General features: G+C 42.6%; 1 protein-coding gene across 3 annotated transcripts; it reads right to left on the reverse strand.

The window, feature by feature from the left end:
* Positions 1-16,732: 16,732 nt before the first annotated feature.
* TBC1D9 (TBC1 domain family member 9) lies at positions 16,733-97,158 on the reverse strand. Of its 3 annotated transcripts, XM_065404768.1 has the most exons (21): positions 96,977-97,158; positions 78,346-78,456; positions 62,801-62,919; positions 60,202-60,430; positions 58,729-58,990; positions 57,516-57,723; positions 53,740-53,946; positions 49,992-50,162; positions 49,251-49,401; positions 44,970-45,184; positions 36,472-36,589; positions 35,123-35,408; positions 33,392-33,521; positions 29,598-29,696; positions 29,410-29,478; positions 27,543-27,783; positions 26,499-26,564; positions 23,173-23,259; positions 21,044-21,118; positions 20,817-20,917; positions 16,733-17,458 (listed from the first exon to the last, which is right to left on the reverse strand). In XM_065404768.1, the coding sequence occupies exons 1-21, from the start codon at positions 97,101-97,103 to the stop codon at positions 16,733-16,735; spliced, it is 3,798 nt and encodes a 1,265-aa protein (XP_065260840.1). In that variant the 5' UTR covers positions 97,104-97,158. The 3 variants fall into 3 exon arrangements, with proteins under 3 accessions (XP_065260840.1, XP_065260841.1, XP_065260842.1); XM_065404769.1 differs by lacking the exon at positions 29,410-29,478; XM_065404770.1 differs by lacking the exon at positions 21,044-21,118.
* Between the last annotated feature and the right edge of the window lie 36,154 nt (positions 97,159-133,312).

Raw genomic sequence — 133,312 nt, forward strand, 5'->3', positions numbered from 1 at the left:
GCACAAAAGAAATCTGAGCTAAGGCATCTTAGGATAGAGCCTAGACCAGGGATTCTCAAACTTCCTTGCACCATGACCCCTTCTGACAACAAAAATTACTGCATGACCCCAGGAAAGGGGACTGAAGTCGGAGTCCCGCTGCCCTGGGCAGGAGGCGGGGAGAGCAAAGTCCAAGCCGCACTATCCCGGGCAGGGGCCCTGTAACCTGAGCCCTGCCACCCAGGGCTGAAGTCGAAGCCCAAACCCCACTCCCCAGGGCTGAAGTCTTTGGGCTTCAGCCCTTGGAGGTGTGGCTCGGGCTTTGGCCCCAGACCCCAGCAAGTCTAAACACCAGCCTTGGTGACCCCATTAAAATGGGGTTGCGACCCACAGTTTGAAAACCGCTGGTCTAGACTGAGTTCAGTCGAAGGTTTGTCATCACTTTTTAAAATCAAAACCATGAGCTGAAAATCATGACAAAACACAAATTAAGAATAAAGCTACCATCATTAAACATGGAAAAGCTATGTAGTCAAATGTATGGATGTGTTAGGTCACATGTAATAATTGTTTAAACTGAGTGTATTCTATATTTTTCTAGTTCCCAGTGTATTGTTTCCTGAGCATTTAAAAACTAGAATTTGTATGTAGTTTTGTACTATTAAGTACATATTTTGCATGTAGCAGGTTAATTGTATGTATTGGTAACTAGTTAGGATAGAGTGTAAAAACAGAGCTAAGATTGTGTGTGGGGTGGGTATTTGCTAGAGGCAAAATTGTCTTGCAAAGTCTAACAAGATTTTATATTAACTATTGAATTCATACTATGAAATGACAATCCTAATTTAACAGATGATATAGACTGGAACTGTGCAATGACCTGTTTAACTGGATGTAGTCAGTGTGCATAGCATTGAAACTAATTGTGAATACTTGGTTACAAAGCATCCCTAAAATTAAAGTTTTGGTTAAAGTCCCTGTTACTTTTATAATACTGTTTATTAGATACACCTCAAGTTTTAATATATGTATTTGACAATTCTTGGAAATATAACACAAAATAATTTTTCCAACTTTTCTCCCTTTTAACATATTCACGGGACATTGTCTCAAGTAAAGTTTGGTCTTAAAGTAACATTTTGCAAAAAGCCAATTTTTTTTCAAATGAAATTTAAGACCAACACAAGTGCTTCTATTTTTAAATTTTCCATAGAACCTATTTGACAAACTTTCCACTACATTTTTTAAACATGGTGTTACTCCATGAGAAAATTAAACTGAAATTAACTAGAAGCTCACCAACAAAGAAAGGTGAAAACTCTTTGTATGGGGTAAGAAATTCAAAAGTAAACAATTTAATTGGGGAAGACACACGAGATATTTTAAGTCTGCTTTAATAGCCTAAGGTGGTGGTAACACTAAGTATATATTTTTTTTAAAGTGCATTTTAAGGTTGACATTTTAAGTGGAATAAGCAGTGTTGAAAGATGGGTTCAATTGCAGAACATTTGTGCAGACTTACCCTTTTAAACTGGAATTGCTAGATAGCAAAATGAAGACATACCTTAATGAAAAAAGTTTCTATGCTACTGCTGTTTCTGATAAACCAATATGGAGGATCATTGGGATGTACACTGCTCAAGCACTCTAGAGGAACAAGCTAATCTAATATTTCCATGCACTGGCATGCTTGGTCTTCAGTCTCTGAACAAATGAGCAGTTCTCAATTCTTCATATTACTCCAGCTCTTGCCTAACTGAAGAAGTCTGTTTTCAATAAATGTTCTATAAAACATCAGTATAAACTTTTGTTAAGATGTATTGTGATGTGAGAATGTTTTCTGTTTTAGTTGGAGGAGGTTTGCATCCTGTACCACGGAAAAATTTGTTAATGTGTGATGAAAATGTAGTTCTTTTTTTCACATCATAGTCACATTCTTATGGTGCTATAATATAGCCTGAAATGGCATTTCATGTCCTGCCAAATTTATGGCACTGTCTGTTACTGGAAGCAGTAGACAGTAGGAAAGTTGGGCAGTAACTTGTCACTACTGTGCAATGACATAACTGTACACTAATAGAAAGGTCAACATTTGCCCCCGTATAAAGCAATAATGTAAACTGTGATGTCAATATGTTGAGCACAAGTGTTAGAATGATAATAAATAAAGAACAAAACATCCAAACGTTCGCAGTGGCAAGATATCCATATTGCTTTGTAAGAGCTTTCTTTCCAGTTTGCCTTGTTTTCTCCTCACTGTTAGCTTGCAGTCAGTTCAAAACGAAGCAGTTGGTTGTCTTTTCCCTAATGTTTTATATTGGTTACCTCTATGAGTGAGACCTAGTCTTAGCATTCCCTTAAGGCAATTCATACCAGTATTCCTTCAGTCATGGGACTTGATTTACGTTTGTTTGTTTACCACACCTCTATGCCAGGCAATTGATAATTTGCTGCTGTTTTCAACAATGTAGCTCCTTGGACTTAAGATGAAAAGTTACATTGGAAACAGGACAAATGTGGTCCATATCACAAATACCAGACAATTGGCTCTAACTGGTGCCTGTGCTGGCAGTCTCAGCAGAGAGACCAAGAAACAATAGGCATTCAAACTAAAATACTCTCACACCAAAGTAATGCTTCCAAGTCAGGGTTACGGCACTCCCTAGTCATTGAAGGTGATTCTTCATACACCTCCCTTCCTCTTCTGAGGAAGCTGATCCAAACACTTCTTCCTCCTCACCATCTAGGGGAAAGAATGCCTCCATCTATGCTTCTATGAGGGGGTTGATCCAAACAAGCTTGCATGGGGGAAGTGTTTAGGTCACTGTCCTGGAGGGGGCTTCCTCCTAGATCTCCATGTGCTTCATGGCAGAGCACAGATGCAACAGGCACAGAGCAGGAGACCCAAAAAGGCTCTTTGGGGCAGGGCCTGTCTTTGTTCTGTGCATGTACAATCCCTCACACAAGGGGCTCCTGATTCATGACTGGAGCTGCTAGCTGCTATGATGATACAAATAAACAAGGAACAAACAACAGCAGAAAATGAGAAGAAACTCCTCAGCAGTAGCCACTAAAGAGACCAGAGCGTGCGAAGCAAGTACCCCAGCTACTTGGTTACCTCAGACTGCCCTGCACAATAATTTGACATGCTGTTATGCCAGACTTAGCTACAGTGGCCCTGGTAGTGGGTAGCAGTGCCCTACTTGCTTATGCACCTAACATACTCTGTTTGGGTACTGTTTCTGATATTGAGTTGCCCAAGACAGCTTCTGAAAAAGTCTCTGTTCAAAGGCCAAGTACAGAAGTTATCACACTGGGGACTGAGAAAATCCTTTTGTGAGCTGGAGGAGACTTTACTTTGGGTAGGCAGCTCCATCTTTGGAGGGAGTGTGTGTTTTTTAAAAAGTCCCATTAAATGCACCCTCTCTGACACGTACCTGTCAACAACTGCACCCTGTGTGAGTAGGTTTCTCTTCACTTCATATTCTACAAGAGGCTTAGCAATGAATCATGACAGTGTGTGCATTAGCAGGCTACAGCTGCGCCTCTCAAATATGTTGAGACACACAAGGCTGAAATGAACAAAGTAATGGATATCATATTAGAAAACTTCCAAGTGACTGATTTTTTTTATGATAAGAGAAATATCAGGATTTCCCTCATCATAATAGCAATTTTCATGGAGGTTAAGGTTTGGATTGTCTTTGAGTGTCGGGCAGAAGATTGGAATCTTTTAACCAGCAGTGTCCATTGGGGCCATGTGTGTGCTCTGCATGGCCTCCCTGCCCTGCCCAAGGGCATAAAGGACAGAGTAACCCCATCCACCATTCAGGTCCTTCTTACTGCCTGTAGCGCTGAGATGGATCAACCTCAGTGTCCTTTGAGCTCTCTAGAAGTTCTTGTTACATCGTGTGATAATGTAGGTAGTTTTCTTTTGATACTCCTTTTTCCCCCCAAAGGGCTAAAGGTAAGTGCCTTAGTACCAGGGCTACCATCCCTTTGTCTGAATCTACAAATCACCACATTTCAAAACCTGCCCATCTGCAATGCAGCTATATCTTTTAATGACCGACATGCCAAGTGGGCAGGCCATGTCCCTGAAAAATGTTCAGTTCATACATCATTCTCAAAATGTACCCAAAAACCTGTGAGGCCTGCTTACAATTAATTTTGATAGAGAAGTAGATAAAGGCATTTGACTCAGTTCTTTCAAGGAAGAAATCTCCTGTTTCCTCCTCAAGACCACAGTTCACTAGTGCTTTGTCCTCTCGAGAGGTTACTCCAGGCTTCTGAGGGACAAAGACCTCATGCAGTTTCTAAAGTCCCTAAGCATATTTGCTGTGCCCTTGGTGCAGTCAATTGCCCCTGCTGTCGGAGGAAGAAAATAGCACTGCTCGAAGCCTAGCACTTGGCATCAATCCCTGTGTCTGATACATTCTAAAAAGAGGTCTGACTCATCAGTAATACAGTAGAAGTATTAGCTGAGTCAAGTGCTGCTTCTGCTCTGGCTCCACACTGATTAAAATTGGTCACTGGTCTTCTACATCATCTGGTACTATCTACATCATCAACTTTGGTAGAGACTGGGAAAAAGATCTTCTGCATCAGAACCACTTCATTCGGTGCAAATACCTTCTACTGTGACTACTTCTACAACTTACAGGGATTTGAGAATCCTTCCAGAGCTTGAATCACCAATCCTAGATGTGTCTCCATTGTCAGTGGCCTCAAAGCCTGATTTGGTAACAGAACCAGATATTTTGAAAATGGGGAGTTCTCTGGTAGATCTGTTAGCAACCAACAAGAACAAGAAATGTCTCAAGTTTTGCTCTCAAATTTTGAATTAGAGCCCCATATCAGTTGCCTTTCTGATTCCATGGAGCAGTCACCTGATGTATGCTTTTCTACCTTTTCCCTTAATTCATGGCATCTTTCAGAAGGCAAGTCAAGACAATGCACAACTACTTCTCATAGTTCTAACTTGGCCACTTCAGTTCTGGTTCTTAGATCTGCTGCATCTGTTGAGTCAACCATTCATCAAACTTTCAGGACATAATTTCACAGAACCAGTGTCTAGTTCTTCATCCGGACCTTTCCTCTCTACATCTGCCAGCTTGGATGCTGGCTGACTGCTGTGGATAGAAATTCTGCAGAGGTTCAGGATATTCGTATTCAGAATAATAATCCCTCCACCAGACTGACATAATAGTAAGTGGAAGCGTTTCTCCCTTTGGGTTACTCAGTGTCACCTTTATCTGGAGGAGACTTCCATTCTTGATATTTTGAACTATTTATTGTCTTCTAAGCCCTCTCGTCTGTCATTTAGTTCAGGGAGAGTTCACTTGGCAGCATGGTCTGCCTATCACACTCTACTGCATACACCCTAGAAGTGTTATCACTAAGGCTAAGATTTTGTCATGGATATTTTTAGTAAAAGTCACTGGCAGGACACAGGCAATAAACAATAAATCACGGGAGTCCCGCTGCCCAGCGCTGGGGTTAACGCCGAGCCCCACCACTACTATAGTTAAGGCAATATTTCTCAGTGTTGCCATAACAACCCATGTTGCAAGACGTCTTACTGTAAAAAGAACAGGAGTACTTGTGGCACCTTAGAGACTAACAAATTTATTTGAGCATAAGCTTTCGTGGGCTACAGCCCACTTCATCAGATGCATAGAATGGAACATATAGTAAGAAGATTGTGTGTGTGTGTGTGTGTATATACACACACACACACACACACACACACACACAGAACATGAAAAAGTGGAAGTAGCCATACCAACTGTAAGAGGCTATAATCAGCAGGAGAAAAAAAAACTTTTGTAGTGATAATCAAGATGGCCCATTTTAGACAGTTGACAAGAAGGTCTGAGGATACTTAACAAGGGGAAATAGATTAAATATGTGTAATGACCCAGCCACTCCCAGTCTCTAGTCAAACCCAAGTTAATGGTATCTAGTTTGCATATTAATTCAAGCTCAGCAGTTTCTCAGTGGAGTCTGTTTTTGAAGCTTTTCTGTTGCAAAATTGCCACCTTTAAGTCTGTTACTGAGTGACCAGAGAGATTGAAGTGTTCTCCTTCTGGTTTTTGAATGTTATGATTCCTGATGTCAGATTTGTGTACATTTATTCTTTTGCGTAGAGACTGTCCGATTTGGCCAACGTACATGGCAGAGGGGCATTTTTTTCTCCTGCTGATTGTAGCTCATCTTAATTAATTAGCCTCTTGCAGTTGGTATGGCTACTTCCACTTTTTCATGTTCTCTGTATGTGTATATATATATCTTCTTACTATATGTTCCATTCTATGCATCTGATGAAGTGGGCTGTAGCCACGAAAGCTTATGCTCAAATAAATATGTTAGTCTTTACTAACAAGTACTCCTGTTCTTTTTGCGGATACAGACTAACACGGCTACTACTCTGAAACCTCTTACTGTAAGTTATTGTTTCTCTAATCTTAGCATGAAGTAAACTCAAATGCATCTCACCACTTAAAAAAACAACACTACCATTTTCAATTAGAGGCTGTAGAGACTTGAATCTGAATTACCCAGAATCACAGGAGAATGACACTAGACTGGGACACAGGAGATTTGGATCACTGACTCCAACAGATTACTCACATGAATAATGCTAAGCACTGCATAAGTGTTTGCAGGATTAGGGAACTCCAGTTCCCTATATATAAAATGAAGATAACACTTCCTTTCTCCCACCCTTTGTATGTCTTGCCTACTTAGGCTTAGACAGCATCATGACAGAATTTCTGAAAAACCTTGGTCAACATGGCTGCAACTGGCTGACATGCTTCCTTACTGAGTGCATACCCTTGGTCAAGCGCCCAAGGTATGGCAATAGGCAAAGGCCACTGCCATCCTGAAACCAGGGAAAGCAGCTGACAATCAATACTATGCATAACGTACAAGGTCTTGGAAGGGATGATGCACCAAAGACTTACACCCATCTTTGAGGACTACATCCCCAAAGAGAAATCCAGGTTTAGGCTGGGAGAAAGCACCTGCAATAAGGTAATTGCACTGACTACCTACATCAAAGCTAGCTATCAATGCTGGCTCAAAACAGCAGTGACCTTTGTGGACCTGTCCTTGGCATATGACATGGTTTGGCTGGACGGCCTGCTTCTAAAAGTGTTGAAAATAGCATGTTGTGGAAGAACCCACTGGACCCACTGACAGTTATGCTCACCAATTGCAAATTTCATGTAGATCTAACAGACCTAGCCTACTGAACAATGGGCTCCCACAGGGATCCATCTCGTCACCATCATTCTTTAATATTTTTATCAATAACATGCCATCGACTCAGTCATGGAAATTTGGATACTCAGAGGATCTGATGCTTGCCATCCAAGCGAGCACTTTCACCCAAGTGGAATGAATCCTTTCAGAAAAGCTGAAAAAAACTGGAGTACTATTGGTTATGGCAGCTCCAACTGAATCCTCAAAAAACAGCTGTCTCTGCATTCCACCTGAGGAACCTGCACAGAAGAGCTTGAATGTCACCTTTGATACCAACATCAGGCATGAGGATTTCCTGAAATATATTGGAGTGTGGTTCTGGATTGTAGCCTCATGTACTGCCAACATCTGATGAAGACTGCTGCCAAGATAACGACTACGAACAACATAATCCACAAACGAGCCAGAACCGGTTGAATAGCAGATGCTCATGTCCTTTGGACAACTACCTCATCTTCTCAGCAGCTGAATATTGCATGCTGGTATTTGCAGGTAGTGTACATACAAAACTTGTTGTGCAATTGAACACTGTTATGAGAATTGTCACGAGTGCTGAAGTCAACACTGACAGCCTGGCTTCCTATCCTCGTGCATATCTTACCACCATCTCAAAGGAGAGGCACATGTATATCCTGGAACATTTTAAATAATTTCAATATGAATCTCTCAATTAGCCAAGGCCTCAAAAAGTCGGGCACAGCTAACCCTTTAGAAACCATATAGGCCCCATTTCCCCAAACAACTTCCAGTCCCTTTCCCCCTTACCTTATCCTCTTGCTGAGTGGCTTGCAATTCTCCCCCATTTTCAGGGAACAGCAGCAGACCCATTCTCCTCTCTAGCAGCTCCAAAGGAGATTCTGCTGTTATCTACTTCTCCAGGCTCCAAGTAATTATTTTTCTCCAGGTGTCTGATAGCTGATGAAAATAGTGGCATAGATTCAGTCTTTGGTCTGAGGACCCTCCTGCCAGATACCTTCTGTGTAGCTTTCCAACTGTCCACAGCTCTCGATCTGAGGAGAAAGGTTCAGTGCACCTGAGTTGCCTCTATCTCAGAATGCTCTCTCCTGAGGGGAGGGGCTGTGACTGCTCTCTCCTCTCAAGTGGCCCCACCTCCTTCTCAAGAATAGCTGAGAAATTACTGAAGACCAGGATATGGAGGGGAAAGAAAGTTCAAGAATGTTTGTGTCATTCCCCTTCCTGTTTCTTCAGTACTGTCCAGACTGCTAATGGCTGCTACTGACAGACCACTAAACTAGTTCTCATACTCAGTCTTTTAACTGCCTGTTTCTCTCTCATATGTCCTAAGACTGTTGACAACTATGCACCATGGCAGTGCACAATGTTTCCAGCTATGCCAAATCCTACATCTCTTAAAAGCTCCAGAGTATTGTATGAATATTTTGCACAATACAAATTTATGACAGGAGTATGATAATAATGGTGTTAGTGTTGATATGCAATGGCCTGCGATTCTGTTCTTTTTTTAAAATAAAAATTTACAAAGAAAGTGCCTGTGCAGAAGTCCAATTGCTGATCAGTAATTATGAAAGGATATCAAAGAGCAAGTGAAGAAAATGCTCTATTTCTCAGTAGTTGGTTATGGAGTAACTGCAATCTCAGAAGAGCTGCCTGTTGTTCTAATGACAAGAGTAAAAGGACAGTGGTAGGAACAACAAAGTGCGTGCTAAGATATAACAGGACATGGGAAGGTAGTTCTTAAATGTGACCCTGAAAAGGAAAAAACAAAAATTGGGTTTGTGCCCTTTTTTGCTCCTTTATTGATGTATCATTTACAAAACATAAAATAAATGCAGTTTGATTGCTGTCACATGTCAGTACCTTCAGCTTCCCATACTGTTCTGAATGTGATATTTCAACAACCTTATACTCTAGCTAAGCATATCCTGGCTTTCTAGTGTTGAGGACGAGGTTCCCCCTTCTCTCCAACATCACTTAATAAAAACAAATCATGTCACCATCATGTCCAAGACACCCCCTGCCAACGGTCACCAATAGCCACCTCAGCCACGGGATCCTCCTCAAAAACAGCTATTAAGGAATCTGTTCCTAAAACAGCCACAAAAAAAACACAGTCTCACTCTTCACCGCAGCAAGATTCACCTAAAAAAAAGTGATCTCCGACCGCAAAGTCTACCACGGCACTGATGGCACCAAGAGCGCTGGACCGTGAGGCACCGGGAACGTCCGGTACAGAGATGTCCTGAGAAGCTAAAGACCCGGTGCAGTCTAGCTCTCATGGAGGTGCACGTACCAAAGCCAAGCCTCCTTGCTCGGCACCAGTGGAGCCTGAGGGTACGTCTTCACTACCCGCCGTATCGGCGGGTAGCAATCGATTTATCCGGGATCGATATATCGCATCTCGTTAAGACGCGATATATCGATCCCCGAACGCGCTCACCGTCGACTCCGGAGCTCCACCAGAGCGAGCGGCGGTAGCGCAGTCGATGGGGGAGCCGCGGCCATCGATCCTGCGCCGTGTGGACCCCAGGTAATTCGATCCAAGATACTTCGACTTCAGCTACGCTATTCGCATAGCTGAAGTTGCGTATCTTGGATCGATTCCCCCCCCCCCCCAGTGTAGACCAGCCCTAAGAAAATCCAGGCACCAAGCAGCATAATGGCGCCACCTGCTGCGCTGATACAATGCAGCAGGTCTGCAGCACCAGCAGCCCTCACTCCCAGCCTGAGGTGGACCTCCCGATTACTTCAACTCCAGGGACTCCACTTTTCGGCACCGACGGCACCCCAGCCAGACTGGGACCAAGCCTGGCTACTACCCCCGCTGGCTCAGATCCTCCTCTTTCCAGTGGTGAGGAGGAGGAAGAGGAGGCAGGGATGTACACCTCTCGCCATTCCTCACCCAAACGCGGCACCAAACATCTCTGGATGGAAGAGGCGGGCAGGCTCCACAATGGGTGCCACCTCCCAGGGCCCTCCCACCAACCTGGGCATACTGGGACCCATGGGCATTATACAGGACCCAGAACATCAGCCCCCCAACCCACCCAGGTCCAGAACAACACGATCACCTTCGCCACCTGCCCCAGCTTCCCCAGAAATGCTGGAGGAGGTAGAAGAACCTGAGGGCGATACCCTTCCACCCACCCACATTTCCTCTTTGTCACCAGATAAAATCATGTCGCCACCCCCCACATCTGGAGATGACTTCCAATCCTTTCAGGATCTGTTTAAACGGTTAGCTAACTCCCTTGACATATCACTGGCAGAGCTACCAAAGACAGCATAAACTAACAGCTGATGGAGAAGTTTGGAGTATATCTAAGGTTGCACTACCCATTAAGAAATCTGCAAAAATTGTCTGGCAGACACCAGCCACAGGTCCACCTTCTTATAAGAGATCCAACAAGAAGTACTATGTACCGGCTAAAGGGACTGAGTTATTGTTCACCCACCCTACCCCACCCCAAACTCATTTGTGGTAGAAGCAGTTAATCAAAGGGGGAAGCAACATCAGTCGAGAACCACCCCTTACGATAAAGACTGGAAAAGGCTAGACCTTTTCGGAAGGAAAGCCTACTCATCGGCTATCCTCCAATTCTGCATAGCCAATTACTCGGCCTTACTAGCCAAATACACGCACATGTTTTCTCAGATGTCAACCTTTATTGAACATCGTTTTGAAGTGTTGGTTGAGGACACGAGAACCCCACATTCTCCAATCCCAGAGTTACATCCAATCTCCAGCCCATTTGGAGACCACCTGTCACCATTCTACCCAGTCTGGAAAACCATCACTCAGACAAATGGGTCCTGGAAATTATCTAGAAGCGCTACTCCATCCCCTTTGTCTCTATTCCACCTACCCACCCTCCTTCAGGGAACCCTCTCACACACCTGCCAGAGCAGGAAATGTACCATCTCCTACAGTTAGGTGCTGTGGAACCTGTATCAGCTCAACACAGGGGCAGAGGGTTTTATTCACATTACTTTCACACTCAGAAGAGAACAGGTGGATGGAGACCCATTCTCGACTTGTGAAAACTAAACAAGTTCGTGAGAACACAATGTTTCAAGATGGTGACTCTAACAACCATAATTACGGCATTGGAGAAAGGAGATTGGCTGTCGGCCCTTGACCTGCAGGACGCTTACTTTCATGTTACCATTCACCCGGCATACAGGTGGTTCCTGTGATTCACTCTAGGGAACCTGCATTACCAATACAGGGTGGTCCCCTTCGGCCTGTCCACTGCCCCAAGGGTGTTTTCTAAAGTTCTCGCCATCACAGCAGCATACCTTCTCAGGCAGGATGTGATCATCTTTTCCTACTTAGACAACTGCCTTCTAAAAGCACCAATGTACCAGGCAGCAATCAACGCCACTCACACCACTATAACCCTGTTTACGGACCTACGGTTACAAATCAACATTCAGAAATCCACTCTGACACCCACCCAACAGTGAACTTTATAGGGGCACACCTTGACTGTATCACAGCAACAGCACGACTACCCCAACAACGCTTTCTTACCTTACCAAATCTAATTACAATAGTAAAAGACAGGCCACAAACGTCCGCCAGAACGTGCCTACAACTCCTGGGGTACATGGCAGCTACGACATTTGTCGTGAAACATGCCAGGCTCCACATGAGATGCCTTCAGGCCTGGCTGCGCACTGTCTATATTCCACACAGGCACTCGCTCAACAGACATCTTACAATGCCCAGCAGGCTAAAAGACTCACTCACATGGTAGGCAGAACGTACGAACATTTGCTCAGGTGTCCCCTTCCAACAAAAACCTCCAACTATAATGATCACCATAGACACCTCTCTGGTGGGATGGGGGGAAAATTCTGTGACAATACTATCCAAGGTCACTGGTCCCCAGCAGAGTCTAATTTCCACATAAATCTGCTGGAGCTATGGGCAGTCCGAAATGCCTGCCATCACTTTCTCCCTCTAATCTGCAACGGGACTGTCCAGATTCTCACAGACAACTTGGCAACTATTTTTTATATAAATCACCAAGGAGGGGCCCGGCCCTATCTGCTGTGCAGAAGTGGTCCGCCTCTGGCAGTGGTGCATCCTCAAAAACATAGACATCATGGTGTCCTACCTGCCCGGATGCCAGAACGCCACAGCAGACCAACTAAGCAGGAACTTTTCACAAACCCACAAGTGGGAGATGGATCTCGGAATACTAAAAACTATATTCAAACAATGGGGATTCCCCTCAGTAGATCTCTTTGCAATGGCCCACAATGCCAAGTACCCTCAATACTGCTCCCAGGCCGGACTGTGACACAACTCTCTGGGAGATGCCTTCCTTGTGAAATGGGAGGCCCCACTGCTGTATGCCTTCCCCCTCTATTGAGCCGTGTCCTTCACAAGATCAAGACAGACAAATCCAGGGTCATCCTCATTGCACCAAATGGCCCAGACAAACATGGTTTCCATACCTGAAACAGATGGCTGTGAGACCACCATGAACCCTTCCCCTTGTGCCTTATCTGCTGACACAGGACGCCTCCGTCACCCCAACATTTCAAAACTCCATCTCAAGGCCTGGCTAATCCATGGATGACAGGACTCGAGACAGACTGTTCCAAGGAAGTACAAGATATACTACTGAACACAAAAGACATACATGCACAAGTGGAAACAATTCTGTACCTGGTGCCAGGACAAGCAGATTATTCCACAGTTGGCCCCACTACCCATAATCCTCAATCACATACGGACACTCAAAAAATCAGGCTTAGAGAACACTTATCCCACACTATGGGATCCAACCCTCATGTGGGATCTCAATCTCGTTTTCCATGCCCTCATGGGCAAACCCTTTGAACCACTAGCGACCTGCTTGTTGTTGCACCTATCCATGAAGGTTGCCTTCCTAGTACCTATCACGTCAGCAAGAAGGGTGGGAGAGCTAGGTGCCCTAATGGCACACCCACCAGTGTTCCCTCTAATTTTTCCCACGCATGTGCAGAATGAATTTTGTTATGTGCACCAATATGGAGGTGATGTGTGACACATCACCTCCATATTGGTGCACATAAAATTAATGTGGTGGGGGTGGGGCCGAGGGGTTCAGAGTGTGGGAGAAGGGGATCAGGGCTGGGAGAGAGGATTGGGGTGTGGGGTTGTGTGTGAGCACTCTGGGGTGGGGCCAAGGATGAGGGTGTTTGGAGTGCAAGCTGCCTAGGGGCAACAGTGGGGAGAGAGAACTCCCCCACAGCTCTCTCTCCCCTCAGCAACACCTGGGCTTGGGGGGAGAGAGGTGCCTCTCTCCCGACCGTGGCAAGTCCATGCTGGGGCTGGGTTGGGTCTGGGGCGCCTCTTCCCTAGACACGGCAAGTCCGGGGCAAGTCTGTGCTGGGGCCGGCGGGGAGGGGCACCTGTCCCCGCCGTGGCAGGTCTGTGGTGGGGGAGAGGTGCCTCCCCACCACAGCCCATAGCCCCTGTGTGGGGCTTAATAGGCGGCCACGCAGCTTAGAGGGAAGTTAGACACCCACCTTATACCACATTCCTCAAAGATCCTGTTTCCGATGCCAGCTTTTTGCTGTGTGCATGAAACCCTGGTGCATGTCTATCTATAGTGCGCCAGGCTGCAGCCCCTCTTCTGGCTCCTCCAGAACCTCGTTGAGGTTCTGGCTGCACTTTTCTGTATATGCTCACCCCATCTGTGGCCCCAAGAAGTCGCGGGACCACCTCGTCAACCTCCTCCTAGCCATGGCCAAAGTGGCCATTTATAATACCAGGGAGAGGAGGTTGGCTGCGGGGGTGGGGGGCTTGCGACTGTGGGGTCTGTTTTCGTTCTTTCATCCATTCACGCATCCGGGCAGAGTTCCTCTGGGCAGCATCTGCTGGTTCCTTGGATACTTTTGAGGAGCAGTGGGTGCTGTCCAGGGGTTCACTGCTCAGTGTCCCCTTCTGGTTCCCTAGTTTTGGCCCTTTGACCCTCATACCTGTTCCTGTTTTTTTTTTTCTTCGTTGTCTGAGACTTTAGATGAGTTCTGGGCTTAGTAGCTAAAGGCTCAGGGAGGGGCCTTTAGCTGTGGGCGAGCTTACACCCGCCCACTTCCCAGCACCCAATAGGACCACCCTTCCAGGGCTCCTTCATGGAGCCATGAGCACGGGCATGTACCTGGTGCAGTTTATCCTGTTCCTGATGCCTGTCTCTTTTGTGGCGTGAGAGACCCTGGCGCACACCTACTTTGAGTGCACCAGGTTGCAGACCCTCTTCCGGCTCCTCCTGGACCTCCTTCTGTGTTTTTGGCTGCACTTCTCCCCCTATCTTATATATGGACACTCCATCCGTGGCCCCACAAAGTCACGGGACCTCCTCTTCAACTTCCTCTTAGCAATGGCCAAAGTGGCCATCTCTAACACCAGGGAGAGGATGTTGGCTGCAGGGGTTCTCTGCGACCATGGGGCCTATTTCCATTCCACTCTCCGCTCACGTATCTGGGCAGAGTTCCTCTGGGCAGCGTCCGCTGGCTTCCTTGACACCTTCGAGGAGCAGTGGGCGCTGTCCAGGATTCTCTGCTCAGTGTCCCCTTCAGGTTCCTTATTTTTGACCCTCACACCTGTCCTTGTTGTTTTGTTTGTTGTCCCCGATACTTACTTGTGTCCTGGACTCAGTGGATCCTCCACATGGGCTGGGGGAGAGTCCTTCAGCTGTGGGTGGGCTTGTGCCCACTTCCCGGAACCCAACAGGACTGTCAGGGCTGCCTTTGTCACAAAACATTAATGTCTATTTCACAATGCATATGCATACCTGCTCTGCTAACATTAGAACTTTGTAGACTGGCACCTCAGCTTATCTGTAACTTACAAAAAAAAATCTTCATTTTTGTAATTTAAATGGAAGAGTGCATATCAACTTGTGCCTTAGAAATATACAGCAAAAAATCACATCTATAAAATCAATCAGGTTTAAAAAAAAACACAAAACAATAATTCTAGCTTTCTAAATTTAAACACAACAGGGAAAATGTTTAATGAAATTCTGTAATGTGAGAAACTTCCGCTGAATGATTACATCAGAGCATATTCCTGTTACAAACACACAAATATTGAATAAAATGAAGTCATGAAACAATTGACATTTTATGTTCTGAAATCAATAGTTGGAGATCCCAAGTCATTTGCTTCACAGAACTTCCACTTCACAGTTGTGTAATAAAATACAATCACCTAATTTTCCATTTAGCATGGGTTTAATAGTTAAAGAACCAAATTCTTTGCTGAGTGTATTTTATTTGTTCACATTTATCCTATCTATGGTTAAAGACCACATCTGACAGTTTTTAAATGATTCTTTAAAAAGAAAAAAATTAAACAGCAGCTTTGGGTAACAAAATATGGAACAGTTCCATGGACATAATGTACAGTAGTATAAAAGAAACCCAACAGTTTTCTGATGAAAAGATTTTGAAGATGGCAAATAAAATTTAGGCATGTAGGAATGATCCTGAACTAAATAACTGAATTAGAAAACATCTAGCAACATAAAAAAAAACTTGAATATTTGTATAAAAGAAGCAAGGATTCAAAGTGCAGGTGCTCCAGCTTTCATTTTAACATATTCAGTAAATTGATACAGGATAATATTCATATTATATAGAGTGACAGTGTTCTCAGTAAGACTTTAAAACATTCCGTTACATTATCTTGCAGATTTTTTTCAGTTTACATTATTTCTACTTTCCAGTGCTGTAAATGAAGACATATGCAATACAGGTTTTTCATTTCTTACACTACTGAGGATATATTATTAGGTTGGTGGTAAAGGTTAATTTTGCGAGCTGAATAATATTAGCTGCGCTGCAGATCCAGCTATAGAAGTACTTTTATATTTAATGTTTAAAAACATCTTTCCCACTTTAAAAAAGGGATACTCCCAATCTGTTGAGAAACCGGTCTATACCTTCCTTAAGCAAAGAAAGGCAGGTCCCAGAAAATATCTCTGGAGGATGTCTTTTATATATTTAAAAACACAAAATCAAAGCATTCATTAAAACCATTAGTCTCTTAAAAAAGAAAAACAGACATCCCCCAGTGATGCTGCATGGCATTTACTTTTCTTTCAGGTCCTATACAGGTTGAGTGTCCCCTTTAAATTTTAGAGATCTCCCATTTCTTGTCAAGACTCAGGCCTTTTTGATAGGTCTGTTTTAAAAATGTACATAAATAACTCATTCCATTTAGAGTTACGAATTGAGAACTAATCTTTACCATTTTTACACTGACAGCAGGGTTATTAATACACACATTTCACTGACAACTGTATTTTTTCTGTATGTTGAATAAAAGGTGCATTCTTGTAACATTTCTCACAAAAAGTGATTACAATTAAGGGGAGTTATGTCTTACCCCACCATTTTCACTTTAGTGAAAACTACCATGTTTTAAAATACCAGGACCTGTGTCAGGTACTAATAAATATATAATAAAAAAATCTAAAATAAAAGAGACCCCCTGACTGCCCTTTCATCCCGACATAGTAGAGATCTCATAGTCACTTGTGGAAGTTATTGGCTTGCCCATCATTCGAATGTTCTTTGCATTAGTAATTCTAGCCATCATGGACACAGGCTTGTCAAAGTACCTCACCAGCGCTGGTTCAGTCAAGAGAGAGGCTAAGAATTGCTCAAAGGTGATGGCCCAGTCTCTGTCAATGCTAGTGCTTCTACGCAGAGAAGTGGTGTGGCTGCTTCGCACCAAAACCGTATCTTCACCTATGTCCTCACAGTGGAGCTTTTCCTCCTCATGCGAGCCTGCACTCAGTACTGAATAGGAGGACATGGAGCTATCATCTTTAGTATCATCATCAGAAATAAGCATGGAAGAACAAGCTCCATTGTCCCTGGGAGAAGAGTCTTCAAGCTTAATGTCTTCCATCTGTGCACTCAACATGTTATCAGTGCAAACTGTCTCCTCCTCATTAGCAATGAGGCTGGCTTGAAAGGATTCACGCTGGTCAAAATCATACTGCTGGCTCCCCTTCTTCTGAAACAACATACTCTGAATAGCTTTGCTGCTGTTGTTACTGCTACTGTCTGTATCTTTTGTGGGCTGAACAATGAAGAGTTTACCAACCTCACCAATCTCCAAAAGCAAACTTGTCACAGCAGCAGTGGCATGGTATAGATCTTGTTCATTGGGGTCTTCACTGAACATGTTATACATTGTCTTGCACAGTTCAATAAATTGCCCCTAAGTGTAGAGAATAGAATTAATTTTAATTAAAGGAATAGCAGCAAATATAGTCTTTGAGATTTGGGTATAAATCAGTTTAAAGAAATGTGTGTGTGACATTGGGGATAAAGTAGTTTATATGATGAAGTAAAAGTTAGAAGTAGTCTATATATTTTAGAATATTTTCTAGTATTAAAGAAAATTGTGTATTTCTCTAAGATGTTTCTATCAAATTGCTGGATTGAATTAGTCTCCACCTCCTAGGCTAGTACAATTTCCCCTGTCTTAGCCTCAGGTGACAGTGGAGGAGGGTCAGTGCTTCTGGTTGCTCAGCATTACCCTTCTAACCAGAAGAATAGTGGCACCAATCTTAGTTCTCACCAAGCCATAGAGGAGAGAATTAAGAGTGGAGTATGTGTCCTACAGGACTCCAACAACATGAAGGTGTGGAGGAGGAACAGGCACCATTGAGTGTCAGGGTGGCCCCAAATCAATAATTATAAATATTAAAAATAATTAAATCAGATTTTTTAATTCAAATCTGTTTTTAAATTTAAATTAAATACTTTTTTTTAAAATAACTCAAACCACTGAGCTGGTGGAAGTTCTTGGCTAACCACCTGGAACTAGAATTTTCTGAAGTGCTAAACCAGTTTTGATAGTGGTAGCCTCTTCTGCAGATGCAGAGAATTTTCTTCATTTTAATTTATTCAAGTAGTTCAACTCAATTCAATGTCTAGTTCACTGGAAGTTCAGAAATTGATTTTCTGAAAAAAAAAAAAAAAAAAAGGAAAAGCTTATTTTCCTTTTACCAATCTATGAATAAAAACAAGGTGTGAGAGGATGAGATCTACTAGTTCTAAAAATCTTAAAGGACATTGTGACCAGAAACTTCAGTTCCATCACTAACTAAAGATAAAACTTTGTTTTCATTAATTAAATAAAACTATGTTAAATATAGTGGATATACAAGTTTATCAAAACATGCTTTGCATTTAAAACTAACTGGTTTATTAAACAATTTTAAAAAGCTGTTTTAGGGCATTTTTAATTCTATTCCAATTTCCATCCAAAGGCAGCTTGACATAACTCATGAGTAAAAAATTAACCATCTAGTAAATAAGAAAAGCATCATTCACCATTTTGTAACATAAAAAAAGTAAAAATTAAGAGTCTGATTTAAATGTGTTGTTTACCCAGGGTTTTCAGAATCCACAGCAGGGGTAACTTAACTGTTTCACTCCATGCGGTATCAGGAATAAATCAATGGGAACACAGCAATTCCATCTGATAAATGCTTAATGCAAGTAAGCGTGCTCTATCTAAAACTGCAGTTTATTAGACTTAAGCACACACAAACATAAGCAATAGGTTTAGAACATCCCAGATATTTACCTAACATTTGGAACAGTATTGAGTAATTAACAGCAGGTATGCAGTGGCCAGTTGCTCACCCACCGGGGAGAAAAGGTGTTATGAAAAATCTCTCTCAAGATGGCTTCAGAGGACTGCTCCAAAATACACCATATTAGCTAGTCTTTTAACTTCTACAAAATAAATAGGTCATAATGACGCCTACTAAATCATCACTCTTCCTAACTTTTAGTAAACTTCTAGATCAAAGGTGCGCTGACTCAAGGTCTTCCATCCACCAGGGTTTTCAGTCTCACTTGTGGACTTGTTTTTCCCCTCCTCCCATTCTGATTAGCAGAAACTGCCAGCTAGTTTCTACCTTGCCTCTAAAAGCCTGCTTTCCAATTAACCCTTAACTACGTGGTGGTCTATTTTATTAATTCATGGTGGCTGAATGCACATAATATGGTTACAGTTGGCTTGATCACATACTGGGGTACACCCCTCCTCAAATCCACGGTAACAGTGTGTTAGGCCATATAAGTGCTTAAATAAATGTGTACAGATATAGAGTATTCTCCTGGCTAGCAAAAGGAAACACCAAATTTAGAGTAAAGACCATATTTAATTGCAAATCAACCCATATTTTAATAGTTACCAATGAGAATCATCTTTTCTTTAGGAAAATAACTAAAAAAAGTACCAGGTTTCCTGCTTGCTGGTTTAAATCATAATTTAAATTGGTGATTTTAATCACTTTGATTTGAAATTTAAATCAATTTTCCCTGTTGATTGAAAATGGTAATCCAGATAAACAGAGTTTCAGTCTTCAAAACAAAGTAATCAGACATGGAAGTAAGAAATATATTGCATAAGATAGTCTGAAGAGGGAATAACTAGAATTAATGGGATGAAAAGAAGACGTGTTTAGGCTATATGAGTGTGTGTACACTGCAGCTGGGAGCATGCTTCCCACCGTGGGTAGACAGAAATGCGCTAGCTCTGCTTGAGCTAGCCTGCTAACAGCAGCAGTATGTATGTGGTGGCTAGGCCTAGCTGCCCGAATCCGTATTCAAGGAGTTGGGCAGGCTTGTACTTGGGCAGCTAGCCCAAGTCCCTGCCTGTGCCGCTGAGGCCACACTGCTATTTTAGCACACTGCTCAATCAGAGATAACGTATGTCTATCGGCACTGGGAAGCGTGCTCCCAGCTGCAGTGTAGACATACCTTTAGACTGTGGAATCCTCTCTCAATGGAAATGTCAGAAGTCTCATCTCTTTAAAAAATTAAACATGGATTGGACAAAACACAGGACAATTTACTGTAGAGAATAATCCTTCACTGCCCACTCATGAAAGTAATGGCTGCCCAACAAGGCTATGTCTACACGTAAAACACTACAGCGGCACAGCTGCAACTGTGCCCTGTAGCGCTTCAGTGTAGACACTACCTGCGACTATAGGAAGGGTTCGCCCATTGGTGTAGGTAATCCACCTCTTTCGTAGATCTAGTGATGTGTACACTGGGGATTAGGTCATCGTAACTGCACCACTCAGGGTGTGGATTTTTCATACACCTGAGCGACACAGATAACTCAACTTAATTTTCTAGTGTAGACCAGGCCATAGTCTTTACAATCTCTAACTTCTGTGGGTTTAAGGAATGAAACAGTCAACCAATTTTTCCCCTAACAAGAATTTATCAATAGGACACAGGAGATTACTTTTGAATTTCTGGGACTGGCACTCTCCTTCCAAAGCATCTTTTTTTTTTTTAAAATTCCACAGATATACATGAATGATATACCATTTATTTTTAACTCCCAATAGAAGTTTGGATGGCCTGATATTCAATATCACCAACCTGTGCCCTTTGTTCCCCCCATTCCTGTCCCCAAAACAGCCATTCTAATATTTGCAGTATTTTTAAATCAAGTTGTCATATGACCCTGCAATTTGAAGACTAACATTTGCTCAATCTACTATATATTCATTTTGGCATATGACCAAACTTCTAGCATTTACCTGATTCAATTTGGGTAAATCCTTTGCATTCTTTGCTTTGGATTTATTCTCTTGACTCCACATTCTCAGGTAGTTTCTATTTTCTTGTGAGTTTTTCTTACCTAATGTCAGTGAATTGGCCAGAAAAGAGGAAGACAAAGTCCATTATGAGGTCCTGCATTAGCATTTTTTCTTTCTTCAAAAGAATCCATTTTTCAAGCAGTAAAATATACAGAGAAAATATGTACCTTTGTCTGGTTTCAGGCTCACTGAAACAAACCCATCATCTGCCCCTTGTTTGTTCCTGCTGTCAAGGCCAACAACTATTGGGAAGTATTTGAGAGATTTATTGTAGTTTCAGATATGCATATGTACCGTATTCATGTTTACAGAGCAAAACAAAGTAGAATAACCAAAGTTTTACATTTATGAAAAGGACACAGTCAAGAACGATAGGACTAAACTATGACCAATTTTTTGCTTATTTTTACATCTGCTTACAACTTCCATGTAATTAATAAAATAAAGACATGTACAAGGACCATCTTTGTGTACAATACAATGCCCAGGGCCATGATTAAGGATTCCACCAAATAAATAAATCACCACCATCTGCTTACAGTGATATCCATATGATAACTTGAATTTATAATGTACATCTAATTGCTTCTCATACACTCTGTCCACTAAGCAATCTCCCAGGAGACCACTTCTAACATTCCAATCAATCATCAGCTATAGTTTCAAACAACCTTCAGAAAAAAATGTTTTCTTCTTTTCCCAAAAATTACAGAAACCCAATGTGCATGAGGGGCAATATTCAGTCCTCAAACAGTGACGTGTAACTTCCAATATCTCCAGGCACTTCAGGGTTCGAACCAGAAGCTTTAAGCCACTGGAAAGGAGAGATTCTCTGCTTCCTAATGGGGGACATAGAAAGCTTCAGACTTCAGAAGTTGTTGTATTATAATGTATTAAAATATATTTTAAGTAGATTTTAGAGGTTTCTTATTATAGCTTCTCTCTTCATCCAAGCTCTGTATAGGGGTACACGTGATATTTCATAGATTCCAAGGCCAAAATGACAATTGTGATTACCTAATCGGACCTCCTGTGTAACACAAGCCACAGGACTTCCCCAAAATAATTCCTAGAGCAGATCTGTTAGAAAAACATCTAATCTTGATTTTAAAATGGTCAGTGATATAGAATCCACCACAACCCTTGGTGAATTGTTCCAGTGGTTAATTGCTCTCATTGATAAAATGTACGCCTTATTTCCGGTCTGAATTGGTCTAGCTTCAACTTCCAGCCATCTCATAAGCTTTTTTTTTAAGAAGAAGAATTTAAAATTTAATAGCGACAAAAGGATGAACTTTTAAAAGTTCTTAGCATTGGCCTAAGTCAGCTCCTATTGACTTCACTGAAATGTCCACTCAAAGCATCTAAAGACCCATTAAAACACTGCCAAAATGGCTTATCTGTAAAATATGACACATATGCAGATTAAAGAACGCATCCTATATTATGAAATTTTGGAGACCCTAATTTCTGCAGCTGCTGTTCCATCTTCAGCCCCACTCTTCCAATCGCATTGCTGAAGCTACTGGAACCAAATAAATAAGATCTGCAGGCTGACAGTGAGACCCCTTCCACAACACACAGGGGATGCACAGGCACTATGCTCATGTCTATCCCCAGTCAGCCCTCGTGAAGGTTCTGCACACCATGGAGAGATTATACCGTATAGCCAGATACAGCCTCTCACTCTCTCAGGGTACTGTCCACATGCATCATCAATTGTTTTGCCACTTTTGTCAATTCTTACTAACAAATTTAAACAAGATTCTACTCCCGTCACAGCCCAACATACACCTCTACCCCGATATAACGTGACCCGATATAACATGAATTTGGATATAACGCGGTAAAGCAGTGCTCCGGGGGGGCGGGACTGCGCGCTCCGGCGGATCAAAGCAAGTTCGATATAACATGGTTTCACCTATAACGCGGTAAGATTTTTTGGCTCCCGAGGACAGCGTTATATCGGGGTAGAGGTGTACTCATTTTGATCCTTCACAAAGTCATACATGCTTAACTTGTGACATACCACCACCACACTGATGGCATTACCCCAAGAGTAATTCTTCATTACAGCATCGAAGGAAGGCCTTATTGAAAACACAGACATCTTCAGATATCCCAGAGAACAAACACTAGTCATATACATTTCTTTTTACATAAAATATTTTATTTCTTCATTTTAATCCAATGAGAAAGTAGCCGTTTAAAAATACGGTTATTAGTGTTAACAAGTATTTAGGGTCTTAAACATTGAAAAGACAAGATAATGCTCTTGCAGAGAAAAGTCACCTACCATGTGTATACTCTGGAGTGATGTCTTCAAAAAAGTACTGAGTTGCTTCGAAAGCAGAATCTGGCTCTTCTTGCTCAGGGGATGGATCTGTGTGATGAAAAAGAAATTACTGCATTTTTAATTAGAAAAACAAAGTAGATTTGTGTCAATGTAGAGTTTCACATTTTAGAAGTGTAGTACCACATAAGAGGATATTCACACTTAGGAAGGATAGTAAAAAAAGCACATCACCCCTCATGTTTCAGAGAGAAGCCAACCACTACCTGATGTGGTTAGGAAGAAACTACTTCTGTGGGCAGATTATTTCGTAACTGTCCACTAAATAGATTTCTTGTACCTTCTTCTGAAGATTCTTGTACTGGTCACTCACTGGGAGAGACATGCACTAAATGCATCATTGGCCTGAGTCACTAGAACATTTCCGACCTATGTACCCTCAAAGTCAAAGCACTGGTCGGCTGTGCAGGGTCTTACATAGGAGATCCCTGTGGTCTTAGAGGAAGGAATTGTCCTCTTCTTTAGGGTCCAGAGCAGTTTCTCTGAGCAGGTGCTTCAGCCCATAAGTGGTATGAGTGGCTGCTGTTGCTCCCTGCCCCCTATGGGGGATTTGGCCCATTGATTTAGAGTAATGGATCTTTGTCCCTCCCCTTCCTGCACTACACTGCTGTCATGAGAGAGCTATTCCAAAACACTACTCTGTGGCTCACAATGGTATGGATTCCTTGCACCCAACCCCACTTCCCCACCTCTCTAGTCACCACTGCAGAGTAGAACTCTGGCAGTTCTGTTGTGTTTACGGGATTCCATCTTTCGTTCTAACAAGTTCGTCCTGGGAGAAAAACTGAATGCTTTGCTTGTTAGTAAAAAGGCACTTAATATCCTAACTTGTGCTGTGCATTAACTATTTCTGCATCAAAGGTTTGGCTTGTGCGCATGTGTAATTGAGCTTCTCAACCCTAGAGCAGTTGTGAGATGAGCTAGGTACCTTACTGAGGGATAAGACACCTATCAGTTCATCACTTGGATAGAGGGCAGTCCCCTCTCTTCAGTGGATACATGTTACTGGCATTGAGCCAGACTGCCTGCCCTTAGTTTGGGTCTGGCATGTGTATTAGGGTAATTGAGAGAGATGTAAGTTTGACTCCCACACCCACAAATGCTTTTAGACTTACACTCACACTACTGATGCATATAAACTGATGTCGCTTACAACCCTAAGAGATGGATCAGTTGGGGATAGTGCTCTATCTTCTTAAAGGACTTACCTGTCCTCCTCCTTGCTTCTTTTTTTTTTATCGGCTCCCAGTGAGCAGGGGTAAAGGGGGGTCAAGCAGGGGGGAGAGAGTCAGGGGTGCACAGCGGGCCCACCACAGTCCCAGACTGCACACCTGGGGGATCTAGTCACAGAGTGTTGGGGTTCTTAGGGATTGGTTTGTTTTGGCCTTGTTTTGAAATGGGATTAGCTTGGTTTTTGGCTTATTGTGAAAGTCGGGGTGCTTATTTACCATGTGAAAATTGGCAACTGTGCTCCTGACTAGTAAGCAGCTGTTTATTTAGACTTTCCTGTATTCTCTCAGAGCCTTACTTGGCCCTTCATCCCTAAACTTTTCTTACTCTATTCATAGAATCAGAACTGGAAGGGACCTCGAGAGGTCATCTAGTCCAGTCCCTTGCACTCATGGCAGGACTAAGTATTATCTAGACCATTCCTGACAGGTGTTTGTCTAACTTACTCTTAGGGTACGTCTACACTACCCACCGGATCAGCGGGTAGTGATCGATCTATCGGGGATCGATTTATCGCATCTAGTGTAGACACGATAAAATCGATCCCCGATCGCTCTGCCGTCGACTCCGGAACTCCACCGCAGCGAGAGGCGGAAGCGGAGTCGACGGGGGAGCAGCAGCGGTTAACTCGCCGCTGTCCTCACGGCCAGGTAAATCGACCTAAGATACGCTGACTTCAGCGACGCTATTCGCGTCGCTGAAGTTGCATATCTTAGGTCGACCCCCCTCTCCCCCAGCGTAGACCTAGCCTTAAAAATCTCCAATGATGGAGATTCCACAACCTCCCTAGGCAATTTATTCCAGTGCTTAACGACCCTGACAATTAGGAAGTTTTTCCTAATGTCCAACCTAAACCTCCCTTGCTGCAATTAAAGCCCATTGCTTCTTGTCCTATCCTCAGAGGTTAAGAAAAACAATTTTTCTTCCTCCTCCTTGTACAACCTTTTACATACTTGAAAACTTATCATGTCCCCTCTCAGTCTTCTCTTTTCCAGACTAAACAAACCCATTTTTTTTCAATTTTCCCTCATAGGTCATGTTTTCTAGACCTTTAATCATTTTTATCGCTCTTCTCTGGACTCTCTCCAATTTGTGCACATCCTTCCTGAAATGTGGCGCCCGGAACTGGACACAATACCCCAATTGAGGCCTTATCAGCGTGGAGTAGAGCAGAAGAATTACTTCTTGTGTCTTGCTTACAACACTCCTGCTAATATATCCCAAAAGGATGTTCGTTTTGTGACAGCGTTACACTGTTGACTCATATTCTGTACATCTGTGTGAATTCTAAGCAGAGAGTTAACTCCTTGCTTGCTGGAAACAAAGGAGGGCCTCCATAGCCTATCACAGGCTGGAAAAGCAAACCAAGTGCTCCCATTTTCATAGCTACCAGGACTTCCAGCCCTGTGGTTAGTTTTATTTGATTTGTAATTCAATAAAAATGTGTCCTAAATCATTTGAGCAACTAATGAGTATCTTCATTCAAGCTTGCCCCAGAGGCAGCACTTATTAGAGACAAGGGGCTCCTTAAGTATCCTGCAGCACTCACGCATCTTCAGCAAGGTACTTAAGCATGTGCGTAACTTTAACCACATGCAGCCAGTGGGACTATTCGCATGCTTAAACTTATGCACAGGCTTAGGTACCTTGCTGACCTGGCTTCAGACAGGACTAGTTTCTTTGATGAGATATCCATAGTGAGTCAGTGGAATTACACTACCCAATTTGATGGGCACAACAGCAGCCACTAACACCCAGGAAAACAATCAAATGTCTATAAAAATGACCCATTTATGATGAGCTGAGCAGAGCAGAAGACTGAAGTGTGCTTGAAGATCCCCTGGACTCATGGTGAGGCAAGGACAGAAGCTCTTCTGTTTGACTGCTGCATGTACTTAGTATCTAAAGGAAATTTCACTCTTCTATTTTTAGCTGGGAAACTAGAGGTCTTTTTAATTGGGAAAATGGAGATTAAGTAACCACATTCCAATTTTCTGTTTTGACTGAGAAATCAGTTATTTTAAATGTCTTTTACTCACCGGGTAATACATGCATTTTATAGAGCAGCTTCAGTTTCTCTGTAAGATCTCCATGACATGCTGTACCTAAACAATATCCCATTAAACATGTTAGTATTATTAGCAGCTTCTATCAGAAGAGTTCTTAGAGATTTACAAACATTTATGAATTATCCTTTTACATAGGAAAACTGAAACAGAGAAGTTACGTGATCACACAGTAAATCTAGTCTGTGGTAGAACTAGGAAAAGAATACAGACCATCTGACTCTGATTTCTGTGGTTTAAACACTAACTCATTTCTTCACTAGAAGAGTGTTTACATTTGCAGCTCTCAATAATAGTCATCATCACATTACTACATTGATGGCCATAGGGTTTTCTGTTTAAGAACAACTTTTTTGTGTGAGCCCCAACTGCACAAACTGTGACCAAATAAGGGCATCATAGGACTTAGCTCAATTAGATGTTTGCTAGAAAAGACCCAGAAAAACAAGATCATGATCAAAGAGTAACCAAGGGATAAACTATTCTCTGCTATTATGTTAACGTCAATCGAAATGTTCTTTGGCTTGTGGAAAAATGAGTAATATGAAATTTAAGTACTCTACGGCAGTTCACTAGATGTTGGAATTATTTTATTAGAAAAATATTTAGATATTCTATATTCTGTATCTTTAGAAAATTAGATAATTTCAGTTAGGTGGAGATTTATTTTACATTACAGCTGACTAAGAAAACCTAATGCCATTAAGTAGAATTAAACAGCAAATATTTCTTGGCAATAACAAGTGCAATCTACTGGAAGCATAAAACCAAAAATGCAGAAAGATTTTAGGACAGAATACCAAGCCAGCCTTAACCTTTTCCTCTTTGGAAACCAATGTTAGTGACATCATAATGTTATTCTAACTATAATTTTAATGTTTGTAACTCTCTAAATTCCATCTGTTTATATTAAACTAGTGCCAGTCACAGTCAGTAGAACATCAGGGTTTCTGACAGACTGGCTCACCCTGAGTAATGGACAGTATTGCTCAGGTTAATTCGTTAAATTCTCCTTACTTAGTCCAGAGACAAATTCACGGAAGTTGATTAGAGAATCTCCATTTTCATCCAGCAGTCTGAATAAGCGTGCAGCTAGCACATCTGAGTGAGTCCCACATGCCCAAGGAAAGAGGAGAGCAAACATCCCCTTGAACTGCTCAAAATCAATACGGTACTGTTCCAGATACGGCAGGCTGGGGTCGTGACGGTCAAAAGCATTGCTGTTCCCTCCCCAGTAGCAGCTAGTCAGATGTTCCGCCTGAACAGAAGGCAAATGCTGTAAGATTACCACCGTTTCTATAAACAGCTCAACAATATCACCAACACAAAAATAAATACATTTAAAACAACATCATCCGAGTTTAGCAGATTCATTTCTGACTAGCATTGGCATTTCTTACAAAAAAAAAAAAAAAAAAAAAAAAAAGAATTGCTTTATGAAACAGAAAAGAATTCAGCTCTGCTCCCCAGAAAAAAATAATAGTAAACATTTTTTGGTCAAAGAAGCAAGCAGATGTGACTCAAATTTTATATATATATATATATATATATATATATATATATATATATATATATATATATACACATACATACATACATACACACACACACACGTGATATGCTCAATCTTGTTTTTTCACAGCTACGTATTGTTTCAAGTTAGTAAAGTGGCGGATTACAACATACCTGTCAAAACAGAATTTTGCTGTCTTTAGGTTAAACATTTCCTTGGCATTTGCAGAAATACTTGCTTTGTTTTAGCGCCTAATCCTGCTCCTATTGAAGTCAATAAGGGCTTTCAAATTGATTTCATGGGGGGCAGAAGCAAGGAAATAGGGCCTGATCATGCAGTGTGATCCTGGACTCCTTCACTCTTTCACAATCTCACCAATTTCACAGTCCTGAGAATACTCAGGGGCAGGGATACAGTCTAGAGAATCATATTGCAGGATTGGGACTGTAGTTAAGTATGGAGACTAGTTACAGGATTCAAAGAGAAAATACATTCCTTTACCAGAATATTTAAGAAACTCAATCCTGGCCAATCAAGAGAAGACAACCTACTGCAGTGTGTGTCACTCACGGACTGAGCAAGAATAAGGCATTTTAACCGCAAGGATAATTAACAACTGAAACAACATACAGCGAGATATGGTGGATTCCCTTGAAGTCTGTAGATCAAGACTGAACGTCTTTCTAAAGGATAAACTATAGTTTAACCAGAATTTATGGACTTGAGGCAGCAATTACTGCATGAAATTCTATGGCCTGTGGTATGCAGGAGGTCAGATTAGATAATCATAATGGTCCCTTCTGGCTTTGAAATCTATGACTCTATTCTTACTCCTCCCCAGCTTTTACTTACTATTAGAACACTTTACTTCAAGAGAGCCTCTGGACAGCAAGACAAACTACAGAAGATTCAGTATAAATTAAAACCATCAATTGTAGCAGGTAGCAAGTACCATGCGACGTAAAGTTACAGGCTATCCAAAATTTAGCATAAAGAAGATATTTTGGGGCCAGATTTTCAGAATTATGCCCACAAATCAGGTAGACAGACAAAGAAGTTTTTGGAAGTTGGCTGAAACCGTGACCCAAGATTCGGTCTTTTCCTTAATTTTCTACTAACTGATGTCCTCAAGATAATAAATTTTCCTAATCAAATTAGTTAGCAAAATAATTATTTCTTTAGTTTTTAAAAGTGGCTCTTTTGTATTTTCAATTATATCTAGTTGCAAATTCCAGTTTATGACAGGGCACACGACAACACCAAATAACTCACAAATTTAGATTGATTCATTAGCAGACAGCAGTTTTCATGTCAAATCTAAATGTTTATTTTTCCTGCATGCACATGATCTTATCTTGACTACAGCTTTACCTTGAAAAGAGCATAGAGTTCCTCCAGTTCATCAATAGTAAAAGAAGTCTCAGTCACAATGGTTCGCACCTTTGGAAATGTAACATTAACAATTAAAAGCTTCCTATATGTGTGACATTTGAAAGATATTTTTATTTCAGAAATCAATTGACCTTAATCTTAGCAAGAATGTTTTTCCAAGGACCTACCACATTGCGCTTAGTGGTGTCTTCAAGAGTCTGGATCACCTTCAGTCTTTGCTTAAATCTCATCTGTTCAATCAGATCTGCTCGTATACTTCCAAATTTCTAAAATGGAGGACAATATGGATCCTTTCAATTGTGCGCTAGTACCCGGAATACTTTGTTTTCTTTTTATGCATAAAAAATAAAAAACCAAACAATTCATTCTGTAAGTGTTCAGAAATGATGTAAGATGACTATATCGGACAAACGTGTGACATTAAAGACATTTTTCTAAACATATGACTTGCAAACAACTGAGTTTTCAGGAATTTGTCATTAGATTTTCTTTCCTCCACCATTTCATTTCCCCTCATGTTTTAGGGCATAATGCTCATCAGTTAGAAGTTCGCTTAGGAAGAAACTTCCCCTATTGGCAGGTTACTCCATAGCTATTAATGCAGGATTTCTTTCAAATTCCTCTGAAACATTTGTTATTTGCCACTGTTGGAGACAGGATATTGGGCTACATGGGTCATTGGGCTGATCCGATATAGCAGTCCCTATATTACCAAACAAATGTCTAAATCCAAATATGAGGAATGAAATTCATACTATGGGTAAAAATTTCAAGAGTGCTTAAATGACTTAAAAGCTTAAGTGCCCTTTTCAAAAGTTAATACCTACCTACTTCTTTTATAGGACTTTACATCTGAAGAGATCAACGTGCTTTACAAAGGAGGTCAGTTTCATTATATTCCCATTTGACAGGTGGGGAAACTGAGGCACAGACTGGTGAAGTGACTTGCCCAAGGTCGCTCATCTGGTCAGTTGCAAAGAAAGGATAGAACCAAGGTCTCCTGAATCCTAGTCCAGGGCTCTATCCACTAGACCAAAGTTCTCTCCTCAACTTATGCACAACTTCCAAAGAACATGAATATGCTACACCTGCATTCCAGGTGAAAGAGTGAGGGCAAAAATAGAATACTGAGAACAATACTCATCGTTCAATGGACCTACAGCACTGGCTCATGCTCTCACAGCCATGAACCTCTGTCCCATAGATTTGTTTCTATGCACTTTCAATAGAGATTTTCCCCAACATGAACATCTTTGTAATATGTCCTTTGAAGAAACCCAGGGCCAGCTTTTAGCACAAGAAATAAAGCCAGCCACTAAGGGTGCCACATATAAAAGTCATGGAGGAGCCTGCTGCTGCCAGTGCATCAGACTGTGATATGCATTCCAGAGTGAGGAAGTGTGGGGTATCAACTTAAGTACATCAGGATCGGTTAATACATTCTTAGGCGATCAAATAATGTTAAGTTGTGACATTCCTATATCATTTGTACTTCTATGAATCACGTTAGAAGTAGCAGGATATTTTCCCTGCTTTATTTGTTAATTTTCCAATTAAAATTGGAAACCTTTTGAAAAACAGACAGTTATGGAGCCTGGTTAAACAGTTACAAGTATGTTTAAACACAAAAGTGCAGGTGAAAGTACGGAAATCTTTAAAAATAAGTCAAGAGTGAAAATTTCAAAAGCACCCAGTGACTTTGGAGCCTAGGTTCCATTTTAAAAAATGACAGGCACTGTCATTAGGAGCTAAAGTCCCAGTTTAAGTCAATGAGTCCTAAGTCACTTTTGAAAATGGGACTTTAGGCAATTTTGGAAATGCTACCCCAACTCTTTAATTGTGCAGCAAGTTTGCAGGATTGCAATTACTTTTATAGTAATGCAGAGTAATACCAAACACTATGGATTGTGACTTTATTACAGGATCAGATAAAACGAGATGCTGGATTTATTAAAATGCAAAACAGCTTCGATAAGAGCAAAGAAAATCATTGGCAAAATAAAATGCATTTGTCGATATGTTAAGTGGAAAGTCCCTCTGTAAAAACCCAAACACACAAAAAAAACCCCAAACCTACAGGTACAATGTTCTATTCCTGCGTCATACACCATGCTAAGGCATTGGTTCAATACTGATTCTGGGAAGAGTGCTGAACTGTCAGCACTATTTCCTGCAGCACCTGAGTTTTCACTAGAGGTTTCTCATCCAAGTGTCCAACCCTCCTTAGCTTATGGGACTGGATAGGATCACAGCACAGTGTGGTAAATGGCTAAATATTATTTTCAGATTCATCATTCCCTCCTCCCTTCCCCCAAGGCAAGTGTCATGGGATAGTTGTTCAGATAGAGCTTGCCTTCCTTCTGGAACAAAAAGCATATTATATCCCTTATGCCAAAGGAAAAACAGTCACCTTTCATGGTACATCTTGTTATTTTTATACAGCTTTTAATAAAGGGCAAGTGACAAGGGTTACATTTTGTTATCCACGTGCCTCTGACAAGCTAAAATACTAAAAATACAGTAAATAAATTTTAGCCCAATGGCAGCTGGAGATTTCCCGATATTTACAACAAATTTGTCTCTCTTTTATGTTTATACCAAGCCCAACGCAATGGGTCTCCAATCCCAATTGGGTACAACAAACTTAGGGCCAGAAACGTAAGTGTCACAGAATAACAGAGAGCCCTCATTATCTCTTGAAAAATGTGGCAGTTTAATACCAGGAAATAACACCATCAAAATATACATACTGCAAGCTGACTTAACAGCCTACATTCAAATAGAGTACAAGTAAAAAAGATGCACGTTTATCTCTGGTATATTCCACTGACTCAGTGCCATTACACTAGGGATACATTTGGCCTTGTTTCTGTAAGTTTCTATTCAACAAGAAAGAGCAACGAACTTTTGTACTACATATGCCCACAAAAGACAGATTATGGCTATGCATGAGGCCAGTTTATTCATCTAAATATAGTCAAGGCCATAGAAGCTTTCTTAAAAGGTGTGGGATTCAAAACAAGGCAAAAATGGGATGGCAGCTTTACATAAATGTCTACCCCTCCACTGCCAGTTTGTATTCTTACCTCACTAGAGAGGGGGGAAATCCTCAGAACCCTCAGATTTAATTCACCCTTAATGTGAAATTCACTATTGCTAAAGCCCGCAGCAGATTTCTGGTGCCTTTTACATACACAAAAGTATTTTTTTTTCTGAGACGTGGAGGACATAGGGAAAGTATCTGAAATACTTGTCAGGGTTTTAGATGGCTAGGATCATCCTACATTTTGATTTAAAATATTAATTAGTTCTCCATGGCACAGGGAAGAAAAGAACCAATGAATTTCCCATAAAGAAGAGTTTGTGCCCCAGTTGTTGGTCCGGAGTTAGAAATCAACATTTAAAAATTAAGTGTCAGGGATATTTTCTGAATGTTTTATTGTGTAAAATTTAATTTAAGGATTAGACAAAAATCCTTAGTCTTTTGATGTGCAAAGTTTTAGTCCATTTTTTCTTGGACTTTACTATGCACTTTATGAACGTTGACTAGTTATTCTGTTATTGGGGTTTTTGCCAGAAGTTTTCCAACTCTGAGTTATTTATGCCTATGTCAAAATTAGAACTGGTTGGAAAAAATAACAGAACCATTTTCTATTGGAAAATTCCGTTTCAACGTTTTGGGAACATAAACATTGATTTTTTGTTCTGAAGCAATTTTGTGTTTAATTTTTTAAAATTTTGTATTATATTACATGTTATAATATAAAATAAAATAAGTCTACATCAAAATGAAACATTTTGATTGATCCAAAACAATAATGTTCAGAATACTCCTTTGGAGAACTTTGAAATTTTCAGGTTTTGCTCTCATTCAAAATAAAGCCAAATTTCAATATCTCAAAATCCTTCATGAAACAGAATTGTTGTCCTCAAGCCAGTTCTAGTCAAAATCTTAAGTTACCTCATAGGAAGTTCTGATGAGTCTGAAGATATCCACCTCAGGATAAGGCTCTACATCATCGCTGAGTAGTGAGTGAAGGTGAGGGATTGGTGGCAAAGTACTGTCCTTATTAGTCACACTGTCCAAATACCTGATTGGGAGAGAAGAAAAAAACCTAAATGAGAAAAGTTGGGACACATTTTTTTCTGAGGATCAGTAGCGATTACATATAGACTGACTTTACATAAGTATGATCAAACCACTCTATTATTCTGTTATTTGGACAGAGATACCTATTTTGCCAATTTGTAACACTCCACTTCTCCCCAGAGCTGCATTAGTTGTTTACCTAAGCCACATTTATCAAGAAATATATGAAATCCATCTGATCACAGTAAGATGTCCACAATTTGCCAGTGATTCCCTAAATAGAGTCTTGAAATATTTTTGTTTGAGCCATCTTACACAAATAAAGATTTGTGGGGTACTATCCACCTCGTTCCTGTTGGAACTGGGGATGGTGTACTTGATTCTCAATACCCCTGCCTCTCTCATTCCCCAAACCTGGCTGTAAAGAGTATCAAGAGCTTATCCTTCCTGCCAGTGTAGCTGCTGTAAATCACCTGGCAGCCACAAAATACTTCCTTTCATAACTCCTCAGCAAGGGTTGGGGCTTAGTTCTGAGAGGAGAGTTGAGATGACCAGGGCTTTTTTTTTTTTTTTTTTTGGTTAAAATACCAAGTAAATTAAAAAACCAGCACCCATCATACCACCACTCATGCTTGGCTATAAATTACCCTGAGCCTCACTTTAATTTTTTTTTTAAAGAACCTGATTCAGCAGCACCTTGAAATCTAAACATTGACACAAAATGTCAGGAAATCAAATGAATCATTCTAGGTTACATAAAGTAGTCTTAGTTCAGCATGAATGATTCATCCAGGTCTACTAACCTGCCTCGTGTTTTTATCCCTTCATGAGCCTTTCTAGATCTACTGCATTTTCTGGCAAGTCTATTTCCAACAATAGTTACCCTTGAATTCAGGTATTTTTCCTAATTGCACTTAAAAGTTAACAGTCAGAAGATGAAGTAAAAAATTCCAGATATCTAACCAAGACCTGCTGAAGATCCCTATAAGACAGGTTCAGAAGGATATTCTAGAAACTAGAAAGGAAAACTTTTTTGTTGTTGTTGTTGAGCCTGGCTAATAGGAGCAGTTGTGCATAATTGAGGGTAACACTCCTGATTGCTTCACCTTTGTAGGCTTTTAAGGTGGCTGTAATTTTCTGAAACTTTGTCCCCCTAGGGGTATATCTACCCTACAGCGGCACAGATTCAATGCTGCATCTGCATCTGTAGTGCCATCATATAGATGCTTCCTACAACAATCGAAGGGATTTTTCCATCAATGTAGTTAATCCACATCTCGATGAGGTGGTAGATCTTCCATTGACCTAGCTGAGTCTAGGGTGGGGGTTAGGTCAACCTAAATACATCACACAAGGTGCAAAATTTTTCACAGCCCTGAGTGATGTAGCTAGGTCGATCTACTTTTTAGGTGAATACCAGGCCTAGATAAGTAGATATGGTCACTCAGAAATATATGTAAAGCCTTTTTTGACGAAGGCACACATAGCTCCTGTTACAGACAAAAAGGATTGCAAGCATCTAAAAGACATAATCAACTTCTTGGTAAATAAGTTAAATGCACTAAAACTGGAAGCAGAACTTTGGTTTTGTTCAATAAATACCTTCCCAGGACTGTCATTGCTTCTCCATCATCTTTACAGTTCAGCAGCTTGTCCACATTAGCATCCAGCACAGCAAGAGCTAACTGGAATATCACCTTTATTCCTTCGTAGAAGAAACAATCCACAACCACCACAGCACTTTCAAATGGCATTACACTGAGGAAAAGTGTGAGGAACCAGGACAGTGAAATGGTAGAGATAACGCCCAAGTCCTGCATGCAGTCATAAAGCTGTGGAACATAGTCCCGGGCCAACTCTTCAAAAACACCTTGATCCACCAGAGCTCCTGTTGGAAATAAGTAACATTGGGCACACATGAATTTAGGATCAAATGAATACACATTTATACCCTTCTGGGGAAAATATTATAAGAACATTCTCCAAGATGCTTATATACATTTCCTTACCACCAGAGAAAGGATAGATTCTTCCCTTTGATTAAATTGTGATATGCACCAAAAAAATCAAAACACTGTTATACAGAAAACAAATGTGTAATAAACACAGAGCCTAGAAAAAGCAAACAGGGTTTTTTCTTGTTCTGAAACCCATCCTTTGGAACTTGTAGATAAGGTACATTAATGGATGAATTCTACTTCTCAGCATCACAGGAGTGGTGGTGGGAGAGGCAATATAGGGGAAGGAAGGAGAAGATTTTTTTATTTTTAAGGCAAATTTAGTGGATGTAAAAAGTTCCCTGTGGTGGCACAGAAAGCTGAAGAGCTTCTACAGAACATGCACACCACACAGGCAACAGCAAACACAAGTATCTCCACACCACTACCTCTAGGATTGAGTGGGTAAGCTCAGTCATTGGTGCCTTTGCTAGCAAGGGTAAGTAACAGTGATTTTTGTGATGGAAGTGGATTGAAAGCATCAACTCATTTCACACAAGCCAACAGCCAGTCATTTAAATTAGACAGTAAAGGCTTTCAGTTATTAATGTCCTTTCAAACCAACAGCCTAGAAGTGAGTGGTAATATAACCTTCTCTTGTAAACTGCCCGACCCTGCCCCTCACCAACATTTCTTTGGTAATTATATTATATCCTCTGTTCTCTACACTTAAAATTCTAGCCTCCCACCTCCTTCTGATCTCTAACCTAAATCAAGTCAAGTCGAGTTCATTGTAGAATTCTGTTTTACCTCAAGCAGGTCAAGAACTAACACTGAGCAGAATATCTACTTAGGTAGCTGCTTCCAAACTAGCCATTTCATTCTCTCATCTGTTTGCAACAGTTCACATATCATCAGTGTTGACCATCTGATTATTTCAACATAAAAAAAATTAACAGAACAGGCTTCTGGATATTTAAGGACTTTTTAGAAAAAACAATCCCCTTAACATACCAACAACTCTTGTATTGTAGTAGTCTGGCAGCATGCGTTCACACAAAGCCACAAGCAGCCAGAAAGCTTCCTCCTCTTTTGCATACAAAAGAAGTACTGAAGTGACAATATTCATGGCCTACAAGAATGAAAAAATAAATCACTAGATATCATTTCTAAATTCTCTTGCCATATCTAGTGCTATAAAATCTGAACAGATAAGAATTTATCCTAGGTCAGAAATTAGCCATGGATTTACTCTGAAGCAATTTCACTTAAAATGTATTATATGTTCTGCTATATTCAGCAGTCCACATTCTTCTGTAAGTACAGCAAACAATGTTTTCCTAAGGTTCCTAATGAGAAGTTTCTTCAAACCATCTGAAAATCAAGACTTTGGATGTTATTGCTTCTTTGCACAATCAGTTTATTGTTCATTCTTCAAGGGTTCAACTGTACACACCCCAGACCTTCTGCCAGGGCAAAACAAAAACAAAAAACCAATGGAAGTCATGCCCTCCATTGGTGAGGCAAATGTTTGTAGTGGTGCCAATCTTGAGCAGCCTTGAGCACAATGGAGCAGAAGGACTGTAAGCGTTCCCAGTCTGTGTGTGTGGAAGGAGGGAGACGGGGGCAAGGTTCCTTGTGACCTATTTCCTCCATCTTACATAAATGGCTGGCACAATGTTGCTCTATGTTTGTTTGTTCTCAGTCATTGCCTAACTCCTTTGTCAAGGCCAGAAGGCCTGAAAAAAATGACCTACCTTGAGAATATTTCCATGTCAGAGTTTGAATCTTGAGGAACAGATTCATTATTTTAAACCCTAACTCAAATGGGAGAGATGACAGATGGTGGGCAGGTACAGTACCAGCTTGTTTTCTGTGATTGTCCCAGAAGACAATGTTATTTCATTACATTTTAAGCCCCCCAAAATGAAAGTTAAATATTTTTAAAACACTAATTTAGTTCTCAGTTAAAAAACTAAGAAATTCAGATTCAGATCCCTTTTCAAGATCTGTCAATTCATATATACTGATCCCCTCCCAACACCCACCAATACTTCATTATGATGCTATCACACACTATCCTCTTATGTTTAGTCTTGTTTACTATTTATATAATGATTTCGAGTTTGGATACTTGCTATAACTGTCACTGTCTTTGAAAGAATAAAAAGTACTTTATACCATGACCCAGGACTCCTTATAATTTCACTCCTGACTGTGGGGACCAGGGTTACAAGTATGTTCCTGTTGCTACCATTCCGGATCAGTATATATGAATTGACAGATCTTGAAAAGGGATCTGAATCTGAATTTCTTAGTTTTTTAACTGAGAACTAAATTAGTGTTTTAAAAACAGGTTCATTGTCCTACCATCCTTTCCCCCCCCCCCTTTAATTAAAAAAAAAAAGATACTTCAAGTAATGTTGAGTGATTTATTCTTTATGAATTAATGATGATGATGGTTAGAATACTTTGCATCTCCCTCTGCATTTTTCATTCAGGGATACTGAAGTGCTTTAGAGTCAGTGATTAATTAAGCCTCACAAGACTCTTATAAAATCAACAAGTATTATTCCCATTATGCAATCAGGAAAGCTAAGGCACAGAGATATAAAAGGTGACTGCTCAAAGTTACACAGAAGTGAGAGAGTTGGGAGCAGAACCCAGAACTCCTGCCTCCCAATCCTGTGACCAGATGATGCTTCCAGCCTTTAAAGAGAAACTGCTACTCAACCTTAGCTACAGCAGAGCTGACTCTCTGCTATAATAGCTTATGTGATACATTGTTGTTTTCCCCTTAGCAAGGCTTGCAACCATGGCAAAAAGGTTTTTGGAAGGTTTTGATGCAACTAATATATGAAGGAACATCTGAAGTACAAGCAGTTTTTCCTTGAAATGGAATGCAAAGTTTCTTACCTGATCATTTTCTGTTAGCAACTTCTCTCTGAATTCATTACTCATGGGCCAATGCCCCCTACATGTGGAGTTTGGAGGCTGTCCAATGTTGTGCTGGAGGCTGGGAGACTAAGCTCTGCCCTTCTGCTCAGGCTACCAAAAGAGCTCCTCCACAGCTGCAGATAACACTAACAATTGGTTGCTGGAGTGTAAGATAACTTGATACACTACATTAATTTAACCTTAAGATAATATATGTATGAGTCTCCCTTTGGAGAAAATTTTCAGTTTATATTTTTATTTACAAAAGACTACCAGGGTGGGCTGAATTCAGAGAGAAGCTGCTAACAGAAAGAAAATCATCATGTAAGAAATTTCTCATTTTGTTGCACATGCAGCTTCTCTCCTCATTCATTACCCATGGGAAGTAGTGAACAGTGAATCCCAGAAGTAGGGACAGAGTTTAATTATTATAGTAGTATAACAGCCAGGAATGGAAGTTCCCCCCACAGAAAGCAAGAGCTTTATAAACTAAGAAGTTATGGGGAAACCAACCCAGTAGCACCTTCCTACCAAAAGATGCATTTGCAGAGGAACGGAAATTTACTTTGCAAATCTTCCTCAGGCTCATACACTCCCTCCCTCTCCCCTCCAGTGCCTCTAGGAATTTCTGTTAATAGTTTCCTAGATGCCTAGCATGCCAACTGATGCAGGATTTTTACATCTTGGCTGCAGCAACCCTGAGTCCCTAAGGCCTTGGCATTTTGGACAGAATACGATGTTGACGTCACTAGGCATCACCCTAGGTAACTCGGGAGGGTAGACGACCACAAGTGTCAATGAAGCCTTCCTGCACTAGGCCTAAGTGAACCAAACTCCTTCCATGTTTAAACTCTAATCGACCTCAAAAGCCAGGTGCAAGTGGAATGTGTAAGCAGCCTGCTCTCAGTGGTAACCCCCCTTACCGGTACCAAGCGGTAATAATGAGGCCTGCATACCTCTGGCTAAAAGGAAAGATAATGAATCAAAGGAAAGGGACAAGATAATAATTCAAGAAGTGTTACTAACGAGCTAAACTTATAGCTGCCAACATAATCTAACTGCTTAAATGTAATTACTATTTGCTTAGTAACTATTACCAGGGACGGGAGGGGTGGAGAAAGAGGAATGGGGAGAAAGGGAGGGGTAGTGGGGGAGGGATGAGGCTTGACTGCAAAATGTATAAAAGAAGAAAAGCTGTTTCTGTTGGTGTGCTTGATCTGAGACTTGCCTGTCTCCTAGCACCGCTTTGAGATCTCAAATAAACTTTAGTATCAGAGGGGTAGCCGTGTTAGTCTGAATCTGTAAAAAGCAACAGAGGGTCCTGTGGCACCTTTAAGACTAACAGAAGTATTGGGAGCATAAGCTTTCGTGGGTAAGAACCTCACTTCTTCAGATGCAAGTGCAAATAAACTTTGTTTGCTCCTCCACCCCTGGTGTGTTTATTGGCGCGAAGCACACCGGGCAACAAACCCCGCTGTTGCTGTCCTCGGGCACTCTGTGCCGACAACAACAATGAACAGGGTACAACTGGCATATGTAATCTATATACCAGAGATGAATCTTCAGAGCTCTAGGAATGCTCATTTATGTCACAATCTTCCGAGGGGTAGAACCAAATGATGGGAGAACTATTTCTCAGGAATTGTGGAAAGAGGAGTTTACCTTGAGCAGAAAGGTTTCTGGAGCTATAAATATTTTTTTCCTTATGACAAAGGCAATGTGATTCTTGTATGGATATGGGAATTAATTCCAAAACTTGCCCTTTTGAGGTAATGGTGACTAGAAAGGCTAACCACAGACTTGTCTAAACTTGTCAGTGTGATTAAACTTGGCAACTGATATTCAAATGGAGGATCCAATGTGGTTGGCTACAAGGCTGGTATCCACATCTCTATGGTGTTTGGTTGCGCGACTCCAACCGAATCTCCTGGAAAAAACTCTAATGTAGCTGAGATCACCAGACCTTTGGGATTATCATCATATTTGTATTACAGAAGCCTCTAGAGGTCAGGGTCTATTGTGCTGGGCAATGTACAAAGAGGCAGTCCAAGCCCCAAAGAGCTTCCTGTTTCCCCTCACACCTGAAATGTAAATTTGACCAGATCAATGAATGAAATATCCTGGTTGAGTTCTCTCTGAATACCAAACTGTATCAGAGGTTGAAGAAGAATCCATGTTGAACTACACTGCTCTTCTGATGCTCAGGCTATTAGCTGTAGATGTTCCTAGTCTGAATGAAGGAGTCCCAGCTTCACAAGGTCTGGTGTTTTTTATAGGTACAATGTGGGGGTCTTGGCTATCTAGCAAGTCCAAAGTGCCTTCTGGGCTAGTGGAGTATTAGGAGGAGGACTTAAACTCTCCCTTTCTCTCTTTTCTGTATGCTTTACATAAGCTGTCTGGAAAGGCAGCAGATTCTTCTCTTCCCAGGCCTTTATTTCCATTTCCAAGGAGCAGCTTTGATCCCTGGTTTCAGAAGGGATATAAACACTTCTGACTCAATTCAAAGCCAATCCCTGATGGGAAGTAAGAAGAGACTTCCTCTGCAAATATCATAATTGCCTGCTATGTGGTTCCTTGCACCTTACTGGTCACTGTCACAGACAGGATACTGGACTTGATGGATCACTGGTCTGACCCCATATGTCCACATGACCATGTTTGTGGGTTTTGCCTTGTCTTTTTAAATTAAAAAGACACACCCCGATAGAGACGTCAAAATTAACTGAAAGGATACGTATGATGAGATTTTGGAAATCTGTCTTCCAAGTGTGCTTGCTTCCATATGAGTACGCAAGGGTCTAGAGTGAAAGTTGGGTTGGCTTTCAGCATGTTGTTTGAAATTACCTGCCCACAAAGAGGCATTGGATGTTATCTGAGAATGACACTTAACTTTGCATTGCCTCAAGTGCATGGTTCTAAGTCCTCAGAAGGAATTTAAGTAGGTGCATTTTGAGAATCCCACTCAGGGGATGAAGCTGATGCATAGCACCCTAACCTTTGGAAACAATTGGCTACTGAAGACCTTTCAGGAAATGATGGATGCAATGAAGTTTTGGAGCTTTGCAAATCTTTACCATTATGATAAAATTACAGCCAGGACCATGACCTCTTGGAGAGCAATTCTCTGCATTGGGATCAAAAGCTCCTATGGATTTTCAAGAGCTAGTGGCAGTTCTTCCTTTAGGAATAGGTCTATTTCTCTGGATGTGCAACTGATTGGTATGTTGCCTATGCATGGGTATAGATGCATTACATACAACCTATGCCTACCACCAGCCACTTAAGATTCTGGGTGCAGAAGGTGGATCAGAAGGAAGAGTCCTGCACAGGAATTCTGAGCTCTCGTACACAATGCTCTTTGTCATGCTGAAAACTTTGTCGGTTTGAAGGAAAATTGATCTAGGTTTCTTTGAAAGAATCTTCTCCAGATTCTTCCCTCTGCCAGGGTAACAATCCTTTCTTGGATACCCTTGGTGTTAGAATCAACCAATAGTTGCTAACGCTGGTTTCAACAGTGAGGGCTGAGGCCTGTCTGCAATCTCAGGTAGTAATTTCTCTAACATTTCCACCAATAGCTCCTCTGCACAACATATCCATTTAAGACAAGCAACGGCAATCCAGGGATGTGACAAGGCTCTTTTGTAGCCACCGAGTTAAAATCCACTGCTTGGCACAAATCACAGGACAAAACCTGAGACGTCTTACTCCAAGCAAGGCTCATACCGCTAGACAGTTAGCCACTTGTTTGCCACAAAGTAGGCGTTCTTTATTAAACATATGAAAAAATCTGTGGTCTGAAAGGCTATAGCTGAGACTTTGAAACTGCTGTGCAGTGTATCATCAGTACTATGGTCCATGGGGTCTTCTGGAAGGAAGTCCCCTTCTGAAAGTGTGACTACGTCTTTGACTGGTGGACCTACTGCTGCAACAACCTTAGACTCCCAAAATTTATGAAATTTCTTTGTTTTATATAAAACATTTTAGTTTAATCAGATATCCTCATTTCAGGAAATGTGTCTAATAATGCTTGAAGAAGAAGATATTTTATTAATATTAATGAGTTCCTTGCAAGCTGACAGACATCCTTGTAGGTTTTTGTGTTTTGTTTTGGTTGGGTTTTTGTGTGTGCGATGCATGTGTGGTACTTCTTCCCCTGGCTGTTTACAGGGAGGAGGTAGTACACTATTTATCCTGGCATGGGGACCACACAATAGAGGAAGGGATACTGTTTATACGGATACTTCAATTGTGGAAGTAGCTTGCTAGATGTCCCCGGGGAACCTGAAAGGCTGCCTGCCTGCTCCCCCAGGCTGCCAAGCATTCAAGTGCAGTAGGTGCAACTTAGTACAAACTCAGGACTTTACACAGGAAATCAGGCTCCTTTTGAACATGGGAAGGGATTTCTCACTTACCCCTCTGTAATCCCCTTGTGGTGCAGAGGGATGTGGAATCCTCATGTGCCTCTGCTCTGGTCACAGACTGAGTGACATCCTCCTAAGGCTTTAATGTGGAGCCAGTTCAGGGAGCGGGGAGGGGTGGAGAGAGCGAGAGACACACACCCCTTTCCCTGGCAGAGCAAGGAGTTATTGCTGATGATCAGAAGGCACAATTCCCATTCTGCTGCTGTCTGAAATCTGAGCTCTTTCCCTGGCACAGGGAGGGTTCTTGGGCTGAAAGTCAGAAAGCCCAGACACAATTTCCATTAGTCTGCAGCCTGAGGCAGAGCTGCACAGGAGAAACAGGCCTCTCTGCATGCCTAGACATGCTGAAGGGTGTGGGAGAGGCAGTGGGAATGATACAGAGGAGAGCACTGTGATCCTAGGAGACAAGCCCTAGCAAACACTCCCTCAGGGGACAAGGCAAAGGAGAACGGGTCTTACCTCTGATTTTCACCTCATTTGTTCATTAACAATACTAATCACTGCCTTGCAAAGGACACACTTGCTTTGGGGGTTTGCAAGACTTACCCCAGAGTGTCATGAAAATTCCTATTCACAGTGGGAGGAAGAGCCCCTGCTTCTTTCCCTAGGGAGCTGCGGGGTGGGGGAACTCTGGATCCTTTCAGGGTTTTTCCCCCTTCCAGCACAGCTCTGTTGTGCAACCAACCCCCGAGCTGGCCAAATAGGGTGACCAGACAGCAAGAGTGAAAAATCAGGACAGGGGGTGGGGGATAATAGGAGCCTAGATAAGAGAAAGACCCAAAGATCGGGACTGTCCCTATAAAATTGGGACATCTGGTCACCCTGTGGCCAGATAGCTTCCTCCTTGTCCTTAGATGCTCTCCTCGAAAGTTCAGAAGTAAATGATTGGTCTTTTCTGCATTGGAGTCATGGCTTCTCAGGGCAAGGTGGGAACCTGACATGCCAGTCTGATTCTGAGCCCCATGCCCTAGCAATGCAAAGGTAGGCTGGCTGGCTGGCCACAGGCAGGGCATCATTCACCCTCTGTAGAGCCTGTAAGTGCTGCCTCACAAAGGGAACACTGATCAGATTTTAAGCCAGGTGTTTGCAAGACAGCTTTGCCATGTCTGAGTGGGGGTAGAGGAGTCCATCAGGGAGGTGCTGCACTGGCAGATCCAGGTGGTAGGAACCACAATGCTGCTATTTATCTAATCCAGGGGAAAAGGAGGAGGAAGATTATAAATCACAATTGCCTGAAAACAAAACAAAGTAAAGGTTTTAAAACAAAATGGTCTGGAGAAACTGAACCACCATTTTGTTCCACTTTTGGAAGCAGAAAATCTGTTGGTTGTCCTGAGCTGAAGGGCAGAATTTAATCCTGGAACCTCCAGCAACAACACTGGACTGCCGCTGAATTCCACAGGTGGGGGCATTAGCCCATGAGTAATGAATGAGGAGAGAAGCTGTGCAACAGGCAAAAATGTTACTAAAAAGGACTTTCATAAGCCTCATAATATTCCTTATTAAGAGTTTATTCTGACATTTTTTAGATATTATTTTAATTAGATGCACTTGGGGACAGATCTTTAGTCATCCTTACACTGGTCACTATATTTATGGGCACACAAATCTGCATATACAAACCAGTATGCACAAGCAGTTAGTGTCTCTGGTACCTGAGCTTGCAAACCGTTATGCATAGACTCCTGTGCAGAGTCCAACTGAAGCTAAGAGAACTCTGTGTAGATCTTGGGTTCTCAAACTGGGGGTCGTGACTCTTCGGGGGTCACAAGGTTATTACATGGGGAGTCACGAGCTGTCAGCCTCCACCCCTAAACCCTGCTTCTCCTCCAGCATTTATAATAGAGTTAAATATAAAAAAATGTGTTTTAATTTATGGGGGGGGGGAAATCATACTCAGAGGCTTGCTGTGTGAAAGGGGTCACCAATGCAAAAGTTTGAGAACCACTTATAGATGCAGGAGTCTGTGCTAATGCAACTCTTTGCAGGATCAGGGCTTTGTGCAAACAGATCAGGAACCTAAATGTTCATGTGCATGATCAAATATATCAACTGTGTACATTAGCATGCAGCCACTGATTGAAAAAACAACAAAATAAATAGACAGGAATGGGAATTCTAGATCTTGAAAGGATGGCAAGACATTTCAATTACCTGACAATATCCTATGTTTGGATTTCTAAAAGCATAAGCTGTTAATACTCTCCTCAGGGCAGCAATACCCATCTCATTCTGGAATGCAGGGTGCTCTGGGAGAGAACGGTGCAAATCTCTCTCAATCTCTTCTGTGGCAAGGTTATACTTCCCCATAGATTTCTCCACGAGGTCCTCATAATAGCCAGGGTGGGTGGCCATCTCATTAATGGCTCCTAAGAGGAGGAGAGAGCAACACCAATGAAGTAGGATAATGAAGTAAGGGCTAACAGGCATAGTATAGTCATATTATTTTCTTTTGTTCCCTTAGTTCAGACATCTTGAATGGAAATTTTAAAATAGAAACAAAGTTTGAAAATACATTTAAAATGTTATAATTGTAAAGAGGATAAAATTGGCCTGGCACTCTCAAAAATACCAGCTGGTTGCCTTTTCCTTTGGGTACATTTTAAAAAGCAGTTTCACATAATGATAAAATAAAAGACAGAAATAAACCCTTTCCTTCTGTGGGGAGGAAACACTGAGCATGCTGAATCGCAGTGGAGCTCTAACAGCTGCCACCACCACAGTGTCCTTCCACAGATTGGGAACTAATCTGTGTGCTACTGGTAGCGCAGATAGCCTATTGGCTGGCACCCTGCTCACATGCAGACCGCCATGATAACAACACGCACGTCCATCTCTAAGTCATTTACAGAATAGCTGCTGGTTCTATAGAGCTTTTCATCTTCAGAGCAATTTTTAAAACATCGTTCAGTCAATCCGCACAGCATCCCTGTGAGCACATAGTATTATCCTTATTTTAAGGACAGAATAAAAGAAGCAGAGAAGTTAACTACAGCTACAGAAAGAGTCAGTGCTGGAGCCAGGACTAGAACTCAGGAGATCCAGATTTGCAGCCCTGTGTTCAAACCATTAGACCACACCTTTCTCAACCAAAAAGTTTCTATTTAAAATAACACCAACCTTTTTTCTGTCCAGTATACCTGCTCCCTATCCAGGGCAAATATCTCCACCTATAGGTCAGTTTTAATTTAGTTATGAAACATGGCTAAGGTCTGACCTACTTCAAAAACTAGAACCACATGTGAAACAAGTTTAGGGGACAACTGTGTTGGTACCAGGAGACCAGGCATAGATGTATCTGTAGCATACGCAGGGACTTATTGTCCAGAGTTTTTCCCTTAATGTGAATTATTTTCCCTTTTCATTTTAACCCATTTAACCTTGTTTTAACTTTGATAACTAGTGCATGGTAGGTAGGGTGACCAGATGTCCCGATTTTATAGGGACAATCCCGATATTTGAGGCTTTTTCTTATATAGAAGCCTATTACCCCCCCACCCCTGTCCCGATTTTTCACACTTGCTGTCTGGTCACCCTAATGGTAGGCTAACTATCTTCCCACAGTTCAATTGTTCCCCAGACACTAATGGACATCTTTTCTCATCCACGGGCTACACTGTCAAGCCGTCAAGAGACGGAGGGATGCATCACATTTATATAAACTGAGCAAATTGTAGATATCCTATCTACAGAGATCAAATCTGCATAGATTGCATCAACCAGCTCTTTTTTTACCACACTTTAGCTATGATACAAATGATCATCCCTTTACAACCACTGTGATAGCTGTTTAATATATGTTTAGGGGGTTCTAGATTTTAAACCATGAATTAATTTTACACAACCAAAGTACAAACTTGAAAAACTGACAGACAACAAGCAACTGTCAAAGGATAAAAAGTCAAGTGGCTGACTGATGTTCAAACTACATGTTGAAGTCTGAATAGGCAAGTCTGCTTTAACTGTCTATGCAAATTGGAATAGCCATTTAGAAGTTAAGGTAGCTGAACATAAGAACAGCCATATTGGGTCAGACCAAAGGTCCATCTAGCCCAGTATCCTGTCTTCTGACAGTGGCCAATGCCAGGAGCCCCAGAGGGAATGTATAGAACAGGTAATCATCAAGTGATCTGTTCCCTGTCACCCATTCCCAGCTTCCAGTAAACAGAAGCTAGGGACACCATCCCTGCCCATCTTGGCTAATAGCCACTGATAGACCTATCCTCCATGAACTTATCTAGTTCTTTTTTGAACAGTTATAGTCCTGACCTTCACAACATCCTCTGACAAGAAGTTCCACAGGTTGACTGTGCATTGTGAGAAAAAATACTTCCTTTTGTTTGTTTTAAATCTGCTGTCTATTAATTTCATTTGGTGACCCCTAGTTCTTGTGTTATGAGAAGGAGTAAATAACACTTCCTTATTTACTTTCTCCACACCAGTCATGATTTTATCGACCCCTATTACATCCTCCTTTAGTCATCTGTTTTCCAAGCTGAAAAGTCCCAGTCTTATTAATCTCTCCCATACAGAAGCTGTTCCATACCCCTAATAATTTTTGTTGCCTTTTTCTGAACCTTTTCCAATTCCAATATAAATCTAAGGTGTGACTGCAATAAGTATTTCTATTAATCCAACAGGATCAGTTTATTTTAGGAAGGACTAACGATAAATAAAAGGAACTTCCTCCAAGAAAATATAGGTGAATGAACCCCATGATAAAGTAACATGGTGATGACAATGAACTTTGACCAGTACAAACTTCCCCTGGTGTAGGGAGGAGGGATGTGGCAAAGTGGAGCTCTGCTCAGGGGTGCTGGAACAATTTTTAGAGTGGGGATGCTGAGAGCCATTGAACCAAACTGTAAACCCTGTATATAATGGAAACCACTTCAAGCCAGGGGTGTGACAGCCGCACCAGCACCTATGGCTCTGCTACGCATAATCCTCCACCTGCAGGAGTAAGGTTCCCTCCGAGGGACCTTATGCCAGTGGTTTAAGTCAGAGATGCCCCAGTGGAGCCCCAACTTCACTTGACCATACAGCCCTGAGTTAAGGAGCTGCAACTGGCTCCCTGCAGCACCCCATTCCCTCCCCCCCTTCCATCTAACTGCAGCTTAGACGGAATGGAGAATCAAGCCCTTGGCATAGAGTGGTTTAATAATTTAAAGTATCATCCATTTTCTAAGTGCATAAAGATTGTCTGGCCTACAGGACAGAACAAAGGGCCAGGAGCTTGGAATTCCTGACTTTCAATCTCTGCTCTGCCAACGATTCATTGAGAAATCTTGGGCAAATCATTTAACCTCTTCATATTGGTTTCCCTATCTGTAAAGTGGGAACAATACTTGTCAGCCACACAAAGGTGCTAAGGAATATAGTTATTATATAGCATGTTCCAGCTGCAAAGCACAAAATATTATTACTCATTATTAAGAATAAGATTTTGTCATGGAGGTCACAGAAGCCATGGATTCCATGACTTTCAGAGACCTCTGAGAAATTTTCTGCTTCAGCCCCGGGCCCTGGGGCAGTGGAGCTGAAGCTGTCAGCCGCTGCAAGCCGGGGAGCTCTGAACTGTCATAGGTGACAGGGGCCCTGGAGTTCTGAGCTGCTGCAGGTGGTGGGGGTCTTGCAGCTCTCAGTCACCACGGCCAGCAGGAGCCCCAGAGCTCCAAGCTACCTGCCCCAGAGGTGTCAGCTGCTGGGGGCGACGGGGGCCCCCATCACGGGCAGCAGGGGCTGGAGCTTTTAGTCTCTCCCCCCCCCCCCCCCGCCTATTTTTAGTAAAAGTCACGGACGGGTCACGGGCTTCTATGAATTTTTGTTTATTGCCTGCAACCTGTCCATTACTTTTATCAAAAATAATCATGACAAAATCTTAACCACACTCATTATATAGGAGTGACAGAATCAAGACACCCTCACAAGTTAACCTGGTCAAAACGTACAAACCACGTGGCAGTTTCATTGGGTCCAGGCTCAGTGAATACCTTGTTTATAACATTGCTCTAAAGAAACCTGTAACTTCATTTTTTTGACCGGCTCTTAAAAAAATATGCTCCTCTACTTGCTGAGAGTTTTTAGTTTTCACTTCTGAGGCCTCAAACCATTGTAAATCCTTCAAGGCATGGACTGGTATCATTTTGTGTAGCACTGGGTACACTGGGCCAGATTTTCAAAGGTATTTAGGTGCCTACCTGCATCTATAGACACCTAGGGGGATTTTCAAAAGCACCTAAATCAGGTCAGGAATGTAACTCCCACTGACTTCAATGAGAGTTAGCCACCTAACCTGCTTTAGGTGCTTTTGAAAATCCTACTAGGTGCCTCCCTGAATCTTTAGGAGCCTAAATATACTTGAAAATTCAGCCCAGTGTCATCTCTCATACATCTAGCTCATGACCTATGACAAGGTTCTAAACTGGAACCCACCTGAAAGCAGCAGCCAAAGTTCCCCTCTCATGATTTCTGGAATGCCTTTCAGCACAAGGTCTCTTGCTTTCTCTGTCCGATACATGCAGAGACCCTGACCATACTCAGCAAAGTGAATCTTCCAGGCTTGTTCTTTCAAAAACTCTTTTGCCTAAAAATAAATAAGTTCTGAGAAAGTGTAGTAGCATTTTTGATGCATTAACTGTTAAAAGAAAAAAGCAGTGTGCCCAAGCCCCATAACTAACTTTAATTATTAGGGGGGTAGGAGGGAGGAAGTAGTCTAGCTATAACCTGATTCTCTTATTTCAGTGTGTTGCTCTCTCACATTTCTTATTTCTTCCCAGCACATCTTGCTATAATGAATCTTGAAAATAGGTACAAAAGCAAAAGCCACAAGAAAAATACTATATAACAAACTACACAACATGCTATTCGTTCTTTAACAGTTATGGAAAGGATGTCCTGAAGTTGTCCCCTAATTTTAAATACATTATCACTGCATGAAATGCTTTTTGAGTTTTGGCATGCATTATGGGGAAATTCTGCTACTAAAGTACTAGCAGTTTATTTTCTGAAAGATACCATCTCTGCAGGTGGTTGGCAGTGCAAACTCTTTGTGGTCCGCAATAGGGAAAAGTTAAACAACTCCTTCTGGAATGTTAACTTTAAAAAAAACTTCGTTTTAAAACCAAAACACTTCTCTAATCTGGCATAGTTTACAAAAACAGGAGCGAGATCTACCAATTTGGGGTTGAACTCCTCAGGCGACCGCCGTCGATACATTGTCATTAAAGCCTGCCTTGCTGTTGGAATACTGTTGCCATTGAGATTGAACTGTCGTTCTCCATCTGCTTCAGAGCTGAGACTTCTTTGAGGGCTGGAGGAAACTATACTACTTGGTCTTGAATACACCTGCAAAAACCAATAGCCACAAGCTGTTCATGGGTGAGAGATGGAGAATTTTGCTTGTACTGCACCAAAATTATTGCATCCTATGAGCCAACTCAGTTTGAGGAAATCAAACCTCCAAGGTGCAGCTCAAGGGTAAACATCTGGCAGCAGAAATTAAACTAATTTCAAACAATGAAATTAATTTTTAGTTTTCCAATCAAATCAGTTCTAAGCATTTACTTCACCACACCAAAAATCTAACCATACAATAAAGCTGGTTTTAATTTTTCAGTGACTAAGATTATATATTTGAAGTTGCAGAGGCATGGTTGTTAAAAATTATGCACCCAAAGAGATTCTACATTAATTTCTGCAGACAGTAAAATGACTCATCTAACAGGATGTTTTGCACCACGGTATAGCAATACCCAATTACAACAGAATTTTCTCTCTCTCTCTCTCTCTCTTTCCTTCTTTTTTGTTTTTATTAAAAAAGCAGAGGAATTTCACAATGGCCAAGATTTTAAAATGTTGATAGTAACTTTGAAAGTCCAACCTGTCCTGAGGCACCTTAAAGGCGCCCAATTTTGAGAAAGTGCTGGAAGTTTTCCATCACAAAATGCTAATTTGACAGAATCAAGATGTTCGGCAGTTTCCTGCTAGCCCACTAGCGGGCATGCAGCTTGACTTCCCAGATGGCCATCTCCCTGCCCAGAATTTTTCAAAACATTTTGTTTCAGTTCTCTCAAAATGGAAGTTTTCAATATTCCATTCCATGGAAAATTTTGCATTTCCGACTCTTCGTTCTGATCTGGAATTAATTTTTTTTTAAAATGAGAAATTTCTGCAGAATTCAGTTCTGGCAAATCCAGTTCTGGCACAGTTCTACTGAAAACCTCTACTCTTAAAATCAGTCCCCTTTAAGGGGGTCTCATGTTGAACACCCCAAAACTGAGGTATCCATGATCACTAATCACTTTTTAAAATCTTGGCTAATAACAATGGTACCTTTTCACAGTATCTGACTCTATGAAAATGTTTACAGAAAATAAATGTGGTTTAGAATGAATTCCTGCAATCATGCTACTGAAATTTTCAATCATTTAATTAAATCTTAAAAGGTAATTTGATAAAAATATGAAAAATTTGAAATGTTCAAAGTACACATAGCACTTATCTAGCTTTTACACTGAAACAAACAGCTAAAATATTAAACTCAAAAGCCAACAACAAAAAAGAAGACCCTAAATTATGATTATTTATATTATGGTGGAACTTGCATGCCCCAGCCAGGACTGGCATCCCACTTGCAGTTTTTAATTTCAACCATGTTTTGGTTAGAATAAGTGGAATCATTTGTGATGAAAGGGACTCCATAACAGTCACAAAGTTTACAAAGCTAATTTCATTTTTTATTTATATATATGTATGTGTGATATATATCACACATACACATACATATAAGATTTTGTGTGTATTACAATTACAATGCACTTAGATTACTTCATATTGATTACTATATATTACTGAAAAGCAGCCTTTAATCAACCAAATATTTTATACAACAGTAGAAAACAAAAACCAAGAAATATATTAGTCAATTGGTACTACCTGTGCAGGAGAAATTTTAGATAGGCAGAAAATAATTATCCAGTGGGGACTTGGCCAGGACACTAAAGTTAACAAATCTCCTCTTATAAAAAAAGGAAAAAAGAAAAAGAAAAAAAAAGGGGGGGGGGTTTAACAAATTACTTTTAAGATCTAGATGATAAGCAGCACAGAGCCACTCAGCATCATGTTGTGGCAAGGGTTTAGTATGGATTCAGAGCAAGAGCTCTAGCTACATAATTACCAATATCACTTCCTGCAAAGCCCTGTTTTTGTTTTGGAACATTGATCAGTTTGACAGATCTGATGAGATCACAATCTGAGGCAGTATGGCATAGACTCATTTCACAAGACAATAACTCTGGGTGCTTGATTTCTGCCTCATTTCACCTTTGATACAAACTAAAATCTGTATGCTTAAAGTGTCTGACAATCTTTTTTACAACGACTACCTTTACACAGTTAAAAAAGGGAGACGGTTCATAACTGGACCATATGATTTTAGAGATTTATTTTATGTTAAAATGTTTAAAAGTCTGGTGGCAATGAAGCAGGAATTTAAGATTGCTCAGGTAAAAATCCTTATTTTCAGAATTAAAATTTAATCTTGGGCAAGTGAGGAGTTATATAAAAGCTGACAGTTTTAGGCAACACCTGTTCATTTCTTCCAGGGGCTACAACAGTTAGAATTCTTTTGGAACTCACATAAGTTGACAGTCACTGTATTTTTACTGAATGTTCCACCACACTATTTTCTTTAAGATGAACAGTAATTTTAAAACATGGAAGCAGGAATTTGAGCAGCTCTTCTGTACAGATGATGGTAGATGCTCAGTGGCCAGTTAAAGGTCTTATTTACAAGCTGTATTCAGTATAGTTGTAGCCGTGTCGGTCCCAGGATAGTAGAGAGACAAAGCGGGTGAGGAAATATCTTTTATGGGACCAACTTGGTGAGAGAGAGAAGCCTTCAAGCCATACAGAACTCTTCTTATTGGACTGGAAAATAGCTCTCTGTGGCTTGAAAGCTTGTCTCTCTTACCAATAGAAGTTGGTCCAATAGATATTACCTCATCTACCTTGTCTCTCTTATTTACAAGCTTGCAAACAACCAGCACTAAAAATCTGACCCTCTAATTCAGAGGTAGGCAAACTACAGCCTGTGGAACCTTCCTGCCCTGCCCCTGATCTCCCAGCCAGGGAGGCTAAGACCCTGGCCTCTCCCCTGCTGTCCCCCCTCCCCTGCAGCCGCGCCGCCAGTGCTCTGGGTGGCGTGGCTGGCTCCAGCTGGGCCATGTGGCTGCGAGCTCCTGCCGCTCCAAGTGGTATGGTAAGGGGGCGGGGAGCGGGGGGGTTGGATAAGGGGCAGGGGGTTCTGGGGGGCAGTTAGGGGACAGGGGGTAGTTGGATAGGGGGTGGAAGTCCTGGGGGGGCCTGTCAGGGGGCAAGGGTGTGGATAGGGGTCGGGGCAGTCAGGGGACAGGGAGCAGGGGGTGGTTGGACAGGGGGTGGGGTCACGGGGGGTGGTTAGGGGCGGGAGGGGACAAGGAGTGGGGGGGGGTTGGATGGGTCGGGAGTTCTGAGGTGGGCAGTCAGGGGGCGGGTCGGATAGGGGGCGGGGGCCAGGCTGTTTGGGGAGGCACAGCCTTCCCTAGCTGGTCCTCCATACATTTTTGCAAGCCCGATGTGGCCCTTGGACCAAAAAGTTTGCCCACCCCATCTCTAATGACACACATCAGCTAACGCCATTGTCAAGGAGACAGTTGGCAAATTGGGAAAAATTTTCCATATTTAACCCTAAAAATAGATGCCCTAGTCATAATATTTCAATCCGTAAGCTGAAGATATGAGGGGCTTAGCAGAAGTGACTTAAGTCTTTATAAGCATTAGTCTTTAACACAGAAACGTCAAGAAAAATGTCTCACACATGGACAAAGAAACTACAGTTAAATTCCCTTCGGTCAGTGAAATTAATTACATTTTTTCCACACACCTCATCATCCGAACTGTTGTAACTTCCAGCAATCTCTTTTTCAGAATATGTTTTTGGAGTAGTTTGTAGAAGGAAGTCAGAGATCCTTTGCACAAGAAAGTCTCTATCCTTCAAGTTGGCAAAGAGGAATGTCATTTTGTTTTTAGTGCTGATGGATAATGGGCTGGGCAATACACTAGAGCTGTCCGCCTTTTCCACTACCGACACCTAGGGAGAAACAATAACCACTGGTCATGGCTTTTCAACAGTTAGCTTGATATGCACCATTTTCAGAGTTGAATCTTAGAGATCATCTTTAGAATCAATGCAGCAGTTTCTAGTACATTTTTTTTTTTGCATTTTTTATAGACAAAATGGGCATGATCATGCATCACTACTCCTCCTGGAAAACCAGCATCTGTACTGAAACAAAGATCTCTACACTGAAAACAGAAATTGATGAGAAGCCCTGGTGTAGATGAATAACCATCTTTTCCAACACAAGCCCCTTGATTTCCTGAAACAACTTTGTGGGCTCTAGATCATCACACATTACTCAGTTTGTTACATCATACTTGATTTTAAATAGGTTTTCAGTACAACCACCACATTTCCACAGTAGTGTCCAATGAGCTCCCTAGAGGCCACACAACACTCTCCTACTCACAAAGCTAAGTACAGAGTGTGCCCCTCAAGTGCTATTTTTTCCTTACTACTAGACTCAGCAAGCTTTCAGCGGATCACAGTGTAAGCTGTTCCTTTGATAGTTCAGCCAGGGCCTCAGCAGATGCTGCTTTATTATGCTAGCTCTGTGCAGAAGTGCATTTGGTGGCTTTTTAAAAATGGGTTGTCAATTTTTGTCAACTGGAGATTCTGTTGAACACCAAATTCGTTACCTAGACCATACACAGACATTCAAAGTCAAGGTCTGGAGGCAAGAGTTGGCTAATCCTCTGAGCACATACAATACAATACACATGGCATATTAAACTGAAAAATGGAAACTTTTTTTGCTTTAATGGCGAATAAACATGTCTTAGAATCTACCTCTAATTTATTGCTGACAATAAATGCAGAAGTGCTTAAAGAACTATTTACAATTTTTAAACATTAGATCACTGGACCAGATCCTCCAACCCACTATGAATACAGACATCTATTCCAAAAACTTCTTTCCACAAGATCAAGGAACCTGCATTAAGTGGGGGAAACTTTCCCCATCTTGTCCTCTCTCCCCAGGAATCGCTTCAAAATCTGGAGAGGGGTCAGATGCTTTTTCTTGTAAGGATTTTGTTTGGCCTTCTGTTATTAATTATGTATTCACTAATCAAACTCCACCCTGTATGCAGTATTCAGAGCAAAACCTACATAGCACAGCTCAATATTTCACCAGGCTTCTGGAAAGGTAAATCACAATATAGGACTCCCACTGATCAATTATACACGAGCTATAAATGTGTGATGTATGTTCTATGCACTACGGATTATGCAGTTAAAAAAACAAAATCAATCAAGTTCACAGAAAGACCTCTGCTCCAGAGGATACAGCACAGCTGTAAGTGCTTTTAACAGTCACTTTTATACAATGGATCAGAATCTTCTAGGTAATAAAAACTGCATTAGGCATGTCAAGATAAGAGAGCACATTTCGGTTTACCAAGTTTTTTTTTTTAAGTAGCAATCCATGATCAGACATTAGCACAATACCTTAATGTTTCATTAGTTAAAAGGCTAGATAATTTGTTTTTCATTTAACATCTCTTCTGAAGTTGTATTCAAAGACCGCAATATATAGCTCAGTCTCAAAATATTTCCCATTCTCCTCTCCAACCAACTTCCTTCTGTTTTCCAGTGAACTATAAACCAGCTCTTTATTAATGCAAAAGAGCCTCATTAACAATATATTTAAGTTAACTAAAGAGAAATATTCCTGTATTACTTTTCCGTTCCTCTTAAAGAGCTGTGAGCTGTCTGAGGGCATTCAACACAGAGGAAGCACAGATAAACACAGCGCCAGACTGGATGTGTTATAGCCAGGATGCTGTAGCATCAGCAGAAACCACACAGATATGCTTTCTTCTTAATGCCAGCAGACACCCTCCTACTCCCCTCTCCAAGTGCAGGCACACGCCCGCCTAAAGCACTGGTCCTTGAGGATGTGGCTGCTGACAGGAGTGAGTGGTATACTCAGGAAATGCAAATTTTACTTTCTGACCACTGCTATAGGACACGTGCTTCTAAAGGTTATTGGGCCTGAATGCCTTTGTGCCTGTCTGCAAAGGTGTTTCTTTGCTCTAGTAAGTCACAAAAGGCTGGAACTTAGGGCCCGATCCAAAGCCATAGGAAGTCAATAGAAAGTCTCCCACTAACTTCAAAGGGCTTTAGATCAGTTTATTGTTGTTTTCAGTGTCGTAATTACTGAACAATAAACCTCAACAGTTTACACAAAACTTTAAATAGTTAATATGTATTCCTTCAGCTGATTCCTCTGAGAGGCCATCTGAATCCAATGCTGATAGTGCAGCTACAGCTGCTGCTATCAGAAACAGCTGCCAGTTCCACATCCAAAAGAAACTACAGTGCTGCACAAAGGTATGTGGATTTTATGCCCACACCCCCAAGATATTTTCTCCACTTAACTTCATTGGTACAGGTCATTGCTCCTCTCGAATTCTCTGTGAACAGAGCACTATGAATTTAAGGTCTGATTGTGAACCACCAGGATTTAAAAACACTACTACACACCACTGAAGCTGGAGTTTGAAGTTTCCAGTGGAATAGCATTTGTTTTTTTCTTAGTGATTTGTGAAAAATAGTACCTTAAAATAATCAGTAGTTTTTCAGATTAGGCAAAAATATAGGGCATTTCTCATATGGGCCAGGATGCGTTCAGCATTCCAAGCATCCTGGGCCAGCCTGCCCTGGCTATACAGCAAGTTACACTCTTACTTCCAAGTTAAGTCACCATTTTAAACAAACTTCCACATCCCAAAAGGCACGCAAGTCATACCGTTTTCTCTCCATCACAACACAGTTACACAGAATTTTTAATTACAATATGCTTAAATTACTTTTATTATTAGGATAATTTTAAGTTCATATTAAAATATAAAGGTTGCATCTATCAATCAGGAGTATTCTGTAGCAGTTTCTTTTCAAAACAAATGCCTCAATGTAGATTTTAAATTGCAGGCTACCATATTTAAAACTAAAAGACAGTGCAGCAATTATGCAAATAGCAAACTAACAAAAAATTGATTAATGTCACATATATGAAAACTCTTTCCCCCCTCCCACCCCCAAAAATACCAACTGATGCTATCCTTTCTAAGAAGCAATTCACTATGTTACCATTTGTTTAAAACTGGCCAGGCTGGCCCAGGATGCTATTATGCATTTCTGTTTAAAACTGACATTCAAATCTTACCATTTGACAATATTTTTATTGAAATATGTGCTCTTGGTCACCTCTAAAGAAGTTTAATTCCCCACTTGGCTGGAAGGGAAAAAAAACACACTGTGGCCCTTAAGTATAAAGAATATAAACCAGGGAAGATAGAGGAGTCCTGAGGGCTGGAAGGAAGAATAGGAGACAGTCCCTGTGAATCATAGTAGTGTGAGCATAAAACTAACGTTGCTACTGAACTGGTGCTACTTTGTTGACCACACGACTGTGATGTGACAACAGGACAAAGGGATTAAACAGCTTCCCAGCATAATGAAAATTTATGCTAGGATCCATCTTAAAAGTAGACCAGTAAAACAATTTACTGTAGATATTCAGAATTAACACTCACCTCTCGAAGGGGGATAATGAGGCTACATAAGTTCTCCTCCTTACTAGTAAAGCAGATGTAATTTGTAGAAACAAACATCTGACCCAAAATGTGCATTTTATTAAATGGAGTCCACAAGGTGCAATCTGTGTGTCCATCTAATTTCTCATCTTTGGGAAGTCGGAATAGTGCACGGTATCTCTCACTCTTGGCTCTAGCATCAAGATCCCTAAAGACAGTGTTTTAAGATACACAATATTTACATAAAAATACATTTCAGACATGTCTTTCTAGGTCACATAGTAAATATATACTTGGAACCCATTCATTTATGTAGCTGTACACAAATGTGAAAAAAATCATTAGGAAAGTTATTTCTATGAGACGGCTTTATTAATATCTTGGTACTGGTACAGCGTTGGAATTTCTTAATAGTCTATAGATCCATAGTAGATCTTTCTAATGTGCTACATATATTCTACCACTATTTAACACTAGGGTGTAGTGACTCCTGCTACCAAAGGCTTAAAAAAAATTAGAGTGATACAATACACCTCAATTGTCACTATGTAACAAAAGAAATGCAACTAAAATATATTCAAAATGTAAAAAAATATTTAATATATTCAAAATGTAAAAATAATTAACAAGGAGCAATTCAGCTACAGTGTAATAATACCACTAGAGAGAGAGAGATAGAAATACTTTCTGTATTGTATTTGGCACTTTTGACTTTTCTTTTGGCTCTGTTTTATTGTAAGATGCAACAGAGTTACAAGCAATAATTTCTGGACAGGACCAACTAACTATAGTCACATCTTTTTGCCAGTTATAGGACTAAATACACACAAATGGGCCCGATTCTCATTTACGTTAAGTCCCCTTTACATGGCTCTGGCAGGGTAAAAGGGCCTGAAAGGGGGTATGTATTGTAAGGCCCCTTTAAATTGTCATAGCCTTTTAAATGGTACTCAATGTATAAGAGAATCTGGCCCAAATGTTCTATTTTTATTTTGGTAATATGCCTACAAGGCCTAGGCAGATTTTTCCATATCCACCTTCAACGGCAGACCAAACAATGATGTTTAAGTTACTCTCCACCTCTCACTACCACTACAAAACAATACTGCATCTTGAATTAAAAACAATGGGATATTATCAGAAAACTTCTAGACAAAATTTGGAAGTAAAAGGGTATATGGGGTCCTAATGATTAGAAGTCAGTGTTACCTACCGTTTCAGTGCAGATACTTTTTTGGGGGATTTCTTTTTCAGTTTTGGTAATGACTTGTCTTGTTCAAATCCTTCGTTATCCAAGAGCTGTCTCATAGCTATGTTGGCAAGCTGTTCCATTAATTTGAATGTCTCATTGATATTGAGGAATACCGAGAAGTAGTGTTCACTTGACCTTGTGCTCACTTTGATCATGTCAGGAAAAAGCAGTGTAGCATTCTTCTCAAGCTGAGTGATATCAACCCAACGGATCACTAACTTTGCTGAACAAAGAAAACAGAAAAGATTCAGCACAAGAATGAATCATGAAAAAGATTGGCACCCAAAAGCATTTTTCCTCCTATGTGTGAGAGAGAGGGCATTAGTTCACCAATTTGATATTTTGTGTGTCATATAATGAATTCAGATTGGATTTTCCTACCTCTTGGCAAGGTGGAAGAACAGCACAAGCAGAGCAGCCAACTTGGCAAAGCAAAAAAGATAAATTTGGCCTCCTTGTTACCTAAAGTAGTTATATTTCAGTGTAATTTATTTGTATACGAAATATTACACACAGACACGTGCACCATCACAGTGAGGGAGCATGAAGGCCACATTTACCTCTTTTCTTTGCCAAGATGTCTGCCCAGACTGATCTCCCTCTGCCCCATTATGGGGTCAGCAAATGCAATCTGGGCACACCAAATGGGCTGCCTACTACACTGCCTCTAACATCCACAGAATCACGATTTTCAAAAAGTTTGTGAAAGGCCTTACTTTAATGACGATTCAGGGTACCAACAACTGTGACAAAAATAGAGTGAATTTATAAAAAGACCTTAGGGATATTCATCTAAATCTGCATGTAGACAGCATCTCTTTCCATGGAAGCAACTGTTTGTCAATCATTCAGTTTCAATTGTTAGACCGCTTTATTTTAGGATTACATATGAGGTAAAAATGACATTAATTGTAATAAGCTATTCTGTGCTTTATTATAACTTTACATGTGCTTCTGTCAATAGTATCAGGGATCATTCAATTTGTCAGAGAACCATTATGTTTTGCTTTATAGTAAGACACATACAGAGTACCATGTATTGTCCATAGGATATTTGAACCTGCTCAGAGGTCTGGAATATTAGTAGTCATCCTGATGGAGATGTATTTGTGGGCAGAGTGCCAGTGAAGCAGGATGCATGCAATTTATCATGAGGCTCTTCAACCGATCCCACGGATTCCACTATGTATATGATTTTTATATATTCATAAATCATAGAAGTATCACAACAATGCTGAATTCTCTGTGTACCTGAACTACACCACTGGTGTGGTCCAGAAAGTAAGATCCCTGGGGTAGGGATTATGTTTATTTAAATTTTTGCACAGGACACAGCACTCTGTCAGTGTCTACTAAATTAGCAATAATAAACTGCAGCAGATGTACTATCCATCCTTAGATGACCAGACTGACCTGCCATTGTTAAAAACATACCTTCTCTTCCCATGAGAAAGGAATAAAAGCAAAGGTGATTAATGCTGAGGTACATCCAGCCCTGACGGGGGACCTTCCCCTTCCAATAACTACAGGAGTAGTAGTTCACCAGTTTCTCTTCTTCTGGCATCCCAAACAGCTTGTGGAACTTCACTATGGCTTCCTTAAACTTTTCTGTGTCATCATCCTCTTTGATACCATTGATTTTGTTATACTCTGCGATGATGCCCTGAAGAGGAAGAAAACATGAAGAATGTTCGCCACCAAAAGGTATTTGACATCTTTATTGGACATTACACTTTGAGTTTAAATGCCATGACCAGTTACTCTGTTGTCAGAGAAGTCAGTTTCCCTCACCCCTAACTTTTCAGAATGTACTACCCACCTTCCTCTCATCTAGTTATCTTCCATCCTACAAGCCAGACTTTCTGATGACTTTACCTCTTACCTTGCTTATGTCCCAGATAACTAATCAAGCACACTCCTGCATTTCTCAATTGCACTACCCCCACTATTACACTAGTAAAGAGGTTAGGAGGAGTCACTGCAACTTGTCAAAAAAAAGTTCACAAATATTGCATCTTCATTTTTTCCACCAAATTTTGGTGAAAAATTGTAGAAAAACTGAATTTTGGAAAAATGTCAACCAATTCTAGTGAGTGCAGAGAGACTAGGTAAAAGAGACAAATGTTACTTTGATTGTAAGCTCTTTGGGGCAGGGATTGTCTTTCTATTCTTGTTTATACAGCACCTAGCACAATGAGGTCCAGGTCCATGACTAGGGCTCCTAGATGCTATGGTAATACAAACAACAACATTTTGTTTTCCTATAGTGTTCTACTTTCAAAACAAGGATCAAGGCAAGAGGTATGGTTATCTCCAAGAAAACACCTGGTCTTCTTTTGATTATCCCAACAGAAAATGGGAAACACCACATGCTATTTCATTCACGGTGTGGTGAGGGGATCAAAAATATAATGAAGAGCGCAATTCAGATACTGGTAGAGCTGTCCACTGGTTGAGAACAGGCTAATGGCAGCCCTGAAAGTGCTTTCCAATTGTCCTGTTTTAAAGCCACTAAATCTACCTCAAATACCCCCAACACACTTGATAGGGCACTCATGTCCTCTTCCCCATCCAATTCCAGGCACAAATATTGTTTGAGTAAATAGGAATGGACTTTCACTAGAGCAGAGGAGTTTTATTCTAAATAAAAACAAAATCAGTCAGAAACCCACCATTGGTGCTTTCTTAGTGACAAAAAATAACTTATGACCCTTCTTAATAGGTGTTAAATGAAAGCCTAGTACTTGGTAACTGAAAGCATAGAAAATTTCTTGTTTACTAACTGAACTATTACAACATGGGGGGGGGGGGGGAACTAATAATCTATAACATATCCCTTTAACTTAAAAGTTAAAAGGGAAAGTGATTTCATCCCTTCAAGTTAGTGTAGACTACTTTGGGGAGCATAATGGGGGTGGTGAAGCCTTTGTTGTGCAAACATTCAGTTATGCAGCAGTTTAAGTAGTAACACTCTTCTTAACAAAGCTGTATTTAACACATTAGCTGTCTCATGGAAATAGGTATTTTAATGCTACAGGTTTAAACTATTTATAAAAGGGGTCTATTGTATTTATTTCTGAGCTGCTACTGAAATTTACTGAAGCACAGCTGGGTTTTTAAGAGGTGTAATTATTATATGAGAGGTTAAAGAATGGAATCAGATGGAGCCAACAGGCTTCATCTACACACAGTTTATGTACCAGTATAAATATTTTGCTTAGAAGTGAGATTCTGTGCAGAAATAACTACACTGGTAACCAGCACCTATATTTCAGTATGTTATTTTTCTAAGTTTCTGTATGTAATAAGAGAAAAGCATTATTCATTCTAGACAGAGACAGAATTATCAGTTGTTTTAAGTGTTTAATGCTCTATAGGTCAGTAGCATTAACAAACCAGTACATTTATTTTCAAATATTCATAACACATTTTTAAAATTTCAAAGCATGAGTGAATCACAGAAATTTTTTGGACATAAAACCAGCCAAAACATTTTTTTCTTCAATCTACTTTAGATGTTGAATTAAAACCAGAGGAGAGGATAGATGAAGTGGGAACTCCCACATATAATTATTTTGATTACAGTGATATACAGGGCCGGCTCCAGGCACCAGCTTAACAAGCAGGTGCTTGGGGCGGCCAAGGGAGAGGGGCGGCACCTGCGGCAATTCGGGGGTGGCAGGTCCCTCACTCCCTCTAGGAGCGAAGGACCTGCCGCCGAACTGCCGCCGCCAATCGCGGCTTTTTTTTCCCAATTGCCGCCATCCATCGCGGCTTTTTTTTTTTTTTTTTTTTTTGCTTGGGGCGGCAGAAATGCTGGAGCCGGCCCAGGTGATATAGATATTTATGCTCCAGCAAATTTCCCTAATCTAGATATACACACAATATCATTCGGAATGTTGCTTTCCAGTCAAGGAACACAGTGGTGTATAGATCACTGGGTCAGATGCGATGAGACATTATAGTTCTATAGTGACATTTATAATCAACAACAGTTTCCACACACACACACACACACACACACATATGCTACCTGTATTTTTCCTCTGACAAAGGTGTTTATGTCATTTTCATTTTCAAAGATTGAAAGAGTTTGCAACAGATTCTGTTCAAGCCATTCCCAGTGTTCAGTGATTTCCTTCCTTGAACAACCTGCACAAAAGAACAAAGTAAATAATTCTCTGTCTAAAATTTGTTCATCATGATTCCCAAAAACGAACGCGATTTAAACAAATTCTTTAGCAATGAAAGAGGTAAAATGTTTCACACAATGAAACAAATGTCATAACCTCAGTAAATTGAAAAATTCTCCCCTAACCCCCAATTTCACTACTAATGATTGGTGGTAACTCCCAAGATCATCCTGTGTTAAGCAGAACCCACATGGGTTATTTTAAAACTTTTCTGTATCAGTACTTAGTTTAAAGATAAATGAAGAATACTACATTAAAAATCCTAAACATAAGGACCCTAGTGTGTTTGTGGAATTGTAAATGACATGCTAATGAGGTCTAATTACAGAACATGGTGGCTGCATTTGTTAGGAGCACAAACCAAAAGATAATTGTACATTATACAAATAGTTCTTGACTGAGGTAAATCCTAATATAGGATACAGTTACCAAACTTCAAGATCAAAATCATGTTTGAAACAGGCAATCAATGGAATTTGTCAATAGGTATCTCAGACCATAAAAGAAAGATATTTTCCAAACTTCAGATGGGAGAATATCTTCATCAAAAGAATATGAATTTTGACAGCACTCTAAAGGGAAGCACATCTTTTGTAAGGATGTCACTTTTAAAGTGAAAGCGAAGACAGACAATATTGGGCTTAGTTTCTAGGGAGCCAGGAGGGAGTCAAACAAGATTTCTGCCATGGAGAAACATATACACATTCATTTACAGAATGTATACAGGGCTAGAATGAAGGAACTTTTCATAGATCAGGCATTGAATATGCAACATTTTACTTCTGTTTTCTCTGCTGTAAGCTTCCACTAAACACCACTTTTACTTTCTCTAGCTAGAATTGTTTTTGACTGTTATACAGTATTTTCAGGAATAGAGATGCTTGTGCTGTCAAGGTCTCTCTGTCCTGATATGGAAGGCAGGAATAAATCCATGAGTACTAGTTTTAGGCACCAAGACGCCTGCATAGGATTGGCAGGATTTTTGTACAGACAACGGCTTAAGCAATCATGGGTAGCCTAACCTACAACACCATGATAACATGCTGCTGTCATGCCCTCCATCCACACTGGAGCTCTATCTGGCTGTGATAAGCAATACAGCTATTTGGGCATAAATACAGAGATTCATAGCACCACAGCTCACTGCATCACTCTATGCTCTTATTCACAGGTGTTGTGGGGCAACTTGTCTCCCTGCTCTAGGGATTATGAGAGGAAATGGTCTAAACCCTGGTAATTCTCATCCTGGCAGGACCCAAGATGGTATGGTGGTGTGCTGTTATATGCAAAGGCATCAATTCTGCTCAGTCTAATAACAGACAGATGCTATTTTTTATGGAGGCAATGTTTCTTTTTTGTGCCTCTGCCAAGGGATGGTAGTGGGTGTCTCAGGGTAGGCCTACACTGCAATGTAAACCCAAGGTTAGCAGAACATGAGTTAGCAGATCCTGGGTTTGTTAACATAGGACTTGAGCATCCCCACTCATTTGTAACCCCAGGTTAGGAATTGTTGAACCCTGGTCCCACCCTGGGGCTCTAGTGTCTACACTGCATTATGTGGGTCTGAGTCCAACTACCCATATCCCAGACTTCCTAGCACCCTCCCAAAATGTGCCTGCTCTGGCTCATTGTTTGTGGTGCAGTGTGGGAAAGCTTGACTGTCCAGAGGACAAAGGAAATCAGCCCACAGGATTATGGAATACTTTTGGCAAACTCCCAGAGCATGAGTCCTTTGTGGCTGCGTCTACACTGCATAGCATCGGAGCTTGAATCCTGGGTCCTGGTTTACTCAGACCCTCCACCCCGTGGGGTCCTGTGACCGATCCCTGGGTTACTGTGATTTGTTTGTAGATGGAGGTGGGGTTCATTTTGAGCCTGAGTTCGAATCCTGGGCTTACATTGCAGCCTACATAACCTTAGAGACTGCTTTTGGCCTCTGCAAGGTGAAGCCAATGGTTTACCAGAAGAAGCACAACAAGAGAAAGGGACCATGCGGGGGGGACAGAGGCAGGGACCAAGCATGTGTCTCTCACGGAAGATCACAGCTTTCTGCTTCTGGATCTGAACTACAAGCACACACTGGTGTGACCACAATGAGATGGCAACATTGGATGACCACCAGTAGGTCCGGAACTTTCACATGTGGAAAGCCCCACTCCTGAAGCAGAGCACCCAGATGAGCGAGCCAATCATGCTCCAGAAGCATGTTGCTATTGCCCTGTGGAAGCTGGCAAACCCAGACTGTACTAGATTTGTTGTTAATCAGTTACAGGTAGGCAAATCCACAGTGGACGCAGTGGTCATAGAGGACTGCAAGGCAATTAATGCTGTGCTATCTTTCAGATTGATAAAAATTGGAAATATTCCTAAAATAAGTGTGGGTTTTGAATGGATGGGCACTAACTGTGGTGGGCACTAACTGACCCATGTAGACCCTGCTAGGAAGAACTAAAAGTTCCCTAGCTTGCGTTAACATGCACTTGGGAACTTTTAGTGCATGCCAGCTGGGTCTACTTGAGCCAATTAGCACATGTGGGTGTGCATTAGAATTCACACCTCTTTGTTGTGTATTGTGTAGATGGGTCCTAAGTCATCTATTTCTGATTTGTGGCTCATCAGATTTCAGGTTATTTTCATCGCTACTGTAGAGAGTTTCCTACCAAGCCCTCACCTCACACCCCCCTCCATCTCATTTTTACATTACTTTGTTGCCGATATCTCATGTTTTACTCCTCAAAACATTAACTGGTGTGCCACAACTCTGTATGAGAAATTAAAGCAAAATAAACAGCAACCCCACCAACCTCAATAACCATTTCAATATAATTATGGGCGTTTAATTGCCTCCCATTTTCTGAGTTCTCAAATAGGTCTCTGCAAGGAGTGTAAGAGAAACAAATGAAAAACATTCTGATGAAAGTGCCACCTGGCAGTAAACTCAAACATGGGCAGACGAGATCATAAGAGAGACACTATCCTAATCTCGTAGTCCAAATTGTTTACCTAGTGAGATGGATCAGTTAATCCACCCACAATTCACATTTGATGTTGAATAGAATATTTGATGTTGGGCAGAATTAATGAGCAGAATGTGCTAACGCCACATCTTTTATCATAGTCTAGATCAGTGGTTTTCAAACTGCAGGTCATGACCCAGTACTGGGTGGCCCAATTTAAGGCACTGGGTCACGGCAGCTCTGGTCAGCACCACCGACCAGGCCATTAAAAGTCCCGTTGGCGGTGCTGCCCATCTAAGGCAGGCTAGTCCCTACCGGTTCTGACACCGCGCTGCGCCCCGGAAGCAGCCAGCAGCAGGTCCAGCTTCTAAGCAGGGGGGCCGGCCAATGGGAGCTGGGGGTGGGGGGATGGTGCCTGCGGGCGAAAGCCGTGCACCTCCATCTAGGAGCCAGACCTGCTGCTGGCTGCTTCCAGGGTGCAGCGTGGTCCGCGGTGCCAGGACAGGCAGGAAGCCTGCCTGAGTAACCCCACTGCGCCACTGACCGGGAGCCGCTGGAAGTAAGCCCACGTCCCAACCCTGCGCCCAAATCCCCTACCCCAGCCCGGAGTCCCTTCCTGCACCCCAAACCCCTCATCCCTGGCCCCACCCCAGAGCCTGCATCCCCAGCCCTGACCCCTTCTTGCACCCCAATCCCCAGCCCTGAGCCCCCCAAACCCGAAGCCCCCTCCTGCACCCCAAACTGCTCATCCCCAGCCCCACCCCACAGTCCTCACCCCAACCTTCAGCCCCTCCCGCACCCCAAACCCCTCATCCCCAGCTCTGTTGGGTCGCAGACATCAACAATTTTCTTCAACTGGGTCACCAGAAAAAAAGTTTGAAAACCACTGGTCTAGAGCAGAGGTCTCCAACCTTTTAACCACAAGATCACTTTTTGAATTTAAGTGCAACCGAGGATCTACCGCACCCCTTCCTCGAAGCCTCGCCCCGCTCACTCCATCCCCCCCTCCCTCTGTCACTTGCTCTCCCCCACCCTCACTCACCTTCACTGGGCTGGGGCCAAGGGGTTTGGAGTGTGGGACTGAGCCTGGGGCAGGGGATTGGGGTGCAGGAGGGGTGAGGGGTACAAGCTCTGGGAGGGAGTTTGGGTGCAGGAGGGGGATCCAGGCTGGGGTAGAGTGTTGGGGTGCTGGCTCTGGGAGGGGGGTCAGGGCAGGGGGCTTGAGGTGCAGGAAAGGGTATGGGATGCTAGCTCTGGGAGGGGGCTCAGGGTTGGGGGTGGGCTCCCGCCAGATGGCACTTCCCTCAGGCAGCTCCTGGTCAGTGGCGCAGCGGGGCTAAGGCAGGCTCCCTGCATGCCCTAGCTCCACGCCGCTCCTGGAAGTGGCCAACATGAACCTGCTGCCCATGGAGGGGTGGGGGCAGCATGTGGCTCCGCATGCTGCTCTTGCCTGCAAGCACTGCCCCCACAGCTCCCATTGGCCGCAGTTCCCCATTCCCAGCCAATGGGAGCTGCGGGGGTGGTGCTTGCAGGCAGAAGCAGCACGCAAAGACAAACGTTTAGTGGCCGGAGATCACGATTGACTGTCAGAGGCTCCAGGATCGACCAGTCGATCATGATCTATGGGTTAGTGACCACTGGTCTAGAAAATCTTATTCTACACTTGGTTATAAAACATATTAGCGATCACATATTAAAACCATGACTTTTTGTGCCATGGACAAGCTTTGGACCAGCTTAGCACATGTTAAAGTATGCACTGCCTTGCATACACTAGACTTTAAGGTAACACATTCCAACACACCTTTAAATCCTAGTCAAGACAAACACTTAAAATTAAACCAGTGCAACTTTTTATATAGAATGAGGCAACAGGGAAGAGAGGATGTTAGAGGATAAAGGGGACAAAAGCTACTGTGCATAGAACAGAGACTATCAACCACACTCTTCCCCACCCCCCCAAGGTGGTACACTTGATCACACATTACATGACTGAAATGTGGATATAATCTCAGCCAGTATGCTTGATACGCTAATGAATTCTGTTACATCTTCAACATCAGAACTGTTTGCAAAGTATGACTGACTGGGATATAAGAGGAAGGGTGAGGATAGAAGAAAGAACTATACACTTGAAAACAAGAAGGGACATTTCCATGGGTCTGTACATACTGCAAAAAGAAAAAAAAAGGAAAAAAGCAGCAGCCTGCGGCAGCGAGTCTCAGAGCCCAGGTCTAAAGATTCGGGCTCGTGCTATGGCGCTAAGAATATCAATGTAGCTGTTCCTGCTCAGGCTGGAGCTTGGGCAGGGAACATCTACACTATTATTTTTAGCACCGCAGAGTAAGCCTGAGTCTGTATACCAGGGCTCTGAGACTTGCTGCCATGGCTTTTTTTTTTTGTTTTTGAAGTGCAAACATACGCTAACAGTTTGAGAGTTTTCATCCATGAGGAAATTTACTAGCAGAACTATACCTGCATAATTATACCACTACCGTTACTCTGGCATAACTCCATGTGAGCACTGCTATTCTGCAATTAACATGCTTTAAGCATCTCTAGCAAAATTACCAATAACATCTGTTCCGAGCCTGTTCAACAGAGAGGACTCTGACCCTCACAGTCCGTTTCAGATAAGAAACAGTGATTTTACAGAAAGTTGCATTATATGAATCCATGTTAACAAGCCCCCATTACAGCGCTAAACAGCTTCAAACATAACCAGACAGCATGTGACTATAGATAAGATCATTGGGTTTCTCCCCACCTGTGAAAATGTTATGCTGCTGAATAAGTAACCCAGGAACCAAACACGTGATTTCCACAGCTCTGTAAAACTATTCATGGGAGCCAAGGATTAATGCATTATGGAAGGCAAATGAGGCTATAATGAGTTTCAGTAAAAATGGGAGAGTACAAGTGCCAAATAATCAGTGGCACACTTGTAAGAGAACAGTAAAGAACAACTGTGCAATGAGAGATGGCGTTACACAACTAAACACTGCAAAATCCTTTGTGCCATGTGTGATGGGTTCAGTCACAAAGACCCCCTTGGGACTGTCACCTGATGTGCTGAAATTACCTCTGAGCCCGTTTTCTTTGCCAGTTTGGGCCTTCAGAACCCTGCCTTGTTGAGCCAGTTACACTAATCTGCTGCAACACAGACCCAGGGTCTGACCCACATCCCCAAAGCTGCAGACTTAACTGAAAACAGCTTAGCATCCAGACACCCAGCGGGATTCAAACCCTAAATAAATCCATTTTACTCTGTATAAAGCTTATACAGGGTAAACTCATAAATTGTCCACTCTCTCTAACACGGATAGAGAGATATGCACAGCTGTTTGCTCCCCCAGGTATTAATTACTTACCCTGGGTTAATTAATAAGCAAAAGTGATTGTATTAAGTAAAAAAAGGATTTAAGTGGTTCCAAGAAATAACAGACAGAACAAAGTAAGTTACCAAGCAAAATAAAACAAAACATGCAAGTCTAAGCCTAATACATTAAGAAACTGATTACAGATAAAATCTCACACTCAGAGATGTTCCAATAAACTTCTTTCACAGACTGGACTCCTTCCTTCCAGGAGACTTGACCCCCAGTCTTCCCTTAAAACCTGATCCACAGGTGAGGGGTATGGCATTTCAGATGCAGATTCTTCACCCTCCTCCTGGGGTGAAGCCTCCCTACAAAAGGTGAACAGACTCTCCTGTCCCCCCTCACCTTCCATCTGGACTTCCCTCTCTGGGCTCCCCTCTGAGGCAGACACTCCTGTGTCCCCCAAAAGGGAGGTGACCCTGGTCCAGCTGGGGGCTCACAGCTACCAGCTATGACAGACCCTTCACTGGCCAGCAAAATCCGCCCACCCCCTTCACTCAGGTTGGGCTTGCTTCCAGCTACAGAGTCCTTGGGGTCTGTTCCCACCGCAGCAGTCACCAGAACCCCAACTTTCATCTCTGAGATACGTGTCTCTGTGAACCCTAGGGCAAGACGTGTCCCCTGCTGACCTGCAACTTCCTTGCAGTCAGCAGCTGGGACGGCCTCCCTGTTACAAGGTGGAACATTCCCCTTCACCAGGGAGATGATTATAGGACAGGAGCTGGCTTTATCCAGTGCTTCCCGCAGGGACCTGCCTTGAGCCCCGGGGTTACAGGAACTGGTTACGACCATCCCTGCTCCCAAAGCTGCATTTTTCACTGCTACAAAGGAATTAAAGAGACACTCTCCTATTCCCCCTGCAGCACATGTGACTTCAGCCTCCCCTCTGGGGCTTTTAGCACAAGACTCCTTCTTGCTGCTAACAAACCCTGGGATAGATTCTGCCACATCAAAGAAATCACTCCCCAGTAGAAATGGTGCAAAATTGTGTGCCACTGCTACAACTTTCAGCTCAGCCTGCAAATGACCAGTTTCCATGTGTATCTTAGCTAAAGGTGCAAGGACTTTGTAACCTCCCACCAATTCTAATTCTGCCATTTTCCCCGGTAACACATCCTTCTCATGAACTAGGTCCCTACTGACCACAGAAATTTCTGCACCAGTGTCTCTCCATCCTTGGAGCACTTTGTCATTAAGTTTCACAGCATACATATGCTCACTGCTTGCTTGTGTAGAAGCAACCTTTACAAATCCTGTGTGGAAAGAGGCAGCAGCCTGGGATACCCCTGTGCTCTGAGAAGCAGCAGCTTCATGTGTTACTTGCTGTCCATTCCCACTCAGCCAAGGACATTTTTTCCTCAGGTGCTCAGTGGATTTACAATGATAGCACCTTTTGGGCTCCTCTGCTTGTACAGGAGATTTGGGATGAGTAACAAGGGAATGGGGAGGTGAACGCCCAGCATCCTTTTTCCCCAGGGGTAAAATGGTGATTCTGCTTTCCGCCAACCCTGTACCCCTCTGCCAGTGGTTTATGTTTAATTGCAGCTTGTGACTGCTCGTAAGAGTCTGCAAACTAAGCTAATTCCCCCACTGAATTCACCTTTTTGTCCCACAAATACTGTTTTACATCATCACTGCACATATTCAGGAACTGTTCCTGAGTAATTAAATTACACATTTCTTCCAAGCTTGTAACACCTTTTCCCCTCACCCACTTGTCTAACAAATCTCTCATTTCATTTACATAAACCACATTACTCAATCCAGATCCCCTCTTAAAACTCCTGAATTTAACCCTGTAGGCTTCAGGTGTAATCTGAAACTGTTTCAAAACTAGTTCCTTAAATTTACCATAGCTTGAAGCATCATCAATAGACATCTTATTGAATATGTCCAGAGCTTTCCCAGTCAATTTTGCAACTGAAGTGGTCATTTTTTGATCTTCGGGAATCACATGGAGAGTGCACAGTCTCTCAAAGGTGATGAAATATTCGGCAATATCACTGGATTCATCAGACTGAGGACATAACCGCTCCCATTTGTGGATTTTTGGAGAAGTGGAGTCAGCTGCTGAAGGGTTTTGTCTCTTCCACTCCATTACAGTAAGTTCACGTTTCTGGGTCTCAATCTAGGCCTGCATTTCTCTGTCTTTTAATTCCAGGGCTCTTTTGTGAGCAGCTTCCTCCCTGGCTGCCTCTGCTTCTTTGAACCTTATTTGAAACTCCCGGTCCTTTGCCTTCTCTTCCACTTCCAGTCTGGCCAGCTCTAGTTTTGTAGTTGCCTCACTGGTAGTCATTCCTGCTTTCTTGTGCTTATTTCCATCACCCAAAATAAACAAACAGAAAATAACAAACCAGTAACCACTTTGTCTGTTCTCCAGCCTCCACACTCAAAACTCACTTAAAATCACTACCAGTGTCTCAAAGCAATCATCTGTGCACAGATGCTGCTCGACTATGTTACTGTGACGGGTTCGGTCATAGAGACCCCTTGAGACTGTCACCTGATGTGCTGAGACTACCTCTGAGCCCGTTTTCTCTGCCAGTTTGGGTCTTCAGAACCCTGCCTTGTCGAGCCAGACACGCAAGCCTGCTGCTGGGCTCAGACTTGAAAGAAGTTTAGTCTATGAAAGAAGCTTATTGAGACATCTCTAAGGGTGAGATTTACCTGTATTCAGTTTTGATACACAGATGGCCAATTTCAATGCAGCACAGATGAAGAATTTGCACTCAGGAAGATAGATTTTACTTCTCTTTATAGGCCATACTATTCTCTTTAAGGGGTCAGACTTGAGCTACGACAGTCATTTAACAAAAACAACTTGCAATCAGTTAGACATACATAACCTAAAACTAGCTGAAATTCAAGATGCAATCAATAAACATTTTCTAATATCTTCATTGTTAAACTTGTTAAATTTTCCTAACTAACAATACAAACTCTACGGATTCAAAATAAAATAAGAGCATTTCTTAATCCAATTAAAAATGTGAATTAAGTAACTATCTATAGAAGCAACTGGAAAACCAGTTCTTTTTCTTAATGTGTGAGCAGTGTTATGGTCTTTGAAGAAGTGCTGTACTCGTTAGCTTTGTGATATAGGTTCTTGTGGGGAGGGGGAAGACATAAGCAGCAGGAGAGTATGCGCTCCGCCTCAATCTCCCCTTTTAGGGAGAATTTTGGGGACAGCTTTGCTTCCTGGGAACCAGGCATTGGTGTTCAAGCTGAGAAAAGAGGGGCTTGGTTTGTATGGTGTTTGTGACCACTTATGTTCAAGGAGCAGTATATTAGTGTAAACAAACACGTTACACTAAAAAAATGCCCTTCCTCCACATCACTGGTTTCTCCTCCCATTGGAAACCAACCTGCATGGCCCCGCCATCTGCTACAGCATGATGGAAGAGGTGACAGTAAAAAAACCCCAGCAGGTTAAATGAGAATTCCAAAAAGTCTTTTATAAAAATGGCTGCATTTAGTACTAAAGGCAAGTTATACTACACAATTTTTAAAACCCACTGGAAGTTTGTACTAACAGGTGTGTGTGTGTGGAGGGGGGTTGGGGGGGGAAATCAACACTTGATTAGCTGAAACCCTCTTTCAGTTACAATTACCATCAAAAGCTGCAAGAATATCTGGATAAACGCTATACAAAAACTCCAGATTGGATTCAGAGCATGACACAGCACTGAGATTACCCTGGTCAGAATCATGAATCAACTATTTCTAAGGATACACAGGGAGCGCCTTTTATTAGATCTATTGGCAACATTTAATACAGCGGTCTCTACACCTGGTTTTACTGCCACTCATACATTACTGAAGTAGTTTAGGTCAGATCCAATGGAGAGATCGGAGTCAGTGATGGTGGATGAATACTCAGTGGCTTGCACAGGACCTGTGTATGGATCCTGCTCCCCAAGAGTTGGGTTTTCAGTCCAATGTTCTTGAATAGCTATGTGGTACTGAGATTTGGTATTGGATTACAAGAAGGTGGCCAAAAATGACCCCAGCAACACAAAAGTATACCAACTGGTTTAGGAAGGAGGTGTAAGGAGAGTGAGACTTCCCCAAGCCTCTCTCAGGGCATGGCTACACTTGCAGATGTAGAGCGCTGAGAGTTAAACCCGCCTTCGGAGAGCACAGTAGGGAAAGTGCTGCAGTCTGTCCACACTGACAGCTGCAAGCGCACTGGCGTGGCCACATTTGCGGCACTTGCAGTGGCATTGGGAGCGGTGCATTATGGGCAGCTATCCCACAGAGCACCTCTTCCCATTCTGGCGCTGTGGCTTGTGGGAAGGGGGCGTGGAATGCGGGGCATTCTGGGTCCTGTCCCAACGCCCTGTGATGCATCGGTTCGCATCTCAGCATTCTCTTTGCTTTCGTCCACATTTGGTGCCATCTTTCAACTTTTTTTGTACTGTGCGCTCTGTCTTCCCTTTCGGTCTGTGGGAATGGAGCCTGAAATGCGGGAATGAAGCCCGAACTGCGGAGGAGTATGCTGATGAGTCTCGCCAGCACGTCACGTTTGACAGTCGAATTATTCCTTACAATCCAAAGTGCCAGTGACAGCTCTGACGATATCGACTTGAGTAACGCATATGACACGAGTTTGCTTGTGGCATTCACGGACATGCTCACCACCGTGGAACGCCACTTTTGGGCTCAGGAAACAAGCACTGAGTGGTGGGATCACAGCGTCATGCAAGTCTGGGATGACGAGCAGTGGCTGCAGAACTTTCGGATGAGAAAAGCCACTTTCATGGGACTGTGTGAGGAGCTCGCTGCCACCCTATGGCACAAGGACACAAGAGTGAGAGCTGCCCCGACGGTGGAGAAGCGGGTGGCTATTGCAATCTGGAAGCTGGCAACTCCAGACAGCTACCGATCGGTCGCTAACCAGTTTGGAATGGGAAAATCGACCGTTGGAATCGTATTGATGCAAGTTTGCAGGGCCATTAATCGCATCCTGCTCAGAAGAACTGTGACTCTGGGTAACGTGCATGACATTGTGGCTGGCTTTGCACAAATGAGTTTCCCTAACTGCGGAGGGGCAATAGATGGCACGCATATTCCAATTCTGGCACCATCCCACGTAGCCTCTGAGTACATTAATCGGAAGGGGTATTTCTCGGTGATTCTCCAGGTGCTTGTGGATCACCGTGGGCGTTTCATTGACATTAACGCAGGCCAGCCCGGAAGGGTGCATGACGCACACATCTTTCGGAACACTGGCTTGTTCAGGAAGCTGCAAACCAGGACTTTTTTCCCCAGACCAGAAGATCACTGTAGGGGAAGTCGAAATGCCCATTGTGATCCTTGGAGACCCCGCTTACCATTTAATGCCATGGCTCATGAAACCCTACACAGGGAGCCTTGACAGCAGCACGGAACGGTTCAACAACGGGCTGAGAAGGTGCAGAATGACTGTGGAGTGTGATTTTGGCCGTTTAAAGGGTTGCTAGTGCTCTCTGTATGGGAAGCTGGACCTGGCCGATGACAGCATCCCCGCGGTTATATCCGCGTGCTGTACCCTCCATAACATTTGTGAAGGGAAGGGTGAAAGATTCACTCAGGCATGGAACTCAGAGGTTCAACACCTGGAGGCTGAATTTGCACAGCCAGAGAGCAGGGCTATTAGAGGGGCCCAGCGCGGGCTGCAAGGATAAGGGATGCCTTGAGGGAGCAATTTGAGGCTGAAAGCCATCAGTAATGTCTGGTGCCCTGCACGGGAGTGAAGTGCAGTGGTTCCAATGTTAGTAGGAATCTGTGTTTGCTACACTGACCTGTGCCTGTTTCTTTCTTGGGCTAAGGTATCTTTTACTTTATGCAATAATAAAGAAGGTTTCAAAGCCAAAAAAAATCCATTTATTGGCAAGAAAATTCATTTATTGAAAACAGGCACAACTGCTTGGGAATCAGAAAGGGCAAGGGGGTGGGGTAGGGAACGGTACAATCAGAGATTTGCGTATGTCCTGTCTGGAGTGCTGTGCAATGAGTGCTGCACTTCAGGATAGCTATACTGCATGGTGATGGGGGTTGAGTGCAGTGTGTAAGGGTCGTAGTTTTCAGGGCTGGGTGGTGAAGCTACAGGTGTTGGAGGCAGCTGGTGGCAGAAAGAACCCGGATGTTGGGGGAAGTGGGTTGGAGGTGACTATGGGGGCACAAGGGAAAGAGTTTGGGGACAAGGGCTGCGGGGGCGAGGGACGGGGGACTGCAGGCCTGCATTGCTACAAGTGCCTGTTTCAAGTCCACTTAGCAGCCGCTCCAAGATGCTTAGCAGCCGCTCCAAGATGCTTAGCAGCCGCTCCAAGATGCTTAGCAGCCGCTCCAAGATGCTTTGGTCCCGGTGATCCGCATTCTGCTGGCGGACCGTCCTTTCACTCTCCCGCCACTCCTGCACTTTTTGATTTTCATTACTTGAATGCTGCATTACTTCATGCAACATGTCTTCCTTGCTTCTACGTGCCTCTTTCTGATTCTTTGGAGTCTTTCGGCCGGTGATAACACGGACGGCTGAGATCTCAAGGTTGCATCTATAAAGGCAAAATGCAACACTTAACAGAGGCAGCATTGTTCACACCAGACAGAGCAATGATTCCCCCGTACTTAAGGGCAAGCACAGTCTACACAATAGCATAATTTGCCCGTCCCAAAGCGAGCGCACATAACCCATGGGAGCCCCAAAATGGTGAGTAAGCACAGGGTCAAGCGTGACTGATTGTTTCACGGCTGTACTGTCGTCTGGGTTTCTGTGCCTTGGGGAGAGCTAACAGCAGCAGGGGGCCCCTATACTGAACACTGTCCCCACGAGTTCATCCTGGAAGATATCTCGCTGCTGAGGGTGACCTGGGAGGGTCTTCTACTGCAATGCGGCTTCCGCACTGGCCCATATGCAGCTTGCCTGTGTGCAGCAATGGTCCCCCCGCCCCCACGGCACAGTGGCGCGGACAAGTTAGCCTGACTGGGACAAGGACCACAGTGGCTCTCCCGAGAAACCTGTGCAAGCGCATTGCCCAAGTTCTGGATGAGACCTTTGAAGAGATCACTGAGGCCGATTACCACAATGTGAGAGTGCACATCAATGCCCTATTCCGCATCTAGGCATGCATGCAGCCCTAACCCTCCTCGCCCCAAGAGCCCGCACCGAATAACTTCCTTCCCAAAATAAAAGCCGCTTACCGGGAACCTCCTCTGGTGTTTGTCCTTCCCCAAGCACCGGCCACCGCGACTGGCTACCTTCCTCCTGGCTTGAGAACAGCTCCTGGCTGCGTGCATCTAGGGATTCCGGGGTGTCTTCCTCCGCCTCAGCACCCTCGCTTCTGCTTTGCTCCTCCTCCTCCTCCTGCCTTGTTGCACTGGGCTCTGAAGTGTCCATGGTGGTCCCCGGAGTGGAGGTGGGGTCGCCCCCAAGTATCGCGTCCAGCTCTTTGTAGAAACGGCAGGGGGCAGCACCGGAGTGGCGGTTTGCCTCGCGGGCTTTGTGGTAGGCATTGTGCAGCTTCTTCACTTTAATCCTGCACTGTAGTGCGTCCCGGTCATGACCCCTTTCCATCATGTCCTTTGATATCTGCCCGAAGGTATCATAATTCCTACGGCTGGAGCGCAGCTGGGACTGGACAGCTTCCTCCCCCCAAACACTGATAAGGTCCAGCACCTTGCCATTTCTCCATACTGGGGCTTGCCTGGAGCGTGGAGGCATGGCCACCTGGAAAGATTCGCTGATAGCACTCCACGCCTGGCTGAGCAAACGGGAAGGGGATTTTCAAAATTCCCAGAGAATTTAAAGGGCGGGTCTGATGGTTGGTCACCTGAGGGCAGGGCAGCAGAGTTCGAAGTGATGACCAGAGTGGCTAGCACAGGCATTGTGGGACACTTCTGGAGGCCGATCAGAGCACACTATAGGACCAGGGCGTCCACACTGGCGCCGCGGTGCGTCAGCTGGGGCTCAGCAAACGTTATTCCACTCGCCAAGGTGGAGTACCAGCAGTGCTGTAGCCGCGGAGTCAGAACGCTGTACGCGCCTTGCCAGTGTGGACGGGTAGTGAGCTAGTGCGCCCGGGGCTCCTTTAATGTGCTGTAACTCACAAGTATAGCCAAGGCCTCAGTTTTTGATAGCGACTATTCAGAGACAGCCAGGAGAGTCTAGGTGTGGTCATTAAACAAGGGCGGATTTAGGAAACATCAGCAGCGATGGTTAAGGATACTTTTTACCATATTAAGGCCTGGTCTACACTAGAAAATTAAGTCAGCTTAACGACATAAGTCAGATGTGTGAAAAACCCACATCCTGAGCGAGGTAGTTAAACCGACCTAACCCCCAGTGCAGACAGCACTAGGTTAACTGAAGAATTCTTCCATCAACCTACCTACTGCCTCTCCCAGACGTGGATTACCTTTGCCAATGATAGAAACCCTCCTGTCGGCACACGTAGTGTCTACACTGAAGCGCTACAGCAGTGCAGCTGTGCCACTGTAGCATTTCAAGTGTAGACAAGCCCCGAACATGTCACCAGATGGCAAACTTCCCTCTTAAATTGTGATTTAGTAACCAGTATGCAGTATCATAGGATTAGTAATGGCATTGCTGAATTATAGCAATGTGCTCTATATTCAGATGCTACTATTATAATCAGGTGTGGTCAAACAGATTCACAATTTATTTGCTGCTTTGTATTTCACACTGCAGGCCTCAGAATTACGTTTACAAAATGTTATTCCTGCTGAAAATCCTAGTTATATAGTAAAATAGCAATCTCATCAAAAACTCTAATGACAGAAGAAATGTTTTGCGGTAGGTCCTAAATTTTGAAAAATCCAACATCAAAAATGCTTAAAAGTTATCACATCTATTTAACAGTGTTTCATGCACATACATTATGTGGCTTGCTGATTTCATAAGTACTTCCTCCATCAACAGACTTTCAGTTCCAGTTGATTGATAAAGTATCACAAAATAACTGCACTTAGATAGCAGTGACATTCCATTTGTTACATGGCACATGCCCCACCACCACCAAAATAATTCTGTTTCAGTGTATTTGTTCTTACCACAGGCAATAGTCCAGTAAACCAAGGAGTCTGGCGCCTGGTAGAGGATTCGGTATGGTGCTACCCTAGCACTGGAGTCCAGCACAACATCAAGAGTACCCACTAGGAGACCTGTGGAACAGGAAATTCTGTTGGTGAATGTTACCTGCTAGATTATCTGTTGCATATTAAATTACTACATGACAGATCATTTTTGCCAACAGGTAAAAGATCTATAATCAACATAGATTTCAGCTTTTACATAGGAGTTGATATTAGTTTAAAAAAGAAAACATGCTAAAGAAGAATGAATTTTTGTTAAGAAAAAGCACATTTTAAAACTGTTATTTAGCTGTAGCTTCTCAGTTTCACATTCTTTAGGCATTTCCTTAAGATACACTGAACACCCCACAAAAGTTCAAATTTGGAATTTCAGGTAGGAAAAGAATAATCCAAAGATTTCCAGCACAAGTCATCTACTACAGTCTCTGGAACGGGTGTTGAAAACAAGCTTGGCCGGGGCTATTTAACTGTGGTGTAGATGTTCAGGCGTGGGCTCAGGCCTAGGACCTTACAAGGTGGGAAGGTCCCAGAACTCAGGCAGCAGCCCGAGCTTGAACGTCTACACCGCAATTAAACAATCCCTTAGCCCGAGCCCCATGAGCCCCCATCAGCCAGTACAGGCCAGTGTCTAATTGCAGTATTAGACATACCCATACAGTCAAACTCTTTTCAGCAGCAAAGAGGAAAATAAGAACCTATGGACATGTCAAGGAAACCGTTGAAGAGACATTAACAGTTGTGTATCAAGTTCTACTGGATGTCTCCCTGCCCTTAGGGTAGCTAAAGATCTTCTAATCCAGGGCTTTTAGAAGATATTCTGTAAAGGAAAGACAAAAACAAAAGCAAACACAAACAACAAATGGAGGGATGGTTTTTATATTCTTGATTACGTATAAAGAAGACATGGAAGATTTCCCCACCCTCCACAAATTGGATTTCATCTGGTTTTGCTAGATGTTTTGAGGAGGGAGGAGAGGGTGTCTCAAAGAGTAGTATTATGAGCGCTCTTGCATTGTAGCCAAAGAAGGGTAATGTACCTTTATCAATGGCATCCTTTCTCCAGGTATTCATTAGATACTGTAGTTAAACATGAATCAAAACAAAAACAAAAAAAAGCCCCCAAATTGGAACGCACTGACTAACATTCTCTTCCCTTTTTCAGTTGCCCATTTTCAGTTTTGTGATGTTATAATTGTACTACTTCTCCATTGTGCTGTCTTTCCTGGTAGACAAAACCGGAATTTCTAATATGAAAAAAGAAAAGAACCCTTTCTTCACCCTTCCTCTTTTTTGGGACTGTCAGAGTTCCTTCCCCACTCTGAACTCTGGGGTACAGATGTGGGGACCCGCATGAAAGGCCCCCTAAGTTATTTTTACCAGCTTAGGTTAAAAAAACTTCCCCAAGGCACAAATTCCATTCTTGCCTTAGTATCACTGCCACCACCAAGTGATTTAAACAAACATTCAGAGAGGGCCACTTGGAGCCCTACCTTCCCCAAATATCCCCCCAAGTCCCTACACCCCCTTTCCTGGGGAGGCGTGAGAATAATATCCTCACCAATTGGTACAGGTGAACACAGACCCAAACCCTTGGATCTTAAGAACAATGAAAAAAATCAATCGGGTTCTTAAAAGAAGAATTTTAATTAAAGAAAAGGTAAAAGAATCACCTCTGTAAAATCAGGATGGTAAGTACTTTACAGAATAACCAAAGACTCAAAAACACAGAGGATTTCCCCTCTAGGCAAAACTTTAAAGTTACAAAAACAGGGATAAACCTCCCTCTTAGCACAGGGAAAATTCAGAAGCTAAAACAAAAGGTAATCTAATGCATTTCTTTTCTGCTATTACTTACTATTTCTGCAAGACTAGATGCTTAGTTCAGATATAGCTTAGGGAGATGTATTTTCCCCTGTCCTGTTTCCTGGCTGGCTCTGAGAGAGAGACAAAAAAAACCTTCCCCCACAGATTTGAAAGTATCTTCTCCCTTTACTGGTCCTTTTGGTCAGGTGTCACTCAGGTTTTCTGAACTTCTTAACCCTTTACACGTAAAAGAGGAATTAACCCTTTACAGGGTAAAGAGGGATTTTATGCTACCCTTAGCGGTATGTTTATGACAGGGAGAAAGTATCCTTTCAGGCTCTCTTTAAACATCAGAAAGATACAAAGAGCACAAACCGATCGTTTTCCCTTTTGAGTTGCTTTTAAGTCCAAATGTCAATTAACATTTGGAATTATCCCACCAACAGTCAACGCACAGCAATTAGGAGGCTTTCATTTGATGTATTTCAAACAAACTCATTTATATAGTTCTTCCTGGGCCAGATGGGTTGGGAGGTAATCTCCTCCTCCCGTTGCATTAATGTCCATCAGCCACCCTTTTTGTCTAAGGAGTCTCAATTATCATGCTGAAGACAGACCTGGATATGTTACCAGAACTTTGGCAAGCAGTGCTAGAAGGATGTATGCCTATAATAGAAGCTGAATAGAAAACAAGAAATACTCTCTGTTAAACAAGAGATACTCCACATTAACTGGACAAGTTGGCCTCATTTGACACACCTTAAGTCTAACCTCTTATTTGACTTTTTGACAACTACTGTTTGTTGACCAGATGGCTTCCCCAAACATTCTACAAATACTCCTAGATAAGTTTCGACTCCATTCAAAAACGAATGGGCAAGAATAATTTAAAATTGTTCCTTTAAAATGTGCATTATCTTGCAACTCATCTACCTTAAACAATATTGCCATTACAAGGCCCTGATCCAGTAAAGCACTTAAGCACATGCTTAGTTTTAGGCATATGCGTAGTCCCTTACAACCTTAAAAGGTAAGCATGTGTTTAAGTGCTTTACTGGACTGGGGTATAGGTTGCCTATACTGGGGTATAGGTTGTTTTCTACAAACAAAAGTGAACTGCAAAGGAGCTTCTGCTCTGTATTTGCATTAAATGTGTTGCAAGAGTTACACTCAAGCTTCTTCATGCTTTGCAACTCCATGCATTTGCAGACAGTATTAAAAATGCACGTCATGGGGCAATAGCCACATAAATTATTTGTAGGCCATGTGTGCTCTCACTGTGATAAGCAGCACCAGGAGCGCCGCCAGCTTTTTTGCCACCCTAGGCGGTGGAAGGTCCCGCCCCCGAAATACCGACGACGACCAGGGTGGCCGAAGAGCCGGCCACCAGGGTCGCCGCCCCCCAAATGTTAGCGCCCTAGGCAACCGCCTAGGTCGCCTAATGGGTTGCGCCGGCCCTGAGCAGCACCATTAAAACTCCTGATTTGGGCTGCAAATTCCCACCTTCATGCAATTAAAAATTTCTCAATTTCTTTCCTGCTGCTGCACTTCCAAAACCAATATGATGTGACTGTGGTCCTAAGGATTCTGCCACCACCTCTGCAAGTATGTCACAGCTGAAAACTAGGACACAGAGCTGAGGACACTGGAGGCAGCACAAACCCATCGGCCTGCTCAGTGGTGTCAAGTCAGGAAAATATCCCCCAACCTAACTCATTCTCACTGAGCTTTTTGAGATTGGGGGAAAGAGAATAAAAAAAGGATTGGACACCCCTATGCCATAATTAACTGGAGAAACAGATTGCAGAGTTGCTACTGCTGGTGAGGCTAGGGGAAGGAATATTCATAACACTCCACAAAAACCCAGATGATTTCAGTGAATCTCTTCTTTTCCATATCTTCACTCTTAACAGGTATTTTATGGCTATGACTTTATTTATTTATAAAACTGAACACAGTATTTTGATAGCAAGAAACATTGCTTAGAAATTTGTTTTTTTTTTAAATAATGTGTTTGTTCATATGTTATGAAGCCAATTAATATTGCCTATTCAAATCTTACAATTACCCTTGAAGGCTGTCCTTAAGGAACTGCTCCAGTTTACACCATATGTCAGTTTCTTTTGTGCAGGCAGGTGATGCAAGTAGAATGAAATAATAGCTGTTTAAATTGATTCTCTCTCTGAGGAGCCTTGGAACAGAAGTGATTGTATTAATTGTTATTAAAAAAAAAAGAAAGTCTATTTTAACCATCTCCCAGTTTATTAACTCATGACAGAGCAAGTACATTCTGATACATATTAGCAATGAATAGATTTGAGAGAACAAAAAGACGTAATTGAAAAAAAAATAATCTAAAAATATACTTCTTAATTCACATTAAAACCCTCATTTACCCAAAATAATGTATTACCCAAATCATGGTTACATCCTCTTGCATGAGTTAACCCTTGAATTACACAGCCATTTTTATATCCATGAAAAATTATGGACAAACATGACTACTGTTTGGACTTTTTTTTTTACAGTATTTCAGAATGTTGTATGTTAACAGCAACCTTACAACAAAATAAAGAGATTTCAAGTTTCACAGTACTAAAAACCTATTAGCCCTTATTCATATGACTAGTTCTTGTTGTGAGCAAGAATTACTCAAGTGAGAAAGGGTTTTTAGGCTCAGCCCCATAGTAATTAAAATGAGGACCCTGATCCTGCAAGCACTCACACAGGTGAGTAGTTTAATGCACAGAAGTAATCCCATTAGAGACAGGTGTTTACAGGATCAGAGCCTGAAATACTACACAGATTCTGCAAATTACTCTGTGTAGGCAGACTGAACTTGCATGAAACCCAGTTCATTATTGTTGTCAGTCTGCCTGGAGCCAGTTGTGGGTCAGAGCCCTACTTAGCAGTACAGGATATTATCAACTTCCAAATAAGCATATAAAACCACACACACTCTCTCTCCTGAATATTTTAACCTACTATTGTTAAAAGTAACTTCTAAAATAACTACACATGAAAGTTACTAGAGGAAAAACATGTTTCTCTTTTTTCAGTTTACTTTATGCTCTTGACAACACGCCACAGTCATCTTTAAATGTTTGCCATGGACAATATTTCTACTTCCCATTTTTTTCCTTTCTTTAAGTATATTCAATAATTACAGTTTTCAGTAAAAATAGCGTCTGCAGATTTCGGTGCAGCAATTGGTGTTTTAACTGAAAGCGTATTTAGATTTCCCACGAGTATACAATTATATTCCATCTAGGCAAGTTTTTAATACAGTCCTATAGAGTAATCCTCCATTTGTTTGGTTTTATGAAAACTTTATATTTGAAGATGCACACACAGGCACACACAATCTTCTGGCCCCCGCCCTGTTAGAGAGCAACCACATCCATATGAGCGGACACTTGTACTTGCACAGAGCCCCTTAGACAAAGAGGGCTTCATGTGGGGTAGAAGGAAGGTCTGACTGCAAGATCAGGGACTTGGACTATATGGCAACTTTTGTTGTTGTTATCTAAAACAGGTTAGACACGGTCACCTGGATGATGAAGTACAGTAACCCTTCAACCTTAAAGTCATTGCACGATACAGCAACAGCTGCCTATTACACAAGCTATTTGTCAAAAAGCTGAGGACAACAGCAGAAGACTGTGAAACTTCCAGTTCAACTTGAAAGTTTTAACTCAGTGATTTTTTTGGAATTTTCCATTCAATCCCAATGATCCATTACTCCCACGACATTCAGTATAATAGGCAACCTGCACTAAGAAAACTGACTCTTACTGAAGACATACGGCGCTGCCATGACTGATTTCTCACCGAATATGTTCACTACGGCCTTTGCTGAGCCACCCTGCTAAACTGCCACAGTTACTCCTGCAGAGGATTCATTTCAGGACTATGCAGAGCTCTTCTTAATTCGCATAATTTTACATGTGGCCTACCAAAATAAAGATAACTCACATTTTTCTCTTAGTATTTATTTTAAAAATTTCCATCAATTATATTATTAAAAAAGACAGTGTCACTCTACGAAGAATTATAACCATAGTGTACAATCCTCAGGTCATCTTCAGTCAGAGATTTATTTTTTTCTATTGCAGTTTAGCATGTAAATCTTTAAGACATAAGAGCAAGTCCAGCACTATATGTTGTATCAACTAAATTCCAACAGAACAAAAATTTAGCCAGATTGTGATGCTCCCCTCCTCCCCCCGTCACATTGGTGAGCAGCTACTCAAACAAGCAGTCCCATTGACTTCAGCAGACCTACTCACAGAACCACTCGCTTCTATGACTGGGGAGGGAGGGGAAGTGTCCCAAACTGGCCCTAGGAGAGCATGCAAAATCAGGTCACTTATTAGTAATTTTTCAAAACATTTGTATTACTTTTCAGTGTGATGTTTTAAACACTAAATAAAAGACGTACTATTCAATGGCCTCCCACCACGTGAAGTGTGTTGATGGTCCCCTTCCCTTTCCACTATACATCGTGAGCCCATAATGGGTACTTCTGTAAATAGTAATCAAATACCCTGTCAAAGTTCAGGACAACTGCACCTGTATTTCCCCCTCCATGGTCCAGCAAGGGCACCCACTTTTAGTCTTCTGGCTCCCCTCCCCCCCAGCCATCACCTCTCTTGGGCAGAGATTCACATCTCGCTCCCTCTGATTGGGTTTTTTCAGGCTGCACAATTCCATGCCTTCGCTGTAGCAGTGAACCAGAATGCCTAGACAGGCCAACTTCAGTGTTTTGCTTTCTCTTCAGAGACTATAAGCAGTGTAATTGCCCACAGTTTCAAGTTACCACATAGTTCTAAGCAAGCACATTTATTAAGCTGAAAGCATTAGAGAGAAAACATTAAAAACAGTAAAAGAACCTACATGCATATTAATAAGACTACCAGAGATCACCCACCCAACTCCAACAAGGGCTCTGGTCAGCGAACAATACATCAAACCCCACAAAGGGGTTATTCTGTGCTGACAAGTTCATAACAGCTTTATCTCAGCACAAGCATCCCTCAGGAATGTGTTAGGGCTAGTCTACACTGGCAGTGCTTTAACATGGCTTGTGTGGTCACGGCAAAGTGCTAGGAGAGAGCTCTCCCAGCACTCTAAAAAACCCACCTCCACGAGGGGCGTAGCTACCAGCGCTGGTGCAGTGTCTACACTGGCGCTTTAAAGCGCCAAAACTTGTTGCGCTCAGGGGGGGTATTTTTTCATAACTCTGAGCGAGAAAGTTGCAGGCCACATGTAAATTGCCAGTGTAGACAAGCCCTACATCTTTCCTTTATACAGCTTTGGCTTTTGATCTTCAGATTCCAGGAACAGATAATCAGCAGAAAAGGGGCCCCTCCTTAGGGCACAGCTTCAAAAGGCTGGGTACCTGTATAACTGGAGGTGGGAATTTGCATTCACCTCCCCCTAGAGATTTTACCAGCAAACCACTTGACACTGTTTTTCCAAGTCCATTCTTGTCTGACCCATTATTCAATTTAGTCCTTTGAAGTTCACACTTCCCAGTGCTCAAAAATAATACATTACCTTTGCATTCAATACAATGGACTCCAACGATACTTAAACTTAATTCAGTAAGACTTTTCAGGGCTATTGCAGGAAATTGCCCCATCTGTCACACTCCCAGTACAGTTGCTAAAGATGTAGGAAGCTCTACCAAAGAGGCTAAGGATCATGTAGGTCTGTAGAATTAACTACTTTGTCTCCCCTAGAGGCAATCTTTGATGAAGCTATGCTGATTTACACCATGACCTGGCCCTAAGAATTAAATTTTGTGCAGCTTTAATAGGTTGTGAAAAAGAGTTGGCCTAAAGCTTGGATATCATTAGCGAGGTTATAAAAATAGTGACTCACAACAACAACAAAAACAAAATAGCCAAGATGTTCAGTATGAGAAGGTAATTTTATTTTCCTTAGTCACTACAATGAATCATTATTTTCCCCTACTTTTGCAAGGCAGTCCTCGTGGTTGATTAGGTAATCAACTCACTCATTTATTTTTATTACAGGAAGAGGTCCAATAACATACCTGTCAAAGGCCAGTGTAAACAACACTCAAAACTCCACAATTAATATTATGAATCAAATCTTATTTGCCTTACTCATGTGAGTAGTTCTAGGGACTTCATTAATGACACTAGATCAGTGGTTCTCAACCAAGGGTACATGTATCCCTGGGTGTATGCAGAGGTCTTCCAGGGGGTACATCAACTCATCTAGATATTTGCCTAGTTTTACAACAGGCTACATCAAAAGCACAAGCAAAGTAAATACAAACTAAAATTTGATACAATGACTTGTTATACTGCTCTGTATACATTCACTGAAATGTAAGTACAATATTTATATTCCAATTGATTTATTTGATAGTTATATGGTAAAAATGAGAAAGTAAGCAATTTTTCAGTAACAGTGTGCTGTGACACTTTTGTATGTTTATGTCTGATTTTGTAAGCAAGTAGTTTTAAAGTGAGGTGATACTTGGGGGTACGCAAGACAAATCAAACTCCTGAAAGGGGTACAGTAGTCTGGAAAGGTTGAGAGCCGCTGCACTAGATTAATAAATTGATGCCATTCTCAAAAAATTTATTAAACTTTTACTAGCTGGAAAACCAAACATTCTAGTCTGACAATAGTGCGGACAGAGTGGTTTAAAAGCAACATCCTGTGGAGAAACCCAGCCTCTGCCACCTTCAACTTTTGAGAAGCAAGGAAGGTGCTGGAATTTTTACCAGGGTGCCATTCCCACATTCTGCTTGGAGAGGAAGTGTCTCAGCAACTGGCTAGGTGGCTGATAGATATGAAGATTCTGTTTGAAGAGGACTATGTTAACGGGAACAAGGAATCTTTCAGTTCACACCTGCAGCATCCACAGAGCACTTTGGCGCATGGGGCTGTTCACACCCCATAGTCCAAACCCTAGGGCAGTGTACACAATCCCTTATAGAGGAAGAAACCCTTAGATTAACGTTGTTAGTGAAGATATAGGTTTTGCTAAAGCGCTGCCATGGCAGAGCTTTAACGTGGCTGTGTAGTCGCAGCACCAGCGTTGGGCGAGAGCTCTCCCGCCTCCACGAGGGGAGTGGCTCCCAGCGCTGGTGCACTGTCTACACTGCCACTTTACAGCGCTGAAACTTGCAGCACTTGTTCACACCCCGAGCGAGAAAGTTGCAGCGCTGTAAAGTGGCACTGTAGACAAGGCCTAAGGGTTTGCCTAGAAAGGAATGTTTTAGCAGTAATTATACATTTAGCTTGAATCTCTTCCCAAGCAACATCAACTAAGCCAAAAAAAGATATCAATACCAGAATAAAAGAGTTCACATGGGGGGGTTATACAGATTTAACTATATCCATTTACATTCCTATCTTAGATTATACAAAAACAAACCAAACAACCCCCTCACACACAACACAACATTTTTTCTAATGCAGACAAGATCTAATCCCCTCCTCCCCCCATAACCTTCTGTTTTTAAGTCTTCTACCCATGTGAATACTTTCAGTGCCTGCCTCTGTTCATATCTTTTCCCCCCAAGCGGTCATAATATGAAATTGACATGGCTCAACAGTTTATTTGATGACCACAGGCTTCTGAATAGCCAAAATGAAACGGACCTAAGTCTAATTATTTTCACTCTGCTGCTGTTTGGCAAAGCTACTACTAAGCAGCACTGGAGCAGTCTGGCTGCAAACTGAGGAAGACAAAACTGAATTTATGTACATGACAGTCTTTGTCAATGCTAGGTGTTAAGTAGCATTTTAAAATGTATAAAAATATTAATATTTTAAAATACCACTTGTTTCCCCAGTGTAGCCAAACCCAGAATGTGTATACACACAATAATCGTAGATGCCTTTAAAATTATATCAAAAGGGTGTAAGAAGATCTGGTGTTCTTTCCACTGAGCCCCCAAGTATCTCCGTTTAACAGACTCTGATGGGGACATTAAGTCATGAATGATACATTAGAAGTATATGGGTCCCAGAAGAAAACCCAACAGACCTGCTAAGTTTTTTTTTTCCTTTTAAGTAAGAAGTGGGGAGGGATTGGGTGGAGGGAGTGAAGACAGAATATGGCAAAAGAGAGAATATTAGTCTGGGTGTGTGAAAGGTCACAGCTGATTAAAATCAAGGTTCCGATACTTAAACACACTCATATGCCTCAAGAATATAAATGGTGACCTACATATGTGCAATTTGTTATTTGCACAAATTGTAATTGTATTATTTTATTTCAAGTTACATAAAGCACGAGTTCTTCATTGAAAACTATGTACCTAATGAGTTTGAATATAAAATCCTAGCAGTCTGTGCTAAACAGGAATGAAAAAAGCAGGTGCAAAATCTGCAAAAGAATGAAACACCTTTCATAGAGTGAGATGACAAGTTGGACTAAAGGGTGATTTTTCAAAAAAGTTTTAAGTATCTACAAATAAAGGTTTGTAAACAATGCTTTCCTCAGCCACAAGAAATCCTTTAGCTGTATTTGGGAGGAAACTGTATTCCTTCTCCAAACTTGGGGTAACAATGTCTTGGCATAACATCAACAGTACCACATAATGGTACTGTGCAGGGTAACAATAATATTTTCATTTCATGTCACGTAAACTTGGCATTCACCAACAAGAACCAGTCAACCAGTCTCTTTCCGTTCCTCCTTTCCAATGTAACAGCGACAATCCTCATTCCCCACCACAAAGAAATATCTGGTGAGAATAGACAATGTTACACCAGCAAATCAGCCATCTGGTGTCTACCAAGTACTAGAAAGATCTTTGGCAACATTTTCTGGACTTACAGTATTACTTTGCAGCTTGCAATGAGCGCTTTCATACATGGTGATCCAGCTGCTAGCATAAATACTTCATTTACAAAACAATTCATACCACAAACATGACACTTGAAAATAAACACAAAATCTGCTACTTGCCTAGGGATCCAAACATACTTTAACAAGTGGTCACTTTAAAAAAAAAAAAAAAAAAAAAAAAGCAACCACATTTCATATCAAGCTACCACATTTTTAGCAAAAGGAATATGCTTCTCCTCTTTTTGTTTACACAAATCAGTCATAGAAACCACAACCCCTGACTTTCTACCTGTGCATTTTATACAAATGTGTTTGTTTCCATTACCAATTAGAAGTGCACAATACTATTTCCCTATGACATTTTCTCCAAAATAAATCTGGCAAGCTTTGCTATAGAAGAAAGCGGATATCCAGAGACTTCTCTTTAATCTATTTGTTGTGTTAAAATTAAGCACTACATTTTAAGAAAAAAAAAAACCCAAAATCTGGTTATTTCATTTATAAATGCCTAAGGCATGCACAGGAATATTGTATCAAGGATTGAGCTCTGTGCCACCATGGGGAAGTTCTACTTCATCTCTCAATCTCTCACTGCCCAAGGGTGAAAATCCCATGCAGACACTTGACCCTCACAGGGAAGGAGCACTTCGTGTTGCCCCACCACAGCCAATTTGTATCCATCTAGTTCTGGCCAAAGATCTCTTAGGTCAAGAGAACTGGTTGCTGTCAAATTGGGAGAGGAATGGAAATCTGAAGTGTGGAAAAACAGAAGATGCCATAGGGATATGGGGGATCCCTACAACCATGGAGGAAGATAATACAATAAAGTTCTTTGCCATATTGATAAACAGAGAGAAGATCAAACTCCATGTCTGAGGGTCAGACACTTCATAAGATATACAGGAACAGCTTGCAAGCCTAGTGCAAAAAGTGACATGTTAATCAAACACAGATTTTTTTTAAACCACAAAAATAAGCTTTTAGTTTTATCCTGAAAAATTAATGAAGTGATTCAAGATAAAGGGTGAGTTTACAGAGTGGCTATTAAAACCCTATTTACCAAAAGCCATGTCCATTTTTTCCCCTCTTATTGAAAGAAAAAAAACCAACAACTCATATCTTCTATTAGGGCTTGTCTGCAAAAGAACATTACAGTGGTATAATGTAAACTGATTTTTAAACCTATATAGATACACTGGTATAAAAAACTATGTGGGCACTCTGATTTTAGTATATGAGTGCATAAGAGCAATTTTAACTAAACCAAAATAATCACCTTAAGCTAGTTATTATAATTTATTATTTTTATTGTGGTAGCTCACAGAAGCCCCAATCAGTGTAGACATTTGGACTTGAGCTGGAGCCGGAGCGCAAAGTCTACACTGCAATTGGAAAATCATGGGAGACGGGAGAGATTCCAGAAGACTGGAAAAGGGCAAATATAGTGCCCATCTATAAAAAGGGAAATAAAAACAACCCAGGAAACTACAGACCAGTTAGTTTAACTTCTGTGCCAGGGAAGATAATGGAGCAAGTAATTAAGGAAATCATCTGCAAACACTCGGAAGGTGGTAAGGGGATAGGGAATAGCCAGCATGGATTTGTAAAGAACAAATCGTGTCAAATCAATCTGATAGCTTTGTTTGATAGGATAATGAGTCTTGTGGATAAGGGAGAAGCTGTGGATGTGGTATACCTAGACTTTAGTAAGGCATTTGATATGGTCTCGCATGATATTCTTATCGATAAAGTAGGCAAATACAATTTAGATGGGGCTACTATAAGGTGGGTGCATAACTGGCTGGATAACCGTACTCAGAGAGTTGTTATTAATGGTTCCCAATCCTGCTGGAAAGGCATAACGAGTGGGGTTCCGCAGGGGTCTGTTTTGGGACCGGCTCTGTTCAATATGTTCATTAACGACTTAGATATTGGCATAGAAAGTACGCTTATTAAGTTTGCGGATGATACCAAACTGGGAGGGATTGCAACTGCTTTGGAGGACAGGGTCATAGTTCAAAATGATCTGGACAAATTGGAGAAATGGTCTGAGTTAAACAGGATGAAGTTTAACAAAGACAAATGCAAAGTGCTCCACTTAGGAAGGAAAAATCAGTTTCACACATACAGAATGGGAAGAGACTGTCTAGGAAGGAGTACGCCAGAAAGGGATCTAGGGGTTATAGTGGACCACAAGCTAAATATGAGTCAACAGTGTGATGCTGTTGCAAAAAAAGCAAACATGATTCTGGGATGTATTAACAGGTGTGTTGTGAGCAAGACACAAGAAGTCATTCTTCTGCTCTACTCTGCGCTGGTTAGGCCTCAACTGGAGTATTGTGTCCAGTTCTGGGCACCGCATTTCAAGAAAGATGTGGAGAAATTGGAGAGGGTCCAGAGAAGAGCAACAAGAATGATTAAAGGTCTTGAGAACATGACCTATGAAGGAAGGCTGAAAGAATTGGGTTTGTTTAGTTTGGAAAAGAGAAGACTAAGAGGGGACATGATAGCAGTTTTCAGGTATCTAAAAGGGTGTCATAAGGAGGAGGGAGAAAACTTGTTCACCTTAGCCTCTGAGGATAGAGCAAGAAGCAATGGGCTTAAACTGCAGCAAGGGAGGTTTAGGTTGGACATTAGGAAAAAGTTCCTAACTGTCAGGGTGGTTAAACACTGGAATAAATTGCCTAGGGAGGTTGTGGAATCTCCATCTCTGGAGATATTTAAGAGTAGGTTAGATAAATGTCTATCCAGGATGGTCTAGACAGTATTTGGTCCTGCCATGAGGACAGGGGACTGGACTCGATGACCTCTCGAGGTCCATTCCAGTCCTAGAATCTATGAATCTATGAATTACACAGCCCCTTAGGCCGAGCCCCATGAGCCCGAGTCAGCTGACCCAGGCCAGCCTTGGGTGTCTAACTGCAATGTAAACATACTCTTTGCTAACATATAACAAAAAAAGTGATCCCTGTCCTAAAGAATTTACAATAGAAGTACCAAGCTAAACCAAAAAAAGCCACTCATACCAAAATATGAGTACCAAACAGGGGTTTGCATATAGTTAACATTCACACCTTTAGTTATACTGGTGAAACTTTCTTGTGTTAACAAGTTCTTCTTCTAACTAGTTTGCAAATCAATTGCCATTGTAAAACCTGAGGCAAAACTTCCTCATGTGCCAGTACTGGGGGAAACAGGTCAGCAGAAGTCATCACAAGAAAGAAAAACAAAAAATGTTTGCATCTTCAGGACACATTTCTGAGATAAACTATGTCTCCTTTTTAGCGCAAAGAATGCAGATAACTCTACCATTGTGAAAACCTTATATACACAATATTTTCAGTTGTCTTTAAGTATGAATGATTTGTTTTCCCACAGTGACCACCTCAAATTTTACAGACTGTTACATGATGCTGTATCCACTGATGGACTATATTTTAGGGCATGTAAATGGATAATCTAACCAACCTAATTTCAGTATTGTGTCACTGCAAACAGAATTATGAATGAAAGAAAATATTTCTTTAAGCAGTACCATCCTGCTACTTCCACTTGCATGTTTCTTTAAACAGGGGCAGATAACTGTTCTGAGAGTACAAGACTATAGTCACAATTTCCAGGATTTCTAAAAAGCAACAAAAAGAGTCCTGTGGCACCTTAAAGACTAACAGATGTATTGGAGCACAAGCTTTCATGGGTGAATGCCCACTTCGTCAGACGCATGTGGGCATTCACCCACGAAAGCTTATGCTCCAATATATCTGTTAGTCTTTAAGGTGCCACAGGACTCTCTGTTGCTTTTTACAGATCCAGACTAACACGGCTACCCCTCTGATACAGGATTTCTAAGGGACCTTCCCAAATGTGATCAATTTTTCAAGATACGTCCCCCTATTGACTGTGTAAAGTTTCAGTGGAGACAAGGTGGGTGAGGTGATATTTTTTACTGGAGCAACTTCGATTGGAGAGAGAGACAAGCTTTCGAGCTTACACAGAGCTTTTCTTCGGGTAGTTTCAGTAGTTTTATACTCTAGATAGGGGGACACTTAGGTCTCTAAAAGCAAATTTTTTAGAGTATTTCAGTCAGGTTTACCCAAGTATATGACAAAGTGAAGTGGTGCCAAAAGTTCTCTCAAGATATATACACTTGAAAAGTTTCATTTCCCCCTTGATGGGTTCTAGATTGCAAACACTAAATTATACTATAAATTATTTGGAGTAAAGACTGTCATCTTCCTGAGTGGATATACAGCACCTGTCACACTGGTATCTTATTCCTGATTGAAAATTGTGAGCATTATTACTAATACTAATGATTTTATGAAGGCTATTTCTATATACAATGCATATTTGTTTAGGTATGATCCTATCAGCAAGCAGTATACATATCACCTCAAGGAAAAGGCTACAAAAACATTTCTTGCTAAACAAAAAAAATCAAAAGCCTAGAGAGAATAATATTTCATGTGTGAAAAACTGCTAGCAGTAAAGGAAAGATTTAGTTATTTATTACCATTACCACATTCCCAGGTGAAGTGCAATTCAAGGCAGGGTGCATATACAAACAAATACACATGAACAGCAGTTTACAACAAATATATGGGACTGTATAGAACAGTCTGTCATAGGACAATATGCACTACATACTGTTTATTATATACACTGGAGTTCACATGGTCCACTTAATGGCATACAATACATCTCAAGAATCAAAACTCCAGAACAAAGGGAACATCCAACTTCTTTGAGTTATTTCTGAACTTCAGTTTCTTATCTGATAATGTGGGCCTATCGGACACTGAGAGAAGAAGATGCGATAGCCTGGTTTACTCTAAAAGAATGGAACAGTCCTACCCCTACTCAAAGATGTAAGTATAGACTCAAAAGAATACATTTTCAGAAGTGGCCTCTAAATCTGTACAGTTATATCACCACCCACAACACTGCATACACAATTGTACATATACACAGAATCCTGGATATGCATGCATGCTGCCTTTTTTTTTTGTAGACCAGTTGAGAATAAGGCCCCAAATGTTTGCAATAACTGTTCCTCTGATTGAAAAGATACTACAGTAACTCCTCACTTAAAGTCGTCCTGGTTAACGTTTTGTTGTTACATTGCTGATCAATTAGGGAACATGCTCGTTTAAAGTTGTGTAATGCTCCCTTCTAACGTCGTTTGGCAGCCGCCTACTTTGTCTACTGCTTGCAGGAAAAGTAGCCCGTTGCAGCTAGCTGGTGGGGGCTTTGAACCAGGGTGGATCAGCAGTCCCCCCCCCCCCCCCATCAGCTCCCCGCTCCCCTAAGTTCCCTGTGCAGCAGCTGCCCAGCAGGCTAGCAATTGCAGCTGTCCCTCCCCCCACTGCCATGTGCTGCTCCTGCCCTCTGCCTTGGAGCTGCTCCCCGAGACTCCTGATTGCTGTGCAGGGGGAGGGAAGGAAGAGGGGGGCTAATGTCAGGGTGTCCCCCTCCCCCCTGCTCCCCGCTTACCCCATCTTCCATAGAGTGGGGGGACACACCAGGGCTCAGGATGGAGGGAGCTTGCAGCAGCTGTACTCTCAGCAAGTTGATCTAATTAACAAGGCAGTGTACTTAAAGGGGAAATGTGCATATCTCCCTCCATTCCTGCTGCCTTGTAGAGTGAGAGTTAACCCTTGACGGCTCAGCCAATTGCCAGTTCATCATTTAGCAGTAAGGGAAATACTCCACCCTCTAACTCCTCCACCTCAACCAAGTTTCACAATCATCATCACTGTGTACCAGTATTAAATTGTTTGTTTAAAACTTATAGATAGATAGATAGATAGATGAGTCTTTTGTCTGAAAAAAATTTCCCTGGAACCTAACCCCCTCATTTACATTAATTTTTAAGGGGAAATTGGATTCGCTTAACATCGTTTTGCTTAACATCGCATTTTTCAGGAACATAACTACAACGTTAAGTGAGGAGTTACTGTATATTATTAGGATAATGGAAAGAATCGTAAGAAGCAATCATGCAATCCATGGGATTAGAATATGTGATGAATTCTTTGGCAAGTTTACGAATAGCAGACTTCTGAGGGGATTTGTCACTCGTGTCCATAATTTCCATGAAAGGAAATGCCAGCAGCCAATATGGAGTGACTGCTGATAACTTATCATGGCCAAGGAGAAGCAGTATTTCAGCCACTCTTTATGAAGAAAATAGGTAGGTTCAGGGGTGCTGGAACAAGTTGTATAGTGGGGGTGCTGAGAGCCATTGAACCAAACTGTAAAACCCTGTATATGATAGAAACCACTTCAAATCAGGGAGTGGGGCAGCACCTCTCTCCCCCCCCAACCCTAGTCCCAACACCTATGAGTAGGTTCATCAACATACAATGCTGATGGGTGAAGAATGAACAAATATCCCTGAGCTTGTCACTACAATTGGAAAAATCACCCTGCAAAGGCACTTATCATTAGATTGTAAATTTTCAAGCAAGGACAACATACCAGGCCCAAATAAAAATGGAATTCTTTAATAAAGCTACATAGAGCTTAGCACCAAAAATGCAAGCACTCCACAATATGCATTTTGACTAGTTTAGAGAAATTTTGTTTCAGCATACACGGATTAAGCGGGGGGGGGGGGGGGAAGAATCTTAAAAGAATAAGTTTCACTTATTCAGAGATTTGTATTGATTCAGGAAGAACAGTTGGTAATAAAATTGAGTTGAGTTCTACATTCCCAATTCATGTATTTTTTTAATCTAGAAAAATTCATAATTTTCAAGGCCTATCTTTTTTATGTCACACACACACACACACACACACACACACACACACACACACCCCCCATAGGTAGGGCAGTGTTGAATCCAAATATTAAATGTATATGTTACATAACATTTAAATAAATACTATCAGGGTGAGATGATCCCAGTAATGTAAAGCTTTCAGTGCTGATGGTAATTTATACTGGCCAAAATATACTAAATATTTAGAGAACTCATACAATCATAATATGAATGAAAAGTTACTCTTGAGAACACATACATTATCTAGGATATCCCAAAAGGGACATATAGTAGATATTCAAAAGCAAAACTGCTCCCTTACTGCCAGATATGTATCTATGACTAGGTTGGGTTTTTTTTAAATTAATATGTACTAATAGAAAAGCAAGCTCATCAAAATACAAGAATGTCTGCAAATTTGCACGTGAATGTATCAAGAGATCAAATACCATTATTTTGTTTTCTAGCTAATCTTATGCAATTACAGATATCACAGAAATTGTAAAGTACTAGGGAAACCTTTACAGTATTTACAAATAAAGACAAATTATTTTAATACTACCCTAATACTACAGCACTCTGCTAACTGTCAAGTAATAACCCCTCAATGACTCCACTGGAATAACATTTTCCCTGTCAGAGAGATAAGAACTCTTGGGAATGTGGTGAAAAATAGTTATAGCTCCCTAATCACAAAACCTGATGATTACATTTCCCCCCCAATACCATTATTTTAATTCACACAGCTCCCCTCACCTGAATTCACCCTCTCTCCCTTGACACCTCTACTGTCTTATTGTTACTGATGTGGGAAATGATTATCCTCTGACAAATCATTCACTAAACAATAACCTAACAGCAGCAGCATTGGATATATGGCTCCTGCGATTAAATAAGTGATGATAAAGCCAAAAAGAAGAGAGGCAGGAGGGGATCTGGTGTAGCTGTAGAGTCAGAAGCACTGCATGAGAGAAAAGACAGTCAGGATTTTCCCTGTTACCTGTGTCAGATACACGCACTGCCTAGGTGGGGCACGCTTCTGTTCTCAATAGTCATTATTACAACAAAGTGCCAGATGCTGAGCTCAAATAAAATTAAGATTTGGCCAAATCACCTAAAGGCGAAGTAGGCTTGAAATGCAGTGTGTGGATATATAGAGAGGAGCCCTCTTCTCCCTTACCAGCCAGTCCTCCGCCGCCTCCATCTCCTCCATGCCCCTTTCTCCTCTGCAGGATGAAGTAAGGGTTGGCCCTCTCCGTGACCCACAGGGCGTTTGCCAGCAGCACCTCCGCGGGGTTCACCCACATGCTCCCGGCAGAGACAAAAGGCAGCTTGATGTGGCTGGTTTTGAAGGTTTAAATCATTCACGGAGCGGTGGGGCCAGGAGGATGCTGGCTAAACGCAGGTCACATTAACGCGCCGTCCGACCCAGCTGAGAGACAACAAAGCCACAGACAGAGCGAGCGAGCCAGGAGGACGGAAAGGAAGCAGCGGCCTCTCTGTGACCCCCCCCCACCGCCTAACCACCCACCAGAGCCCGGCCGGCCGCTCCCGATCAGCGCTGTCACAATCCTAGAGCAAAGGCAGCAGCAGCGAGAGGCGGCGGTGGCAGGATCAGCAACGCAGCGATGAGAACAGCAGTGACATCAGCACCAGCGGCCGCGAAGCCCAGCCGCGCTGCCTCCCCTCGCCCAGCCCTGCCTGCGCCATGCACCAGGCACCCTCGCAGGCAGCAGCGCCAGGGGAAGGCTCTGATTGCAGAAGTGACGGGCGCCCTCCCCACCCGCAATAAAAGGACAGGCTCAGAGGCGACTCGTACAAAGTGGGCACAGCACCACAGCTGCTACTCTAATCCCCCAGGGCACACCCCTAGTCTCAAAACATACAGGGGCACGCCAGCCAATAAGCCTGGACTGGGCTGCACAAGAATCCCAAGAGATAGACCGTCAGATGTCGGGCGGCTGAAACAGCCCTGAGCACGCTCAGCTAGCTGGGAGGAGCACTCAGAGCTCCGCGGATCCCTTAGAGGACACGCAGCGCCCTCTCCATCCCACACAGCTCATGCATTCACTTCACTGCCACCAACAAGCGGCGTATTCGTTGCTGCGGAAGTAGGCAGGTGACAGGGCTAGCGCCCCACCCGAGCAGCGCAGCTCCCTTTGAGCACACACAGCGCACATGCACCCGCCCCAAAACCCGGTACGCACCCAGAGGTGCCCTGGGCAGAGCTCCACAGAACAGCACTACCCCCCTCGCAGGCTGCACTAATGCTCCGGAGCAGGCGCCAGGCACAGGAGCGCAACGAGCTACTCTCAGTGTTAAATGCACCAGCAGGGCCCCCGCGGCCCCGAACCGCCCGGGGCGCGCTGGGGAGAGGCGCGCGCTGCGGGCTCCCAGCCCCGACCCGCCTGGCCGCTCCTGTGGGAAGGACTGGCACGGCGCCTCCCCCTGCACCTGCCTGCTGCAGGCGCCCGCGGCCACGCGCGCCCCCTCTCTGCCCCGGCGCAGCGGCGTCTCCGGCCGTGGAAGGTGCGTCAAGGTTCTAGGTGGGCGGAGCGGACGCAGCAGCGACCAGCCCAAAATTCTATTATGGGCGTTTCTTGCTTCCTGCAATCCCAAGCGCCAGTCACGCGGCGCACCTGTCATTGCGCCCAGCAGCCGGGGAGGCTCGGCTCGCACCACCTCGCTCCTGCTGGCGGACAAAAGCCCCCTGAGTAGCACTGGGAAATGTCTCCCAAATGTAGCTCACGTTTCTATCCCCTCCTTGCTCCTCCCTCCGGCGTGCTGAGTGTGGAACTGGCTTCATAACACCCCAGGAACTCAACACAACAGCGGTGCCTACAGTAGCCACCACTGGTTATGTGGTGGATTGGGGGCACTTGATCTGTACACTGCAGGACCCCATGTACCACTGATCTGTTTGTGTAAAGCTACAACTGGGGTCGGCAACCTTTCAGAAGTGATGTGCCAAGTCTTCATTTATTCATTCTAATTTAAGGTTTCGCGTGCCAGTAATACATTTTAACATTTTTAGAAGGTCTCTTTCTATAAGTCTATAATATATAACTAAACTATTGTGGTATGTAAAGTAAATAAGGTTTTTAAAATGTTTAAGAAGCTTCGTTTAAAATTAAATTAAAATGCAGTGCCACCCTGGACCTAGGCAGGGTGAGTGCCACTGAAAATTGGTACGCGTGCCATAGGTTGCCTAACCCTGGGCTACAAAATTGTGGGGATGAAGACTTTACCTTTTTCTACAGCTGCTGCAAAGAGAAATTGAAAACCCTGAGATTTTTCCTCTTAGTGAAAACCCAAGCTTTCCCCCTTCTGCCCTGTGTGTGTGTGTGTGTGGGGGGGGGGGGTGTATGAGAAATGACATGAAATAAAGTTTTTGCATTACTGATGAGTAAAATAAAAGGATAAACTAGCTCTATTGGCTACAATATTCAACTGCCTGAAGGGACCATTGTGATCATCTAGTCTGAGCCCCATATGATAGAATTACTGGCGTGGTGGATGGGGGGGAGCAATAGATATGATATAGCTTGTTTTTAATAAGGCTTTTGACACAGTGACGCATAGGAAAATCTTTCTATATAAGGATAGTTATGCTCTGGAATAAGCTTTCCAGGGAGGTTATGGAATCACCCTTATTGAAGGTTTTCAAGGACAGGTTGAACAAACACCGGTCAGGGATGATGTAGGTTTACTTGGTCCTGCCTCAGCACAGGGGGCTAGACTTGATGTCTCAAGGTCCCTTATAGCCCTACATTTCTATGATTATATAATACACACCATAAACCGCCCCTCCCCCACTTCCTATACCATATCTTTTAGAAAAACAGCCAATTTAAAAATGGACAGTAATGGAGAATGCAGCATGACCTTTGGTTCCAATGGCTAATTACTCTCAGGGTACGTCTATACTTACCTTCGGGTCCGGCGGTAAGCAATCGATCTTCTGGGATCGATTTATCGCGTCTTGTCTAGACACGATAAATCGATCCCGGATTGATCCCGGAAGTGCTCGCCGTCGACGCCGGTACTCCTGCTCCGTGAGAGGAGTACGCGGAGTCGACGGGGGAGCCTGTCTGCCGCGTGTGGACCCGCGGTAAGTTCGAACTAAGATACTTCAACTTCAGCTACGTTATTCACGTAGCTGAAGTTGCATATCTTAGTTCGAAGTGGGGGGTTAGTGTGGACCAGCCCTCAGTTAAAATTTTACACCTTAATTCCAGTCTGAATTTGTCTATCTTGGTTTTAGATCAAGAAAATAATCTATCCTCAAGTTTAAATGAACCTCATCAATGAGGGGGTTTAAAACTGTCTTCCTACTTCATATCTCTTGATATGCCCATTCTCACTATTCTGCTCTATTATAGCCAATGCCATTTTCATGGCTGTCAGCTGCACTAGTCATAACTCATTGCAGAGATTTTGGATACACTTTTGAGGGACTGAGAAGTCCCCACATGCTTGACCTTAAAGCCAATAGAATACCTCCCACGTATTAGGCTATGTATACTCACAGCACACTATAAATAATGTATACTGTCCAGTCTTCCAAGCTGTCAAGTTTCATTCTTGTTGGGAGAGAGAAATGTTGGTATTTACACAGACACTTAACTCCTAGCCTCATTTATTGATAAAAATATTATTGGGAACATGAAATTAAGGTTAAAAAAACCCCAGTAAAGCAGCTTTGTTCAAACCTTCAGTTTGCTTCTTACTCACTGGTCAATAATATCAGGGTGAAATGTATGTAGCAACATTATATGTAAAGTTATGCTACCATCATACAGGGGGAATTCATATCTTCAAACCCATATAGCCCCAATTAGGCAGGAGTGGTTAAGCAGGTCTATCTTAAACACAGGAATGTGCGGTTAGCACAAATTTACATATAAGTAGTAAACAAGATCCTTGAGACAGCAAGAGGGAGCCAAGGCAAATCTGCATTTCACTATACACAGGAGATAAGAAAGAATACGGGGGCACCTTCACCCCCAGACTCCACATTGCCACCCTTACTGTTTGAATAAACTTTGCTGTGAGGGGCAATCCTCAGAAGAATTCACTTCAAATGAGGACTGGACTATAAAGGTGAGGAGCAAAAAGACCCCAGGTATTCTCCCTATCGCTACAGCTCACATTTCTAGGTGCAATCCAGACTAATGGGGGTGCAATCCACTCCTGGGTGCAATCCAGGCTAATGTGTCATTACTTGCCCTGCAACCTTGAGTGCCTCACAATGCTTTGCTGCTGTAGCCCCCACCAGGGCCTCTCACAAACAGCCTTCCAATATGCAAGTAACACCCTGAGCATCCGTGTATAGCTGCAGCCTGCTAGCCATACTCCAGTTACACTCTGGATTCAACCGCCATGGTTACTACTTGCAGGGTGACCCCAACACACGCCCACTCTCAAATTTCCCAAAAACATGTGCTCTGCACTGTCCAGCCCTCTCCTGGACAGTTCAGATACGCTGCCTTATAAGGGGTCAATGTACAACAGCTTGCTACTTGAATTGAAGTTACCAAACAATTCAGTTTAAACACAACACTGGATTAATTTTGATTAAAGAATACAAGAAGTTTATTTAACTACAAAGAGGTAGAGTTTAAGTGAATACAAGTATTAGGCATAAAAGTCAGAAATGGTTAACAGAGAAATAAAGATAAAATACTTCCTGGTATTAAAAAACTTAAACTAGACTTGGTTCAAGGTAAAATCCTTACCACCCCCCCCATTACCAGTAATATTGTTGACAAAATTTTAGGTCAGCATCTCTCTCCAAAGTCAAATGGCTGGTTCCTTTGTCTTCTTCTTCTTCTTCAGAGAGAGAGAGAGAGAACCAGACACACACACACACACACACACCCTGGGGTGTTTTGCCCCTCACTTTTACAGTCCAGTCACCCTTTGAAGTGGGTTCTTCTGAGGATTACCCATCAAAGCAAAGTTTATTCAAACAGTAAAGAAGGCGATGTGGAGTCTGGGGGTGAAGGTGGCACCATGCTTCGCCTTCTCCCATGTGTGCTGAAATGCAAATTTATCTTGTCTCCCTCTTGCTGTCTTATGGACCCTGTTTACTACTTATGTAAATTGAGGTAAACACACACTTCCTTGTTTAACTACTCCAGCCTAGACAGGGCTGCGTGGGTTTGAACATGAGCCACCAACATCATACAGGGGGGAATTCATAACTTTACATATAGTGTTGCTACATACATTTCACCAGGTGTATTATTAGTGGTTAGTTTTCAAATGATACTTCAAAAGGCATGTTTTGTACAAAGATTACTACAATAGCATAAAGGTGTGGTGCAGTCGATCAGGGAAATGTTGGTGTTTACATAGACATTTAATTCCTAGTCTAGTTGATTGATACAAATATTGTTGGCAACAGGAAATTAAGGCTCAACCCCCCCAATAAAACAGCTCTGTTCAAATCTTCATCCTGCTTGTCATGTAGAGGTCTTGTCTATACTAAAAAATAGACCCTGATTTCAGCAATTGATGGGCAGGAACTGGTTAGCTGCGCCAGTGCAAATCCCTAGGGCAGACAAGGAAAATTGTAGTTTGTACTAGCTGAGCATCCCCCCTTTGCATCAAACATTGCAAATTGTGGCTTTCCTTGTCTACACTGGGAATTTGTGCCAGAACAGCTACACTGGTTGTTGACATTGGGGCTAATCCCCAGGGCCGGTGCAACCACTAGGCGAACTAGGTGGCCGCCTAGGGCGCCAAGTGGTTGGGGTGCCAAAAAGCACGCTCAGGGGAGGCGGTGGAGTGGAGGTGAGCTGGGGCAGGGGAGCACGGGGAAGGCTGCCCGCAGCAAGTAACAGGGGGGGCGTGCAGGGGAACCGCTCCCCGCCCCAGCTCACCTCCGCTCCGCCTTCTCGCCTGAGCACACCGCCCCTGCTCTAATTCTCCTCCCCTCCCAGGCTTGCCACTCCAAACAGCTGATTGGTGCTGCAAGCCTGGGAGGCGGGAGAAGTGGAGCGGCGCCGGCGTGCTCAGGGGACAAGGCGGAGCGGAGGTGAGCTGGGGTGGGGAGCTGCCGCAGGGGGGGCTGCCCGGGCGGAGGGGTGGCGGGGAGCTGCCACGGGGGGGCTCCCCGGGCTGAGGGGGGGCACCGCAGGCAGGGCTGGTGCAAACACTAGGTGAACTAGGCGGCCGCCTAGGGCGCCAAGTGGTTGGGGTGCCAAAAAGCGCGCTCAGGGGAGGTGGTGGAGTGGAGGTGAGCTGGGGCGGGGCAAGACAAGGCGGGGAAGGCTGCCCGCAGCAAGTAACGGTGGGGGGCGTGCAGCCTGCTCCACTCCCCTGGCTCCCAGGCTTGGGGGGAGGGGAGAACTGCCCCCCCCCCCCGCACTCACCGGCGGCGTGGCTGGGAGCCAGGGGAGCGGAGCAGGCTGGGCCTGGTCACTCCACTTCCTGCAGGAAGTGGCCAGCCCCCTTCCCCCACGGAGGCCTGGGACTAGCCCACCCCTCCCGTGGAGGCCTGGGGCGGGGCCCCACACAGACCCCCTGCGTAGGGCACCAAAATAGCTAGGGCGGCCCTGGCTCCCTGGGCCAGAGGGGGGGCGCAAGGTGGAAATCAGCCTCTCAAGGAAGAAAGAAAAAGGAAAGACAGGGAAGTAGGTGCTGGGGAAGTAGCCAGGGGTGGGGCTGAGTGTAGAGCAAAAGAAGGAAATGGGGAGGATGAGGAAGCAATCATGGATGGGTAATGGATTTCCGTATTGTATGTTTTTCTTATAAATATCTCCCTTTCCCATTTACATTTCTGGAGGATTTTTTAAAAAATAGTGATAGACCTTTGAGGGGACATCCCTCCCTCCCTCTATCCCCAGGCCTTACCTGTTTGTTTTTCACTAGTTGACAGCACAAACACTCTTTGCATAAGCTATGTTTACGTAGCACTTTTTAAATTGAGTTTAAATTTACATTTTCAATAGCAGGATTTCAAAGCACTTTATAAGAAAGAACCAAACTTCACCACACTCCTGTGGGTAGGTGTTACAGTCCTTATTTTACAGATGAGTAAACTGAGGCATACAGGGATTACATTATTTTCCCAAGGTCACACAGCAAATCAGTGGCAAGGCTGGGAATATGACTTTGAGGTACGTCTACACTGCAAAAACAAAAAAAAACAAAAAAAAAAAACACCGCACAGTAGCGAGTCTCAGGCCCTGGGTCAACTGACTTGGGCTCATGCTACAGAGCTAAAAAATAGTGTAGATGTTTCAGGCTCGAGCTGGGGCTCCGAGACCTGGCGAGGGAAATTGTACTGCCTGCAGCGACCTGCTTCCTTTGTAATGGTGACTCCCTCTCACTCACTGGTTCTCGCTGGCAGTGTTGCATTAAAATCTTCTAACTTTCTAAAGGCATTGCATCAGGAGGTCTGTTTTAGCTGAACTCTTTTTAAAAGATCAGTATCATGTATATGACAGGGAGCTGAAATGTAGAAGATAGAATCCAATTGTCTGTCTGTCTCTACAGAACATTTTCATTGCTATCAACTTTAGAACAACTAAACTGATTATGAGCTTTCGGACTGGATCAGGAGCCCATCTCTCCACCCCATTTACTGACAGCATTTAATAAAACAATTTTACATTCAGCAGTGACACACACTTCTAAATGAATTAGGTTGAATGTGTTTAAATAAGCCACTTTCAAATGTGCCTCCTGCTATGAGAGAGTGTTTTTTAGGCTGGTTTTTACTTAGAATTTGCCAATGAGCTTCAGCAAAGTCTTGGGGTCAGCACCACTTGTTACACGTTGATAAAAATCAGGGCCCATATTTCCTATTCACTATTATTATGTATCACCATAATTACTTTTCATTATTGTTTATACAGAGCCATAGCTGTGCATGGAAATTTACAACCTAAAGGCCAGATTGTGGCTTGTCTTGCATGCTGGCACAACGGAGCAGAGGGAGGTAAGGTGCCCCTTACTCCCTTGCCATCAGTGTTCTGTACCACAATGTCCTGCAAAAGGGGGAGGAGCAGGCTTTGCCGTGCTGCAATGTCCCTCCCTGTCCCCTTGCGCAGATGGGATAGAAGAGTGGATGGAGCCTTGACTCTGCCCCTCAGTTGCACCCAAAAGCAAAGCTCCACACATATTTAGGACTGTATGCTGTGACAAGTATAGATTCAGTACAGTTCACTCCCTCCTCAGAGCAGTGGGGAAACTGAAAGGACACTGGGACTCCCCGAGTCACAATTCCCCCTTTGGGCAGCTCCAGAGGCAGAGCAGCCTTGCTACAGGCTGGATTTCAAACTAACTGTCTAGCCCTGAATTAAATTAACACGGTGATAGAGGACAATAATCAAATGGAGGGGTAACAGAGGACGGGTTACAACAGTGAAAGATCATAACAACATTTTAATCTTCTTAACCTTAGTTGGGATGTTCTTTTCAATTTTAATACATTAAGGCAAAATAGCTTAAAGGATTCAAATGTCCACTTCTAGTGGAAATTGGGCAACCAGTGTCCTTAGGTGGCTTTGAAAATCTCAGCTTAAGTGACTATACTATGCTTTGAGGATGGTGCCAAAAAAAGTGAGGTCTGAGGTAGAGGGCAAGGGAAGGTGGGTGGGTGTGTTCAGTGATGGAAGACTGACCAAAAGGAGTAAGCGTTAAGGAGAGCGTGGTTGCTCTGTGTTCAGGGTCAAGCAGAATATTCCAGGCATCGGAGCAGCATGGGAGAAGGCATGAACATAAGAACGGCCATCCTGGGTCAGACCAAAGGTCCATCTAGCCCAGTATCCTGTCTTCCAACAGTGGCGAATGCCAGGTGCTCCAGAGGGAATGAACAGAAGAGGTAATCATCAAGTGATCCATTCCTTGTCGCCCATTCCCAGCTTCTGGAAAACAGAGGCTAGGGACACCATCTCTGCCCATCCTGGCTAATAGTCATTGATGGACCAATCCTCCATGAATTTATCTAGTTCTTTTTTGAACCCTGTTACAGTCTTGGCCTTCACAACATCTTCTGGCAAGGAGTTTCACAGGTTGACTGTGTGTTGTGTGAAAAAAATACTTCCTTTTATTTGTTTTAAACCTGCTGCCTATTAATTTCATTTGGTGACCCCCTAGTTCTTGTGTTATGAGAAGGAGTAAATAACACTTCCTTATTTACTTTCTCCACACCAGTCATGATTTTATAGACCTATAGCATATTCCCCCTTAGGTGTCTCTTTTCCAAGCTGAAAAGTCCCAGTCTTATTAATCTCTCCTCATATGGCAGCCATTCCACAACCCTAATAATTTTTGTTGCCCTTTTCTGAACCCTTTCCAATTCCAATATATCTTTTTTGAGATTGGGCAACCACATCTGCACGCAGTATTCAAGATGTGAGCGTACCATGGATTTATATAGAGGCAATATGATATTTTCTGTCTTATTATCTATCCCCTTTTAAATGATGCCCAACATTCTGTTTGCTTTTTTGACTGCCGCTGCACATTGAGTGGATGTTTTCAGAGAACTATCCACAATGACTCCATGATGTCTTTCTTGAGCGGTAACAGCTAATTAAGACCCCATCATTTTGTATGTATAGCTGGATTATGTTTTCCAATGTGCATTACTTTGCATTTATCAATACTGAATTTCATCTGCCATGAATTTCATGGAGCTACTGGTGGGATGAGGGAAAGAAGGGAGCATCAAATCATGCTCCATTGACAAAGCATAGCAAAGGGGTGTTACAGGACAAGAGATGAGATGACATCAGGGATAGAGTGGTGAAGGGCCTTTTGGGTGAGGATGAGTCTGAACAAGTTATAGAATGAAATCAGATGCCAATGGAAAGAGAAGGGTGGTATAGACATGCCTCAAAAAGGGCAGCTACCTGGATATCTAGGAGGAGAGATCAGAGAGACAGCTGCCTGCAGAGGCAAGACTGACTCAAGGGGGTCAAGAATGGAGATTCAAATGTCAGTCATCAGCCCAGAGAGGGTAACTTAATTTCTGGGAGTGCATGAAGATACCCAGGGATGGCATGTGAAGGGACAAGAGAAGGGAAGATGAGAGAAGACTCTTAAAAATTGACACTATTTCCACTCCAATGTTTAAAAGATGAAAGACTGAGGGTCTCATCTAGGTCTGTCTTTTACTTTGTAAACTCTTCATAACAGTAAGGAGTCTGGTGGCACATTAAAGACTAACAGATTTATTTGGGCATAAGCTTTTGTGGGTAAAAAAGCTCACTTCTTCAAATGCACTTCTTCATAACAGTGACTATCTTCAATTTTTGTGTTTTATGGAGTGCCAAGCACACAGCCAGCATTTAAATAATAGTTATGGGCCATATTGTTCTATCAGTTTCAGGCAAAACTCCTCAGTGATTTCAATGGGAACTTAGTGTTGGTATGACTCTGATATGGTCCAATAATTTTAACCCTAAATTTCTCACAAATTATCTTGTGGTGCATTTCATTTTGCCTATTGTCTCTCTGTAAGTGCCTTTTAGACATCTCAACTTGTTTGCACAAGGCAGATATAGGCCATGGACGCTAAACATAGCCCTCCTGTAACTCTGTCGAATTCAGTGGTGTAACATCACGGATGAATATTAATTATTCATCATGCAGCAGCTGACCTCTGAAGTGGAATTAAAAGGAACTTCCTATGTGGAGTCAATAGCCTGAAGGAAACAGTTGATTATACCTTGTAATGCTGATAAAATTTATTTAATCTGAGCTCCTGAATTAGGAACAACAAACTATTAATTTATCTGGCTGGTTATTGCAAGAACACAGACAACACCAAGATGAACTGAGATAGAGCAATTTTAGGAGACAGTTTTCTTTTAAACATTATATCAATTCCATCCAAATTCCTTGTAAAATACTCTATAAGATGTTATAATTTTCAAAATAATCCATGTGGGCAGGTTTTAATAGTAGTAGTTGATTCCTGTAGCCTTATGAATAGGGTCCTACCAAATTAACAGTCAATTTTGGTCAATTTAATTATTTTAAAAATCCTATGACCGTTAATTTCATGATTTCAGATATTTAAATCTGAAATTTCACACTGTTGTAACTGTAGGGGTCCTGACCCAAAAGGAGCTTGGGGGGGGGTTGTTTGCAAGGTTATTGTAGGGGTCGTGGGCAGCTGAAGAACGGCAGCTGCTAGCTAGGAGTCCAGCTCTGAAGGCAGAGCCACCACCAGCAGCAGTGCAGAACTAAGGATGGCACAATATGGTATTGCTACCCTTACTTCTGCGCTGCTGCTTGCAGAGCTGGGCCCTTGGCCAGCAGCTGCCATTTTCCAGCCACCCAGCTCTGAAGGCAACATAGAAGTAAGGGTGGCAATACCGTGTCCCCCCTGCAATAACCTTGCAACCCCCCTGACTCTCCCTTTTGGGTTGGGAGCCCCAGTTTGCGAAACACTCGTCTCCCCCATGAAATTTGTATAGTATAGGGTAAAAGCACACAAGACCAGATTTCATGTGGGAGAGCAGATTTCACAGTCCGTGATGCATTTTTCACAGTCATGAATTTGCTAGGGGCCTAATTATGAATCATTGGAACTATTTAGCAAGGGTCATGGTGGATTCACCATCACTAGCCATTTTTAAATCAAGACTGGATGTTTTACAATATATTCCAGTTCAAAAGGAATTATTTTGGGAAAGTTTTATGGTCTCTGATATATAGGAGGTCAGATGTGATGATCACAGTGGTCCTTTCAAGCCTTGGAATCTATGAAACCAGAGAAATTAATTGGCTTATACTCATTTCCAAATGAACCCTGTAAACAAATTATCAATGTTTGACTGAAGAATGTTGTGATATTATCTATGAACATGCACCACACTGACTAAAAAGGAAGAATGAGCTCGTGTTTCTGATTTCTTCCCCTTCCAGACATGACCATCATCCTTACCCTGAGCCTCCTAGTAGTTGGACACTTGGTTTCCCCCTCCATGTGATTCTCAGCTGTCTACAAGCTACCAGGAAGAGTGTTTGATATTGATATTCACTTAATTCAGTAACTAAACGAATTAAACAAAACTGATATCAGCCGCTCTTAAACCAACATAAGAGAGCCCACATAAGGGGGTTGTGCCGATGTAACTAAATAGCGTGGAATACAATTTAATTAAATCGTGGCAATTTCTGGGTGTAGCTCAAGCTTGAGAGTGACTGAGGGAGCACATTACCAGCATCCCAGTTTACATTGTGATAGATGTAGCTTTGCAACAGATACATATAAAAATTCCAATGTTGTAAATGAAAGGTTGGAATTGGCATAGTCCAGAATGCACCAAAAATGTCATAATGGAATCTGTGACTATTATTATTTTTGTGCCCATAATTTTCTCTTGCTCTCACTGTTGATATAGAATTCTATTGCTCTGGGTAGTTCAGAGGGACACCTGACGATCTACCCCAGGTAAATTATCTCAGCAACAACCTGACAGTCCCAGCTCCTCCTTAGTGAGACCAACAACTTCTGTACTTGGGGGGCTGTGCAGGGAGAAGGTGGTGCAATGATGTCACAGGGAACTCCGCTTTATTATGCTCTGGTAGACATCTTAGAAAGCCCCCCAGAAGGCTTCAGAGTGATTTTTCAGTTCATTATAACCATCTTCCCCCTCGCTCCCCTCAACCTAGCTACACCCCTGCTCTACACATTACGGACTATTTACTGTGTATAAAAAGTTTCAGATTGATTGGCAGTTTTTTCCTCTAGCTTTCACTAGAGAAGTATAATTACAATTTTTCCCCCCCAAATGAGAAAAGTGTTTGATTTTCCCATCCCCGCTGACCTCAAAAATAGGTAAGTGGAATTTCTTCAAATTTCCTTCCACCTGAAAAAAGGCTGCTGTGAGTTGAGACCACTCATAAGTTTCAGCTCAGAAGGAAATGTTTTTGGAACATTATAAACATCTGAAAACATGTAGTTACCATGCCAACTAGTTTGCAACCTAATCTATACTGCAGTTTTCACTATCACTCTAATTATACTATGAAACATAACTGATTTACTTGGAAATTCAGGCTGGACTCGACAATAACATTTCTAGAATTTGTTGAGTTACCGAAAATAATTCTCCCAGCTAGATGCTTCTCTCCATTCACTGATCCTGGTACAGCAGAACAAACATAGGTGGCAATTGTGGAAGGGGAACAGTAAAGCTGTGCGGCAACCAGAATTCCCTCTCTGTGAAAAATTTTAAGATTTCATCATTTGTTTTTGTTCCTAATCAGGATTAAAACAGTTTTTAAAAAACTTTTTTCCCACTAACTGGAATTTTTTTTTAAATCAAACCAGCATGTTTTGTTTTGATTTTGACTTTTTAAAATAAATACAATTTAAAAAAGAATTCAAAGTGAAGACATTTCAAGACAAAAAATTGGAACATTCCCTTCTAAAAATGTTGAAACAGAACAACATCAAAACATCATTAAAAGGATTTGTTGCGTTTTTGAAACAAAATTGTATCAAAAAATCAACATGTTCCCACAGAAGTTCTGCTGGAAAATTTTTCCATCAGCTCTAGGGAGCAGGATTTCTTGGACATTTGCCTCAAAGCCCTTCTACAGACAGACATCTCTTTTTATCATCACAATCCAGGAGAGAGTATAGTAAGGGCAGAATCAGTGAGGAACTAGTCTGAGTGGAGTGCTTGCCTCCTAATTCAGTGGATTTTGAACAGGAAATCTGTGTTGGAGTTGATTCCTCTGGAAAAGTCCTGTGGGATTGAATAGGGATCAGTAGGGTTTATGTTTTACAGAGACAACAGGCCCTTCTTGCACAATGTTAATGTAAGAGTATTCTTTACTGTTATCATGCTAGGAATTATGGCCAACCTTTGCTAACTTGAGGACCTAAAGTGAAATACCTAAATTTATATGTAAGGCCCCAAAGAGACTGATTTTCAGAGATGCTGAGCACCCACAGCTGCTATTGTCTTCAACTGGAACCATGTGTCCTCAGAACCTCTGGAAATCAAGACATTTATGTTGAACCCTACATATGGGTTTAGATGCTTAATTTTAGGCACCCAAATTTGGAATTTTGTGAACACTTGTTTGAAGAATTATGGTCCAAATCCTCAGCTGGTGTAAGTCTGTGTAGGTCCAAGGGGGGGAGGGGAAGGGTCAGAGGAGAGAGAAACACATTTAACAAATAGTATAAGCATTAATTAAAAAGAAATGTAGCATTTGTTTGTAAAGAATAAACTGAACAGCAGTCAGTATAAAAAGAGGAACAATTCACAGTTTAGTTTTTAAGGGAAGTTGGCAAAAAATGTACTGCACATGCTTTCACATGAAAGAAATGCTGCACAATACTAAGTTGTGACACAGTTTAGGGAAATTCATGTCTTGCTGTTTTATTTATTTAAAAAATAATCAAGTATCTTTACATTCCTAGGAACAAAACATTTTGCAAACAGAAAGGTCAAAGGTCAGAGCTAAGCAGCAACGAGATTTGAGAATCTAAGTCATTGTCATCCTTGATGTAAATCCATTGAAGCCAAGAGAGTTACAACCGGGGTACATTTAACCCTATGATTTTAAAGAAAGTCCTGTTTGAAAGGCTAAGAATAAATTGTTTGCACAATGTTCAAGTGTGCCATGGAGTCTTGTCCCTGAGTAGGGGGTTGTTCAGAGCTGCAGTCCCAGTGGCGTAATTCCTCCTTGTATCCTTTACAGTAAGGCACTAGGAGGGAGCAGCTCCCGTACTCATATACAAACTGTGATTGTCACTGGCCCTTGTGCAGAGATGTGTATTTGCATGAACAAAATTGCACCAATGCAAGAGGCAGCCACAATCTAGTCCATACAATGTAGTCCAACTAACACCACCGAACAGAAGTGGATTTACCTTTACATGAAAATATGGTAAGAAATTGGGGGCAAAGAACTAACAGAATGATGAATTTGTAATTAGAAAGCAGAGTCTACTCAATTTGATTTGGGATGAACAAAACCACTTTGAAATTCAAGATATCTATTTGAAAGACCTCGCAGAGCCTGCACTAGTAGTGGGAGAACCTCATTGACTGCTGAAATCACTGAGAGCTAGGTTAAGTGGTGGGACCTCAAGATGTGGCATCGCTGAGGTTGCAGTAGAAAGGCAGGTAGAGCAGCAGAGTGAACAAAGGGAAAGGGAGTCTTTTCATTGTCCTTTCGCCCTTTGATGATTAATTTTTATGCCATTCCCTGGTGTCTGGCATCTCCCCATTTTCAGCCACGCTGAATGCAGAAGTTGGGAGAAGCATGATGGCTGAAGGATCCACTCTGGCAGTTGTCCAAGTACAATGCCGTGTCCCCTTGCAATGGAGAGGCAAGTAGCTTGTGGCATTGATCGGAAAGTTCAGGGAACAAAATAAAGTTGCCGTCTCTCTTTCTTTCCTTTTCACCACTGTTTGCTGGACGCAGGAGCTGGATTTTCTGGAGATGCAAGGGGAGGGGTTGGGTGGGAGCGGGATTATTAGTGGTTCACTTCACCCCTTCCATGTAAACTCCATTTGCTAGAGTAGAATATTGTCAGCTTCCTGTGAAATCACCTCCCAGTTCTGTAAGCATATTTCAGCAAATTTCAGGTGCTGCAGAAATTCCAGCTAGTTCTTGAGGTTCAATGGCGGTGAACCTTCATAGCTGGTCCACCTTCATAACTGACTAAACCCCTCCATTCAGTGATATGGAGAGGAGTGACCATTAGCAGAAACATCTCTCTGGCACAGATTGCTGGTTCGCCTCCAGAGGACTGGAGAGACGCCTCTTTTTGCCATTCTGGTAAGTTGAAAACCTGTGTGTTCTCCATATGGACAGCTTTTAAAGAAGAAATTGATAACTGGCAACATAACCCCTGGAAGGAACTGAGCCCCCCCGAGACACTGTAAACATTATATATTTAAAAAAAAACCCTACAAGTGTCTTACTATTATTAGCCTCTGGTCCTTCCTCAAGGGCTGCAAAAGTTGTCTGAGAACTAGGGATAGTGTAGTAATCACAGTCCTAAATGCTAAAAAGTATCACTATTGTGGCCCTCTGCATCACAGTGATGTTATGTAGGGGGATTTCTTAGCTTCTTTGAAAGAAAAAAAATACAACTCCCCTTGTCTTTGAATTGGTAGGACCTTTGGCTGCCAAGAGGGAAACCATTCCAACGGGAAGGCAGGAGCAGCACCACAGCAGAGGAGGACAACTCTGGAGGTCCTGCCCATTGTTATGGGCTGGAGGAACCAGGAGCCGTTTGAATCCCTCAGGACTCAGGAGGATTGGGCTCCCCAGCAGATGAACTGGCACCACACCCTTTTCCTGCTACTCCTCCTCCAGCTGCTGCCCTGGATGCTGCTGAGGCAGAGGATCTAACCCCCAAGTGACTGGGAGGAACCTGCAGGATTCCTGGGACAACACCCTCTGCCGGGACTCAAAACCCCTTCAACGGGAACCCCCTGAGCATACAAGCAGGGGGTGATGAGCCCCCAGACAGTTCCTGAAGCCCAGCCTGTGTTTGGCCCCCAAATGCCTCACCAGAGATGTCCCCGGTTGGGCAGTTCCCCCTGTCAGGGTGAGTGGGAAAGGGAGGGCAAGAAGATGGGCTCAGAGACATTGTTTACACATTGCTCAGGGAGTCAGATCCACTGTGTTTTCATTTGCAGTTCCTTAAAAAAAAAAAAAAAAACACAACCCTTCACTTTCAGTTACATGTATCACTTTTAATAAATATTACATTTCCTTGACTTGTGTGTGGACCCTCCTTCCTGACTTCCAGGACATTTTCATCAGGTGCAGCATAAGGCCCTATGATTCGGAGCACATGACTTTGATTTGTGTAACTCTCTAGTGCTGTAAGACTGCAAAGAATTCTCCATCCCTCCCATGCCCATTTAACCCCGTCCTCCCAGGTTCATAAATATCCGGTTCTAAAGCATACACCCGAGGGATGGGGAAATGAAATGTCTGCGGAATGCACTGGTAGTTTTAACAGCCACAGAAGTCGCAGCACAGAAAAAGGAACTTTTTGGCTTGGTTCATGTACAGAACAAGGAAGCACAATTAAAGTAACAGTAAAGACATTAGACATTGAACAGTGATTGAGGCCATATCTACACTCAGACCTTACAGCGGCACAGCTATACTGCTGCAGCTGCACTGATGTAAGGTCTCTCATGTAGCCACTCTATGCTGACAGATGAGAGCTCCCCCCATCGGCATAATTAAACCACCCCCAACAAGCAGCGGTAGCTATGTTGGCAGGAGACGCTCTCCCACTGACATAGTGCTGTCCTCACCAGTGCTTCCGACAATGAAATTTATGTCGGTCAGGGGTGTGGTTTTTTCCACGCCCCTGACCGATAAAAGTTTTAACCAACCAAAAGTGCTAGTGTTGACATAGCTTTAATGGCCCCCCTTTCCCTACCCCCACCAAACTTTGGCCCTGGGTGTAGTCACATACAATAGCTGATCAGTGCTGTTATCACCACTATCAGTGAACGGTGAAAAGAAATAATTTCTGAAGCCCCTCCTAAGCCTTTAAAGAGCTGTTTTGAAGGTCATTTAAAACAGAGTGCTCCCTACAATGTAGTCTTGAAAACAGGTGTTAACACAAAAGCAGTACACAATGATGGCAACAGAACTAGGTTGACAACCTTTGTAGCACAAATGCAAACCCTAAGGTGGTGGTGCCCTGTCACAATTGTCAGTAGTTACATAAACGAATGGCTTATTATAGTTACCAAAACATTAGCTACAGAAAAGTATGGTTGCGCATAAGTATGTGCCAATGTTCTCTCTTGTGCTTTTCCAGCAGCTGCATAGGATGTGATGGTAACCCTTGAAACAGGCAGAAATCACCTTTTGTTTCCCCACTGTTGCAGGATGTGTGCACATATGGCATCCTGGATTTCCCTTGCCCGCTGGGAACCAAGACCAATGTACACATGGGTGGGATCCAACTGCCTGGACAGGCAGCATAAGCCAGTCCTGTCCTGTGCCCACTCAGTACGGAGGTACTCCCCTTTACCCTCACACACACACACGGTGGAAGGCACAGCAGGCCATGCTTATGTGAATGGTGTTGGTCACATTAGCGATGTTTCCACACCCATCAGAATGCCAATGAACTTTCTACTCACTAGTGGACTCCACAACCATTCTGCAGCTACTCACTTTGTAATTGAATTCACTTTTTCCTGGGACATTGATATTGGGGTACAATTTCATGAGCCAAGTGAGGAGTGGGGGCTCCCAAAATAACTGTTGGCACAAACACACCAGAGAGAACCATGTAGTATCTGTGGAATGGAATAAAGTCCCTTCTTCCCCCTAAAATACAATCCTGATCTCATCAGCACCCTGGTATTATGAACCTTTCATATGTTTCCAATGTATGTGATCATGAACCTGCCTCTGTGGCCCACCAAGCCTTGCAGAATGACTGAATAGTAACCTTTTCGGTTCACATACTCACTTGCCCCTTTTAGTGGCCAAAATATTGGAATGCAGGTGCCATCTCTCGTCCCTGCTTAGTTCAGAAACCCCATCCTTTAAAATCCAGCTACAATTTCTGGTACTCAGGTTATGGCAATTACTCTTGGGTAGATGACAGTATTGATTGCCTCACCAACCTGTACAACCACAACAGTGGACTTCCCAACCCTGAACTGGTTTGCAGCTGACTGGTAGCTGTCAGGTGTTGCTAACTTCCACATGGCAATAGCCACTTGCTTCTACACCAGTATGGCTTTCTGAAATCCAGTGCTCTGACACAGGAAGGTTGGGGCAAACTCTTCACAGAGCTCTGTGAAGAGTCTGTTTTCTCATTTGGAAGTTCTGAAGCCACTGCTCATCATCCCAGGTTTTCAAAACAATGTGATCCCACCACACCGTGCTGGTTCTCCTGGACCAGAAGCAGTGGTCTACCCAGGGGCATACTGTGGCAATACCAGCAGTCACCATATCCGTTCCATGGAATTGGAGTAGTTTGTCAGCAGGGCCGGCTCCAGGGTTTTTTGCCGCCCCAAGCAGTGGGGGAAAAAAAAGCCGCAATCGCGATCGGCGGCAGCTCCACCGCGTCACTTTCTTCTTCGAATTGCCCACGAAGAGCCCCGACGTGCCGCCCCTTCCACTTGGCCACCCCAAGCACCTGCTTGCTCAGCTGGTGCCTGGAGCCGGCCCTGTTTGTCAGACAGCTTCTAGGTCACCAGTCTTCGGCATGTCCAAAAGTTCTGGCCCGATTCTGTCCTGTATCTCAAAGATCGAATACTGCATTGCAAGAAATGGTTATCATGCAAGAAGCAGCAGGAGCAGTACCACATCATCGTTCGCTTGCTCATTGTCTTCCACCCAGTATGGAAGGAGGGAAGAGATGATCAGGAACTGCTGTCAAATGTGTGAAGGTAGCGTAGAGTACCAACACACAGCAAGGGGGTTCCTAAATTGTCTCCTGTGACACATAGAACCCTGGGATACTGCCCCTGAAATGATAGCGGTAATGTTGTATACCAAAAAGAGGTAGTGTGGATGCAGGTATACATATGTACACAGCAAATACTTGTGTCTAGTGCAGCATATGTGGACACTTGGAATGGGTATGGGGAAGATGCGTGAACACGTACATGGTCAATTACCTGAGTATGCTTGCTAGTGTAGAAGTAGGGTAAGTGAACCGCTCATCATTGCCTCCTGACATCAGGGCACAGATCAGAGCTTTGTCTTTGACCCATCACAGTAGTCTCCCTTCAGGGGCTGGATCAGCCATGGCCTTTAGGATAGAGGGAGGCACTATCCTTCTTTCAACCAGGGTTCATGAGGGTAGAAATAAAGAGAAGGAATGGGAAGGACGGGAGAAGGGGGAAGAGAGGAATAGAAGAGGGAGAAGAATGTGTGTGTGTGGGGGGGCTAGGAATAAAAGGGAAAAGTGGGGAAGCAGAGAGAAAAAGTGATGAGGGAGAAACAGAGGAAGAGGATAGAACTTAATGGCAGTGTGGGGGGGGGGGAGAGGAAATGACAAATGGAAAGAAAAATGAAAAGAAAAATGGACCAAAAGAGGGAAGCAGCAAGACAATACATCCAGCAAATTTAAGGTTGGTCAAATCTTCTATTCATACTAGTGTCTGTATCATGGGGGGATTGACATGAATTTTGCATGAGTTTGTAAAAACAAAACAAAACATGCAAAGCAGTTTCCGCCCTCGCACTCTAGGCACAATGCCAGTGCTGCTGTCAAGGTTGTGTATATCTTCTCTTTGCAGTGCTCACTTTCTGTCTGCTCATAGCCACAAGCCACTCTCTCTCCTACCACTTCCTCCAAGGAACCGTCTTTTTCTAGGGTGGTTTTATTCTGGTTTAGGCTTTCAGCAAGTGCATGGCAAGCTAGTATGCTATAGATTCACACCCCGGCTTGCCACACACTAACTCACTATGTAGACAAGCCCTCAGTTGCAGGACTCCTTCCTGTTACTTCCAGCAGTTGCTATACTGGACCACTGCTGTAAGAACCTATTAGTGTGGCCAACTAGTGCTACTGCTTCTCCACTCTCTATCTATTATTGTATGTATGGGTGTGTGGGTGCATGAGCGTGAACGTGTCTGGGAAGGTATGTGTGTGCATGTGAGAGAAAGAGACAGACAAGGCATGGAAACTCTCTAACTAATGAATTCATTTGTTTTTCTATTTTTAATACTATGTGCATCACTTGTCTCTGGGCATATGTATAAATGTAAACAATATGAAGTTAGTATATCAAATGACAACTGAAAATTAGATTTCCCTCATAAGAGATAGAAGTACAACTATATCCATCTCAAGCAAAAGCCTGAATAAGCAGGTGGTTTTTCACCAACCCTGGAAGGTTAGCAACTCCGAGACAATGATCTTCCAGTAAGAACACCCACCTCCAATCCCTAGACATGTACATCTGGACTGTTAGTGAAAGCACATCAGAGGGGCTCATGTACACAGGGCAAAGATAACTAGGACTCAAACCATTTAGGGCTTTACAAATTAATAAACAGCTTGAATAAATTTGTAAACATTTATCTTCATTAAAAAAGAATTGAGTTTGAAAGTGAATCATCAGAGTCTAGTAACACCCCCAAAATCAGAATGTCGGACATGAACAATTAAAGGATCCAGCCAGATCCCCACTGCCGTAGAATCCTTCATCTCTCACTCTAACCCCACCCCAACATACACCGCCAGCCTGCCTTAGCTCTGCCTCCTAATACAGCTGGAAAAAGGTCAAAACAACAACATTTAGATGATAAAACCCTGTTTCCAATTCAAGGGATCCTCCAATAATTCCATGCCCTCTTTCCCCTGATTCCATCCCATGTCCCCTTTCTATCATTCTCTCTGCTCCTGGAGTCACTTTCATCTGCTTATTTTTAGTGACCTGCAAAAAGTGTTCAGCAAGATTAGTTCATTTTGGCGGGAAGTTAGTGGTGGTGATGGGAGCAGTGCAGTGACTATAAAAAAACCTGAGCTTTTGATGGCGGCAGGGCTAGCTTTAACCTTATCTAAAGAGCATCATATTTTATATTTTGATGAAGGAAAAATAAATTAAGGAAGGTCTGTGTAAATTATTCATAGGTTCTGATTAACCACAATCTTCAATTCACTCAAGCAAAATTTGTGAACGCTGTTGACAGTGGTGAAAGTCTTCCAGTGGAGGTGAGGGACAGGCGGTAAAAATAAGGCCCCAATCCTGCAATGAGCTCAGGGCAGGTGGAGCTTAAGGGCCTACACAGAGCTAACTTCATGATCAGGGCCTATGTTTTCTATTTTCTTTTGTGCACCTGGTTCTGAACTGCACCTGCAGGGTGGTGAGTATCCTGGACTCCCATTGACTTAAGATCAATGGGAGTTCAGGGCTCTCAGCATCTCACAGGTTTGGGCATCAGACAGACAAATAGCATATAGATTTTAGTGTGATATTAATTCAGCAGCAATATATCTGGTATCTGCACAAAATAGACTACAGTGTGTTAAAAACTTTGGTGCCAACTAAAAAAAGTGCATGGTTATTTTAGCATAAGAAGGAGTATTCTAAGATTTTCCCCATGGAAATGTTTGAGGGTATGTCTACATTGCAGTTAAAGACCCACAGCAGGTCTGGGTCAGCTGGCTCATGCTTGTGGGGTTCAGGCTGAGGACCTACAAAAATGCAGTGTAGATATTTGGGCTCAGGCTGGAGCCTGGGCTCTGCAACTCTGTGAGGGAGGAGGATCTCAGAACTGTGGCTCCAGCTTGAGCCCAAAATGTCTACACTGCTATTTTTAGCCCTGCAGTCTGAGCACTGTGAGCCCGAAAGAGCTGACCCGGGGCAACAGGTTTTTCATCTCAGTGTAGACACACCCTGAGAGTCACAAACTATAGTTCTATGCCACCCTTTCATATATTGGTAATAGCGTATCAGCAGGGAGTTGGGGCAATGCAGAGATGAGTGCTCATTAACAGGGAAAATGGAAATTCATCACATAAAACCCACAGATGACGAGATAGGATTTGTTGTTGTGTAAGCTAAGAAGAACTAAGAAAATCCATTTTAAAAAAACGTGTGTGTGTGTGTGTGAGAGAGAGAGAGAGAGAGAGAGAGAGAGAAATACTCCTCTGGATTTTCCCTGGGACTTTTTGAACAGCATGTGAACATGAGTAGATGCAGTCAGAAAAGTGACTCTACAAGCAGTATCATTGGCTTCCATATTATTCACTGCCGGTGACCTTTCTGTCTTATCTGTTCAAGTTACAAGTCAAAAGATGACTTTTCGAGCTACTGGCTCTACAAACTAAGCCTGGGATTTGAAAATTATGTCAAGTTCTTTTCTGACTATTACATCACCACCAGTGCAAGCCAAACTTAGCTGACAAGGCACAAGAAGAATCAAGCACAGCCACCCATATGCTGGCTTTGTAGTGCTATTAGCACATGGGCACCTTCACACTACAATTGACTTTTTATAACACTCATCTAGTTACAGCAAACATGGTCAACCATGTGTCAATTGACTTTGTGAGTGCACACCTAGCAAACTTCCAGTAGATCTTAACTTGTAGCTGGGCCGTTAACTGCACTTCTGCAACCTAATGCAAACAAAGCTGTGTACCAAGCAGGGAGCACTGGGATCCCGTCATCAAAGTTGGCTGTTCATCAGCTGTGCTCCTCACCGCCCTCAAATCCTGCAGGGACAGCTCCTCTCTGCTTAGTGTAAACAAAGTCCCTACCTCGGTCTTAAGGGTAGGTGAACTAGCCCTCAGGAGCAGACAAGCTATGTCTGCACAGCAGCTGGAAGCCAGCCTCCCAACCTGGGTAGACAGACTCATGCTAGTGAGGCTTCAGCTAGTGCACTACAAATAGCAGTGTGGACATGGCAGCTTGGGCTCTGAAGCCCACCTGGCCCCCTTGGCTTGAGAGCCCAAGCTACAGTGGCCATGCTGCTATTTTTAATATGGCAGCTCAAGCCCCACTAGCACAAGCATGTCTACCTGGATTGGGAGGCTCATTCCCAGCTGCAGTGTAGACATGCCCTGGTTGGCCAGCCCCAGCTCCTCTCCAATTTACATGGGCCTCCTCTTCTGTACTTGACTTTGGGGTTGGGGATAGGGAGAAAATGGCCTTATCTAAGGCAAAATAACCTTCTCCTGAGGAGTAAAGTTACTTTCCACAAGTCAAAATTGGCCTCTCTCCTCTTGGGAGCACAAAAAGGTCCTGTCCCTAACCCTCCCCCACCCCCACATTTTCTGTAGGACTGTCCACTCCGTCCCCTGAAGGTGAAAGAAGAGACATGAGACTGAAGGAGAGGGGAAAAACAACAGCCACCCCGCTTTGACTTGGGGGGGATGTAAATCCTGGGGTCCCATCTTTTAGTTAAGATGGGGGAGGGAAAATGGAGAAGACCCACTTCTGAGTGGGAGAATGAAAATGTGGCAGTGTGTTTAAGCACAGCAGACTGTGGACTGTGTGCGTAATTATGGCAGAGTGAGCGGAAGAGGCATCAGGAGTACAGAGGACTAAGTGAATGAGAGTGGAAGGGTAGGTGGGGGTAGAGTTTAAAACTGTGAAGGAGAAAGAACAGAACACAGTTGGGGAAGGAATGAGAGAGAGAGAAAAGAAAAGATTAATAGCACAGAGGAAGATGGTGTTGAAAGGAAAGAACACAAAACATGGAAAATTGGGTTAAAGGTGAAGAAAAGAAGGAAACAACAATTACAGGTACAGAAAAGTACAGTGAAGGAAAATCATCACACAAGACAGAGAAAAAGGTAAACTAAGGCATAGTAGAAGGAAAGTGGGATGGAGGAGGGAAAAGGGAAAAGAAAATACAAGGGTGGTAGAAAATGTTCTTTTTTTTAAATTAAGTTATAGAATGTGCCAAGGCCTAAGATTCTGGTAGTGAACGAAACACATTTAACTTTAAGAGACTCACAGTAAGTAAAATGGTTTTGTCAGAGCCAATAAATATGTCAATGTGCAGACCAGAGATTTGCCCCTAAAAGACAAGTTCTTCTTATTCTCTACCACTTGGCCATGTAAATACAAGGGAAGGGGCACGTACTCCTTCACAATAATCTACCACAGATGAAGTACTTTTGTAACAGAATTATATGCCATATATAAACACAGCAGGGACTGTACTTCTGTTTGTTCTGTATTCATTAGAGTGAGTGGTTAACCTTGTTTATGAAAGTATAGCATGTTTTTAGAAAAATTAGGTACATAAAACCCATCTATTGTTATTTGTTATATGCAGAGTCCCAAACGTGTGCAAACATAAAAAGAAAGCCCCTATTCCAAAGAATTAATAATTTAACTCAGATAGAGCAGCTACGATACCAGTTTAGATGCAAGATACTGAAATTCTCTTCCACCAGGAGTTTAGATCCTATCTACCTTGTGGATTTTCCCCACTTCTGTAATAATTTAATAACAAATCTGACCGCATGTGGTTTGTGGTCACAGTTATAATTCTGGTTGTCCTCCTAATGCCAACACTCCCCCACTGATGGACCATATTGTTTTATTAGATGTTACTAGACCTCATGTACTGGTCATTTAAATGACCCTGCAGACAGACAGTTTAATTTGTTCTCTTGGCATAAGTGGTCATTCCTTTACGACATAGAGAGAGGTGGGTATTTAAAACTAGGTTTTGCAGAAATGCTTAGCTAGTGGGAGTGCCCCTTTGAAATCTAAGCTTCATGACATAACCATTCAGGGATACTTTGTGCTATCAGGGAACAAGCCCTCCCCACACTTTCTAATGTGCTGGCTGCACCATTCTTGTGCTAGTGTGAAGGGTCAGACAGCACCACAAAGAAGAAGCAGGGACTGTAATTGTGACCCCACCACCTTCCTGCATGGAAGATTAAACAGCTTGCTGGCTCCCCCTGCTTTTTGCACACTAACGCAAGGGCCAGTCACAATCCGGCCTTCGAGAATGACATTCTGGCATTTGTGCCTTCCAGTATTAGGAATTGACAAGGCTGGTTAACACCTGTTCTTTTGAAGCCATGCTGAACTGTGCTGTATGCCCAGATACTCTGGTGTTGGATACCAAACCATACAAAGTGCCTGTAATAAAATCCTAAGCGTGGTTAACACATTATCACAACATTCAACTTTGCAGGAAGGGCTGTAGCTTGTCTGGCTGCCAATTGGTTTTAACAGAGTTTTTCCTGAGGTGTAGGTGGGACTGCTTAATTATGCTTGTGTAAGCAGCTCAGCCTGTCCTTCTTCCACCCAGGTCTCTGTGTGGTTTCTGAGCATAAGTGAAACCTCTGTTCAAGACTTTATACCATACATACACAGTGAATGTCTCAGAATTCAGCAGCTTACAGTTAATTAAAAACCAGTGAGAACACGGACAGTGTAAAATAGTAAACTATGGTTGAAAATAATTATAAACTACTGTAAACATATTTTACTTTATTTTGATGGATGCACAAATTACTTTCACATAAAGATCAAACAAACTGGGTCACAGCACACATCCTGTATTCTGTGTAGGAGAGATGCCTACACAAATCAAAAGAGAAAAGAAGAGAAATCCACTTGTGCATAGAACTATAAAGAGACTATTTTTTAGCAGACTGCATTATCCATTCAGTTATACTGTTAACAGCAGAGCACTGCACTAACTGGCATGTCGTCTCTTGCAGGTAAGAAAGAGTGCTTTTTTTGGATAGCTCAAGCAGCAGCAGTACAATAATGATCACCAAGAGCCTCCTAGTGGAGGGAGGGAGTCAAGGACAGAAAAACTGGCAGCCCACTCCAGCAATGCTTGAGTACTGCTAAAAGTAAGTATTGGCTCAGTTGTGAGTCAGTGCCAGGCTTCATGACAACCCCTCTTGAGCACTTAAAAATGAATTTGAAGGGCTTCTGTCGGCACTGGCATATGTAGGTCAACAAATTGAGAGAGAGAGAGAGAGAGAGAGAGAGAGAGAGAGGAAAAAACAGGGACTTGGCAATGCAAAATAATTTCCAATAGTCCTGGCTTCTTACAAAGAACACAACTCATTCCTTGCTCCCTGTATTGTGCCCGCCCTCCCCCCAGTTTTGCTTATATCCTATATCTTAGAGAGTTTAGGCCAATTGACAATGCTAAATCAGATGGCACTGCCTTCTGAAATCCACTGTGTCCCCCATGAACTAAAACAAAGGGCCGTTTTAGGGCAGCTGGGGCCTGGGAGGGAACATAATTGCCCAGCTCAGTGTAAACATGCTTTAGCTCCATTCCTGCAGGCTGACCAAACCAGGCTTGGACTGAGTTAGGCAACATATAGCTGTAATGAATGAGTTTAAAGGCAGATTAGGGAACTCAGTTTCTAGGCCTTTGTGGACTGGGGCCGAGATGCTGAATTGCCAGAGCTCCCAAGGCTCTCTTTTCTTATTCCCTATTGGGGTGTTTCTAAGGGAGAGAGAACCTAATGTATAGAACAGTTTTGACTGGCTGCCACCTTGAGCACTCTCTGGAGGGAGCCCAAAGTTCTTTTTCTTTAGCCAGTGTGGTCCTGTTCTGCAAGGTGTTGAGGGCACAAGCAGCTTGCAGGATCTGCCATCACTCATATTTTTATTTAAAAACCCTAGAATGGTGGGAAGGTAAACTGAAAGCTTTGCCTCCTCACCAGCTGCACCAGCCACATTCCCTGATCTGAGTGTCACTGCTACCTAAAACGGGCTTCTGTGTATGGATATTTTGGGAAAACAGATGGCAGAGAAATCAGATTTTTCTCTAGGCCTGTGCAGTTTTCTGTGCATGTGTCCTCTACTCACTTGAATGATTACAAAACCCCAAAAGTCAGATTCTTGCCCCTGCTCCATACCCTTTGCACTTCACTGGAGGCATAAAAGGGATGGGATCCAGCCCTATCTCCCCTGCTGAGGATTCCCTGGGCATACAGGAGGTTTCAAGAGGGAAAAGCTAGTTCCCATGCCATCCTCCTTCACAGACCTTGGTACAGGGGGATGGGACAGGGAAGAGACATGGTTGGAGAATGCTGCACTCCAGCTATGCCCAAGGGGTAGACAGTCTCATGAAGGCTGTTGCCAGCTGGCAGATTACAGAAGGCTACTCTAACCTACAGTTCTATTCTCAATATGTTCATAAAGGATTTGGATACTAGCATGGAGAGTATACTTACAAAGTTTGCAGATAGAAAATACCAAACTGGGAGGGGTTGGAAGTGCTTTGGGATGGGATTAGAATTCAAAATGATCGTGACACGCTGGAGAAATGGTCTGAAATAAATAGGATGAAATTAAATAAGGACACATGCAAAGTACTCCACTTAGGATGGAATCAGGGCCAGTTCCAGGCACCAGCCCAGCAAGCAGGTGCTTGGGGCGGCCAAAGGGAAGGGGTGGCACGTCGGGCTCTTCTGCGGCGGCGGGTCCCTCGGTCCCTCTAGGAGGGAAGGACCTGCTGCCGAATTGCTGCGAAGAAGAAAGCGGCGTGGTGGAGCTGCTGCCAATAGCGGCTTTTTTTTTTTGGCCGCTTTGGGCAGCAAAAACCCTGGAGCCGGCCCTGGAAGGAACAATCAATTGCACACATACAAAAATGGGAAATGACTGAAGTACTGCAGAAAAGAATCTGGGGGTTATAGTGGATCAGAAACTAAACGAGAGTCAACAATGTAATATTGTTGCCAACAAACATGCAACCATCATTCTACGATGAGGTGTCCACCCCACACAAGTAGACAGGGCCAGTTAACCCTGTGACACTCTGAACCTGGAGGAGAGTACGGGCTGATAAGCTCTAACTGCCGATGCAGGTCAGCTGGGCAGGGTAATAGCATGCAAGAAGTCACTCTCCTTTCTGGATAGGGAGGAGGAGGAGGAGGAATCCTGGGGGTGGGGAATAAATCCTGGGATCCTGCCTGGGAATACACATTCTGGCAAGAACCTGACAGAGGGTTAAGTAGCCACAGGGAACAGATGAGGTTCCAGTGGTAACCCAGGAGCAAGTCAAAAGACAGAGAAAGGAAGGAAAGAGCCCAAGGAAACAGCAGTAGGGTCTGGGATTGCTTAGGCCAAGGGTACTAGTCATAGGGTCCCTGGACTACAGCCTGGAGTAGTGAATGGGCCCAGGTTCCCCTACCAGCCACTGGGGAAGTAGTACAGTCTGGACTGTGGATTGGAAGACTGTCTGAGATGGTTCATCCAGTGGGACTCTGATACCCTGGAAGGGGAAAAACAGTGATTTGGCAGGAAGGCCAAGCCACAAAGAGGGAGCATGGTGAATTATGGGGAGAATGACAGAGTGACCTTTGGCAGGGAGCCCCATACAGGAAGAATGCTGCTACGCTATGCCATGCTCTCATGGTCAGTGAAACCCCTGTTACAGATGTATTAGCAGGAGTGTTGTGAGCAAAACAAGAATTCTTCCACTTTACTCAGGACTGATAAGGCCTCAACTGGAGAACTGTGTTCAGTTCTGGGCACCGCACTTTGGGAAAGCTCTTGACAAATTGGAGAAAGTCCAGAGGAGAGCAATAAAAGTGATTAAAGGTCTAGAAATCATAACCCATGAGGAAAGTATGAAAAAAATGGATGTGTTTAGTTTGGAAAAGAGAAGACTGAGGAGGGACATAAGTCTTCAAGTACGTAAAAGGTTGTTGTAAAGAGGAGGGTGAAAAATTGTTCTCCTTATCCACTGAGGACAGGACAAGTAGTAATGGATTTAAATGGCAGCAAGGGGGATTTAGGTTAGACATTAGTGGAAAACTTTACCTGTCAGGGTAGTTAAGCACTGGAACAAGTCACCTTAGGAGGTTGTGGAATCTCTGTCACTGGATGCTTTTAAGAACAGGTTAGACAAGCACCTCTCAGTACTTAATCCTGCCTCAGGTCACTAGATGACCTGTTGACGTCCCTTCCACCCCTACATGTCTATGATTGGATCTTGGAACAAAGAATTAGAAATTACCTGATGCCCCTTCCTGCAACTCGGTGCTGTGCTGAACAGAGCTCTATTGCAGGAGCAAATCTGAGTAGATTGTGTAGATCCATTACAAAAAAAATTAAAATATGTATTTCATATCATAATTAAGCATTGCATATCTTTTAGTTCACATGGAACAGTTTAGGCTTCTTATGAGGACTTCAAACAAAGCACAAAACAAAACAAAACAAAACAAAACACACACACAAAACCCAACTAACCAACCAAACAAAAAAAATCAGAATTCCCCAACTGAGCCCCTCACATTTGCATGCCCAAAAATCACACCCCCAAGTTTTGGGGAAATCACATTTTCACGCTCAAACTCAGATTTGCATACAGACTGGCAGTTTGGTGCAAAAAAGTGAGACTTTTGTGGGCATAACAATATTTTAATCCCAAAGAGCTGATCATACAGTTTGGACTCCTATGTAGAGGCCACTTTGAAAAACAAATCTCACTAAAGAAGAACTTTCAGTACAGCCTAAAATGTTCATTGAAATGGGTAGATTAAAAAAATAAATCAGACCAATGTATGTGTTTCAAGGAGTAAAACAGAAATCACTGTTTAAAATGCAAGAATGGGGATGCAGCCATTACTCTGCACTCTCCTTATGATTCATTGTTCATTTTGTCTTTGAGAACCAGGCCTTGTTACCGGATTCCACTCCTGGCTCTGAGGAAATGAAATGCAATTCTTCTTGAGACAAGAGAGGAGGTTGAACTGCAGTCTGTTGGATTTTGTTCAGATTACTTCCATTAAAAGAATGAATGTGGGGTGGGTGGAGAAATGAGGGAGAAACCCTGGACAACGAGGCAAATAGCTGTACAAAAATAAAAGGACAACAATTTTGAGTAACTGAAGATCCCCCTGCTGCCCATTCAAAGTACTGCCCATTCAAAATTGAAATAGCTAAAATAAAGATGTTGATGCATTTATAATTTGTTTACATAATAGTCACTGTAAACAAAATAAACCTGTTTTCTGAAAACATGCTAATCCTTGAAAACAATAATCAAATTTTGATTACAGCAGAGAAATACAGAAGAGAGCACTACCCGTGTTGGCTCGTTATGATTATAAAAGTCTATCCATCTGGTTATAAAAAAAAAAAAAAAAAAAACCCAACCATACAGTTTTCTTTCTGACTATTCCAATTAGAGGCAGTTTACAAAATATACCTGTTATCTGCTTCATCAGCTGGATGTTGGGGGTGTCACAAATAGAGCTGGGCAAATTTTTTGGTACAAATGGCTTAGTCACTGAAAAAAAGCAAGTTCAGTCAGCCTGAAACTATTTGAGTTTGACACAAATTTGCCAAATAGTTATTTGATTGCTGAGAGGAACAGGCCTCTCCTGGCATACATATGCACTTTTAGTTATCTGATATGCCTTTGTTGCCCTCCATGAGAAATGTTTGCCTTGTCTGGCAGCCATTCATTATTATTTGTATTAGATCCATTTTATAAATGGAATAACCATGACCCTAAGACCACTGAAGAATAATTACTTTTCTACTCTCTGGCCAGAAATATTTTACTTCTCACATCATATATAAATGGTAGGCATTGGAAAAAATACAACTACGTGATTCTTCACAATGCTTTAAAGTTTAAACCTTGTAACAATGCAGGCCAGGCACCAATATACTGGTGTGCTCCTACACACTCTGGTGCAATATAGGCTCCCTAATCCTACTCTTTCCACAACAAGAGGGCTTTCCCCCATATACACTTTATGCGTATAGCTGGTTGCGTCTCGTCTTAACAACTGTTAAGGCCTAACAGAAACTCAAACATCACTATAAAACAGAAAAAGTCACTTCAGTTATCTGAAGAACATATTGCATTGCAATGTAACTTTGAGACTTGTATAATTGAGTCAACAGAATGCACATCACTGAATTCTGGCATGAGACCTTATAATGTTTTGTTTAAATAAAAGTCCCTTTTAAATTAAGAAAAGCTTGTCTCTTTGTTCCATTACCATCAATGCCTATTTGGTTTAATGACTCCAAGTAGGACACACAGCAGTGATAGCCACTTATAATATACAGGACTCAAACTGGACTGGTGCATGGTGGCAGGGCATACTGGCATCTCTCCTAAGCAGTGTTCCAGAATCTCAGCTTCCATTAAACAAAGAAAGCCCTAGCTCACAGTTGCAAAGAAAAGCTTTGAAATGTAAACTGAAGCCTTGTCTATATAGTGGGGTAATGCACTCTACCATGGTATCTGAAACAGTACCATGTTACAGGGCACTATGGAACCTTCAGTGCACATTAACAGGGTCTACACAGACCAATTAATGTGCAACATACTAGTGTGCTTTATAAGTCACACCTCTGTAGAGCACATTACCTTACTGTGTAGACAAGCAGAATATGTCTGAAACTGCAGAAAGCCTATAACAGTACCTCAGAGGGGTAAGCAGCCTATTCATCTCAATGGGGTGCTAACTCAGATGCCAATAATATTTAAATGTCAAAATAGTTAAGTATTTCACTATTTATCAAAGCTTAGAAGAAATGAGAAAAAGAGCTTCACAATCTGCTCCAAGTGATATCTCATTTTTGTGCCATGAGTGGATGGATTTAGGCTTAGCTCCCACTGGATTGAGGGAATCTCCCAAGGAACCCTGCAGGGTATTTAAGTCATATTGAGGGGAAGCTGAGGCCAGCAGAGTCAATGGGTGTATTCACATCTCACTGAGGGTATGTCTACTCTGCACAGTTAATGTAGGCTCATCTCTGGATTTTAGCTCAATCCCACTTTACCTTCCACACAGAAAAACCTGTGACCTGCGTCTTGAGGTGCTTTAAACCAGGGCTAGCTTAAGGTTAGAATCCAGGTTCTGCTTTAATGTGGGACTGGAGCCCACCCACTTTGCATTGAGGTCACTAGGCAAAAATATCACTTAGATGCTGATTGTTCTCTAATACTCTTCCCACAATTCCCACCCCCTACACACACAAAGGGCAGACAAGTTCATCTATAATTGCCTAGAACATCTCAGACAAAGAGCCATGGGATATGTGCTGTCTGCTCCCCTTCCTCTGCCCTCCCCCCCCAAACACACAGGAGAGTGCAGAAACAGTGAGGACTCAGTAATAAGGGTATGGGTATGCAGTGTGGATGTTCACACCCAGGATAAATCACTTGGGCTAACAGTGCAGTGCAGACAGCCTGGGAGTGCACTAACTCAAGATGCCTGGCAGAGCACATGAGTGATCATATTTTGAACAGCTACATCATCTACTCATTTTGATGACTCAAGTGAATGCATGGATCTTGGAGAAATACCATAAAATGTCCTCTGCCTCCCCTCCCCCCAATTCAAACTCTGGTAACACCACTCTTATTCTAGCTTTACATTTAAAGCAACAAACATATTCAAACTGCAATGAGGTCTATTTACATAGCAGCATGACATAAGTGCTAAAATGTGAAAAGAAACGACAGGGGCATGGTTTAAACTAAATAGTTCTGAGCAACGTAGCTGGGTTGCTCAGGAGTATAGAAAAATCCACATCCCTGAGCAACGTAGACAAGCCAACCAAACCCCAGCCGTAGACCGCACTAGGTGGATGGAAGAATTCTTCCGTTGATCTAGCTCCCACCTACATCGACAGGAGAGCCCCCTGTCAGCACGGGTAGGGACTGCACTGAAGCATTGCTGCAGCTGTGCCACGGCAGCATTTCAAGCGTAGACAAGCCCAGAAAACAGTTTCTTAGCAGTGAAGATCTTTTTCAGGACAAATGTACAGAACAGGAAGATTAGTAACCAGGTCACTGAACGTTTTATTATTTGTCAGATAGGCTGCAAGCGTGCTCTGTATGCACAATCTGTGGCTATTGATTAATGGTCTCGTCTTACCAGATTGGATCTCTCAATCTCTTGCTCCCTGGAGCCTCAGTCAGTATTATATTTAGGTGTCAAGTCATTCTGAATGCAGCAGCACATATTCTAGAGACATGAAGGTCACAACATACTACACCAATTTTTCAAACCTTTCACTAGCTCTACATTAGCTTTTGTATTGATTTAAATTTTTGTAAAACCATGAAGGCCCTTAAAAGAGCAGCTCCCATATACTTTACCAGTGCTGTAGCCCTTCCCTGCATTGCCCATCAACTTGGAATTTAGTTTCATCCTCCTCTAGATCTTTAGTTTGTCCCTCCGGTTATTGTCTGGGATGTCCAGTAAATTTCACATTTCAAAGTAGAAAAGGGATATACATTCACTCTGTGCGTAATTTCTGATGTTATATATTGTAATACACAGATTTGTTTGTGAGGGGTGCCAAGTTCATTATCATCATAGTTTTCAAACAGTTGTTTGACAGACTCACCTCTCTACCCAGGGCTGCTTTGGCTGAGCCATATATGGTTGCAAGTTGGCTGAAGCCCGTTTCAGCTCCAGCCTCCCTGTTCCAAACCTAGACTCCAGCCTTCATGAATTGAAGGCCACCTCCAGCCCATCCTCTCAGAGATGCTTGCACTCCTGCCTACTCCCAGACACAACATTCTAGAGCCAGCCCTCAAATTCAAACTTCCGACTGAGTATTTCCTGGGGTTTCCCTAGTTATATTTCATGTCCTCTTTGGGATGTTAGGTTTCCTAGGAGCACTCTACTGTGAGACTATCACAGAGAAATCTCTCTTATGTCCATCTTTTGGAGTGTTTCTAATCTGTGTCTAGTTTGCAATCCAGCCTCACAAACTAATCTGTCCTCTTCTAAAAGTGAAGTTGTCATACTCATTGCTTGAGAGTTCCTTTCACAGTTTTCCACCTAGCTGTTGACTTAATGGTGCATCTTTGGGCTGGGAACAAGAAATCTGTATGGCACAAAATTAACTAAGGCCTGGTCTACACTGTGTGTGTGTGTGGGGAAATCGATCTAAGTTACTCAACTTCAGCTACATGAATACGTAACTGAAGTCGACATACTTAGATCAACTTACCGTGGTGAGTTGACTGCTGCCGCTCCCCCATTGACTCTGCCTGCACCTCTTGCCGAGCTGGAGTACAGGAGTCGAGGGGAGAGCACTCGGGGGTCAATTTATCGCATCTAGACTAGATACGATAAATCGATCCCCCCGGATCGATTGCTGCCCACCGATCCGGCTGGTAGTGAAAACATACCCTGAGAAGTCATAGTTGTATTCCTGAACTGCACAATAGTGCACAATTTTACATGCCAAGTCAGCTGTTGCAGGATAACCACTCTGAAAGCATTAATTGCAGTGGCAATGGAGGGATGCAACTATATATTGCTAGCATAGCTTACCATTTAGATCATGGCACTAGGAGTCAGCAAAGCAGCTGTGACAGATTTGGCAATTTCCTGTAATATCCTGGACAAACCTTATCAAATTAAGGGGACATATTTTAGGAGTTCATTGTATTAAAAATGAAAAGTATGTGTTATTGTGGGATTGTATGTAACCTCTCCAGGGGCAAGAGGTGGCCAATGTAAACATAGGGAAGTGTCATGAGCTATTTTAAACAATGTGCTAGACAAAATTAAGAAGGGTTGCTAGGAAATACCTGGGGGGAAGTGAATGCAAGTTACCACCTTTCCTTGTGCAGAGACACAAACTTTAGAGGCATCAGTCTGAAGAGTGGATCATTTTCTGGCTGATTACCTATTCATGGTCTCTGCAGATCAACAACCAAAACTGTCTAAAGGAGTGACTCACAGCTTCATAGACATGCTTGTTCTGAGCCAACAGCTGCTATGGACTTGTGACTACAGAAAAACCCCGTGGCGGAGTTTGAAGGACTGTTCACTGACCAGAGCCCTGGTTGGAGTTGGGGTGATCTCCAGTAAGCTTATTAGCATGCTTGTAAGTTTTTGGTGGTTTAGTATGTTTTCTCTGTAATGCTTTCACCTTAAGAATAAATGTGCCTGCTTAGAAAGAGCTGTGTGGTAACTTCTGCCTATTGGCAGTTACACTGTTTATAGACTCTGAGGAAAAAGCAAAGCAGACCTGCTTAAGTAGTCTGATTTGTGGGGGAACCATACTGTAGGCATGGAACTGTGCAGCCTGGAAAAACTCTGGTCAGGAGGGAGAGGGACTTGTGTCTCCACCCTAGAGAGGTGACCACTGAGGCACCAGAAGCTTGTGGTAGACTATAGCGCAGGAATACAGGTGCAGTTTACCTGAAGTCTCTGCCTCTGACACACTCTTGTGACTTGTGTATGTTACTTAGCCTCTCTGTTCCTCGGTTTCCCTATTTGTAACATGGAGATAATAATACCTGCCTCATAGAGGTGGTGTGAGGTTTCATTAATTTGTTCACAAAGTCCATGAAATCCTCCAATGGAAGGAGTCAGAAGTGTTAGTGATGATTAGTATTACTTCATGATGGATAGGAAGCTATTGCTGTTAACATAACCTCTTTTAAAAATAGAGTTACTATTATCTATCATTCAAGGGGTTTTGGCAAATGAATTACCACAGTTAGTCATGTGTGTGTAGAGGTGTTTGGAATCATGAAACTTGATTATAATCAGCCTGTGACTTTAGCTAAGCTGACACTTCCCTTGCTATTTTTAGAGAATGACTCAGACACAGTGTTACAGTATCTGAGAAATCTCTGTAAACTGATACCAAAGCCTTATGTAAAGCTGTACTAAAGCCCCACAGAAGCCTGGTGCAAGTAGGTAAAAGCTTATCAAGACAGTAAAAGAAAGATCAGAGACTTTATTTGTCTGCTTTCTATATTGTCTTTACAGAGAGATGTAAATGGGGGAAAGCTATTTTTGCCACATAACAGTACCAGTAATTGGGGGGGAAAGAATTAGTTTCTATGGAGCCTTTTCAGAATCAATTATTGAGCTGGCCAAAATTTTTTTAAAAAATTAAATTGTGAATTTTCCATAAAATGTGTCCCTTTTTAAATCAAAATTTTGATTAAAAATAAATAAATAAATAAAACCCTCTATAGCCCATTGAAAAACAAGATGTTTTATTGCTGTTAAACACCATCCCTTTTTTAGTCACAATCTAAAATTTCATTGAATAATTTCAAATAATTTAATATTGTTAATTTTTTAAATCCAGTTTAATCGGTTCATACGCCA

The sequence above is a fragment of the Emys orbicularis genome, chromosome 5, assembly GCF_028017835.1.
Source record: "Emys orbicularis isolate rEmyOrb1 chromosome 5, rEmyOrb1.hap1, whole genome shotgun sequence".
Taxonomy (NCBI): Eukaryota; Metazoa; Chordata; order Testudines; family Emydidae; genus Emys; species Emys orbicularis.

Coding starts and splice junctions, on each gene's coding strand:
- TBC1D9 (XM_065404768.1), bottom strand. CDS start 97,103: ATGTGGGTGAACCCCGCGGAGGTGCTGCTGGCAAACGCCCTGTGGGTC. Junction 29,479..29,597: donor ACACCACTAAGCGCAATGTG/GTAGGTCCTTGG, acceptor ACATTTCCAAAG/GTGCGAACCATTGTGACTGA. Junction 20,918..21,043: donor GAGCCTGAAACCAGACAAAG/GTACATATTTTC, acceptor CACTGACATTAG/GTAAGAAAAACTCACAAGAA.